The following is a 125,194-nucleotide window of genomic DNA, read 5'->3' as shown; positions in this document are numbered from 1 at the left end:
AACTTCAGTTTTTGTCCCCCACGTCACTGCTTTTGGTTCAGCAAATTCTACAAAGTGAAAAGTGGCACCAAAGTAGGGCTCCCTTCTCTCTAGTTCATAGGTCTCCACATCAAAAGAGACCCATATCTGGACATACCAAAAAGATGTCTCCACAGCTTCCCTGATGTACAAACTACTGCATGTTACCCAGAAATTCTGTTTTTTGAGCTTGATGCTATGACTGAATGACACTTTTGATTTGTCTCCCTAGGACAAGTGAATTTTACTTGTAGGAAGGAGAGTGAGTCAAGTATTTTATGACCAGAAGGGCAGACTCTGGTATTTTATGAGTGCTGTTCACAAAATATTTTGGACTCTCAACCTTCCAGGCACATAATAGGATTACCATCTCCCCTGTGGTTCAGTAAGTTCATGTGAATAGTATTAGCCAATGAGTCATGATTGGAAGTGACAAATATCATTTACAGGAGAACATGTAATGGAATATGTAATTGATAATGTGGAATAGCCCAATACCCAGTTTTCTACTGGTACAGAGTTCAGCACCTCTGAAGGTGGTGGCTGCTCCATTAGCCTAAGAGGCTGAATGATTTTGGCGAGTAGAGCCCTTTCCCTTGCCAACAGCGTAAACATGTAGTGTTAGCAAGAAACAAACCATTGCTCTTTTAATCCACTGAAATTTTGGAGTTGTTAGTTACCACAGCATAAAATGGCCTATTCTGACTAATACACAGTCTTAATGAAATCACAATTCATCCTACTACGTTCTAATCATAGCCAAAGATTGCCCATTCGCCCCAGATATTTACAAAAAAATACAAATTATATTATTTTTTGCAGGAGACAAGATGGTCTTAATAAATTAAAAGAACAAATCAAAACCACATGAAATACCACTTCATACCCTATGTAGATCAGGGCTCCCCAAACCCCTGGGCTGCGGACAGGTACAGGTCTGTGGCCTGTTAGGAACCAGGCTGCATAGTAGGAGGTGAGTGGCGGGTGAGAGGAGGGAGCAAAGCTTCATCTGTTTGCAGCCTCGCTGCCTCAGCTGCACCTCAGATCATCAGACTTTCATAGGAGCACTGGTCTCTGGTGTCAAAAAGGTTGGGGACCGCTGCATTAATTAATACAGTTGTGGAATTTTATTTCGCTCATAGTGCAATGCTAGTGTAGGAAAAGTGTGTTGTGCATCTTTTTTGGTGAAGAGAAAGAAAGGATAGATAAAGAGCTGGTGATAACAAAGAATGGCTCAGGATATGGGTGCATAACAGATATGCAGGTAATATTTAATTTTAACTATTCCAAGAATCTTGTTGAAGGAATGTTAGAGATTAGGTCAAGTTCTTCATGTTTTCTAGTCTCTTCAATATAGCTTTCAGACCATTATTCCTCTATTTAATTTAAAAACTTGTCTTTCCTCTTTATTGCCATCTGCCAAACTCATTCATTGGTTCATTAATTCCTTACATTCCTTACATTCCCAATATACTCCCAAGCTCGGTGTCATCTAGAGTGACTTCAATTTCTATGTGATAACCCATCTAATATCTTAATTTTATATTCCTTTATCTCCTCATTTCTCAGGACACTTTAGCCACTCCTTTCTAAGCCCACACCCTAGTCCTTGCTATCATTAAGAATTTCTCCACTTCTGAAATCTTAAATTCAAGCCACCCTTTTATTGCCATAACACACTTGAGGAATGTAAAACACTCAGGTAATAGCTGTGGTTTAACATAGGTGTGATTCTGAAGCTGAGAGGTGAGGAAGAAAGGAATAAATTCCTAAGGGCATTCATCCGAATCTCAGAGGTTTGCTTAATTTGAAATCTCCACGTGATTTTGATGGATATACTACAGGTAGCATTTCTCCTGCTCTCTCTGCCTATTATAAATCAATGAAGGAACTGGAGTCAAGATTTCCCGTGTTCAAATCCTGACTCCATCACTCATTTGTGTGAGTTCAATCTCTCTTGCTTCTGTTTTCTCATCTATAAGATGAGGATAGTATTGCCATGTAAAGTAACATATTCATAGGGTTCAGGAATTAGGAAGTAGACATCTTTGAGAGGACATTATTCAGCCTACCATAATTAATTTTTTACCGTTTCATCCAGGACATTCTTAAGTGAAATTAATTCCTCCCCCCCTCCAAGTGCATCACAGTGAGGACTACAATGACTGGCTTCTTTCACTTAGCATAATGTTTTCTAGTTTCATCCACATCGTGGGAGTACTTCATTTCTTTTAATGACCTAATGGTATTTCATTGCATGGATATATTGCTTTTGTTTTTCCATTAGTCATTTGATGGATATTTGGGTTGTTTCTACCTTTTTGCTATTATGAATAATGTGTCTGTAAATATTTGAATACATGTTTTTGTGTGGACTTATGTTGTCAATTCTCTGAGATATATACCTAGGAGTAGAATTGTTAGGTCATGGTTACTTTATGTTTAACATCTTGAGGAACTGCCAAAATGTTTTCCAAAACATTTTATATTTCCACTAAGTAGTGTATGAAGGTTCTAATTTCTCCATATCTTTGCCAACACTTCTTATTATCTGTCTTTTTAATAATAGATAACGTAGTGGGTGTGAAGTGGTGTTTCATTGTGGTTTTAATTTGCATCTCCCTGATGGGTAATGATGTTGAGCATCTTTTCACGTCCATTTTTCCATTTGTATCTCTTCTTTGAAGAAACGTCTACTTAGATGGTTTTTGTCCATTTTTAAATTGAATTGTCTTTATTATTGAATTGCTATGGGTCTTTCTGAATTCTGAATATGAGACCTTTCCAGATAGAGTTGCAAATGTTTTCTTCCTTTCTTTAGGTTGTCTCTTCAACACTAAAGACAAGTTTTTAATTTTGATGAAGTCCCATTTATTTTCCTTTGGTTGCTTGTGCTTTTGGTGCCATATCCAAGAAACCATCCCCTAATCCAAAGTTGAGCAGATTTATGCCAACGTTTTTTCCTAAGATTTTTATACTTTTAGTTCTTACATTGTCCTTTGATTTAATTTTTCATATGTTCTGAGGTAGTGATCCAAATTAACTATTTTGCATGTGGATATCCAAATTGTCCCAACAACGTATGTCGACTTATTTCACCATTGAACTATCTTGGTATTCTCATTGAAAACTACTGATGTGTGAGGGGTTACTGAGTTATTTCTGAAACTCTATTTTATTTGTCTATATCCTTATTCTCTATGCTTATGCCAATAGAGCCATTGTGTTTTAAAGAAGAAATCATAGGATTATTCTTTAAATCATTCAAAGCAAGGAATTCAAGGGTGGAATTAGCTCCTCTTCCCCATCAATTTAGAACTTTTAGTAGTGTATTTCTCATCGGTAGCTATTAAGATCGTGTCCGACGGGATCGTTGTTTTGTTTCGTTTCTTTCCTCCAAATCAAGGTCATGTTTGCGTGGGGGGAAGGGCTGATTAACGAAAAATGTTAGCTCTAGGGTAAGGAGCACTGGTATTCAATTTATTTCGGGAGGTTGACGAGCAAGACCCAGAGACAATAGGAGTATCTTGCCACAGCCTTCAGAAACGCGCAAGGTGTTGGAGAGGGAGGAGTCCGGGCTGTCGGTACGATCCCAAACACTGAGGCTGGAAACCGGGAACTTTTCCACTGGGGGATGGGCTCGGGAATGAGGCGCAGGAACTTATCTTCGGTGGAACAGACAAGGCTGTTGTTGATTTACTCGCGCGACCACCAGTGAAGCCGATCCTCCTCACCCGCTTTCCCGCCTCTCTTCCCCTCTTTCTCTATCCCTGCTCCCAGCGCGTAGCGGAAGTGACGCAAGGCGTAGCGGAAGTCCCTCCAGCCGCGGTGTTGTGCTGTGGGGAAGAGAGACGGATTTGTAAACCCCGGAGCGAGGTTCTGCGTACCCGAGGCCGCTGCTGTGCGGAGACCCCGGGTGAAGCCACCGATACCATGTCTGACCAGGTAGCGGGCCGGGAGCCGTCCGATGGCTGTGACCGGGGCCTTACTCGGCAGGTCCGCCTGCCGCTGGGCTGGGGCCGGGGATGGAGACGCGGGGGAGGGGAGCAAAGAATGGGGGAGGGGGCGGCCTGTGGGGACTCGGCAGGCGAAGGAGGGGAGTGGACTAGGGCCGGAGACGGCGGGGCCTTCCGCGGGTGTCTGGGAGCTGTCCTGCGCCTCTCCGGGCTCTCTCATCACCCTGTGTGCCCCAGCGCCAATGGTCGCGGCCTCCCTTAAGTCGTCCCCCTTGCAGAGCCCAGCTTCCACCTCCCTGGGAGGGTGGGTCCCTGGGGGACCCGTCTGCCTCCCTCTGCAGAGGACTGATTGCAGAAGCAGGGCCCTAGGCCCCAGTTATGTAACGGGAGAGAATCTCTGCCCGGGAGGCTTCGTGGCCCTGAAAAGCGGGTGGACTCCACTTTTTGATTCTTGGTCTGTGGATAGTCCAGGAGTGGGGACGTGGGGGCGGGGAGGAGGGAGACATTGTCTGGAGTTGCTGGGAGCCAAGAAAGCTCTGCTTTCCGTTGGGTTTGCAGCTGGGGCCGGGTCGCCGCTGCTCTTTTCTGAGTCTTTTTCCGTGTGGGGGTGCAGAGCTGTCGCCTCCTTTCTTGTACTTTTCCATTTCTTACTCGGGATTGGTTCAGCAACTCTCCAGTTGTAAGAGAGCACTCAGAATAATCAAGAAACAAAGTAGAACAAAACCTTTCCAGCAACAGAAAACATTTCCTCTGGGCATTAACCTGAAGATGACTGATACTTTTGAGGAAAAGGACAGGAAAACTTTGTGACTATAGAACAGTCGCAGAACATTTGCAGAAGCTGCCTATATGGCAAAGTGCTTCATCTCAGTGTTAATATCAGTAATTTACTTGGGATTTGCACTCAATCAGGAGTGTTTGATTTTCCGTGGTACGTTTTTCTTCTCATCCTTTTCTAGTTAACCATGTTTATGGCTAGTTTTTAATTAATAAGGTTTTGGTCTTCCGTTTTGTTTGCTCAGACGACTTTGACTTTTTAAAGTATTTTTGGACATTTTGATTGTTTAGTGATAGTTATCTAGAAAACTTTTTCATTCAACTCCATAATATTCTTGAACTTTTATTATATTTAACACACTTATTCCCTTGGCTTTTAACCCAGTTCGGTTTTGTACCACTTTGTGAGAGCAAGTGAGGCTTTTGTGGATTTGTACTATTGTGCAAAATGTACATTTACTAATCTAGATTAACGTGGGGTGGATCTTATTACTAACAGTCTAGATTAATTCCCAAGTTGGTATGGGAATGGCATTATAAGTATCTCCCTAGATAGTTGTTTACTTGGTTACCAGGGAGGAAAGAACAGGTGTAAATACTTAGTTTCATCAGCCTTTTATTTTGATGCTCAAAAGTGACTAGGAAGCATATTGAAATTTACTATAGTCTGGTGAAAGAGCAATATACAGAAAGAATTATAAAGTAAGTTGTATAATTTATTGCTCCAGTTTGAGTTCTGGTCATTTAAGAAAGACATGAGGGAAGAAATAAAGGACCTTGAACACTAGCAGGTGGCTTTAGGCCGGAGGTTTTTTAGATTCTTTTCTAGGGGTCCTGGAAGGCCAAAACTGTTTTCATGATAATACTAGAACAGTGTTTTTCTTTTTCACTCTGATTCTTTCATGAGTGTTCAGTGGAGTTTTCTAAAGACTAACATGACCTGTGATGTCACAACAGATTGAAATGTAGAAGCAGATGTGAAAATCCAGCTGCTTTCTATTAAGCCAGACATTAAAGAGATTTGCAAAAATGCAGAACAGTTTCACTCTTCTCCCTGGTTTTATTTTGAAAACTTTTTAATAAAAATGTTATTTGCTAATATATGATGGTTTTATTATTTTTAAATGAATTAATAAATATTTAAAACATTTCTCAGTGTCAGTGTTTAATACTGTAAACTTCAATAGATATAACCAACCCGACAAAAATTTTATGGGGTTCTAAATAATTTTTAAGAGCATGAGAGTCCTGAAACCAAAATGTTTGAGAATTGTTATTCTAGTCTGATAGACCAGCATCACTGTTAACAGTTGAGACCCAGTACAATTTCATGTTGGGTGCTAAGGATTTAAAGAAATGTGAAGCTGAATTCTTAACCTTAAAGAGGCTTATGAACAGGAGTAAAAATCTCCTGTTACTACTATGCAATATCAGCAGCATGAGACTGAACCACTGTTTCCAAAAGACAGTTTTTAGTTAAAGTTTTATTAGAATGATATATTTTTCTGAGACACCTCTCTGGAGGTTATTGTCTGGTGCTAAGATATTGAAATCGAGTAATAATTTCAGTTTAAAATAGGTGGACATTAAATTCACACAGGACTTAAATTTATGGATTTTCCATTGATTAATGAAATATGATTATTTTTGGAATTTGAGTGAAACCTTTTTTATACTTTTAACAGTTCCAGCATTATCCAGTGGATTTGTGGACCATTATTGAATAATCCTCTAAAACAGTTTCTAAACCCAAGTTTCATGAACCCAAAGGGCTGAAAATCCACTGCAGTTGTATTAAGTGTTTTGTGAATATTTGTTCTTGTGTATTTTTTTTTTTGGGGAGAAAGGGTCCATAGCTTTCATCAGGGGTACATGATCCCTCAAAAAGGTTTAGGACACCTCAGGATAGTCAGACTTATGGGAGCTCAGGGCCCTCAGAGAGAGTGAGTTGTTCCCAGAGAACCCCAGGTGGAAACCTCCAGCCTCCTATAGGACATAGCGGTGGAAGTCACTTCTGCCTTCTCTTGGTCAGGCAAATCACTAAGGCGAGCCCAAATTAAAGAGAAAAGCTTGCTTGCTTGCTTGCTTGCTTGCTTGCTTTCCTTATTTACTTACTGACTGACTTTTTTTTATTAAGCTATAGTTGACAGATACTAGTTTTAGTTGTACAATGATTTGATATGTGTATATATTGTGAAATGATCACAATAAGTCTAGTTAACATCCATCACCACACAGTTACAGAATTTTTTTTCTTGTGATAACTTTTAAGATCTACTCTTAGCAACTTTTAAAATACATATACAATACAGTATTATTAATTGTAGTCATCAAGAGAAAAGCATTTAGACTCCCTTTCTCAGTGGGAAGAGTAACAAAGGATTTACAGTTATCTGTAATCTACCATACTAATTGTATTTTTCTGTCAAGATAGCATTGTTCCCCTTGGGTTTTTTTTTTTTTCATCTCCCTGTTGATGTTTACTGATCTTATCGTTAGCTTGAGATAGGAGAATATGATGAACCGGGTGTTCGTCATATATACATTGAGCATTTCATGCCCTAGAAAGGAATATGTTCTGTCTTCTTTCTGATAGATATATGAGGTGCTGCTAGTGGATGTCGCACACATATACTTTATAATAAAACATTAAAAAAAGTAACCTAAACAGTATTTCATAGAATATTGAAAACCGAATATGAATAACAGAGTACTCATGAAGATTAGTTGAGTAGTTCAAATTTCAAAACTATAAAGCAGTGGTACAGTATGTCTTAACACATGTTAGCCTTCATAGCAGTTAGAGTGTTTCTGTTATAGTGTATTTACTTAAATGTCTTTCTCCATTAGACTGTTCACTTTTGAGCGTCAGGAGCCAGGCTTTATTCATTCTTTATTTCTGAGATATCTAACACAGTGACTTAGTAAGGTTTTGAAGGAATGAGTGGTCAGATTCATTCACTTAACAAGTCTTTGTTTAATGTCAGTATGTTCAAGGCACCATTCTAGACACTAGAATTGGAAGGTTGCCTCAAAAACATGAAGCAGCAGGTATCTTCCTCCTCTTCATTTAAGTCCCATATGTTTTGTTATTGAGAAAGGGTTGGTTGTCATGGAGTGGTTTTCCTTTTCTAATGTTTTTTCATACCTCTTGATCTTGACTTTTATGAGCAATACTAACTTTTATCTCCAAGATCAAATCATTTGCTCTTTCAGAAAGTTGAGATTGTTATGGATAATTTTCTCTAAGCCTTGTTTAGTATCCCATTTTGGAATTTACTGAAATTGTCATTTATTCATTTATTTTTGGTAGATAATTCTGTGATAGTCTCCTTAGAAAAATCACGTGGATAAGTTTACACAGATCCATAATAGGACCTTAGTTTTACAGTTTACATTTTGGATATTCTTGCAACATGACTTAGGTTTATTTAAAAGTATGTCGTATTTGTTATACTTTTTTATTTTGACTATTCTTTTTGTATTCAATGCCTTTACTGAGCTAATGAGAATCTGAAAGAAAGACCTGAAGGAAGGAAGGGTGGAGTTCTGTTTATTGAACTTTCTGTTCTCAATATCTAGGGCCAGTTATTTTTAAGGTTTTACTGAAGATTAATGGATGTACAAAAAAAAGTGCACATAAATGTAGTTTGCTGAATTTTCACAAGCTGATCGCATCCATGCAGCCAGCACCCAGAGTAGCAACCATTCTCCTAGCTACTAATATATAGATTAGTTTTGCTTCATTTTTATACATTATAACATTATATAAGTGGAATCATACAGTATATACTCCCGTGTCTGGCTTCTTTTGCTCAGGATTGTTTGAAGAGTTGTATGTTGTAAAATCTCATTGCTATATTGCATTCCATTGTGTGACTGTACCACAATTTACTTATCCATTCTGTTTTTGATACACATTTGAGGTAGTTTTCTAGGACCTGTTTTTAACATAAACCGAATGATACTTATTTACAGCACCTTCCATGTCAGTTCGAATTGCTTTTGGACTGAGTAACAGAAAGGCTGATATATTAAGTTAAACAAATAGGTAATTTATTTTTCTTATGAAACAAGAAGTATAAACATAAGTAGTTCAGGGCGGGTAAGGCAGTTCCACAGTGCCTTGAATACTCCTTTTTCCTCAGTCCTTAACAGATGTCTTCACTCTCCTGCTTTTCTTCTTGCAGTTACAAAGAGGTTACTTTGTATCTTTGTTACAGGCAGGAGAAAGGGAAAGAGCAAAGGGAAAAAGTAAGCCAAAAAGTGTATACCAGCAAAAAGTATGCTATCTTATTTCTCATTGGCCAGCACTGTCACATGGCCATAAGAGAAGCTGAGAAATATGCTTTTTAGCTGGGCAAATTTAGGCTTCCCTTTGTAAGGAAGAAGGGGAAAATGGATATTGGATAGGTAATTAACAATGACTGCCATACTTCTAAATCTGTCTGCTAATACTTTTGGATACAGCCAAGCCAATTTGTTCCAGGTTTTGCAAAGGTCTGAAAGAGGAGGTTTTACAAAACCAGTACGATTTTCGGTTGTAATTTTTAGTTCCTGAGAAGTTGTCTGTGCATATCTAGCATTTTACAAAATTCTAGGATTGAATGTAAATTTACAGAAGACCCAGTATTTTGATAGCTTGACTTAAATCTTCAAGTTATGGAACTAAATCTGATCAGTTCTGTTCCAAATTTCTAGTGTTGTCTCATTAAGTTTGAACATATGCAGCATAAAGATGAAAATGTATGTGTATTTTTGTGTTTTTAGAATTGTAAATTCACTGAAGTATGAGGGAGATAACTTTATTGTATTTTGGGAGTTTGTGTCTTAATGGATATAAGCATTTGAATTATCCAATTTAACCCTTGTTGAGCTTTCTTCATTAGGAAATAAAATGAAATAAACTGATGTATTATAATAAGACCCATAGTTAACAGGATTTTTGGAAACTTAGAATGCATTTTTTATGAAATGTTTTATTATTGAAAAATTTAATGTATGTATAAATGTACCCATAAACCCATTTCTTGGCCTATCTTACTTTGTCTACTCAACCCCATTCTACTCTCTCATATTTTTTGAAGTCAATTTCAGACATCACATCGTTTCATCTGTAATATTTTAGTATGTATCTAAAAGAGGACTTTTTCTTTTAACATAATCAGGATGCTGTTATCACACCTTTAAAAATGAACCAATTGTTAATGTCATCAAATAAGAATAAATGTATTCTTGCTTTTGGATTTCCCCAGAATCCTCCCATTTTCAGAAGAATGAACAATCTTTGTATTACTGGAAGGGTCAATGACAGATTAGGGGTAGTTAAGTGTGATGCTCTCTTCATGTGATTGAATTGTCAGCATACTGATTGTCAGAGTGCTTCTAAGCAGAGTTGTTTTTCTGACTTTGAAATTGCACAGTAATATCCTCTGCATGAATTTTGAACATTTGTAAATAAGGATTGTTGTGTCTTTTGTCCTTTCTAGTCTAATTCTTTTTTTAGATCTTTAGCCATCTTCTATTTCCAAGCTGTTCCATTTATGACTTGGAGAGAAGAGTTGATAGTGCCTGGTGCCTGATAAATTCCTTTATCATTTCAGTTACCATGATTCAGTCTATGGATGGCATACCTGAAAATGTAGAGGTTTCCAGTTCCTCTCTTTGATCTTGTGTATACATTTACTTTTCATTACCAATTTCTTCTCTCTGGGGATGTGTTTCCTTTCCAACCAAACCAGTCAGCCCTCTCTGAGATGCTCTTTTCTCTGATGACCTAGTGTCCCAGACCCAGTGAAAGTTGAATGCTTTCACTGTTTTGTAACTAGTGTGCCATACCATTCTGTATTGGCTGCTTTTTTACAGGAGAGGAAAAGAAAAACAGCATACAAAAGACATGGACATCACTGGAGACAAACTTTGGCCTTTTTTGTCTAAGATCATCTCATTTTCCAGACTAAATTGTCGAAAAAAAGAGAGGACATGAAAACTTGGATGACTGCATTAGGCAGGCATGGGGCTATTAAACAGATGGTACAGATGACATTGCTGTAGTGCTTCAGAGTTGGGAAGAGGTTGCCAAAATGGAGCGACTAGGGAAATTGGCAGCTTATTTTTTAAAATTTCAAATCCTGGTGTTCACACATTCTTATGAAATTGAAGTGAATTATCTCTTACCCAACTATGAATACAGAAAATGGAAAAGATTTTTGTTTGTACTGACTTGTGTATAGTAGAAATATGAAACATTAGTAAGATTTTGTGGTGCGATACAGAAAATAGTGTTGTCACTGTAATTCTACAAGCATTAAACAATTGTGTAGCTTTTGCCCAACACTACGGAGGTTATAAAGATGCAAAAACTTGGATCCTCTCCTTATAAACTTGTAGAGAAGACAAGACATAGAAAACTGTCACAGAAAACAATTTATTTAACAAGCATGTTGCATATCTTCAAAGTTCCAAGCACTGTACTTGACCAGAAATACAAAGAAGAGTAAGCATACCAATAGGAAGTCATTCTGCTGAGAGATACAGATAGATGAACATGTGATTATAAAAGATAAAAATAAGCAGCATGTGAACATTTAAGAGAATGATCAGGGGCATAATTTTGTAGGAGGTAATGCCTGATTGGGAATAGGATAGGAAAGAGCATTCCAAGCAGAGGGAATTAGTACATACAGAGATGGTGGAGATAAGATAGAGGGTGCTGTGTTCAAGGAATTGTAGGTAGTTCGGTATGGCTGGAGCAAAGGATATTAGTAGCGAGAGAGATAGGAGTATAAGGCTGAATTGCTAGGCAGGAACCAGTACGTGAAGGAATTTGAACTTAACCCTGAAGATTCTGGGCAGATCAGAATGCATTTTAGAGTCATAGCTTTCATGGTAGTGTGGAGAATTAATTGAAGGAAGACTGTTATATCTGTTATGCTGTTGCAGTAATGTTAATGAGCAATGAATGAATGCCTGAACTAAGGCAATGGAATGGAGAGAATTGGATGGACTTGAGAGCCACTCAGAGAGAATTGTCAGAATGATGAATGATTAAGTGTGAGATTTAAGAGAGGAAGAGTAGCCAGATGACCTCCAACCTTCTGTTGTGGGCAGTTGATTGTATGGTAGTCATTTATTGTAATTAGGAATCCAGGAAGAGTAGTAGTTTGTTTGTTTGTTTGTTTTGGTTTTCAGGAGGAGTTAAAGTTAACAGAGGCGTTAGAGTGCATTCTTTTTTGAACACTTATATTGAGGTACCCCCATAGGACATCCAAAGTGGAGATACTCAGGCCCTTGGATAAATGAGTGTGAAACAAAAAATAGGTTGGAGGGAATGATTGTGAGTTATTAGTACAGGCATATCTTGGAGATATTGCCTGTTCGATGTCCAAACCACTATAATAAAGTGACTTGTAGTCTTTTTGCTGGTGAATGGTCCTTACCTTCAATTTGCAAAAGAAAATGCAATATCTGTGAAGCACAATAAAGCAAAGCACAAGAAAACTAGCTATACTTGTATCCTAGAGGTAGTTGGAATCATGGGTCACCCAGGGAGACAAAGAAAAACCAGAGGATTGAAGACATGGAACCTACAGGAGCACCAGCATTTAAGGAAATGGCCAAGATGAAAGAATGGAATCTTGGAGGCCAAAGGTGGAGAATTTTCAAGGAAGGAAGTCATCGAAGAAGTGTCTGTTAGAGAGTTAAGATGAGATTTGAAATTGTTCATTGAATTTATCTATAAGCAGTTGAACTTGTAACCTTGGTGAGAGTAGTGTCAAGTGGAATGGTTAGGAGTAAGCCAGATTATAGTAGGTTGAGAGTGAAAGTGGAAATAAATGCTGAGTACTCTTGTAAAAAGTTTAATTGTTGAAAAAGATGGAGACAACTAGAGAAGAAAGTCAAGGGGGAGTATTTTAAAAATGAGAATAAATGCTATGACAGATATGAATAAATTGCAAGTAGGAGCATTTAAGGAAAACATCCAATTTGGAAGGTTGAAGGGTACTATGGTTCCTAGAAAAGTATTTTAAATACTGGTCGTCAGATGATATGTGGGATGGATTTCTGTGAGATCATTTCGAGAGAAGCTGAGGGACGATATTTATTCTAGGTAAAGAAACAGACCACAAAGGGCCAAAGGTGGGAAAATGCTCGTAGACATATTCGGGGAACAGTAAATAGTCTAATTTAACCAAATCCTTAGGTTTGTAAAGAAAGTGGTGAGAGAAAAATGAGAATTGAACTTGGTAATGGAGGTTGTTCAGAGCTGTGTTATGGAGTTTGGTTCTAGGCCTTAAAGTACTGGAATCTATAATGCTTTTTGCTTGGGGGTTAAGTTATGGGAGAAGAGAAGCTGTGCTTTAGGAAGAATTCTTAAGCAGTGTGAAAGATGGATTGGAGGAAGGGGAAAGAATTCCTCCTGTCCCTGAGTAGCCTCTAGCTAACCCTATCTAGGAAACACAGGAACAAAATCACCCCCATTGTGCTGATGTAGTGCTCCTGAGGTGGGGGTGGGGTGGTTCTCCTTCTTTGTGCCAATGCAAACACAGCTTCTTTACACTCTTTCTCCCAGTTAAAGAGAACTCAGGGCTTTGTTGCTCTTTATTGCCCTTCACTGCATGGAATAAGCTGTCCTTGCCCTCTCTAGATACTTAAAGGAAAGAAGCATCCGTTTATTAGGAATTTAAATTCTTAAAAATGTGGTGGTGAGACTGTGTCTGAAGACAGTCTTCTAGTTTTCAGGTGAAATACTGCCTCACTAAAGAAGGTTAATTTTGTCTGCTGTCATAATATGCAGTAGTCAGCAAAAGTTGAAAGTACTGCAGAATAAAAAACAGGCGAGGATTTACACTAACGAAATCAATTCTGTTATCTAAGTATATCCTTAGACTCTAGCCTGTATCTTCTTGTTAAAAGTTATTTCTAGTTTCATAGGTTCTGTTAAATTTTGAGTGTAGTTCATTTTTAAGTACTGGCATGAGATACACAGGTAATGGCCCTGTTATTTCACGTGTAAAATACAATATGGTTGGTTATATTCTTATCAAGTGTGGATTAACAGTTTGAAGTTGTAATGAATAATAAAGTATATATTTAAATAAGTGTATAATTTGATGGTCAAAGTAAAGTATAGCTTATGGGAAAGCTATTATCACACGATTGAGTGAAATTTTCCAAGCTACCTCCTTTACTAAAAATGGCTTACTTTTACTTCATGGTGAAGTTGTTTGAACTAATTTATTTTGTTAACTTCATTTTATTTCCTCTATCCCTTCCTTTGAATTATTTGATTAACTCTCTTCTGTCTTCTGTTTTTTTCCTCTTTCCTTTTCCTATTTACCCTTTTGTAAAAAAATTTCAGTTCAGTTACCCTAATTTTTTTTTTTAGCCAAGCCTAATCTAAAATTGGATATGATGCTTCAGATAGTCTAAAATAATAGATGATATAAAACTGATTTGTTTTGATTCTGGGGTACTGTAGGTCAATATTTTGCTATTTGAGTTTCCTTCCTAAATAGACTTTGCTTATGCTAATATTTTAATTTACATTGTTTAGTACAGTTTTGTAATTGGAGTAGTTAACTTCTCTCATAGGCTGTGAGAAGGTAATCTTGTCAAAGTGTTTGGTTAAGAATTCATGAAGAACAAGTTTCCTATGTCTAATAGGACTCGATTGCAGGATAGTGGTTTCCAGGTTGTTGTCCTGCGCTGCTGCTGCATTAGCACCACTGGTAACTTGTTAGAAATACAAATTGTAGTCCTACTCCACACCCCAGTCCTACCCCAGATCCCAGGCCTACTGAATAAACTAGGAGTGGGGCCCAGCAGTCTAAACAAGCCCTTATTACTATAGGATATTATAATAAAAGACATCTTTCTTCATTTCTAGTGAACTGGTGTTTGGGCCGTAATTGACTTTTTTGTTTAATTGACTGTCAGAAAATAAATGCTCTTTGTATTTTCAGGTACAGATCTTGTACCTTGAGCTAAAGTAATGGGTGCTCATAAGTAATGAAAATGGCATATAGGAACTTTTATCTTAAATGTACTTTTCTTTCAGGAAGCAAAACCTTCAACTGAGGACTTGGGGGATAAGAAGGAAGGAGAATACATTAAACTCAAAGTCATTGGTCAGGTGAGTTTCATTATTTTTCTCTTTTGACTCTCTTTGAATGTGTGAATAATTTCTGACACAGGAAACATGATTTAAATAAGGCAAGTTATTTAAAAATGGAGTTTTCATTCACTATGAATGCATCTGTTGGAGGTAGAAGGGGCTGGTAACTTTTAATTGCTCTTCTAGGCAGATTTAGACCCCTTAATTTCTCCAAATAAAATCTTTTTCTTGGTTAGTATGCTTCAGGGGCAAATACAGTGAATACTATTGAGTGATAAGACCAGGGCCCACCTTAAACAAAAGGGCTTCTCAGCTTTATTTTTCACTCTTTTCTCTTTCCTGGCACCTCATTTCTCCAGAGTCAGGCCTGTACCTATATTGACTCTTTTTGAGATGTTAACTGATAATTAAGGTTAGCTGAAAATTGTCAGAAGAACGAATTTTCATGTATTTTTTTTAAAAAGCAAGAGAATTGGTGGACTCTCACCATCAGAGTGTGAGAGTGCCATTTCCACACATTCTCTCAATCGTGGGATATTACAGGTTTTACAATTTTGTGCTGGTATCATAGGTAAAAAATTTTTGTTTATTTTGCATTTATCTGATTATCAATGAGGTGTAGTTTTTGATCTGTATTTGTATTCTGTGATTATATGTTTATATTTTTTTCTCATCTGTGATTATCTTATTTTGAAAAATTTTTATTAAGATATAATTCACATGCCATAATATTTACCTTAAAGCGTATAATTCAGTGACTTTAGTATTTTCACAAAGGCCATTCACCCATTACCACTATTTAATTCCAGAACATAATTATCACCCCAAAAATACATGTAGTACCCAGCAGTAACTCTCTATCTTTCTCTCCCCCTAGTCTTTAGAAACTACTCATCTACTTTCTGTCTTTATGGTTTTGTCTACTCATATTTCATGTCAGTGGAGTCAGATGTTATGTGCCTTTTTGTGTCTGGCTTCTTTCATTTAGCATAATATTTTCAAGGTTTATCCAAGTTGTAGCATGCATCAATTATGAATGTTTTGTTGTATAGATATACCACAGTTTGTTTATCAGTCATCAGTTATGGACATTTGTTTTTTTTTAGTATTTTGGTTGTTATGAATATGTTGCTGTGAACATTTATATACAAGTTTTTATGTGGAGCTATGTTTTCAATTATCTTTGGTATATTGAAGAGGAATTATTGGCTCTAATATAGTAGTAATTTCAACTTTTTGAGGAACTAGCAAACTGTTCCAGCACTGGCTGCACTATTTTAGATTCCTACTGGCAATGTATGAAGGTTACAGTTTCTCTCCATTCTGGTCAGTACTTGCTGTTATCTGTCCTTTTGGTTATATTCATCCTACTGGCTGTGAAGTGGTATTTCATTCGGTTTTGATTTGCATTTCTCTGATGGCTAATGATGCTGAGCATCTTTTCATGTTCTTATTAGCCATTTGTACATCATCTTTGGAGAAATGTCTATTCAGATCTTTTGTTCATTTTTAAATTGGATTATTCGTCTTTTTATTTTTGAGTTGTAATTATTTTTTATATATTCTGGATATTAGATCCTTATCAGATCGATGTTTTGCACATATTTTCTCTCATCTTTTGGTTGTCTTTTCACTCTTGGTTGTGTTCTTTGCAGCACGGTTTTTAATTTTGATTAATTGAATTTATGTGTTTTTTTATTTTTTTTTTGTTTTTGCTGGGCTTTTGGTGTTATATCTCAGAAACTGTTGCCTAAACCAGGGTCACAAAGATTTACACCTATAGAGTCTTCAAAGATTTTTTTCGGTTTTAGCTTTTATAGTAAGTCTTTGATTATTTTGAGTACTTTTTGTATGGGTTTGAGGTAGATTCTAACTTTCTTTTGCACAGAGGTGTCCATTTGTTCCAGACCATTGGTTGAAAAGTCTGTCCTTTTCCCATTGAATTGCTTGGCATCCTTGTCAAAAATCAATTGACCATAGATACATATGGCTTCGTTTCTGGGCTCTCAGTTTTATTCCATTGATCTGTATGTCTGTCATATTCCATGAATTACTTTTTAAAAAATTACTGATTTGGAGTTCCTATATTCTCTTAATATTTCTTGTCTGTTATATTTTATAAATATTTTCTCCAGTGTCTCTTAAGTTTTGTTTATGGTACAGTAAAACTTGTTTTACTGGAGAATGGTTTATGTTTTTATTAAGTCAAATTTATCAATCTTTTTATTTTTTAATGGCTTCTAGGTTAAAATCCTGCTTTAGAATAGGGATTTCTCAATGTGAAGATTAGGGGAAAATTCTTAAGAAGAAGAGAAAATATTAAAAAAAAATTTTTTTTTTTAATGTTAGCTCTTTTAATTCACCTCAAAGTGATTTTAGTGTATGGAGTGATGTATACTATAGAAATTTTGTCTGTTCATGAAATTACCTATAAGAAGAAAATTTATTTTTCTTTATAATTATAGTCACGAAAATCTTGTAAACATTCAGCTTCCACTAATATACATTTATGACTGTTATATGTAATCATAAGGATCTGCTTTGAATTTTACAGTATGCAAATGCCAATGTTTATTTCTTTTGGTTGCCTGACAGTCTGGGTAGAAGAAAAGAATCTGGTCCCACAAATCAATTTGACTGACTCAGGTTCTTATTCATTTTATTCATAAGAGAGAAACCAGACTTTTTATGGCAGGAATAAGTTTCTCAGTCTGTTATTTTATAACATAAATGTCTCTTGTAGTTTGACCACCTTCAGTGACACTTCACTTGGAGGGGAAGGTACCTTTTGTTTTGAGCTGCTTTTGAGGGTTTGTCGTAATTCAGCTTCTTTTATTTTAAAAATAGAATGGAAATGCAATTATGAAGGAATGCATTTTTTGACATACATGCTTTTACTGATAATTTTAACACCCAATACATACTGTCTTTGTTTTATTAAATTTCTTTTGAAATGGGTGTAAAGCAATTTTGAGGATGATTAGAGTTTTTTTAATAAAACCTGTTAGGAATGTTAAAAAAATGTTTTGGTGGGAAAATACAGGTGACAAAGTTTGTGTTTCTATTTGTGTAATTAAATAATTTGTTTCAACCAAAGCAAATAGTTTACACAAAGAGGGATAATCTTTTTCTTTTATCTCCTTAGGATAGCAGTGAGATTCACTTTAAAGTGAAAATGACGACACATCTCAAGAAACTCAAAGAATCATACTGTCAAAGACAGGTTTGTTATGTTATTGTATTAAATAGAATGCTTTATATGTCATTAATTTTTCTTGATGGCTTACCAGTGTATTTAATGAAGGCAAGTAAAGTTTGGTCATTACTATGAAATGTTCTTGTTTGTAACCATGCATGTTTAGCCATATGTTAAATTTAATTACTAACGCTAATAGTTTATTATATTTATACATAGTACTATAGATTATGGCTAATTGTATTTTATATTTTCAACATCAAGGATTCTGACTATGGGTCCATAAATAAGTTATGTGCCTTGTTTTCTCCTTAGTAAAATGGGAATATTACAGTGCCTACCTTCATGAAGGTGAAATAAGATGACCTACATAAAGCTTTTAATATGATGCCTGAAAATGCTCAATAAATGTAACTCATCATTATTAATAAAATATATTTTTTAATAAATGTAGTTGAAATTAGTATACAGATTCTCCTCAATTTATGATGGTGTGATAGCCTAATAAACTCATCATAAGTTGAAAATGTTGTAAGTAAAAAATACATTTAATACACCTAACCTATTGAACATCATAGCCTAGCCTACCTTAAACATGCTCAGAACACATATCCAAAAATACTCTGGTGACAACACAGCACATGGTGGAATATTGGTTGTTTATCCTTGTGATTGTGTGGCTGGCTGGGAGCTACACCTCGCTGCTGCTGCCTAGCGTCACGAGAGAGTATTGTACTGCATATCACTAACCTGGGAAAAGATCAAAATTTGAAGTACAGTTGATCTTTGAATGGCACAGGGGTTAGGGGCACTGATCCATAATTCATGTATACATTCCAAAATTCATGTATAACTTTTGACTCCCCAAAAACAACTACTCATAGCCTGCTGTTGACAGGAAGCCTCATCAATAACAAACAGTTGATTAACACATGTTTTGTATGTTATATGTATTATATTCTGTATTCTTACAATAAAGTAAGCTAGAGAAGAAAATATTAAAATCACAAGGGAGAGAAAATACATTTATAATGCTGTATGTATTTATTGAAAAAATCTGTATATAAGTGGACCAGCGCAGTTCAAACTCATATTGTTTAAAGTTCAACTGTACAGTTTCTACTGAACCCAAATTGCTTTTGGACCCTTGTAAAGTAAAAAAAATCATAAATAAAACCATCCGTGTGTAGGAGACAACCAAGGTATATTTTAATAATTGAATTGTATTACATGATAGTAACTCAGGTGTTAAAGGTATTTTAGGAGATTTTATAGTTTAAATTTATAACTTACATAAAAATCACTTTTGCTAGAAGAAAGATCACGTAGATGTTAGGATAAGTAAAGCAATAAACATGTCTGTTTTTGATGTCAGACTCAGTAAAATCTTATTAATTGGGGCTCAGTTCACATTTTTAATAATACCAATGAGAGCTAAAATTGAGATGTTCACCATGGGAAAGGAACATGTATTACATGCACTATGCTAGGTACTTAGATGCATTGTCATTTAATCCTCACAACTCTGAAGAAAATTATATAGTCTTTTCACCCCATCTATAGACCAGGGAGTTGAATATTGAAGAAAAACAGTGTAAAGTAAAGACATAAATCACAAAACTAAAGTGAAAACTAAACTTTGATCTCAAATTAAAGGTGCTGGGTTTGGGGAGATAATTAAAATATAACATCAATTTATAATATTTTCCAACTTTATTATTTATGCCTCAGTATACTTTACAGTCTTTAGAAAAGGTTTTTATACTTAGTTTACAGGGGCTTGGTAAATTTTTTCTTATATTTAATGATATGCAAGGAATAGGAAACAATTCATCTGAGTTACGCAACAGTTACCCAATAGAGATTGAAAAGTGTGCAAAGTAAATATTTATTGAATCATTTTTCCATTTTGTTCTTGTAGATAAATTTCTATAGAAATGTTTTTGACCCCAACACAAGATAATTATAGGTTTAAATTAAAATCAAAGAATATTCTGCCTTTGTCATTTATGTTTATTTTATTATTTACTATAACCCTGGAGAGAATTAAAATCAATTGAAGGGTAAGTTTGCATGGTCTCATGTGTAGTACATATTGAAAAGTAGTTTTATTTTTTTTTTGGATATTTTTGTGTGTTTAAACAGTGAAAATCTTAATATATTAGGTATTGAGCAAAACTTTCATAATACTTTTGTGCTAAATAAATTATCTTAATTTGTACTTATTGAAGTTATTTCTCTTTAAATGAGTCATCGCTTCCCTTTTAGCTATTTTTGTTGAGTAAGTGATTAGAAAATATATTTTAATATCTTCCATGATATTTATTGTGCTGTGACATCACAGGTTTATTGTAGCCTATCTGGCTAGCTACTGTGCTTTACCAATTTTCTGTGATTTAATCTTTTTTAAAACCAATTTTTCACGTACAGTTGGAAGCTAGTAGGTGCTCATCCAATTTTTGATTTTATCTTTTATGTTAGCTTACAGATTTGAGAGGAAACTGTAAAATAGTGGTCAAGAGCATAGGCTTAGGAACTGATTTGGCCTTAAATTCTTGTCCAGCTTGTCTGCCCTCTTCGTACCTTAGATCAGCAGTCCCCAACCATTTTGGCACCAGGGACCAGTGCTTCTATGAGACTCTACTGCCTGAGGATCTGAGGTGGAGCTGAGGAGGTGATGTTAGTAGCATTGGGGAGCGGCTGCCAATAACAGATGAAGCTTCGCTTGCAGGCCCACTGCTCACCTCCTGCTGTGCAGCCTGGTTCCTAACAGGCCACAGATTAGTACTGGTCCACAGTCCAGGGATTGGGGACTCCTGCCTTAGATTGTCTAGCTGTAAAATGAAGGTAAGGTGATAATACCTACCTTCCAGGGTTGTTGCGACGAACATTTATGATTATGCATGTAAAATACTTAGAACAAGGAGGGCCTAGCAAATAGTTGGTATTCAATAAATGGTAATTATGATAGAATTAGCTGTCTAATTTTATGTTCTTTGCATTCTTTTGATGCTTTCATAGTTTGCTTTTTGTGCATCAAAGTTCCTATTACCTTTTTTTCTAAGTTTTGTGTGTATATATGTGTCTTTTGCCTTTTTAGGGAGTTCCAATGAATTCACTCAGGTTTCTGTTTGAAGGTCAGAGAATTGCTGATAATCATACTCCAAAAGAAGTGAGTGTAATTTCTTCTCTGAGTCAAGAAAAAATTTTAATTTTGTATTGAATGATTTGGTTCACTGGTATTAAACTGCTCTTTTCTTGAATATTTTCTGATTTAAGTGGTATATTATTTGTCAGAGGGAAAAATAATGTTTGGGGTTGAACTTTCCCTTTATTGCCTTCAAAAGTGCTACTACAAAGAGAGATGTAAAGTAGGAAAGAGTACTGAGATTGTCTTAAGGCACATACTATGTCTCTTGAAGATAGATGTTCCTCAAATTTGGCAGATTTCTGGTACATTTTTTATGGTGATAGTGACAATTACGGTTTGATTATGACTTTGAGAACAATAAGCTTGGTGCATATTAATATATTTGGTTCTGTTCTCTTGGTTTATATTTTTTAATGCTTCTGTGTCTTCATTTGTTTTATTATATAGACTATTTTCTTGGTTTGTATATCCACGCACCCCACATAGAAGCATCTGAAAGTAATAAAGCGTGAGAGTGTGTATGTATTTCTATTGTATAGATTTCTTCCTCTAGATACAAAATGGTATTTCTCATATTTCTGATAGTGGGAACAATGTATGGTTATCATATGTTTATCTTGAAAACATTTCAAATTTATAAGACTAGTGTCATATTCTTTATAATGTTCTCCCTAGATTCACCAGTTATTGACATTGTGCTACATTTGCTTTATCACTCTGTTTATATGTAAACATTATTATTGGAAGACCAATTTAGATTAATTTGCAGATATCATGACCCTTACTCATAAATATTTCAGTGTTATCTCCCAAGAGTGAAAATTCAATTATCAAATTAGATATAACATTGATATAGTACTATTATCAAATATGTAATCAAAATATTCAGATTTTGCCATTCATCTCAATAAGATTCTTTATAGCCTTTTTTGGTTTTACTTAACCTGGGATCTGACCTAGGATATGCATTCTAGCTAGTTACCATGCCTCTTTAGCATCCTTTAATCTGGAGCAGTTACTCAGTCTTTGTTTTTCATCATGCTGAGATTTTTTAGGCAGTACATGCCAGTTAGGTTTTAGAATGTCTTTCAGTTTGGGTTTGTCTGATGTTTCCTCATTAGAGTCAGTTTTGCATTTTTGGTACAAATGGCACAGAGTGAAACTGTACTTCGGATTGCATTATGTGAGGAGGTACATGATGTTCATTTGTCTTGTTATGGGTAACATTGACTTTGGTTACTTAGTTAAGGCAGTAACTGCCAGATTTATCCATTGTAAAATTATCATATTCCTTTATAATTAATAAATTATCTGTGGGGAGATACTTTGAAACTGTGTGAAATGGTCTTTAGATATTGGTCCCTTCAAGTTGGTATCTGTTCTTTTTGAAACGTCTCCATCTTTTAAAAAGTTTTAATTTTGAAATAATTTCACCTTACAGAAAAGTCGGAGAATAGTGCAAAAAAGTTGGAAGAATTGTATTCTCTTCCACCTAGATTCACCTATTTTTAACATTTTGCTACTTTTGCTTTTTATTACTCTCCTCCCCCCATATATATGTGTGTATATATCCCTTGAACCACTTGGGAGTAGATCGCATACGCCATGGCCATTTACTACTTAATGTTTTAGTGTGTATTTCTTAAGAACAGATATATTTTGCATAACCACAGTACTGTTAATCAAATTCAGGGCACTTAACATTGTTAGAATACTTTAATCTACAACCTAATTGTGTCATTTGTCCCAATTATGTCTTTTATAGTAAATTTTGTCCTCCACAGGATCCAGTTCAGTATCAACATATTTTATTCAAGTACCTCTTTAATCATCATTAATTTGGAACATTTCCTCAGCCTTTCTTTGTCTTCCATGACATTTACATTTTTGAAGAATACAAATCAGTTATTTTCTAGAAAGCCCCAGATTCGGGTTATGTATTTTTGGCTGGAATACTACATAAATGGTGATGTGTCTCAGGGTGTGATATCTGGAGCACATGAAACCCTTTATTGGTGATGTTAATTTTTATCGCTCAATTTAACTTGTTTCTTTACTGTATAGTTGTTGTTTTTCTTGTTTTAATTGAGTAATTTGTGAGGACATACTTTTGAATATCCCCCCTAGGTTTAGTATCCACCCACTTTCTTGAGTATTTTATTATCTTATGGCATAATAGGATGTTCCATACTAATCTTGTATTTTCCCTGTCCTAGCTTGGTATAATCACTTGATACAGAATAGATACTTAAAACATTTTAGTGACACCTTTCTCACTATTATTAAGATGTTATTTCAGAAGAATAATGGGGCATTGGGAGAGAGTAGGTATTTAGGGAGTGACCTCCTTGTCTTGTTCATTCATCTCTACTAATGTACTTTTTGAAGCTATAGCTTCATATTCTCCATAGTTTTTAGTTTTCTTAGCATATTTTAATTTTTATATTTTATAATTCTGCACAAAAGTGTCCCCTATAAAATATACAACTTTTCTTATAAAACTACAAAGTTACTGATATTAGACTTTCCTTTAAAATTTTGTTTTTGTTTTTGTGATCCATTGCAGTTCAGTGGAAAATGCTGGCGTTTTTATTTTGGTCTGCTTTTCACAGTGCTTTGCTTCTCAACCCTGGTGGCACATCAGAATCAACAGAGTCACAGTCCTTTTCCCTCACTGAGGGTGACACCTAGGTTGCTGTGTGACACCACATCCTCTTATGTACTCATTTCTTTTTTAAAGAAAAAATACTTATAGTTAAAAGTAATAAAAAGCCAAACTACCAAAATATATAAAATGGAAAATATACTGTGAATATGTCTTCATTTCCATTTCTCGAAGGCACCCATTATTAATAGAGAAGTCTCCCTTATCTGTAGTTTCACTTTCTATGGTTTCAATTACTTGCTGTCTGCCACGGTCAAAATTATATTAAATGAAAAATTCCAGAAATAAAAAGTTCATAGGCTTGTGCACAATTCTGAGTAGCATAATGAAATCTCATGCCATCCTGCCTGGGATGTGTGTGAATCACCCTTTGTCCAGTGTATCCACGCTGTATATGCTACCCAGTCATTAGTCACTTAGTAGCTGTCTCGGTTATCAAATAGACTGCTGTGATATCATAGTGCGTGTGTTCAAGTTACCCTGTTTTACTTAATAATGGCCACAAAGTGCAAGAGTAGTGTTGTTGGCAATTCGGATATGCTAAAGAGGAAAAAACATAGTATATATATCTCTATTGGAAAAAAACATAATATAAGTAGGAGTCAGTACTATCTGTGGTTTTGGGCCTTCCCTGGGGGTCTTTGGAATGTATGATATCCCCTGTGGATAAGTGGGGACTACTGTACTATCTTTAAGAAAAAAATTCCAGAATACTTCAATGCATATAAAGCACATTAAAGAAAATCAATAATTGCCTATACTTCGCTTAATGTTCTGTAAAAGGAATTTTAAAGAGCCCCCTCCCCTTTTTTGGTAAGACTTGAGAAGGAATGGGCTGAGAAATCTTGATTATAAATCTGGAGATATTGAGTAAAAGTAGATGTGTAGATAATTTTTCTGCAGTGAGATTGGTCATTATTAAAGAAAAAAATAATTATATGCCAGAAGGAATTATAAATGACAAAGCAAACCACTTAGAAATTAATCCTTAGGCAGGATTTTTTCTGAATAAAACCACATATATTTCAAAGTGAGATCAGGTTTTTTGAAAAAGATTTTATTAATTACATCCAGAAGTAAAACGTTTTTCAGAAAATATGCCATAAAACTATTATACTATTAAATAAATATGTCATTAGATTTAAAACTTTAAAGTCCTTTTCAATAAACAGTTAAATTTTATATAGTGAATAAACAGGAAAGTTAAATGGACTCATCAAAATAATGAATGACTTTATAGGTACAGAATCAGAAGGAAAGATATCTCCACGTTCTTTAGATTAAAGGAAAGGGGATTCTTAATCTTAGAACAGTGTAACTATGGACCTCTTTTGTATCTTTTTGCACTTTAAAACAGTGGCCACATAATTGCGACCAATGAAAAAATAGTGCTTTTATATTCTACTAAAATATTTTTCTTCCCTCTTACAGCTGGGAATGGAGGAAGAAGATGTGATTGAAGTTTATCAGGAACAAACGGGGGGTCATTCAACAGTTTAGATATTCTTTTTATTTTTTTTTTTCTTTTCCCTCAATCCTTTTTTATTTTTAAAAATAGTTCTTTTGTAATGTGGTGTTCAAAACGGAGTTGAAAACTGGCACCCCATTTCTTTAAAACATCTGGTAATTTGAATTCTAGTGCCCATTGTTCATTATTGTTTGTTTTCACTGTGCTGATTTTTGGTGATTAAACCTCAACCCCCTTCATATTGATCTTTCCTTTTTAAATATTACATGTGTGCACAGAGAGGCCACCTTTTTCAGGACTGTGCATTTTCAGGCTTGTGATAAATAAGATCGACCGATGCAAGTGTTCATAATGACTTTCTAATTGGCCCTGAAGTTCTAGCATGTGATTGCTTCACTCCTGGACTATGACTTTCAGTGGGAGATGGAAGTTTTTCAGAGAATTGAACTGTGGAAAAATGACCTTTCCTTAACTTGAAGCTACTTTTAAAATCTGAGGGTCTGGACCAAAAGAAGAAGAATATCAGGTTGGAGTCAAGATAACAGATATGATGAGAGTAAAGACTAACTCCAAAGATGGCTTCACTGAAGAGAAGGCATTTTAAGAGTAAAGAAAAATCTTGTAGGAAGATCCCAGAAAAGTTCTAATTTTCATTAGCAGTTTAATAAAGTTATTTGTGCAGAAATGTGTACAACAGAACACTGCTCTTTTTGATTTTATTTGTACTTTTTGGCCTGGGATATGGGTTTTAAATGGACATTGTCTGTACCAGCTTCATTAAAATAAACAAAATATTTGTAAAAACTGTACTAATGTTCATTTTATTTTTAATTGTATAGAAATAGAAAATGCCTAAAACATAAGGTTTTCTTGCATAATACTGGAAATTATTGTTTGTACATGGTGCAAATAATTTTTTTCTTCAGTACTGTACAGCGATGATGATTAGGACTTCGAAGCACTGAAAGTTACTGAAGTGCCTTCTGAATTAAGGATTTAATTAAGGCCACAGTACCTTCTTAAATAGTCAGTGTTTTGTTTTTTAAAAAATCTTGGTATTTCTGTATGGTTACCTGGACATGTTGAATAAATGGGCACACCAAAATTCTTAATTGATTTATATTGATAATTTCAATTGCTCCTTGAGTAGTTTACAAAATGTTCCCTGCCTAGTTAAGGTTTCATATACTTTGTTTATATTTTTTGTTTTTTCTTTATATCTTAAATATTTAAATTTGTATAAAATTAAATTAGTTTCTATTAGAGGACTTAACCTTTTAATGAATCACGGAATTTAGTATATATCTATGCATACACATTAATTTCTTGTTATTCCAAATAGAATGTCATCTGAGCAATTGAGAGGAGCAAATAAAACCTATTTCTAATGTATTTGATAAACTGTTATAGCTTAAATACCCTGCTCAAGTCACCTGTTGAAAAATAATTGGCTTGTCTTGTAAATTCCTATATCTGACCCTAACTGAAAGATTCTTTGTATTGTACCTATATAGTCCAGCTAAATTTGAGCTTTTAGATCATCACCTGGCATTTATCATATATAATAAATAGTGAATAGAAATTAGGCCCATTTGTAGAAAATCTTCATTGAGTTGCATATTTCTGTCAGGCCTGGGTAACAAACCTGACAGGCTATTTGAGCTATCCAGAATGCTTGAATATGTAGTTTGGCATCTTTTTGTTTGCATCTCTGTTGAAGGTGCTCAGCATTTAGGTGGTAGAGCTTAGCTACTGGTGAAATAAAATTTTCTTGGTTTAGTTAATTGGATTCTTCTAAATGTATTGCATTCTGCAGTGGTTAACTTTAAAATGTGTTTATCTGGTGTGGCAGTGCTGATAAAATAGGCCTCTCACAGCAACAATTTAATATCAGATTTGGAAGGGGCCTTGAATAACATTTAGTGTAGCTACTCTACCTGGTGCTTGACTGCAACAACCTAAATTTGTAAAAGAAGGGAGAAAATAAAGTCAGTAATGGTAATTTCCCCCACAAGGACGTTTTCCTTGAGTGTTCTTTCTTCTGTTCTTGGTTGAATTACTTGAGATGCTACTTTCTCATCTAACAAAGTGTGCTATTGAGTGAATGAAATGAATGGATGTAAGTAGGATCAATAAGTTTGAGAGAAAGTTTGTGACATTTAAACTCACTATGACTGATAGTGTTTTGGCCATTTTCTATTTTACATAAAACAGTGAAAGATAAACATCAAATCCAAGTTCAATAACAAAGCAATATAAAATCAAAATTAAGGTTGACTTCTGGATTATAGAAGTGCAGTTCCTATAGAAAGCAAATACATTGCAAGCATTAGTGAGAAATTTGAGGGACTCATTTGCAAATACTAAGTTTTTCAGCTGTGGGCTCTGAAGTATGGCATAGGGCAAAGTAAATTTGTGGGAAAAGTCAGGTTCAGATACCACTTTAATATCCCCTTTGATGATGATTCTATGATATATACTAGATATGTATTAATTTAAATAGATGTTAAAGATAATCAAGAGTCTTTGTAGAGTCAATGTGATTTTAAAAATGGGAAAATTATATAAATAGTTGGTTCTTCAAGGCACAGTTAGGAGCAAAACCTTAAGATTTGTTAGTTTTCAGGGTTTGGAACAGTGCTGTCCAATAGAACTTCTGTGATGATGAAAACATTCTATATCTGTGCTGTCCAGTATGATTGCCAGTAGCCACATGTGGTTACTGAGCATCTGAAATGCTAGTGTGACTGGAGAATTCAATGTTTTAGCTTACTTTTAAATAGCTACATATGGCTTCTTATTGGACAGCGCAGCTCTAGAATCTATACTTAGAGAATGTGAGAATAACTCACAAAACAGCTCATTTTGCTCAAATGAACATTTATCAAATGATTACCTTGTTTTAAATAGACATTACATTTTAGTTTGTTAGGGTGAAATGGATGTGTTTTGTTTTTGCTTTATAAAGAATATAATAAAATTCTTAATGTATGAATTAGCTCTTAGCTAATTCAGATTTATTTGCATTACAGAGTTTACATTTACCTGCAACTCTTTCAGACACATTGACTAAAATGAAATCCTTGGACTAGCCTAAGACCATTAGTGTCTTACTAACTGAAGTTAAACTGAAATTTACTAAAATTCATACATTGTAAAATTACATAAAAATGGGCCAGTTTTAGGCACCAAAACTTATGGATTTATGTGGTTTTAGAGGATATAAAGGATTTAGGTGAGAGAAGAGTTTAATTGGGTTGAGTAAAGTATGTGTGGTAGGGAGGGTTGGCGAGAATGGAGTGAACTTCCCAGAGTGAAGTTAGGTGTGGGTTGAGGTGAACGAATTGAGGTAGAATGAATTGGGCTCAGTATGGAACTTCATTATAGAAGGAAGTTTCTTTTTTTGTCACCACCTCTCAACTTACTTTTTTGTTTTCTTCTAGCCTTAAGGTCTGGGTATTGGGAGGAACTGAAAGTAAGAGTAGACCCAAGGTCTGGAAATGTTGTGCGTCCACTGCAGGCCACTGGCTTCCTTGTGGAGTTCTTGATGGAAATGAAGATGTTTCTTCAAAGCAGCTTTTTGCCTAAGGAGAAAACCCCACCCACAATCCCAATACTGATTAAGCATCCCAGAATTTGTCCTTACAAGCTTGTTGAACTTTGGGTTTGAATAATCATCAGTTAGACTTGGGGCTCCTGATCTTGCATTTTAGTGGAAGATTATACAGTGTGCATTTAGTTACACATGAAGGTTAAAGTATCATGTGCCTCCTACTGGAAAAGTAAAAGGAAAAGCATAACTCAGAGTTCTTAAACTTGCATTGCTGGAAGGACCTCCCTTACTGTAGAGAAGGAAACAGAAGTTCAAGTACCTGGGCCAATGTCAGACGAATGAAGATGAAATAGAGCTAGTTGGCATCAAGTTCTAACCCTTGGTAGAGTGAGGATCAACTCCTCACAAACTCCTTTATTGGTTTTCTGCTCTCACCTACTTGCGCTAACCTTACAAAATTGCTCAACTTACCCTGGTATGACTTGCCGGTTCTCTTTTTGTGAAAAATTGGATCTCCAATAGCTTGCTTTTGGTTTCAATACTTACAAATCCAGCCCTACTGCTATGATATATGGAGTACAAAACTTTGAAATCGAATCAATACATCACAAAAGATTATCGTTTTGTAATTCATGTAACAGATGGAGAAAGTCCAGAAGAGGAACAACTCAAGGATAAGTGGAAAACCTTGAAATAGAGTTCTGGCTGCCTGCTCCTTCCAGTCTCCTAAAGAGTATTAGCTTAGATTGAGTTTATAGAGTCAATTAAAACCAAGATTCTATTGTCAGAACAATGCAATAATCATTACTATTGTATGAGAATAAAGGAGGAAAATGCTGTTGGCTCCTGATGACGGATTCTGTGCCTTCTAACAAGGCCCTTGTGAGATCTGGTTTTAGCCTACCTCTCTGACTTCATCTGGGAGTATACTTTGTGCCTTGTTCACTTCATTCCAGCCATGCTGTCCTTTTATTCGTCTGACAGGCCAGTCTTTCCTTTCTTTAAATCTTTGCACTAACTAGTTACCTGCTGGACTATTTTTCTCTCAGATGTTTATGTGGCTAACTCTTTGTCATTCAGGTTTCACCTTATACATAACCTTTCAAGAGGTCTTGCCCTGGCCAACCAACAACCTAAACTCGGCCTCCTGCAATCCTATCACATCTTTAAATATTTTTCTGTAATGCATTTATTGCCAGCTTAGAAAATATATATGTGGGACTCATTTTTCTCATCTGCAAACCAGAGGGCTGCAATAGATTATCTCTAAACTCCTTTCCAGCTTCAACACAAGTTATATAAGTCTTACAGAAGTTTTGTGATGTTTGCAGCGAAAGAAGCTATCTGTTTTTTAGTTCCTTCAAACTATGCTCAAGGGAGTGGGAAACTTCAGTAGTCCAAAGGCAGTGCACGGCTAGTACTAGCATCAGGCAGCAAAGCCCTTAAACAATCCCCCTAAGGCAACTGTTGCCCAAATACCCCATACCTGGCTAGTTCCTGAGTTTGCTTCATGGCTTCCTCTAGAGCCAGCCTTGCTGCTTCCTCTTCCTTTTGCCTTCTCTCCTCTGCTTCCAGACGAGCCTTCTCCTCTGCTTCTTGTTTCTGCCGTTTGTACTCCAGCCGTTCTTCTTCAGCCATTTCCATCAGGCGTTTGTGTTCTTCTGCTAACTGTATTTCCAATTCCTTCTGCCTTTGCTTCTCTGCCTCTGCAGAAAAGGAAAGGGGTTGGGCTCCTCAGGAATTTCTTTATTGGGGAAAACAATTCTCTGATCCAATTCTCAACTGTGATTCCCAGGAATTCCCCATGAGAAATTTTGAAGTTTACCCACCATCAGGCTGCCAGATCCTCTGTGGGGATTACCTTGGGGTTAACTGACTGATTTGAAAGTCTTATCCACCTACTATGTGCAGAGCACTGTGCAATTAACACAAAACCTTGGGGGAGAATTTTCCAGAGCCTAGTGTGCTCATGGGGTGGTATGCAGATGGATTGAGGAGGAGGGTAAGATCAGGGCCTGGAGAAACTTGGTGTGTACTCAGCTGGACTGACCAGTCTAAAGAGTGTCATCTGCTGAAGTTTCTTCCTCTTCCACAAAAGTAGGCTATAGAGATTCCACACATCAGCACCTGAAATGCTGCCCTGAAGTTATCCAGCTGTTCGATTGTTTCCATCTGCTAGGGAAGGAAGAAAGGAGCAGGTCTCTCTCCAATTTAGGAAGCTCCTGAGCAATGCTGAAAGGGCAATGGGAAGGGCAGGGTCCCTCTTCAGGGGATTACTGAATTGGGAGCAGGATCCAAGAGTCGGTTCCACAAGTGAATCTTATTTTGATCTATCTCAACCTGCTAGAGTCACACATGTTAATTACTTTGAAAAAAAAAAATAGCTTATACGTTGAGGGTGCTTCACACACTAAGGCCTAGGATAGGAATAATTCTGGGAAGATGCAAATGAACACCCACAGTGGGAGAGATTTCTGCCCCAGGTAGACAGGAGAAGCAGAGAACTCCAGGATCTCCCTCACCAGCTCTCTCCGCTTCCTCCTGCTGCTTTTTTCTTTGTATTTCTTGCAGTTTCCTCCGGAACTCCTCCTGCTGCTGCCTGGCTCGCTCCTGGGCTGCTTGCAACTGGAGCCACTGCTTTCTCTCCTCCTCCTCTTGCCGCTGCCGTTCGTCCTCTCGTCTCTGCTTCCTCAAGCTGAGAAAACACAGATGGTCAGGGAAATGGCAGAAAAAACTGGGGCATCTTTGTGAAACAGGCAGTGCCCTGGGGGACGCTTTGCAGGCCATAAGCCACAAGGAGCATCTCGTTCAGAGGAGACTGGGTTTTCCAAGGGAACCCCAATTAAAGGGCAGAGGCAAGAACACAGTGGGCCTGGAACTAGAAGCCGAGCTCTGTGCTCTGGGGTAGGGGCCTCAAGTTCCCAGAGCTTCGTTTTCCATTCTCATGAAATGGATTTTAAAACCCTTGCCTCACAAGGTTGTTGTGAAGATTAAATGAGTCAAAGCCTATGAAAGAGCCTTGTGCAAAGTAGACAATGTGGTAGGGGCTCAACAAATGTTCTCTGCAGCTGAATCTCAAAGCCCTGTCAGGAAGATCCCATGGACACCTATCTGGAGTCCTAATGGTCAAGACATTGCAGCTTATCTTTGTCCAGCTTGTTCCTAGGGCAACAGAGGTTAGAGAACAATGAGACATGCTGCTTTACTTCAGGGCATGAGCCTCAGAACCCAACTTTGCCCTGGTGGAAGTCAAGCTCTGTCTTTTTCTTCTGCTTCCTAACATGGCCATGGCCTCTGTGGCAGCTGCCTCGACCTACCGGATCTCCTCTGCGCGGCTTCGCTGCTCCAGCTCCAGTTCCTCCTTCATCTTCTCTGCCCTTTCCAGCTGCTCCTGCCAGAGCCGCCTCTGCTCTTCCTGCTCCCTCCTCTTCCTCTCCACCTCCAACCGTCTCATCTCAGCCCTCTCTGCTCGCAGCCTGTCCCGGGAAGCGTTCTCCTGTTCCCTCTTGGCAAGGAGGGCCTAAGGAAGAGAGTTCTCAGTGCAAGGGACAATGTGGTGATGAGGTGTGAGCTTGCCTCAGCAGTGAGCTCTCCTCCACCCAGACACTGTCTCTAATCTGAGATGGAATCATTAAGTGGTTTCCACACTCTGACCACAGCCGCATAAACTTTGCTCTTACCAGCTTGGGTCCTGGTCTGACTGACCTGGATCCAAGTTTTTCTCTTAACTTTCTTCAGGATTTGAGTATCGCAACTTAATTTTTCTGATGTTGTCTTCCTCTTGGGGCTATTGCTAGGATTAATTGAAACAGTGAAGGTGCCAAGATAATGTTTGGTCCATTGTATGTGTAGAGTTCTGAACCCTAGCCGTACTTTAGAATCACCCAAGGAACTTTTAAAAATTACTCGAGGCCAAGGCTCCAGTCATCAATTAAATGAGAATATATTGATGGGAGGCATTGTGGTTTTAAAAACCTTGGTGAAGTCAGGGCTGAATAGGTTCTAGATAAGGGTTCTAGATAAAGGCTATTTTACCAGGGGCTGTCTTAGGTATAGATGTATTTGACTTACACAGAATGCCCTACAAACCCACTTTTTTCCATGAAAGTTTCTTTCAGTTTATGCAAAAGGTATCTTAGCTTGTTTTCTCTCCCTGGTGCCTCCTTTCAATCAGAAATATGCCCGTGAGAGGAACCTTGAAAGGCAACTCTTCCATATGTATCTAGCTTCCTTGCTTTTCAGCCTTTGCAGAGGCAGTACAGTACTACGAACTGACAATGAATCTAAGAAATTCTGATAATCTAGCAGGCTCAGAAAAGTTCTGTACACAGTTTGAAATATTTATCTGCTATGTAGAGCAGAATTCTATAATCTAGGCAGCTGGCAGGATTGAGAACTATAAAAGAAAAATCTGAAATCTTTTTTGGAAAACCATGGGCTATAAAATAAATAAATACATAACAACTTAAAACAGTGACAAGAGTTCTGATTTTGGATTCAAAGGACCTGGATTTAAGTCTTGGCTCCATCACTTGATTGTGTTACTCTGGCAACAGACATTTAGTTCCTTCTAGCCTCAACTTTCATATCTATAAAATGGGACGAATCATACCTGGTTCAAAAGTGTGGCTGTAAAGATTAAATGAGATTCAGCAGAGAAGTACCATATGCATGTAGCTTATGCAAGTTTAACCATAGTGGTTTAACTGTGGTTGTGTTTGTAGTGTTTAAAGGTACTCTTTTTTTGAACAACAAGATCTCTCAGTGCAGTTCAGCACTGTCATTTCAGTGGAAGAAATAGTGATCTATTCCAACAGCAGAGGAATAACTGGCTATGTTGGTCTTGTTGAGAGATATACCTGGACGGCATTTTTGATTAATTGCAGGAATTTTCTAAACTAATTTTCCTTACACTCACTCAGTTTTCCTCTTAAATACTTGACAATGGAATCAAGGCCCCTGGAACAAAATAACTCTTACATGCAAAAGCACCTTGTAAAGGCAGATATGTGTGTGTAAGCTGCCTGTGGGCCAGCTGTAGGCCACAGAAAAGCAGATAAGGAAAGGAGGAATTTCTATAACTTTTTGGAGGCAAGCAAGGTGTGAACTCGAGGCCAAGTCAAGGATGTGTGTTTGGCTCTGATGGCCTGAATTTACCTCTCCCTATGAGGCCTATGAGGCCTGTAGCCCTCATGGATGGGGGCTGCAGCGACTTCCTGCTCTTCAACACCTTGGCAGTTTGGGAGCTTCAGAATGCATCATTTCGAGTGGCTCTGCCACTCTCTTTGATCAGGTCTGGCTTCTTCAAAGGGTCAGTAGGTACCAAAGTAGAAGAAATAAAACTGTTCTGTAGTAGAGCAGTTACTGTAAAGGCAGTATGCCTTGGGGCAATTTTTTCTACCCCTGCTGTTGCACCAGTGAGGATAGAGATCCCTCTGGCCAATGTGAGAACATTGGCCCCTACCTTGGAAGGGTCCTCATAGCTTCTCTCTTTAGAGTCCATGTTTCCTGTGACAGGTACAATCTGGGTGGGTGATGATCTTCCATCTATGGAAACTTGGCTCTCCTCAGCATCATATCTGGGGGAAAGCCAAGGGTCTTCCGCAACAGAGCCCAAAGGAAAGAAGCCTCTATCTGAGGTGTCCTCTGTTTTTTTGGAGTTAATGTCATCAGGCCCGTCCAGCTCTGCCGCTATTTCCAGATTCCTTTCTTTCTGTGTCTTTTTCCTTTTGGCTCCTGTTTTTTTTCCTTTGGGAATTAACTCTGATTTCTTTTTAGCTTTTAATTCCCTTGCCTTTCCTGGGGGAGAATAATCAGGGACAGAAGCATAGCTAAGTAAATGTGATCTCTATGCATCCTTTTCAGTAACTTTTCAACTTCAGAGTGTAAAGAAATCATGTGGGGTGCAGATTCCTGAGCCCCAGTCCTAGAGTTCGATTTGGTAGGACTCTATATTTCAACAACTCTCCAAGTATTTTAAGAAGGGTAGTTCCCAGACCACCCTTTGAAAACTGCCTTATTCTATTCAGGTCAACCATAAATCAGCAATCTTGCTACTAAAAAAGTCCAATTTCACTTTGACCTTTGGTGGGGGTAAAACTCTCTGGAGGGGAGACCTATAGACGTAGCTGGAAAGTCATGCTTCCCGAGTCCAGCCTGAGGTTGCAGCTTGTAACCTGGCAAAGTTTAAGCCTTCCATCTCTCAGGACCCTTCCTCAATTCACCTCTGAGGGCCACAGATATTTCCTTTTCCCAGTCCTGCCAATGCTGTGCAAGTCATGGGCTACAACAACGTAAACTCAGCAAGACTTTAAAAAGCAAACTTTGTAAATAAATCTGGCCCAGGAGACTATCCAATGTCATACGTTCTGATAGCTTTTGATTTGTTTGGAAGTTTTCTGAATTGTGCCCAGGAAAGAATGGGTGTAGGTTTTAGGCTAAAGAAAGTCTTCAGAAGCACAGGAATCTGAATTCCTTGTAAGGTGCAACATAGGGAACCAAGAAGAAAAATAGTAGCCAGGGTAAACATTCAGAACGGGTTGCATCCTTCCCCTTCCCAAATGTTCTGATTGCCCAATTCTCAGGTTATGATGTATTATTAGCTCATAGAGGCAGTGGTAATAGCATGTATTTGGAATCAAATGGCAGAGTCAGACCCTGGATCCACCGCTTTACTGTTTGATCTGTTTGACCTTATGCAGGTCTCCCAACCTCTCGTAGCTTCAACTACTACATGATACAATAATAGCGCTTACTTAATGAAGATGTTGTGGGGATTTCATGATATTATATATACATAGCTCCTAATACAGTGGATATTTAGTAAATAGATGTTAATATTATTATCATTTCCTCTCTTGGTGATCACAAGTGTCTAGGCACCCCAGTTATCTCTACCTGTTTCCTAAGATACTGGCATGAAGAAGTAAGGCTGTAACACCATTTAGCTGTGGTGGTTGAGGAGACTCAAAACAGAGAGCTTGTCCCATAGGACCCATGCTGATTCTCGGTGACACCTCCTAGCCCCCATTACGTGTCTCCTTCTGGGTCATTCTCGTGGACATGCTTGCTTACCAACAGCAGCCTTTGCTTCCACATGGGCCTTTCCTTCTCTCTCCCCCTCAGGCATCTTGGACTTGTCTGTCTTGGTTTTTTTCTTTCTCTTGACTTTGTCAATCAACTCCATCTCCTCCTAAAGGTGAACAATTTAGGAAAAAGACCATGTTACAGCAACCATGACACATGAAGGAAACAAGAAAAAAAAAAACTCATCAAAGGAAGATTATGTTGAACAAGACAGAATGGATTAAAATGGAATTCGTGTGGGTCCCAGATGAAGCAGAAGAGCAAGTCTTAGAATGGAGCTGGTGGGAAGAAACTAAGGTTCCACCTTTGATTTAAAATTGCTAGGTATAACTTCATAGGAGAGAAGAGGAATAGAATACATTTTATGATCTACCCCCCTTTTTGATGCTAAATCACAGTCTACATAGTTGGATCAAAGTGAAGTAGTTTTCGCCTTTGATAGATTGCTGTTGCCACCATTAATGGTTAAGTAGTTTAAATCAAAGCCAGCTTTATTCACTGCTGCAATATTTGCTAACTTTCAGGAAACCTTAAGCAGATGACCGCAGCCATGTGAGTCCTCATCTTTCCCCGTGGGCTGGGACAACATGGAGGTTCCTTCTAAGAGAGGATGGCAGAGCAGGGCCATGGCTGCTTACTCAGTACCTGTGATACTGTTATTACATAATAAGAAATATATATTTGGTCTAAGTGCCCAGTTTCTGGCACAAAGCCCCTAAAATCCTTACAATTTCTGGAACATAAAGATGAAGGGAGTATCTTTAGTTATTCATAGCAAGCTCCTTTCAACCACATCTTAACGAGGTAACTTTTCGAAAGCCCCTAAAGAGGGGAGGCTGGTTGCCATGGGAACCATCTAGGTGATTAGATGGTTGGACCTTTCAGTCCTACACCCCTGACCTCAGAGGAAGGGAGAGGGACTGGTTTAGTTAATTACCACTTGCCAGCGATTCTATCAATCATGCCTGTATAATGAAGCCTCCATAAAAACCCAATCCAAAGGAGCTCAAAGAGCTTCTGGGGTGTTGCACACATCCACATGCTGGGACTGTGGCACACCCCAAACTCCATGGGGACAGAAGCTCCTGTGATTGGGACCCTTCTGGACTTTGCCCTCAGCATGTCTATTCATTTGTATTCTTCATCATAAACTTTGTAATAAGTCAGTAATAGTAAGTGTTTCCCTTAGTTTTGTGAGCCATCCTAGTAAATTATCAAACCAGAGGAGGAGGTGGTGGGACTCTTCTCTTTAAAGCTTCTTGGTCAGAAGTACAGGACACAACCTGGGACTTGCGATAGGTGTCTGAAGTGGAGGCAGTCTGTGGGATTGAGTCCCCAACCTGTGGGCCTGTGCTAACTCTGAGTACTTAGTGTCAGAACTGAATTATGGGACATCCTGTTGGTGTTCAGAGAGTTGGAGAATTAATTGTGGGAAAAACTTCCACATATTTGATGCCAGAAGTATAAGTATAGAAGAACTGAAGTTCCGTTTAATATTTTGGTAGGAATTAGACATTGGTACCCCAACCTTTAGAAGGATGTGGCCCAACAGTGGGGTGCAGGGCATGCTGAGCAGGCTACAGACTGGGTTTCAGCCCCAACTTGCTTTACTTCGTCAGGTGCCTTTGTATAGTAAGCAATCTGCACAACTGTCTATGGTAGTCATAATGGGAGCACAATCCAGGTAGGGCCTTTCGACCAAGCTCCTAGGTGTTTACACTCACATGACTGATGCCGACTGGTGTCTGCTGGTTGAACAGTCTTGGTTCAGTCTTCCCTTCTCTTTCTTTTGGAAGAAGAGATGTGTCTATAGGACCCAACCTCTCTGGGGACTCAGGCTCACATCCTGGGAGTCCTCTGTGTAGATGGTGTACGTTATAATCTTTGCCCCTTTGAAAAAAGCAAACCAACAGGACCAAACTAAGGAAGAGGGAAGGTGAACACTGACTGAGCACATGTTCTCTGTCAGGCACTGTGGTGGACATTTTACATGTTTGGTCAACTCTCTTTTTCTGAATAAGGGGGATGAGAAAGTTTGGTTTTTACTTTTGGGATTCTCTCAGGCTAAATCCTAAACTTAGGGAGCAGAAAAAATAGTTTGCCTCTTTGGGATTGCATATTTGTGCCTTTAATTGAATGACAGAGGATTATCTAACTGAAATTTCTTCTATCAAATGTTTAGCTGAAAAATAAAGTGAACTTTAAGAAAGATTGTCTAAGAATACACAACTATTCATCTATTTGTTTATGCACTCTGACTTGTATTCTTGATAAAATTCAGCCACTAAAAGGCCATATGCTGTGTTAGTTTGACCCTTTGTAGGATTGCTGTCACTGACTATATGCCTTGAGGATAACTGACTTATTTTTTCTGGGTAAAAAGGTCACTAAGAAATAGCCATATGGATTTCAGTAACAGCAGCAGCTGCAGCTACTGTGTCCCAGGCCTGGCTCTGGGAATTTTATTTTTTAGCTACATCAGTATTATACATACTATGCTGTGCTAGCACAGGGCCTTACTATAGAAATGTGAGAAATATTTGTTGAATGAGGTAAGTGGAATTTCCTGTAAATATATGAGTCTTTAAATCATTCAATGTCACTCTATAAAAACCCACAGAAGTATCCTTTAGAATTTAGTGCTAGGAAAACAGTTATTTCCCCTGAGGAACAGGTACGTTGCAAATGAGAACCACAAACCTGGTCGTGTTGCTTTTACTTCTTGCTTTCACATTCAGGAATCTCTGTATCAAGTCTGAAAGTCAGAACTCTAATCACAATGTCTATAATGACTTTTGTGGAGTGTTGATGTTCTTTTTTCTTTTCTTCCTTATTTAAAAAAATTCTTTTTGATTCTCTCTCTTTTTTTTTTTTTTTTTTTTGTGATAGGGTTGTTGTTGTAAGTGGTTTAAAACCATTGTGGAAAAAGATGAGGTATAAAAGTTAAAAAAATAGAATTCAGACAGCTGTCTCACCATCTCAGTGCCCTTGTCCCTTTGTTGCTAGGAAACACAAAGACTTTCTGACCCAGGAAGGAATCCCTATACCACAAGGCAGGTGAGGGCAAGTTCTCAAGTCACTGAGGCTCATGGGAGGTCACAGGAGGCTATAGTTCCAGTTGGAGGTGGAGACAAAAGAAGCACTTAATACATGTTAGCAATTAGTGTTAGTATAATTAGTGTTTTTTATTTTACCCAGAGATGAGTGAATCCTGAGAGGAGAAACCAAGGTTGAATTGACAGACTCCAGCTATCTAGGCATGTCTATAGATCTCAACTAAATGGACAAATGGAGAAAGCTGCTTCTACACTGTTAGAAGTTAAACTTCACTCTTCACCCACCCACCCAAAGAATACAGATTCAGTAGGAAACTGAATTACTATTTAGTCCTCTCCAAGAATCTTTGTTTCTTAGACAGCAATTTAATTCTAGCTGTCAGAATATGCTGTCAGCTGAAAATCTCCAGGAAAAAACAGAAGCAAAATAAATTAAAAACAAAGATAAACAAGATGAAAGCAGAAAAGTCCATGTCATTACCACTTTGAACACTTACACCTTTCCAACAGCGTCTGCCTCAGGCGTCCGGATGTGATCAGCTGGAGTTGTGCTGAGAGGGCCCAGGGTTACACTCCTTGGCTCTTGGTCTGTGAAAACAGAGCATCCTAATCAGCAGAGGACAACTGTCAGTGATCTTAGACGTGGGAAAATGTCTACCTGGTGAGTAGTCAACAGTATGAAAATTAGACAATGAGGTGTTATACCCAGGAAATTAGCAAATACTGTAGAAACCATGTTGGCACATGGAAAGTGATATAAATTTAGTAAGACCCTTTGGGAAAGCCATATGATAGTATGTATAAGGAACAAGAAAAATTTTCTGGCCTATAGCCATGCTACCCTGAACAAGTCCGATTCTGTCTGATCTCAGAAGCTAAGCAGGGTTGGGCCTGGTTAGTACTTGGATGGGAGACCACCTAAAAAGACCAGGTTCTGTAGGTGTAAAAACAAAAAGAAAAGAAAAATGTTCTGGTCTTTCATGAGGAATCTCACTCCTGGATATTTATCATAAGGAAATTATTCAAAAGAAGAAATAGCTTTTTGTACCAACTTATTTATTACAACATTATTATTAATAATATTAATGGAAAATTAAAAACAGCCCAACAATGGGAGGTTAAGGAAGTAATTAGATAAGTAATTTATAATGCATTGATTCGGCATTTAAAATTATGGTTAAAAGATAAATAAGCAATATGGAAAATACGATATTATGACAAGTAAAAATGTAAACTACAGAATAGCTTGTTAGAATTCTGTAAAACATGTATTTAGATGAACAGGGCTGGAGGAGAAAACAGAAAAAGGAAATAATATGTTAGATTGGGAGGTTTATGTGTGTTCACATTTTTTCTTAAAACTCAGTATAGTTATAACATTGAAAAGAAAATTGATTTAAAAAATAATGTTATCCTATAAGGAAGGCTTATGCAGGTCACACCTGGCACTCTTTTCTGGGACTCTGAAGACCATACTGGGTAGCTCTTTGAATGAGAAGTCTCTAGACTAAGACTTCATATTGTACTAGGCTACCTTTTATTGTAGGTACTTTAAAAAGTTTTTTAATTACCAAAGATATATTTCATTGCAGAAAATTTGGAAAACACAAAAAAGCAAAAGGAAGACCCCCAACACCTAACTACTAGAATGACTAAAATTAAAAAGACTTAACTCTACAGAGTTGACAAGGATATGGAGGAACTGAAACTCTCATACGCCACTGGCTGGAATGTAAAATGATATAACCACTTAGGAAAATAGTTTGACAGTTACTTTAAAAATCATTAAAAAGTATTATAAATACCAAATCATCCAACTGTAATACTCCTAAGTATTTTACCCAAGAGAAATGGAAGCATATGTCCATACAAAGACTTGTATGCAAATGTGCAAAGCAACTTTATTTGTAATAGTCAAAAACTTGAAACAGCCCACATATCAGTTAACAGGTGACTGGATGAACAAACTGTTATATACATACAATGCAATACTACTTAGCAATAGGAAGGAATAAAGTATGGATACACTCAGCAACATGGATGAGTCTCAAAAGAATTATGTGGTGAAAGAAACCAGACAAAAATGGCATGATTCCATTTACAGAAAATTCTAGAAAAAGCAAATGAATCTATAGTGACAGAAAATAGATAAGTGGTAGTTTGGGGATGAGGGCATCTGGAGGGGGAGGGCATGAGGAAATATTTGGGAGTGATAAATGTTTTATATTGATTGTGGTGATGGTTTCATGGACATCTCTACCTCTCTCTCTCTCTCTCTCTCTATCCATCCATCCATCCATCATTTTGTAATATATACATACATCAGATTATCATGTTGTACACCTTAAACTAATACAATGTTATATGTCAATTATATTTTAATAAAACTGAAAAAACTCCAAATCATAGCAATGTTTAATGTTTCAATGAAAGAAAATTGATGGCTGAATAATTTTATTCCTATCAAGTAATTATACAAAACTAAAATCAAAGAAAAAGTAAAGTTGATTGCATTAAAATCCTTGCAGGAAAAAAAAAATCCTTGCAGAAAAAATAGATTGTAATATTTAACACTTTAAAAAGTACCTAATTGTACAATTTAAATAGGTATCATTTGTGTATGTCAATCATCCTTCGGTAAAGCTGCTAAAAATCTAACAAAATATGTATTAATACAAATAAACTGTCTAAAACAGTGCTGGCACCTGGTAAAAACAAACAAGAATTAAAAAAAACCTCACCCATGATTACTCTCCCCTCATACAACTACTGCAGATATTTTGGTGTATTTACTTTTCATGCATATATAAGAATCATACACTCATTTTAATAGAATTGATAAAATAATGTAGATATAATTTTAATACACTTTGTTATTAGACTTTCCTGTATCATTAAATATTCTTAAAAATGATTTAAATAGCAGCATAGCATTTCATCATGTGGATGTACCATAATTGACTAAAACCAAGTGTGTAACTTTTCGAATTGTTTCAAATTTTTTATAACTACAAAGAACTTTGCAGAACATAGCCTTAAAAAATATTTTTCATTATTACAAGACTTACTCTTTGTCCACATTTAAGATTATTTAAGGATGTACAGCCTTTAAGTTACAATTTCTACTGTTCCCCAGAAAATTTGTACCAATTTACAGTCCAAGGAAATGGTTATTCATTCCTTCATTTATCATATGTTTATTAAATACTTACTGCATTCTGGCATTGCATTAGGTGCTGGGAATATAGTGGGGAGTAGAACGGACACACACCCTGGTCTCAGGGAGCTTACATTCTAGTGGGGAAGGTGAATGTTAACACCAAACAAAACAAAACTAAAACTAAAAATTAAAAAAAAACTGTTTGAAAGGAGGACTCTAATATTTAATTCTTGTTTTTCTCATTCTCTTTGGGCAGTAGATTCTTGCCTGACTTAATTTATTTCTCTTCAATTTTATTTAAAGGTATTATAATTTTAAAGAAAGATTTGGAAAAAAGTTTACTTGTCATCCTACCAGCATTGGTTCCTTAATATAGTTAATCCTCTTTTCAGTTAAATTGCTGTCCCCGTACTACTCTCCCCTGCCTACCCCCGCCCACAACCCAGAGACTCTTTGCAGCTTGGGCTCCCTTCTGCCATTCCCAAACGTTAAGGATGACACCCACTGTCTCATACATTAGCCTCCTGATTTTGGAGTGGGGACAAAACTGTTAATGCACAAGGTGGTTGAGGAAACTGGGAAGGTTGATTTGGGGTGGTATCTTGGAATTTATTTTGTCTCGAATAATATGTAAGATTAACAGAGTGGGAGCTGATTAAAATATTTTAATTCTGGGAGGGTTTTTTTCCTTAACCATGCTGGCTTAGAAAAAGCTGTCTCATTGGATATTCTCGGCTCTTCACAGATATTTTGAACTTTGGGACAGGGTATGATTGGACCAGCAGAGGGCGTATTTGTATTGACCAAAAGCTGAGGTTCTGCATTGGTGTAATTTCACCATTTTGATTAAAATTAACACTGTCAGTTCTGGGATGGAGACCATAGAAGGGTTATTTTCCCACTCCCCCACCCCCGCCCATAAAATAACCTGATACTTAGGAAATACTGAAGTAAATTAAGACAGTACTTTGAAGATTCAAAGTACTAAGATTCAAAGGCAGTACTTTGAATCTTAACTTACAACTTTTAACTGCTTTTGAAAAATCTGTAAAATTTTTTAAGAATGTGGAGTACAGAGAAAAAACCGCATAATGATTACTCATGGACTTAACATTGAGCTTTGTGAAATCTTAACATTTTGCCATATTTGAGTCACATTTTTTCTAAAGAGATAAAACATTTCAGAAATTGTCTAAGCCTTCACTGAATCACATTTGATCCCATTTCCCTCATTCTTTCTTCAGAGGTAACTATTCTCTTAAACTTGGTATTTATCAGTTGACAGGGTTTAGAACATGCTATCCTAAAATATGGCGCCTTCAAATATTCAATATTTGGAGCTGAAAGAATTTGAGAAATGGCAGGTGCAGGAAGGACCCTCCGACCTCTCCATTCTCCCTGAAGCAAGGCATTAGACCCTCATGTGAGAGGTGCCCTCCCTATACCTGGAAGAAAGGTGCATCCTTATCTGCGAAGACAGAGGAACTCCAAGAGGAATGCTAACAGGCCTTGCTAGATCTCCTCCAGTTTATCACTCTTAGCTCATATCCTTTTGTCCTATCACATTTTTCCGTGACTTTCTACTCTTCAACAAGTCTAGCGTAAAAACACTCAGGCTTAACCACTTCTTCAGGTCTTTATTTTCTTATGAAGGCTCCTGTGTCATGTAAAACTTATATTAAATAAATTTGTGTGCTTTTCTCCTGTTAATCTGTCTTTGTCAGTTTCAGGTGCAGCCAGGGGCCCTTTTCTCCTGTTAATCTGTCTTCGTCAGTTTCAGGTGCAGCCAGGGGCCCTGAGAGTGTTGAGGAAAAATTTTTTCTCTCTTACAATCTTCATGTGTACTTTATATCTTTACCATATATAAATGTACCTAAAAATAACATATAATCTTATTTTACATATTAAAACTTTACCTCAATAGTGTCATTTATATAACTTTTGCAACTTGTTTTATTTTGCTTAACATTTTTTTCTGAGATTCATCCATGAGATACATGTAGTTTCCATTCATTTATTTTAAGCAGCTGTACATTATTCCATTGTATAAATATACCATAATTTATTCCTTTTGCTGTTGATGGCCATTTTGACTATTTCCAATTCTTTATGATTCCATCAATGATGGAATGAACCTTCTTTAGTGAGTTATGTTCATACGTGAAAGAGTTTCTCTAAGGTATACTTGGGAATAAAATTGTTGAGTTGCAGGGTATTGCATCTTCAAGTCACTGGATATTTCCAAATTGCTATGAATTTCTAAAACTCCACATTCTCATTAATAATGGGTGTCTACAGACTTTTAAACTTTTGCTAATCTGATATATATGAAATGATACCTCATTTTGTTTTAATTTGAATATTTATGATTAGTAGCAGGGTTGACTTTTTTTCATGGTCATTTATTTAGGTTTTCTTTTCTGTACATTGCCTATTCATATCTTTTACCCATTTTTTATTTGGGTTGATTATCTTTTTCCTTCTTTATTTGTAGCAGTTCTTGCTGCGTTTTGGGTACTAATACTTTGTTGGTTATAAGCACTACAGATATTTTCTTCTAATCTGTGATTTGTCTTTTAACTTTGTTTATGCTGTCTTGTCAAAAACTTTAAATTTTGTATAGTCAGGTTTGTTAATAATTTTCTTTACGATTTATGTTTTGAATCATGAAGAAGATATAATTCCCTTTCTTAAATTCATAAAGATATTCTTCTATGTTTTCTTCTAAAAGCTTTAAAGTTTTTCCTTTTCACATCTAGATCCAGAATACACTGAATATTTTGTGAGGTAACAATTTAAAAATTAGATAATCAGTTACCTCAAAATTATGGTGAATTATAGTTCATTCTTTCCCCACTGTTTGATAATACTATTTTTGCCATATATGGGTGCATTTATTTCTGGATTCTTTATTCTCTTCTCTCTTTTCCTAAGCAATATCATTTAGTCTGAAAGTAATTTTTGATATTTGGCTGGTAAAATTCTTCCGCTTTGTTTTTTTTCAAAATGGTGTTGGCTATTTCTGACCTCTCTTTATGACTTTTGGGATCGACTTACCATGTTCCACCAAAAACCTTACTGGGGCATTTTAAAAATTGAAATTGCATTGAATTTATAGATTAATTTAGAGAGAACTGTCATCTTTATGATAGTGAATCTTCCTCTCTATGAAAATTTTATACAATATTATACAGAAGATTATAAGTATTCAGGTCTATTTTTATTTAATAAAATTTTATAATTTCTTCATGAAACTCACATGTCCTTTTATAGATTTATTACAATTTATGTAGGAAGGCAGGATAAATGTAATTTTTAAATATATATGGTATATTTAAAAATATATTTTAAAATTACATTTATCCTGCCTTCCTACATAAGCTGTACCACTGGATAACTAAATCGAAGAGGAAATTTTCTTTTTCGTAAGTATTTCCCAAGTAATAAGTGAAAAAATAACGATAGAATTTTATCATCACTATTTTGCAACCTCTAATAAATTAATTGATATATAGCTGCTGGCACCATGAAGAGACAAGCAAATATTATGTCTCCTGATGGAAGAATACAATGCTCTCCATGAAGTAGATTTGCCAAAAAGACAAACCAAGCCTGAATCTGGTCAAGTCTCTAGATCTAAGTACTAATTTATAGGAAATATAGAAGACGGAGAAACATATTAAACTACACCATAAGGATGCAATCAGCAAAATCTAGATTATAGGAAACTCTACAGGACAAGTTTATTTCCTAAACATAAACTAAAAGTGGGAGGAAAAAAATGGAGGGGGACCTATAAATTAAGTGAGACTTAAAGGCCATATAAACTCAATACAAACAAATTTCTGAAACAATTATAACAATTATGAAACAATTAGAACATTGAAAAAACTGAATATTCAATTATATTAAAGAATAGTTCTAATTCTTAGGTGCAATAGTGATACCACTATGGTTATGTCAAAAAGTATTTTTTTGTCTTTTAGAGATACATACTCCAGTGTATATGGGCAAAATAATATGAACCTGGAATTTGTTTCAAAATAATATGAGAAGAAAGAAGGCGCTGGAGATGGAGGTGAACAATGCTGGCCAGGAGATGGGGATGTGGGATTCACTGTGCTGTTCTGTTCACCTTTGTGTATGTTTGGGGTTTTCCAAAATAACAATTATTTTGAAATTACATCATAAATTCTGCTTTATGTTTTGAAATACTATTTTTTCCCAGAACTGATTTTTATGTATGTGTTGATTAGTAATCTTGCTGATTATTTTTGGCTTTTTTAATAGTTTGTCTTTTAATATCTTATCTGTAGAGGCTCTCAGATTTTCCATGTAAGTAATACTATTGTCTGGGAATAACGACAGTGTCATTTCCTCTTTTCTGTCCTTTTACTTTTCCTTTCTTGTGCTTTCCCTACTATGCTGGTACAATGTTGAAATAGAAGCAATAATACATGTGTCCTTATCTTAGTCCTCTCTCTAAAGAGAATGCTTCTAAAATTCTATCATTGAAGTGTGATGCTTACTGCAGGGTTTTGATAGATACTCTTTATCAAACTCAGAAAGTTCTCATCCAGTCCTAGTTTGATCATTTAAAATCATGAATGGGTGAATTTTATAAATGTGTTTTCCTTTTGTATCTATTGAGATGACCCTAAGGTTTCTCCCCTTTAACCTCTTGATGTGAATCATATAAACAGATTTTCAAATGTTAGACTATCTTTGAATTCCTGGGATAAACTGAATTCAGTCATGGTATATATACACACACATATAAATAAATATTATAATATATAATAATATATATATATAATATCAAATATAAGATTAAGGATTTGATTGACTAATATTTTATTAGGAGTTTTACTTCTTCGATCATTAGAAAAATTGGTCTATAAATTTCCTTTCTTATATTGTCCTTGCCTCTAGTTTCAACTGCTTTTTTGGTTTGGATGAATTTGGGTCTAAAGTTAGAAATGAGCTTCACTTATTGGAAGGTGAAGAGAAATTTCATGATCAAGGAGCAATAGCTGTGTTCTGGGGACTTCCCTAGGGTTTCCATCCTGGGCTAAGTGCGGTGAGCTGGAAACACTCTTAAGGATATACCATTTCCCACTATGGAGGAGAACTTTGAAATATCAGAGTGTGTAGGTCATCTAGGCTGCTAAGAATTAGCAGATTATTCTGAACCCAGTGCTGGAGCTCCGGATAGCAGAGCCCAGTAGTGCATGGAGAGTGTGCAGGCCTCGTATGGAGCAATTTGGGAAGCAAGGAGCCCCAACCGACATCATGAGACAGCTCTTTGGAGTGGTACCAACTTCCAGGCTGTAGATTCTGGGGCAGTGGCATCACCTCACCTCCTGGGCACACACTTCTGGTCTCTCTGTTTTCTCTACAGTTTTAAGAGAAACTGGCTACCCCTCACTTCTTTGCACAGGTTGAGCAGTCATTATACTTCTTTCTTCTGGAGCTGTTTACTCCTGAAGCCAGGAACTGCCTCCGAGGACAGGCCTTGAAAACTAAACTAAATTGAACTAAACTAAACAAAACACCCACAGACACTGAGTAGAGACATGGGTAAACCTGGTTTCAAAAATCAGCTGCAATTTTGCATAATTGTCTTGACTTCTAGACCTCAGGTTCCTCTATCTATAATATAAAAGAATTTCTAGGGATTCTAAATAATCTCCCAGTTTCATGCTGGCTCAAAAAAAATGCTGCCATAATTTTGTACCATTACTTTGTACCTATTTCCTAATTAGAAACTTTGTACCTATTTCCTAATCAGAAACAGATGGATGGAGTTACAACTCTTAAAGAGCCAAGATCTTGGAGTCATATCTCAGCTCCTCCACTTACTGGCTGTGTTACCTTGGGCATGTTACCTATCCTCTCTGAACCTCATTTTCCTCATCTGTGAAACAGGGATAATGCACTTTACCTCATAAGGTTGTAGTGAGGTTAAATTAGATAAACTAGTACATAACCTTTCAAAGAACACAAAGACTGGTAAAGCTGCTTCTTTCAAATTGGGTCTGCTGCCCGTACCTGGATTTAAGCAAAAGAAGGACTTACGCAGAGGGCTCAGTCAGTCCTCCAAGAGTAAGCCCCCACCCCAATGAGACTGATTTGGAAAGCGAAAAAATCATCATGTTATCAGCTTAGAACAAGTCTCTTCTGACAAAGTACAATTTATGGCTACTGAACTTAAAGTTTTTAGGAAATAGACTAATAGCTACCCTTTAGTGAGCACTTACTCTGCGTCAGGCACTCTTATAAGCATGTATTAGCTCCTTATTGTCACAACCATCCCATGAGATATGTACTATTAGTATCCCCGTTTTACAGATGATTAAAGAAAATGCCCAGAGAAATTCAGTAACTTACTGAAGGCCACACAGTAAGTGGTAGAGCCAGGATTTAAACCCAGAGAATCAGACTTGATAATCAGTGCTTTTGATCACTGTGATGCTGCCTAAACAGTGCCCTTCAATCCTCCCACTCCATTATTTTTAAAAGATTTTAAATCCTTTTTAAACATTAGCATTTATCATTCAGGACAAGCAAATGCCTTCTTTAACTTTCTGCAGTGACACTTCACTGCATTAAAGACTGTGTGAATAACCTTTATGGAACTCAGCTGGAGCTTGTCCCTCTGTCATGAGATGGGAAATCTGTTTTGAATGACTTGGTCATTGCTTAGATTTGGCCAAGTTCTGTGCTGCCTAAAACCTCCATTGCACTTGGCCAAGACCTCAGAGCCTTGTCAGTGTTCATATTCTGTATATGTGATTTATGACATGAAAGATCTGGAGACTGGAGCACGTTTCCCTGGCTATTGTCACTCAGTTTTGAAAATGGAGGTGGCAAGAGACTTATGTTAGAAGAAATCCAGCTTTAAAGCTTGACCAAACCCAGAGATTGGGCTACCATAACATTTTATTGTCTGATATCCAGAAGCAGTGAAATCTTTTTAAATGAGTATAAACATTAATTATTTTTGTCTAGAATGTCAACTGAAAGAAATAGTAAAGGATGTAAACAGAAAAAGATCAAGTTTAGGGTGAAATCGCAAATCCATGACTTTGCACGTTTATTTCCAGCAAGCTCTTATGGTATCTCTCACCCCACGGGGGTCCAGATGCCACAGGGAGAGTCATGGTGTCATTTCAGATTGGTAATCATTGTGATAACCAACTTGAGATTAATATTCATTAAAGGACTTCTGTACATGAATTATTTCATTTATTCCTAATGCAACCTTATGAGGGGATTGCTGTTTTCAGCCTCAGTTGAGAACACTGAGGCACAGAGAGGTTAACTGCAGAGACCATGCTCTCCACTCACTGCTAAGATCGCTGTTGCCAGCCTAAATAGAGCATCTTATATGAATTAGAGAAAGGTGTCCCAGTAGAAAGGTCAAGTGGAGAAAAGAGCTCTTTCTGGGTTGATGTACCTAGTGCTGGGTGCATGGCTTATGGGGCAAGAGCACAGGCTGGATTTCAGCCCCCACTTGCTCCTTCCACTGGGACCTTTGTGAGCAAACTACAAGCACAATTCTGTCTGGCCCTGCTGGCATCCCTTTCTTGAGAACACGACGGTATCTCACACATCTGTTTTCACTCCTGCAAGAAGCAAGGAGGATAAAGAACAGCTCTGCTATCTGGGCTTAGCCAACTGCAGCATCATACAGTATGCCTAGGTACCCCTAGGGAAGAGCTAGAGTCTAGTTCAGGATCTGGGAAATTGAACTATGTCAAAAAGTCCAGTTCTGGGTCCAATATTTCCTAGAATCATCATCGTTATCAAATGAAGCACCATTTTTGGAGGAAGTCACACTCAAGCAGCTCTGGCCACCCAGAACTGTGGTCGACAGGGGCTGGGTCTCTAAAGACACTGGTCCCCCCTCTGTTGGAATATTATCCCTCTTGGCAGGAAAACTCGTCTACCTCACTTACGTATCCAAGACCCTGCAGAAGCAGGAGGAACTGAGAGGTAGAAGTTCCATGTGGGGCCTTTTTGTAATGCCACTAAAGTGTCCACTCTCTTCCATCAATCTGCAGCCACTGGCAGGAAAGAAATCTTTCAGTAAGTCCAAAGACATAAATAAGCATGCTATTATCAGTTGGCTTGTGATGCACTAAAAACACATCAGAGTCTGAACTCGGCACTTTGGTCTGTATTCTAACTTCCAACCCATGCCTGAGAGGAAATGGAAGGGTCATTCCCCATTAACGTCCTTGAACAGGGCAAACTTCACCCGACAATTATAACAACACTATAGAACCCAACCCGGCTGTCTCTACCTTGGGTGTCCCGATGATTTTCTCCGAGAGGTCCTCCTGGTTCATGATAATCCAGTTCATTTCCACTTTCCTGTTAGGTTAACACACAACAAAAGATACATAAGACAAAATAAATGCAAACATTCCTGGGGTCTATGCCCTTTGGTAAAAGGGGATCCAGTTTTATTAGTTATTTCTTCTCCTTCTTTGTCAACTTATTTTAACTTAAGTGTCCAAGAAATCTGCGACCGGTGCGACTAGCCCTAAAGAGCCCGGTGGGTTTAGCTGTGGTGTTGAGCACTGTTAGGTTCTTAGCTGACCTTCCCTTGTAGGAGGCTCATCCCATTCATCTGTGCAGGGCTCCATGCCTGGCATACATAGGCGTTAGCTGGGGGGTGGGCAGAAGAATGTCACAGGCAAAGGCCAACGGGCAGAAGGAAGTGGGGCACCTCCAGGGGCTGGAGGGAGGACAAGTATGATGAGAGCAGAGACTGAGAGAAGTAGGAAGGGCGAGGAGGAGTCAGGCCTCCAAGGCCTTGAAAGTAGGTAAAGACGTTGGTCTTTATCTTGAGAACAAATAAATTGCACTGAGGGTTTAAAGTAGGGGAGGAAAAGGGTCAGATTGGCCTTTTGTGGAGGTTTCTAGGATTATCAGAGATTGGGGTTTTTATCACATTTAATCTCCTCTTCCTTCTTTCCTAGAGTTACGAAAGCTGCTTGCAATCCCACTATCCAGAAATCTCCATAACAGTCGTTCTCAACCCTGGCCACATGTTAGAATTATTCACGGAGCTTTAAAAAAATGTGATTCCAAGGACCTAACCCCCAAACATTAAAATCAGACTTTCTGGAACTCAGGCATTTTTAAGGCTTCTTAGGTGATTCCAATATGCAGCCAGGACTGAGAATCACATCTAGGTTTTCTCTAGAGCATTGGAGAAGCAGCTCTTTAATTACCCAAGTGACCTGGCAGGTAGAGTCAGTGACCCAAGTAAAGCCTTGTGTGTCTGAAGAAGCTAGCTCTTGGCCTTTGTCACTTGGATCTCTGCTTAATCCACAGCCTCATTTCAGCTATAGAGAAGGTATCTGATGTGGAGGGCCCCAGAAGTCCCTTTAGTGACAATCAGTTTTCTATTTTATTATCAAATACCCAAGCTGCTTTGAGAAGAGAATCAATTATCTGCTGATTTGTTTGACATTCTTTTCTCACTCAGTGGCTTTTTACCCTGCGTGTTTCTTACTTGTTAGCTTAGTGTTTTAGCTGATGAGATTTTCTGACATAAAAAAGCTACAGCAGTTAAGTAATTTTCTTTCTTTTGCTTTCTCATTTTGGAGACAAAGCAGATTTTTGTCTGATGCAGTTAAAAAAAAATCATCTCTGAATAAATGGAAAGGTTTAAAGAAAATTATTGCAGGAAAAACTTGCCTTAATCATAGTAAACTGCTAAGTTGGAAGACTAGAAAAGAAATAAATTAAAAAAAATTCCTGTTTGTAAATCCTTTAAATCTAACAGGAAATTGGATTAAAAGGGAGAAATCAGCTTCCTTCTTTGGAAGAGTTTTGAAGCCAAGAAGGATAAAACTTCGAGCTTAATAACATGCAGCCATGAGCCTTTAGGGGCAAGAAATATTCTTCTCATTTCACAGATGGGGAGATGGAGGAAGAGAGAGAGAGTCAGGGATTTGAAAAGAATCTTCTAGTGAGTCCCGTATAGAAAAAGAAATAGTCTTAATTTAAAATTTCATCATTGCTTAGAAAAGTATCAAAAAGCTATCATTTTTACATATATGAACACACATGTGAAATGACTTATATCTAAGGTCATTCATTGCAACAGATTGGACACAACCTAAATGTCCCGTTGGTTGGGACCTGTTGAATAAATTACAGTAATTCATACACTGAAATACTATGCAATTGTTAAAAAGCATCTTTTTATGAATTAACATAGAAAGAACTCCAAGATATATTAAGTAAAAAAGAGTAAGACTGTGAATAATGTGTGTAATATGTTAAAATATGTATAAAGTATGTATGTATCTATGTATTTATTTATCTGCATTGGTGTATATATGCAGGCTCCAACTCAGGAAGGGTACACAGGAAATTAGCAACGGTGGTGTCCGAGGGGAAGGAAACTGAGCAGCTGGAAGACAAATCCTTTTACAGTTAAATATTTTGAACCTCTGAGTATATTTTGGATTCAAAATTTGAATTAAAAAAACTAAAACTAGATAAAATGCTGTCTGTCACTTTTAATATGAATTACAAATGCAATGACTAAAACTGAGTGATTGAAACTTAGATAATAATACTTAGTGAGTGAGCAAAACAAACTAAAGGGCTGAAAAATCAAATCCCAGCTCTGTTATTCTGGCCAAGTCATTTGCTCTTCATCTGCTCATTCAGCTCACGGACATTTATTAAGCGTCTGTCGTGTGCCAGGCACTGGGTGCACCAAGCTGAAAGATCTATTTGCAATAAGCTCACCGACTTGCAGAAAAATGACAAGAAATCTCAACTGTTGCAATGCAGTGTGATAAATGTTGTGACAGGTTATGACAGGTTTCTGCAAGACCTCACGGGAGGTGAAGCTAAATTAGGCCAGGAAGGTTTGTTTACCAGTGGACATGGTGCTAAGTCTTGCAGGGAAGGGTAAGTAGGGCAGTTCCTGGCAGAGAAAGCAGCATGTGCTGGTTAGGGGGTAGCCTGGTGGGGCTGCAATGCATGGAGTAGGAATTAGACACGAGCTTGATCTTACATGATGCAGTTTGGAGTTTTAAAACATCTCATTTATTATATTTTTCTATTTATAAAAGAAATACTTTGATGCCTGGATTTCACCAGAAGGCTAATGGGGCCATGGTAAGGAATCTCAAGCAAACCAGGGACATGGCTAAGCTGTATTTAGAAAGACAACTGGCAGCAGTGTGGTACTGTAGGGCTGGGGAGGGGGAGGGGTGGATGGAGATAGAAACCAACACTTTGTAAATAGAAACTGCAGCTCTGAAACCAGAGAGACAGTTGGGGTGCAGGTCCTGGAGCACCATGGCCTGCGCTGCAGCTCTGACTCTTCCACTTCCTGCCTTTCAGATTTTGCAAGTTACTTAGCCTCTGAACCTTGGTTTCTTCAGCTGACGGGGCTGAGCAAGGTGACCTTAAGTTCTCATCTGTCCTTGAAGAACCTTCCACCTGTCCTGCCCTCTACCCTTATGCACAGCACCCACTCTGAGCATGGTACTTCTAGTCCCACAGCAGGCCTTCGTAAGGAACTGAGGGGAGGATGGAGGAGCATGTGGTGTAGGAGTCAGATGTGGGGCCTCCAGTCAGCCGAGAGCTATCACTGAACCTCAGCCTTTCCATCTGTGAAATGGGAATGATAATAAATATTGTAGAGAGTTTTTAAAAGGCTTAACTAGGAAAATACATTCAGAGATTCTATGTAACATACCATGTAACACATGCATCTAAATGACTAATTTCATTACCTTCTTAATGAAGTTTTTCCTGCAATAATTTTCTTTAATTATCTCATTTGAGTTTCATCTTCAAGGTGGTACAACTTTTCATGTGTATTAAAAAGATACCACACTTCTTCTTTATAAAGAAAACCAATTTGTGAAATTCATAATGTACCTTGTGTTACTAAGATTCAAATATATTAAATCTCCAATTCCTCTCCCAGGTTCCGAAGCCAGCACAAAAATATTCAATTAAATTGTTCACGGGAACAGAATAGATAGACCTCATCAATATCAGGTATCGTGGGTTTGTGGCTTTGAATCTCAGCTTCCTCTGCTGCCAGCCATGTCACGGATCATCATCTCACCTCACAGTCCTCAGTTTCCTCATCTGCACAGTTAACGATGTGCACACTTACCAACAAGGGAGGTGGGAAAATTAAATAATGTTCAATATACGAGGGCCCTGGCCGTTAGCAGGGATCCGTCTATATTTGTTCCTTTCTCCTTCATGAATTGAATCCTTTGTAGATGTGAATATTCTTTGAAAATTATTATTTCATGCTATTCTTGCCTCACTGTTGACAGGAAGGTATGGAGGTCCCAGTATTATTATCTCCATTTTCCTAAAGAGGAAATGGAGTCCCAGAAGGGTTACAGGGTCACTCAGAGTCAGAGAAGACCCAGGGCTTCCCAGCTCCTGGTCTGATCCTTTAACATTGGTAATAGTCCACTATTAATCCTGGGCCTCTTTCTTTTGGAAATGTAACAGACCCAATGTTATTATTCAAGTGTCCTGAAATCATTGCATCTTGAAACTAGCTTGTGATACCGCTATAGCTCTCCTGACAGTACCCAAGAAAGCATGTTTAAAGGACTCTAGACACCAGAACTTGTTTCCTGAGGGGACTGCTCCATCTTAGGACAACGTCTTAAGACGAACATTGTTTCTATTACTTCCAGTTGCTGAAATCCATGCTGTCCCTCACCTACATGACCATGGGATTCAATGGCAGTGACAATCATTCTCTGCCTAGTGGGATATGCCTACATCTGCCTACATAAGTGAAACCTGGGGCTGGCCACACACTGGGGTGGGGTGGGGTGGGGTGGTTGTGTGCTGCTCAAAGTCTTGTACCCATTTCAGGCAGGTTCCTCTACCTCGAGTTTGAGGGCACCAAGTGACAAATGCCTGTGTGATGACTGTAAGGTGGGCTTTTTCCCACTCTTCACATCTTCTGGGCATAACATACCTACCCTTTGATGTCAATGTTGAATATAAGCATATTCAATTCTGTATCAATTGGTGTTATTGATATTTTCTTCCTCACTACCTAACCCTGATAACTGATTAAAGTCCTAGGGGAAAAAAAAATCCCTATCCTAATTTATTCATCAATTACCATTTCTTTTTCAAAAACAGATTTTTAAAAAACATGGTTAGATTTTTATGTGAACCCAGATGTACTCTGAATCAATCATGTTTAAATCTAAGCCTGATACAGGTTATCTTATAAAATGGGCTATGGTGTTGCCATCAGTGTTATAATGAGGTTCTTAAATTTGAAGATTCCACGGGTGATAACTGAGAAATGAACGAGTCGCTCCCATAACAACCTTGGCCTGCCTCTGCCACAACATTGCGATGATAGTATCTGTTTATCTCCCTCTTAGATTATAGGCTCCTTGGGAGGCCAGGGATGGAAATGATTCATCTCTTCATCCTCAGTGCCTAGCACAGTATCTGACACACAAAGGATGCTCAAAATATGTTGTCTGAAGGATTGTTGGGAGAGAAAGCCTTACGTTGACTCCATGGGATGCGGGTGGGAGTAGGGGGGAGGGCAGAGTCCTGTAGGATCAGAAAATCTTCCTGCAACAGATAGGATGAGAGCTTAGGGATAGAATTTTTCTAGAAGCTGTGCTAGATGCTTAGCTAACACAGTAGGCAGTGCTTTTGATTGGATAGCACTCAGTTGGGGTCTGCAGTGAACCTTTATGGTAGGTGGTTGAAAACATGGACTCTGGATCCATGCTACCTGACGCTGAATCTTGTCTGACATTTGGGAAGTTACTCAACCTCTTAATGCCTTAGTTTTCTCCTCTATAAAATGGGATAATACTACTTCTTAGATTCATTTTGTGAATTAAATGAGTTCCTGCATATAAAACTTAAAACAGAGCCTGGCACAGACTAAGTGCTCAGAAATATTACCAACTGTGATTATCTGCATCTCTTTCCATGCCTCTTCTCTGCCTCAGTATTTTTATCTCCTGCCCTCATCCCCTGAAATGTGTAATGCTTCCTACGTGAATGAAGTGCCCTGTGGATAGACAAGAAATTTATGAATGAATTTTGTAGAATGAGTTGGTATCTGTATAGCTCCAGATGCTGAGAACAACCTGTGCATCTTTCTCTGTTTGGACTCACTACCCTTTTCTATATAACCCTAAGATTTGTGTCTTTCTACAAGGCAATCCCTAAGAATCCAGGAACTACCATGCCAATAAGGAGAAGTTCTACCTAATGAGAGCTGTTAACACTAAACGTTCCCAAGAAAAATTGTGGTCTTTTGGGCAAGGAACTGGTGTGGAAGTCAGAAAACCTAGTGTGTGCTCCCTGAGTCTCCTGTAGAGGCAGGCTGTTACAATTTCTGTGAGTCTTGAAATGAGTAGACTGGAAAGTGGGCCTTAGGGATAACAATGCCTTTCTTTCTATGATATGATGTATAATATCTGTATTATATATGTATGGTGTATGTGTTTATGTGTATGGTGTATAGTATACAATATAGTGTATAATAATAAGATGGTGCCAAAATTGCAGAATGAAAAATGTAACACAAAAGCACTGTGGACACTAAATACACAAAAAAATTATTGTAAAATTCTCCACTCTGAATTCTGCAGTTTCTAGATGCTCCATAAATATACCCTTATTTCCATAGCAGTGATCACCTTTAAACATTCTATACACATTTCCTGGAGCAGGACAAGGATCTCAGTCTGCTTTGTTTGCTGGTGATGTATCTCAAATGACCAGAAAGCGAAGGTACGTAGTAGGTGGTAGATACTCACTATGGGTTGAATGAACAATGACAATAATGATGGTATCTCATCCCAGGAAGTACCAACCACAATTCTTCTAGTCCTAAGGGAAGAACTAAACTGTACCTATAAGTAAAAAAAAAAAAAAAAAAAAAAAAAAAAAAAAATACTAGTTTCATGAACGTCAGTGTTTTAGGCTGAATTGTGTTCCTCCAAAATTCATATGTTGACATCTACCCTCAGTACCTCAGAATGTGACTGCATTTGGAGATTGGGTCTTTAAAGAGGTGAAGTGAGGTCATCAGGGTGGGCCCTAATCCAATATGGCTGATACTCTTATAAAAAGAGATGAGGACATGGACAAACAGAGGGAAGACCATGTGAAGACACATGGAGAAGATGGCTATCCACAAGCCAACGAGAAAGGTCTCAGAAGAAATTAACCCTGCTGACACCTTGATCTTGGACTCTTTAGTCTCCAGAGTTGTGAGAAAATTAATTTGCTGTTTAAGTCACTCAGTCTCTGATACTTTGTTATAGTCGCCCTACCAAAATAATATAATAACTAATGAATCAAGGTAATTATTTTGAATGCTTGTAGCAAGTAACTTTTGCTTTGCGGCCCAGAATTGTTACTTCTTATTCCAGTTTCAAGTGTTCTGTTTTCCTTTTTGGGACACTGTGGCTCCAGGCTAGGGCAGTCAGTGTATTCTATTCCCCTGGCCATGGTAACTCATTTGGGCATAGGCATGTGACCCAAGTCGGGTCATTGAGATTCACTTCTGGAATGATCTAGAAAAGAGAAGCCAGTGGTCATCTTGCCACCATGGGGAGAGAGCCTATCTAAGGAGTAAACAGAAGAAAGCAGAATCACAGCCACGGAGAGAAAAGATTTGGGGCAAATACCTGACCCCTTATCAAAGCCTCACCTTGCAGAGCTAAGATTGGGGTTGCCCAGAGAAGATGTAACATGAGAACTCTGGATTAGCTGAGGTTAGCAGGGTGACCCTCATGATTTCCAAAGTCCCTGCCAGTTTACCCTATAAGTATTTTTTTTCTTCTCCTGTTTCTATCTTATTAAAGGTCTAGGAAAGTATCTGAGATCCTTCCATGCCGAGCCTTGCTTTGTTCCTGTTCAGTTTCTTTTATTCCATGGTCATTTCCAGTCCATTCAGCTCTGAGAGGGGCAAAGATGGGTAGGAAGAGGGCCCTAAGCCAGAGGGCTGTGGATGAACAAGAGGATCTATTTATGGAGAATTCAGTGAGCACCTCTCATGTGCCAGGCTGTTTTAGGTGGGGCAGAAAGAAGTATTGAAAAAATAGACAAATGACATTCCCACAACAGGAACTCTCAGTTCCCTTAACTAGATGTGAAGCTGAGCTTGGAAAATAATGAACTCTTAGAGAACAGAAAGCAAGGTCAGACATCTAAAAGAGGATTTGCAGTTGACTTCTAAATAGTTAACTCAAGAATCATTCTCTACAGTAGGAATATCAGCTCTACCACGTTACGGTGATAAAACAGTAATAATTATTTTAACTACTGTCAAGATAAAATGAAATATATTTGCCTGTTTTATGAGGTGGTTCAAGGTTATCCTTTCTCTTCTCTGTTCTCTGTCCCCCACCATCTAAACCAGACACCCAATTGATTTGTTCCCGATGGCTGGCTGTGATTACTGTCCTAATTTGTTCTTTCTTCATCTGCTACAAACTGCCTATTTTCTGTCCCTTCTGATAAAGCAGGAACTCTGAGGGACTTCTGAAGCTGTTTTTGTACCATGCAGAAGTGTATTAACTGGAAAGCCTGTGTATGTGTCTATAAAACCCCTCGTCTTCTCAGTGTGAGATCACCTTCAGGAACGGCATCATGTCGATGTGCAGCTTGCGCGTGTAAAATTCTTTTCTGTTTGAACATATCAGCTCTTTATTTATACAACTTTGAGGCTCTCCTGTCTTCTGAGCTGCTGCCTCCAAGGACTGCTGGGATCCCTGTGAAGAGAAGCAGAAAGCCCAACTTTCATAGGAATGATATACAGTGCGACATGAGCCAGTCCAAATTCCCAAATATTTATAGAAAGTAATTTTCATTGTTGGAACACTAATAGTAAAACCAGTTTTTACCATGGAAGATGCAGAGGACCCATGTGTGTACAGAATAATCCGAGACTGGTTGTTAATTTGTACCTGGAGTTGATGTAATGAGAAAGTGGAAAAGGGACCATGCTATGTTCCCGGGTTGTAATCACTTTATTTAAGTCTCACAAAAAGGTGGGTGTTACTATTCCCATTTCACAGAGGAGGAACCAGAGGCCCTGGGAGGTTAAGTAACTTGCCCAAAGCCATACTGCTGGTAAACAACTGAGCCGAAGTCACTGTCTGCCCAAGACTCCTTTTTTAATGAGATCTTTTTGATACTTCTATAGCTTCCATGAATGGTTATCAAATCTGCCTTGCAGCGAATAAAGTTATAGCAAGATTCCAGTTTATTTCCAAACTTAAACTGTATTTGCTATGTTAGGAAGAGTGATTTGAACAAATCTAACAGACAGGGAAGGAAGAATGGGCTAATGGAGGCCCCAGGGGCTTGCCAATCTTTTGGGCCATGCCTTCTCCTGTCACCACAACATGCAAATGGTGTCATGTTTCAGAGCACTATAAAGTTGGATCTGAAGTTGCTTTTCAGCCCACGCCCCATGCTGCAACCTGGGTGATCTTCCCAAGATGCAAACCGGACATCACTCCTCTGCTCAAAATCTTCAAAGGCCTACCCGCTTAAAAGGTTTACAAGACCCTTCCTGCCTGCCTGGACTATCTCTCCTGCCTCATTTAATCATTCAACAAATATTTATTGAGTGGCTTTTCTATGCCTAGCAGAGTGAATATGGCAGTGCAAGAGGTAGACAGAAGTCTCCGCCCTCATGAAAATTGCACATACATTCTACTGAGAGGGAAGAGATAATAAGCAAGTGGAACATAAGTTATTTCTGAAGGTGATTTGTGATGTAGAGAAAAATAAAGCAGAGAGGGAAGTGAGGAACATCTGGGAATGGAGTGGAGACTGCGATTTTAAGCAGGGTAGCCAGAGAAGGCCCCACAAGAAAGCAATGTTTGAGTAAAGCTCTGAAGAAGGCAAGGGAAGGTTCTGTGGGGCTCTCTGAGGGAAGTGTGTACTCACTGTGGGAACAGCAAGTGCAAAGGGCTACCATCAACACCTACATTTCAGCTCCTGGAGCAAGGCCATCATCACACCTGCCCTTCCTTCTCCTGGGAACATGCTCCTTCCTTCTAATTCCTCCTCATCCTTCTAACACATCCTCATCCTTCAGAGCTGGCTCATCTGTGCCTCCCAAGACACCCAGAGCACTGAGCACTTCCCACCATTGCCCACAGTGAGGCTCACGCTTGCACAGCCACCTCTCCTCCTCACTGGACTGGCTATAAGCTCTGTGAGGACAGGAACCAGACTGTCCTGTTCCCATGTAACAACAGTGCCTGGTACAGGGTTTGGGGATGAATATACACTGATAAACATTTGTTGAGCAAAAGAGTAACAATCACATTGGGGGCAAGCTACATGTTATGGCCCAGCTCAGTTAACACGGGGAGGGCCGATGAAGACACCTTACAGAAAGTACGAGCTGACCTCCTCTGTGTAGCGCTGACTCCTCATACCCGAGGAAGAAATAATTTGCTATTTTTCAGGGCTGATTTGCTGGGGTCACATATATTAGTGTGGCATGAGATCATCCTGGGTGTGGTTTTGATCATTTCCATATTTTTCTTGGAGACTAACTCTCAGATGCCTGTCTCTCCAGGCTGTCATAAACTCTCCCTCCCATAATGTTTATGTTACTTTTAAGTATTAATGATGAATTAACAGTAGGTGGGTCCCCATAAGCAGCCATCATTCCTATGAACACTCATGCCCTTTTCCTCTGTTTTGAAGTGTGGCTAGAGATAAAGATTTTTTTCTGGACAAATACATATCTAATTTTTTATCATCTCAGCCATATCTCTGATTAGTTTCTCTGAGACAGCCCCTCTCCATTTCTAGATCCAATGAAAGTATTTGGTCCAAGCTAGAATCAGACAAAGCATTTCAAGCTTTTTAGCTTCCAAAATCATGCATAAATCACTGGGTGGAATAATAGAAATCAGACAATACTGATTTGAAGGGAATGTCTCCATTACCTCCAAGAGACAATTTTGTGTTAGGATAGAGGACAAAAGCCACGCTGACAGTTCCAATGGTTGGAATTACTTTAACTCCTTATGTGGGGTTCAGATTGAAGAGTGGGGAGTTGAGAGACTGAGAAAAGTCCCTCCTAATCCCTTGGCCTATAAATCTTTTGATGAAACAATTCTCTTGACTGTATGGCTCATCTCCCTAACGTTTAGGGGCCATTAATTCAAGCTCAATGGAATGTTTTCAGTGAAGGCTCTGTAGTCACTGGAATGAGAAGTATTGTTTTTGCTTATTATGTTCAAGAGTTCTAACACATAAATGATAGAGAAAGGGGGCTCTGGAGATGGGAAGAAAGAAAAGATTAAGTATATAAAGAGGATTCTGAGAGGTAGTGAGAGAAGGAGAAGTCAGAAAGTTGAAAACAAGGAAAGAAAGCCATCTGTTGGGGGTGGTTTTTCATTTATTCATTAAACAGATATTTACCGAGTGATATTATTTGTGTTAGAGGAAAAAATCCATGAATAAGCAGGATAATTTAGATAATGATAAATCTATAAGGACAACAAAATGGTGATAGAATTAAGGTTGATGTGGAGTGGGTGGGACTTGCCTTTGGGTAATCAGGGAAGAGCTCTCTGAGGAGGTGACATTTGAGGAGAGAGCTGGGTGACAGGAAGGAGCCAGTCTTGGAAGGATCTATCTTTAGCGGTCAGTGTATCTGATTATTTGGAGGTAAAACCAGGCAGGGATTCTTTGAAAAGAAAACTAGAATTCCTGATTTCTAGGCCTGTTCTGCCCCAGCCTTCTGGGCTCCATCCCTGACCCCATGAGGCACCCTTCTGTTTTCTGGGTAGTAAAGCCACCATAATTGACACTTGCAAGCTCTTGGGCTATTTCGAGAGCAAAGACAGAAGAATAAATAGTGAACAGGAGTCAAAGTCTCTGAAGGTGTAGAAGGGAGAAGATAACACAAGGTGGACAGAAAGGAAGGAAGATGGAGGAAGCAGAGGAAAGCAGAGATGCATAGAGATTTTTTGTTGCTTTTATGTGCATGCTTTTGTGAAAATGATCACAAAGCTGAGGGAAAGGTGAAGTGTTTAGCAGAAAAATCAAAACCCATTCCTTCACCTATTGTAGTGTAAGTACTTTAATATTTTTATGTCCCCCCCACCCCCACTAAAAACACCTGGAAGTCTTTCTCTTCAGTAAATGAAACAATAAAGATTAATGAGTTAATTTGGTAAAGCTGATTTGAATTGCACAGAAGGTGTTGCGTAAATACTTGGCATTTAAAACGTTATCTGACATTTAAAAGGAGATGACTGTTAATGAATTCAAGAGCTAATCTTACACTCTTACAGACTGAGCCATGGAAAATCCAGGATTATTATCTTGTTGTAAACATAATATGATTCGGTCAAAAGCCAGAATAAAAGAGAGCTATCAGCTCTATACAAATATCCTTACACACATGTATAATGCAGCAAAACTTACAGAGGACCTCTGCTACATTAAATAAATATAATTTCTTTTCTTATTCTTGGATTATAATATTTGAGCTACAAACTCAAGGAGAAATGCTTCTCCCCAACAATTTTTCCTCCTCCTTTCAACTTGTGTATTTTGAAGGGTCACTACCACGGTTGGCTCCACAGTTATTGGGATGTCTTACTTTAAGAAGGAAAGGAGATTCTAAACCCAGCCAGGTAGATCTTCACCCATGGGTCCCACAGAGCCACCAAAGATATGAATCTGTCTGCAAATGTCTCTGGGATTTTCCTCTTTACTTCTCTCACTCTTTTCTAATTGGGGTTCCCCATCTCTGTAGCTGTGGCTTAATAGCTCCAAGAAGAACTATTGTCCCTCATTAAGGAGGCTGCAACACTTTGCTGTCTAACTGCCTCCTACGCAACTCACAACTTCATTCTGCCTAAGAGCAAGCTGCCAAGAGTCCTGGGAACCTGTGGGCAAGCTGAGTTGGAGGAAGAAAAAAGAAGGAAGAAGAACCTTTGTAGCCAAGATCTGAAATGTGCTGGGGCACACACCCCACCATTATCTTAATGCATGGAGAGCAGGGTCGGGAGGCCTTTGCAGAAACCCTTATGTGGTCTATCAAGTTGTCACATCAAACCTCTGTGCGCACAGGGTATTTGTCCCCTCCTGTGAGCAAACAAAAGGAAAAGAGTCAGCCTCTTCTTTGGACCACTAGGCCCCCTACTTGGCTGAGAATCTGTCCCTCCACTTCCCTAGGGGGATGAGGGGCTCTGAATCTCAGTGGGGATGGATAGATCTGAGAGATCTAGTTACTGGGGGGTTGGAGGGCAGGAGGGCTGGGATTCTAAGCACCCCCCTAGCCATGCCCCCTGCTGGGTGGTAGTGACTAAGTCCTGGAAAGGACCATTCTTGCCAGGAGCTATGGGCTGAAGGGCCTGGCAAGTTTCCTTGTGCTTGGCCTTCTCAGGTTGTTATTTCTTGGCCATTTCTTGGCACTAGAAGCAGGTGATATGAATGGGGGACATAGGGCTGAGCAGGGCATGGAACTCTGCTGGGCTCCCCACAACTGGGTTGCCTGGAGAGAACTGAGTGGGCCAGGGGCTTCTTAGACTCTATCAATTTGGAGGGGATCTAGCTTGTGCAAGGCTGGCCACCCCTAAGTCCCACTCTGAGACCTTGTCTCTGTCTAGGCTTCCCTGGCCCGGAGGAGCAGGAGACTTCTAGTCTTCAGGAGGCCAGATGGAGCACCAGGATCTCAATTCAACAAACTGGCCTGTCTGCTCGCCCTCTTTATGAGGGGCAGAAGGGACCCCAACCCACTGCGTGGCTCTACCCACCACAAGTCTGCCCAGTGTTTCACATGCTGTTCACCCAGGTTGATCATGCTCCTCTTGGCCAGCTGACATCCTGGCCCACTTTTTATGTTCCAAAGGCAATTTGGTGCTGCCGAAATGGGCTGAGTGGACAGTTTGAGGAGGGTTCCACAAGGAGGCTTGATGGAGATACAGTTTGGTTGGAAGCCAGAGAAGAGCTTTTTTGTTCCTCTCCTGTCACGAATTTTGGTTTCCATTCACTTTTTTACACCTCAACCCTATGGAAGGAGATTGTATAGCAATCTCCTGAGTGTCTAGCTGATTAGCCCAATAGCTAGCAAACATTATACCTGGAAAAGAAATGCTGCAATCTCTAGTCTTAGCTTTTGTGAGGGACTCATTTGGTGACTTTTGCCAAGGCATTCAGCATTCTGCGTCTCAGTTTCTCTACCTCACTGTGTTTTTCAGGGAGTTTTGAATAATGAAACTCAGGGCACTTTAATTCCAGGGCTTCTATGGAAAGAAGTCTTATCTGTGAATTCTAATTGATACTATCCTCAGTTTAATTAAGTGCTTTGTCGACACAATAGAATCATTGTTGATCTGGCTTAGCAGAAGCTGGAGGAGAAAAATTTTAAGCCAAAATAGTAATCTCTTATGCCCCAGGGGAGGCAGAAGCTAGCTTTTTCTGTGAGGGGGAGTCTGGCTGTATTCAGGCTGGAACTTTGCCAGTATCTGAGAGATGACACATCCTATTTTAGACTGGGAGATGGGAGGTGGTAACGTGCATGGTGGGAAATCTGAACAAGTCTCTAGTTCCTTCTAACCCCAAACTTGACTTTAACCCTAAACTGTGGGACTTCCTTGTTGTGTTGGCTCTGATGTGACTTTCTAATCTGGCAACCAAGAGAGTGGGAATCTCAACTTGCAAACCGATTCCATTATAAAGTTTATTTTAAATCAGTTGATTTTCACTAGAAAAAGAAATGTTACCCATGGTATTTGGATTCCCACACTGGTCCATAAAAGCTTATCTAACTCATAATTTAGCTGGATGAAGGAGTTGACCTAGCATTGTTCCAATGCTGGGACAGCAGAGGGCTGGAAGCAGAAAAGGGAAGAGGGCCTTTTCCTTCTTTCCAGACCCTTTCCCCGCCCCTGGGTCCTCCTGTCCTCTAACCTCTAAGTTTTCCTCCACAGCCGCACGCTATGGGGTTGGGTCCCTGCTTGGTATCATGCTTCCAACTTCAAAATTCCCTGCCTCTCCCTCTTCCCCTGGCCTTCAGCTGTGCTCCCTTAGGTGCAGGGCAAAAACCAATTTTTTAAAAAAAGTTCATGACGAGATATGAGAAACGCAAAGCAATTGCTAATAGGCAGAATTGTAAGTAGTGAAACAAAATTCCAGACAGCGTGGAGGATATCTGGGGTGGGGGGCGTTTGGGTTTCCAGATTGGGAGTAGGGGGCGGGGGAAACAGTTGGTAGATTGGCTCGTAGTCCTGTCTTCCAAGCTTCTCTTTTTCCTTATCTGAATGCTTAGATTGTATACAAGCTCCAATTTCTATTTTATAATGGCTTTCAAGGCAGAAGGGGAACAGAATAATAATTACTATTATAATTTATTGGGATTGCCTACTGACAAGTATTCGGCTCATCCCTTTCCATGTGTTGTTTCATCTAATCCTTGTCAGGACTCCATGAGGAAAATATTATTATCTCTTACAGATAAGGAAATGGAGTCTCAGAGCAGTAAAAAACCCCCTATAACCACATGGACAGCATGGAAGAAGATGGGATCTCAATGCAGCTTTATGGGATTCCCAAACCAGTAGGCCTCTTTGCTAGTATAGGCCACGTATTGAATGGGGCCCTGTCTGTTGTGACATCTGTTTCCTCAACTGCAAAATGGTGATAATAACTTCACCTACCTTACAGGGATGTTGTGAGGGTTAGGGGAAATAATCCTAAACCCTTCTATAGTAAACCTCCAAAACAGCTGGCTGTTATTCCCATTTAAAAAGACCTTCTCAAGACAATGGAGAGATAATCGTTGAAGCTTATGATATGTACATGGAGGTTCATTATACTATTCGTTCTGTTTTTGCATGCGTTTGAAATTTTCCATAATAAAAATACAAAAGAAAAAAAAATTAACTAGGCACCTATCATGTGTCTAGTTGGAACTAGGAGCCAAAACATTAATAAACACGTACTTACCGAAATAAATGATAATCGAAATGAAAAATTCAACACATAAATCCTTCGTTTTGTAATTAAAAACCAACCCCTCTCAGTAAATTATTCTTAAATTGTCAATGGAGTTTTTGGGCTGAAAAGTAATCCTGTGAGTGAGGTCGAACCAGAAGATGAAGTTTGCTTAGATCTTTGAAAACCTTTGCAAAGTTCCATAAACAAAGCTATTTACAAAAGCAGGGAGAGAAGAAGGGAGAGGGAGAGGGAGAGGGAGAGGGAGAGGGAAGGACCGTGAACAGGGGGAGATGCTGTGCCAGGCCTTTAGAAATGAGAAACAAAGGGTGGGGAGTGAGCAAACTTCTCTAGGTAGGGAAATGCAGACAGCTGATTCTCCTAAGGATCAGTGCCAGGCCCAATCTTATTTATTGGCCTCAAAAAGATCTCCAAGAAGGGTGCCTAATGACACCTCAGTCTGCACACAACTTAAAGCTTTTCCAGAGAGTGAAGTACCAAATCATGGCAACCAACAGCAGGAAGTACCTGCAGATTGTGTGAGTTGCAAACAGAAATGTCAGTCGATATCATTATCGCTGGAAATACAACAAGCATAATCTTCGAATCCGATTTAGAAGATTAGGGGCTTTTTCTACCCAGGACATGGACCTTAATGTTAACAAAAGATTTATCTGTCACGCTCTACTCCTAGAGCTACCATGTGCCAGGAACTGTGCTAAACGCATGGGATACAAAGATGTAAAAGGGAGTTTAGATTATAAAGTCTGCCTTTAAAGAGTAGTAGTTTGTTCTTTTAGTTAGCAGCCAAAAAGTTCAACAGAAGTCAGAGTATATAGCTCAGAAGGATGCTAAAATAAAAGGTTACCTTTGTACCCTTGTATAAAAACTTAGTGTGTCTACAGGTGTATATGAGTGTGTGTTTTCTTTGTCCTGAAAGAGGAAGGCTGAAAGGCGATATGAACACCATCTGTGAAACCACCAAGGAAACAGATGGGGTAAACATAGGTTTATTCAACCTAAATCCCAGTGTGCTAGAATTACAGGCTACTCTTTGAAATCCCAAAGAGGTAAATTTAGGACACATAAGATCAAATATGAATTTATACCCTCGTAAACTCATGAAACCTGAAGTCAAGAGATAATATTGTCAAAATAGAATTGGCTTTGTGAAATGGGAGAAAGGGACAAAAGTCCAGTTTAACGGGATTCTTAGGACACTACCAAAATTCTAACCCCTACAAAGCAAAAAAACAAAACCCAAGATAAAGCATGTGAAAAAGGATGTTTGCTCTCCCTAACAAAGACAGAAAACTGACAATGAGAAAACTGGTGAGATGGTTTCTTTCTTATTTTAAACAAAGAGGTGTATCTATTCTTGGGAAATCTAATTAAGGTTTGAGCTTGTTCTTTGATAGTCTTTACTGACAACCTTTCTGCCCTGACAGCTCTATAAACCAGTGGGCTCAGGGCCCCTCTTGTCCCAAGCTTACATGGATGGATCTGGATAGACAAGAGAGTTTCATACTTTGAGATCTAAACTTTTCAGAAAAAGAAGGAATTCATTGTTCCCCAAGGTCTAAGATCAGAGGGATAAAATGCTGAAAGGGATTGAGATACTTAAAAGGAGAATCCTGATAGCACCTATCCAATAGTCTAATAAAAACCTAATTAATGTTAAATAATTTTAACTAATGGTAGAATGGCTCTATGGTGTTGACCTTTGTTTAGCTTGCTGTGTACTTACTGTTTACTGTGATCCCTAGATCATTTAAAACCAGACTTGAATAAAACCAGGCATCTTAATAATCTATTTTTTTTTTCTTACAGGGAAATTTCTGAAAAAATGGAAAACCAGGAGGACAAAATTAAAACAAAAAACTCAACTAAACACATCCCTAATTTCAAATTAGCGAGACTGCACTTTTTTACATGCATTATTTGCAAATATTTTCCTTATAGGTGTATTTTTTTTTTAACATATTATAATCCTGGTTGACATTACTTTAACTTCTACTTTTAAAATTAAATTGACTATTCTCACTGAGGGTGATTTTGCCCCCTAAGGGACATACGGCAAGGTCCGGAGACATTTTTTGATTGTCACAACAGGGAGTGGGTGAAGTATACTGCTGGCATTTAGTGGGTACAGGCTAGGGATGCTGCTCAGCATCCAACAGTGGACAGGAAAGCCCCCCCACAACAAACAACATCTGGCCCCAAATGTCAGCGGTGTTGAGTTTGAGAAACCCTGTATTTAAACTGTTAATATTAAATCAGTTTCTAGTCTGAACAAGCATCATTTTATTATTATTATTATTTTTTTTTAAGCGAGGCAACCCTTGGTTGACCTCACAGATTGCAAGGATCTTATCAGCCTACAATCCCTTATTTTATTTTTAATTTTTATTTAAAAAATTTATTTAATTTATTTTTTTATTTTTATTTTTTACTCGTACAGAACCTGGTTTTCCTAGGTGGTCTCCCATCCAAGTACTAACCAGGCCCAACCCTGCTTAGCTTCCTAGATCGGACGGGATCAGGCTTGTTCAGGGTAGCATGGCTATAGACCAAGCATTATTTTTTAATGTCTGAATTAAACCCCTCACTAAGAGGGTTATGTCACAATTTACTTAATAATTTCTCCAATGTTGTACTATTAGGCTGTTTCCAAATTTTCTCTGTTATAGATAATGCTGCAATGGACATCTTCAGTCACTGTTTTTTGGCCAAATTAATTTCCCTAGGACAAATTCCCAGAATTCAGAAATACTGAATCGATGAGTACGAACATTATTTTTTATGTTTTAGAAGTCATGCTGCCATTTTGCTTTACAAATGGATTGAAACAAATTACAACCCACTAGAGTATGCAAATTTTAACAAAACCTAGGCAATACTAGGAGTTACTATTAAAAAAAGTGAGAGGAGACAAACATCTCAGATATAAAATGGTACCTCCAGTTTGTCTCAATGTGCATTTCAATCGCTACTCAGGATGAATATTTTTCCATACTTGTTTTCTATTCCTATTATTTTTTATTCGAATTGTTTATGTCTTTTGCTTATTTTCTTAACGAGTTCTCAATGTTTTTCTTTTAAAATGGAATGTGATCTTTACTGAGGATGGATAGTAATGCTGTTGTAGTTAGTGCAATTATTTTTAAACTTTTTAAAGAAAGTTTTACTTTTGTCTCCCACAGCATAGATTTGTTAACGTTTCCTCCTAGAATTTTGATTTACAATTTTAAAACTCTTTCTAGGTGCTGGCCACCTGACCCGACCTGAGGCATCTGCACAGAGAGGCCCTGCGGAGGAGGAAAAGCATCTCTGGCGATTTGTGTCAGCACACAGGTAAGACCAGACCTCGGTCTCTGATGGTATTCCAGGAACAATTATCTCTTAATCAAATGAAAGGCCTTAGGAGGAGCCACAAGGCAGAAAGAAAAGTAATGTGAGGGAGAATATCACATTTTGTGAGGAGTTTAAGGACCCGCATTATAAAAAGGGCACCATACCTTTAGGACTCCTGAAGTGGCAATGCTCCATACGCGGCTATTATTAATATGCAAAAATGCCTTCATAAATACTTGATTCTGTTCACAGTGGGGAGGCAGCTCATTTGAAAGAGGAAATGGGAGCTTGGAGTTGAAACGTGTCCGCTTGTCTCCTTTTTCTTTTTTCATCGCTCTTTTCATCTCCACGTTTCCCCTTGCAGTTTTCTTCCCCGTCTATCCCCGACTTTAACCCCCTCCCCCAACTCCTAGAAAGTGGTTGATATCAGTTGCTACTCTTATTTCTATTTATGGATTTACCCCCGAGGGCCTGATCCTCGACCAGGCGTGGAAGGGGTGCCTTAGGAGCTAGTCTCACGGTTTGCCCTCCCGTATACTGGAGGCGAGAGTCCTTATACTTCCTGCTCCCTTTCACGGCGCATACACCTCTTAGGAAACGCGCAGAAGAGGTTTTTAAATCCAACCAGTAGGGGGCATCCGGAGGCAGCCTCTAGAATCCGGTAAATCCATGAACCCAGTCACGTCTGCAAAGCACCGTGTGGCTTTCTTTCTCACCCCAGTGTCAGAAATTGTTTTCCAAATCCAGGTCTGTGACTTCTCCTTAAAGCATAATGATGCCAAAATATTCCACCTTTGAGTTTGTTTCGTCCCCCGCCCCCTCCTCGCACTGTGATAAAAAAAAAAAAAAAAAGTACCAGTATTTTATGTGACTGAACTCTTAATATGGGCAGACCCCAGTGAAAGAGGGGAGGGGGTGAGTCAGTGGTGAATTAACAGAAAGGAAGAGCAGAAACTGCTAATGTTGATAAAGATCAATTTTGAGTGATATCCTAGCTTGTTTCAGAGTGGGCAGGTGACAATGGAAGGAATCCACTGGATTTGCCATCAAGATAGGTAACAAATTTGCTGGGCAGAGATTTGTTTCTAAATCCTTTCCAGATGCTTTTTAGTAAACATGAAATTAGTCATTTACATGGAATAGGTTGAGGAAGTAGTTAAAATTGAAGTCAGTGATTAATCTAACAAGGGCCATTAGCCTCAAGAAGTAAGGGGTTGGGTGAGGCAAGGAAGATCCCTCCATTTCTCTCATCTCACCCCTATTTTCTCTGTTTGGGGGGGTCATGAGGAATCCCTAGACTTTCCTTAAATGGCTTTCCTTTTAGGGGGCTACTTCTAAAGAAAATAAGATGATTGACTTGAATGAACCAACTGGTACCGGTGGGAGCAGCCCCGTTCTTTTCACAAAGGAGGCACTGAAGTTCTCAGGGTAAGCTGGTTTGCCACAGCCTTACAGAGGAACCCAGGATTAGAGTTTAAGACTCTCTGTCTGTTGTTCCTCTTTCTGACTGCAAGGTTTGTAATTCAGTCTAGGACTTAATTTAACATGACTGAGTCACTCTTTTATTGTGGGTGATGTTAGTTCCTGAAATACAGCTACGGAGCTGTGTTTAGGGTACATGAGGTATTTGCAAGGCCTTTGGAACTGTGAAATTGTCAAAATATAGCATATTATAGCTTCCTTAGTCACAGAATCTCTCTCTCTTTAAAAAAAAAAAAAAAGCTTCTAGATCCCTTATAAAGGATGTCTTCAAAGTGGGCATATAAAAAGAAAAAAATGTAAACGTTGATTCTGGTTCCTCAGTAGCAGGAAGGGATGGCTCAGCTGTGTTTTACCTCAGCGGAGGCCTGACCCAGGTCTGGGGTTCTAACTGAGAGTTCAGGCCCTTCCAGCTAGGCACACAGATGAAAAGAAAACTACTTTTATTGTTATTGTTATTTAATGAGTGTGAGGGAAGAGGAGAAAGGCAGGCTGTGGCAGGAAATTAGAGATAAGGGAGAAGTAGAGATGAAGCCTCTTCACTCCCCCATGCTGTCACAGGGCAGGGAGGGACCTGAGTGTGCCCTGGAGCTGTGCTCCTTCAACTTCAGGCTCTCTCAGAGCTGGGGTGCAGCTCCAGGAATCCCCCTGAGTTGTCTCCAAAAAGAATATGAAGACAGTCCCAGTCTCAAAGCTTCAAATTAAGAAACAAACATATATGTTTGTGAACATATGTCCTTGAATCACTAATAGATATTCCTAACCCATCAAGATGAAGCGTTTTTCTTCTTAATTCATGGGATCCTTGCTTTTTTTTTTTTTTTGATTGTTATTTTTCTCTCTCCATTAGGAATGAGAATTGAATGGAAAAAATGGGCTCATTGCTACAGCTTCAATAGATGATACCTTTCCGTGTTCCTTGTTCCCTTTGTGACTTGCAGAAGTCAGAGAAGGCCTATTCAGCTTAAAACATTCCAAGTCTATGAGTTAAGAAACCTCTGTGATTTTATAGTCCATTTACCTCATTTTATTGTTGAGGCAAAAGAGGCCCAGAGAGGTGAAGAATCTCACTCAGGGTCACACAGCAAGCCAGGACAAGAACCCCAAAATTCAGACTCCCCATCAAATGGTCATTCAAAGTCAGTACCTGCTTCTCTGGCCTTTGGGTCAAAGGTGAGGTTTCATTAAGATTCATGTGAAGATCGGTTCCAGATTCAGTGTTTGCTATGGTAGAAATTAGAAAAGAATCAAGATCTAGGTCTCATGAATTTTTATATATACCATATACGTACATACCTAGTTCATTCATATAAGATTATAAACATATACACCTATGGCATTCACATTTACTCACCAGATAATACCTGTAACCACTACAGGCACAGTCTAAAGATCACGTTATATTCAGTGTTAAGACCTTATATTCAAATTTCTATTTTCTTGTTTGGTTGCTCTTTGGAAGAACAAAAGTAAATTCTTTGTGCTACTAAAATTCAGATAGAGCCGAAATTAAAAAGGAAATATTGATGAAAAAATCTGCTGATGCTGTTGAATATAAATTTTGTATGATCATACTTCACTGAAGCAGGAAAATGCTTCTGCAACCTTTCAGACAGAAAGATCAGAGACTTCCTTTTCTCTCATAATGTGGAGGGGCAACAGGCGAGGTGGAACCACGATGCCAAGGTGGAGCTGGAGGGAGGAGACCGATGGAAATCACGGGGGACTAATACCCACCATGGAGCAGGAGCCACACAGACACTGTTGGCGTGTAATCCACATGACTCTTTTCCCTAGTTATGCTATCACTACTCTCTAAAGATGTGGAAACTGAGGCTTGGAAGGTAAAGTCACCTACCCAAGGTTGTATAGCTAGTGAGGTTCTAAGTAAAGATTAGAGTCCAATACTGCCTGAGTCAAATGCCAAACTGCAAAAGGATGGGATTTATTTTGTTTTTCTTTTTTTCCCCCTAAGGAAGTAAATTTAATGTTTATAAAGGAATGTTTATTTGAGGAACAGATTTAGCCAGGCACATGGCTCCTCTGACAAGGATTTTTGTCTTGTGTGTAGGACCAGTGTCCAACAAAAAGTTCTTTCCATACTTGCTACTCTTAAGTAGCTCTTTTAAGAGTCTACAGCCATATGTGATTCTGCATCTTTATCTCTGTGACCTGAAGCCTTCATTCATTCCTAATGAGCTGACCTTTCCTTTTCTGTTGTTTCTCAGCTGTTCTCTTCTAACTTGTTTGAAAATGGCTTCTGCACAGATTTTAAAAATTATTTTTTATTGAAAACAGCTGGGGAAACTGAGGCCCAGAGCGTGGTTTCGTGTGATTGGCTCAAGGCCATACGTTGAAATAGAGCAGGACCAGATCTCCTGACTTAGCATCTCGTATTTTTCCCTCCACATCACACTGCCTCCTGTTAGCCATCTCTCGAGCTTGCCACATCACAGCTGCTTGGCCTCTGGACAAATCCAGCCCAGCAGAGTCGTACTGTGATGAGGTTCACTTCACTGTGGCTTGAAAGGAACCATGGGTCTCTTAGAAATGAAACTTATAAATTCTAATGCATAAGGAAAGTTCTTGCAACACCAGGAGAATGAATCAGTCAGCCAGAGTTCAAGAAATGTAAACACATTTTTAGATAGGAGGCTGAAAAATCGCTTAAGACTTCTCCATCTCTTGGGTCAAGACCCTGGTAATTTACTGAGGTCCAAGCTGTCAAGTAAGAGACACAACTTAAACTGCATTCCTGGGAGATAAAGCAATGAGGGTGGTGAAACTTCCTCTCTGAACAATGTGGGAAGATCTACCCCTGTTATCAAGCTGAAGAAACTGATTCATCGACCAACACAGGCAACTGGCTGTGAACACAGGCTTGGTTCTTTTTCATCATTCTGGAGCTGGTGTGTACAATCGCAGACTACAGACTGCACAATTTCCAGGCCCACCCGAAATTAGGAACTCAGGGGCTTTCTGTGGTGAACATTTCTGCCACTAAAGAGATAAACAGAAAACACATTCCTTCCCTGGCTGCTCACCATCAGGCCTGAGCAGATTTTCAAATGTTAGCATTAATCTAACCACAGGCTTTTAGCAAGAAGATAGCATTGCCATTAGATAATCAGGCAGTTTCAGAGATGACCCTTACTAGTGAGGATCTCCTCTCAAGCCTCTTCTGCCTTCTTCAAGTCATGGGATCCTTCGCCAAACACTCAAAACTTGAAAAGCAGGAAAGAACATCTGATTCTAGCCTGGAAAAGGTGCCTTAAAATTTCCTTCTATTTAAATTTACTGACTGTGCCTAAGTTGTTGTTCATCGTTTTAGATAAAAACAAAATAGTCATATGTTCTCTCACTGTTTCAGAATACTTGTATCCCTTGTTGTAAGATGCTCTGGTGGTCCCCATCCGGTATCAGAATGGAGACCGAACGCTAACAAGTCACCTTATTAGGCTAAGTGGACCATTCGACTCCTTTATAGATGTGTGTTAAGGCTTGGAAAAGAGCATCAGACCCACAGGCTCTAAAGTTGCAAAACATTCTGTGGTCACAAGGGCAGTATCTTTTGGAGGTGCTGGCAGGAGCTTCTCTAAATATGTTTAGGGCCTTTTCCCACACACAGCATTTCTAAGGCATGAGGACCCTTTGGTTGTCAGTATGCTGTCATGAAGCTTCACCCACAACTTTCAGTAGTTCTTCATTGAGGAGGGGATATATCCATTGACAAACAGATCTCAGAAAGCACCTTCGCCTTTTCACAGCTTTGCACATGAACTTGCAGCAGAAACCAATGGAAAGAGGCCTTTGTACTTTCATGATTTTGTATTTTTGGTCAAAAATGGAAAGTGCAAAAGCAAATTCCAGATTATTAAAAAAAGATTCTTCTCAGCATAAACTAAACCATAAAAGGAAGGATAATTCTGGTCCCTTTATATAGCCCTTCTGACCTTTCCTTAAGAATGAGATCTAAAAATACTTTATTTTATATGATATGACTCAAGACGCCTATGACCTATAGAGTGTTTGTTGTATTACAATAAATTTCAAGTCTGCTTGTTTAATGCAGGAGATCAAGACCCAAGATGGCCTTTTGGTATTGTCATTATCAAATTCTTGGGACAAGATTTAAGACCTTGGTAATGCTATACACTTTCTCTTTAAATCTTCCTGGATGAGGAGGATGGTGAGATGGGCATATCAAATAGACCTGAGAAAGTCTCCAAGCTAAAGACAAACCCCAGGGATCTCTATTAAAGGAGCCAAGTAAACGGATCTAGAAGTTATGAGTCAGTCTGAATTTAAATATGGAAATGCCTAGTAAATGCAACGGCAATATTTTTCTTCCAATTTAGAATAACAGTTCTTTTACTTATATCTTTTGAGACCAAGGCTAGCTCAGTCTCAAGGGTCTGGCTTTAGCTTTGGGAACACCAACTTCTCTCAAAAGTTCATAAATTATTTTTTATGGAGAGGCCAAATGGCACATGGCAGTTTACCAAGCCCAAAATAAAAGGCAAGCTAGATGATGGAATTTAAACTTGACTTGTATAGCAAAAACGACAAAAAAATCAGCTACACGAGAAACCCTCCAATCAAGATACATCATAAGATTAATAAGAATACCTGTGGTGAAAGACTGTATGGAAGAAGGGAATTCCAAAAAGAGGCTGAAAGTGGAGCTGCATACAAAGTGGCCAACCAATTCTATTCATGTGAGTCTAAATTCCACAGAAAATACTGTTCTTGATCACTTGCTTGCAAACTCGTCTAGACATCTGGTCTGCCAGCCTCTAATCTTACCCACTTCAATCCATAGCTGTGAGAATCATTTCCCTAAAATAACAATCTGGTTATGTCAATTCTTGCATAAACAGGATCTCATAAGCTTTGAGATAAATTTCTTAGTTGCTGCCTATGGTCCTTCATGATCTAACTCTCGCCTACCCCACAACCTACATTTCTCACCATCTCTTCCCTTATATGTGTCCTGGGGTCCAGGCATTACAAACTAATTACGTTTCTCCCATGCTGCCGTTTTCTCTAACCTTCATATGGTCCCTTTCCCTGGAGCATCCTTTCCTCTTCTCTAATTGGCTAGTTCTTACATATATCCTCAGCTTAAGTGCTTTCTTTCTAAAAGCCTCTTAACCTTCAGGTTAAGTTAGCCTATGCTCAGTCATAGCTGTAAGCATACTCCACTACTGCGGATGACTTTAAGGCATGAACTTTGTCTCTCAACTGTATTCTTGTGCCTGGCACAGTCTTTGGTATTAATAGATGGTCAATTAGTGTTTGTGGAATGAATGAATGAACGAATGAATGAGCAACCTTTATGTGTTCTGCAAAACAGACTCACTAATTCTTTCTATTGGACATATTCCGATGTTGGTGTCTTCATCAATTTTCAAATGAGGAATTGTAGAGCACTAAGACAACAGCAAATGAAAATTCTTAGGCCACAGGGAGATGTGTAAAAGAAGCAACAGAAAAACTAGGAGGAAAAAATATCCTTAAGAAAAACCTCATGCTTTTTTATGGTCTTTTTGATGAGAAGATAACACAAATGTCTAAAGGGTAACGAAATAGAAAACAGTATTTATGAATTACTAGTTAATTACTAGTTAAAAGTTACAATTTTTTTTATCACTCTGACAGAACTAAAGTTAATATTCTAAATTTTTTTATAGGTTGAGAAATATAACTCACACACACACACATTTACATAGACATCTTAAAAACCATAATGGTCCTAAAATGCATTTTGCTGAGTACTGCTTCACTGCTTGAGCACTCCTTGTGCTTACTATACATTAAGTGAACAGCAGATCTTGGCTACTTTGGGAGGGACTCATCTTGAGAATTTCAAGAATCCTTAGATTTGTGAACACTCTAGTGTATATCATATACCCAATAAAACTAAAGTAGAAATAAAAAAAGATGGGGAGTTCTTTAGACTCCTGATGAGTCTATAAATGAGTCTATAATTAAAGGATTAGAGTAATTTATAAAACTATTTTTTAGCAGAGAATCATCAAATTGTTAGGCCACTTCATTTTTATTTCCATCACCAGTTCCAGCAGTTGGCCTTCTTTTAAGGGCTATCAAAAACAAAAGCAAAAACAAAACAAAACAAAACAAAACAAAACAAAACAGAAAAACAACACATACACGTATATATATAAATCAATGTTCTTTTTAAAGAATAACTTCACAAGGGTTATTGCAGATGTTACAATGAATATAAACCACAACCCTGAGATCTGGGTGCTTGGTGGTTAGGTAGGTGCATTCACTAGCTTCGTGATGGTCTTCTGTCTCCCAGCCTCATGCTGTCTATAATTTGACTTCATTCCTCTTTAAAATGGCAAATTGTAGGTGTCCCTGACTTCTGCAGGTCATTTGCAAATAGTTGAAACTGACCTTCAAGTCCCCAAATACCCAAAGTCCACCATATACATAATGTTTTAGAATCCTATCATTTTTATCTGAAAATGTTCATTAAAACCAAATGACCAAAAAGAAAACAAAAAGTCATGAAAGCTCTATGGTAATTTCAATGAATAGATGTTTTAAATTGCTCTTTGAATTCAATTCCAGGAGGTATCAAGTATTTTCAGAGCAATGTTATGTCTGTTTTCTTAAAAACAAGTGGGGGAATGTTAAACACAGAGATATAAGAGTTTTTCATTCAGGTCATTGAGCAAATCAAGGAAACAAATAAGTTTTCTATATTCTAAGCCCTGAAAGAGGTACTCTGTGCTTACAGGGGCAGACCCGCTGAAATGCGTTTTCCTGCAAAGACTGTGTTCTGTATAACTGTGAGTCTCCCAAGTCAACCTTTAAAGAGGCCTGTTTAACCTGTATTGTAGCTGAACTCTTTCATTCATCAAATACGTATGAAACACCTATAGTCAGTGTGTGCCAGTAGTATTCTACCAGGTACTGGTGGTACTCATGGGTCCCTGCCCTTGAAAAGCTTGCAGTCTAATAGGAAAGTCTAGTAAGCAGACAATTCTTTGAGAGAGATGCTGGGATGGTGTATGCACCGGGTATGTGCGAGGATGTGGAAGAGGCCGTTCACCCATTAGGTGGAGAGGATTGGGGGGAGGCACAGAAAAGCTGCCTGGAGGGAGGTCTACTTGAGAACTAAATTGGAAACTCAAGGGTAAGTAGGAGTTAACCATAAAAAGGGGTAAGAGTTGGGGGATGATAGAAAGTAGCACGGTGACTTCCAGGGGGTAGGGGAGAGAGAGAACAGGGAGTTGTTATTTCATGGGTATCAAGTTTCAGTTTTGCAAGATGAAAAGAATTCTGGAGATTGATTGCCCAACAATGTGAATTCACTTCACACTACTGGACTGCACTGTTAAAAATGGTTAAGATGGCGAATTTTATGTTGCGTATTTTACCACAATTTAAAAAATATCAGGGGATAGGAGGAGACGACGAATTGTGCTCTAGGCAGAGGGAACAGTATTTTCAAAAGCTAGAAAATAAGAAAGAGATTTGTATTAGCTTAAGGTCTTTTAGTTACTAGGAATAGAGAAAAGAAGAAATAAACGTTTTCTTTCTCTTTCCTGGATATAGAGCTTGTTATGGGGCAATTCTAAAATAGTCCAAGTTTGTCTTTGGCATTCTACCATTCCCTTTCTGTACTTTCTCCTTCTTCTGTCTCCTTTCCCATATAGCTAATATTCTCTGTTTAATCCAAGCTCTCTGGGTAACCCACCATTCAGGCATGTTTCAACCTTTAAAACTCCACGTACCCCCAAAGCACTCACCTGTGTTTTCCACCCCTATCAGAATTTTTAGTCCCTCAGACTAAAATTTTTAGTCCCTCAGAGCAGCCGTTCTCATCTAGGTTGCAAGAGAACTGCCATCCGATTAAATAAATTTTTACTGACTAGTGTGAATGACTAGTAGCTTCTCAGTATCAATATTTTGAGGGAATACTCTGAATCCAAAGTGAATCTATTATTAGTGAAATTTGAATAGTACAATAGTAGAAGTGAAATTATAACATTTTTGGCCATATTAGGGAGAATATTTTTGGTCTGGAGAGCTACCCTGTAAATAGACCTATCTTACTTGAAAATTTGTTTCAAGAGTTTGGTTCTCTCAAACGATTTCTTCTTCTTTTTCAGCTTCTCCCCTTCTTTTCATATCTCTAAAAGTTGTAGATCACTTTTCACTATTACCCACAAAAGGGTGTCTGATGCTGGTTAAGAGGATTTAGAAGGAGAAAAGAACAACAGAAGGCCGTTTGCTTGTACAGGCCGTTTTTAAGTCAGGAAATGTGCCTATTTAGAGTGACATCACGACTAACCATGCATAGTGGTAAAAATGCAGGTTCATACTGTTCAAATCCCAGCTACATCACTTAGCTGTGTGATCTTTGGGGAAGTCACTTAACTGCTCTGAGCCACATTGTCCTAGATGAAAAATGAAAATAATAGAATTTACCATATATCATTACTGTGAGGATGAAGTGAAATAATGAATGTAAAGCACTCAACACAATGTTTGACATATCTGAGTTAAATAACAATGGTAGCTATCACCACCACCACCACTACCACCACCATCATCATCATCATCATCATCATCATCATCCTTTTACTTCAAGGCTTGTATTTAAAATCTGCTTTTGCTCAGTTCCAACCAGTGAGTGAGAATGAGCAGAACTGACACTAAACTCTTCCCACCATGGTCAGCATGTCCACCCAAGGAGAATGACAGGAAGGGTAATACAGAAAGCCAGGCTCCCAAGTATTTCTCTGCTTACAGATTTTGAGATTGGCAAGCATATGATTGTGCCTTTCCCCGCTCCTAGTTTTGCAGTCCCTGGCAAAAACAATTCCCTCCACCCAGCTCTGGCTCCAACCCTTGATCTGTGGCCTTGCTTCCTGTTACTTTAGCAGGTCCCTCACGCAGGATTCGTTGCTGCCTGCTCCAAAATAAGCAGCAAGGAAGACCACACACATTTCCCTATTAATCAAAGACTATTTTTAGGAGAGAGAGAAAGTAAGTCTCTACATAACCGTCCTTTCCCCTTGGTCTGAAGCAGAAGCAGCAATAGCTGTGGGTAGAGGATGAACTACAAAGTCAGCCTATACTCCTAGTTTTTGCTTACTCCTCCACGAGGGAAACGAAATATAAAAAGAGGCTTGGAAGAGGAAGAACTGGCCTCAGTCCTCCACTTAAAATGTAAGCCCGAGAGTTCTTTTCTCTCAGATAGTTTCCTAGCTTGTGGCTGTGCAGGCTGAGCCGTGCACAGCTCCAGGGGCTCAATTTCCACCTCTTTATAATGTGCAAAGCATGATCTGTGGAACCCACAGGACGTCCCTGCAAATTCTCCTTCCTGGGCCAGTTGAGCACGAGCACTTGGTCTAGGCTGACTTCTCCCCTCCTCCAATATTTGCCCTCAGACCGCAGCACACAGGGCTGCCCCTGAATAACTCATGAGGACACCACATTTTTCATGCTCTCCAAGAAATGAACCTTCTTTTCTACTTATTGCGATGTTGGAGATAAATTGTGTGTTACTGGAGGTCTGTGTATGAAATATGTATGTGAGTCAAATGACATAAAGGAGCAGAAGTGACTTTTTGAGGAAAAGCTAAGCTTTTAGGAGGCATTAATTCTAGACCCTTCCTTTTTGTGGCTGGTATTTGAATTGACAAACTCATAGACTGAAAAACAATAAAGGTTTTACCTAAGTGTCAGAAAGTCTTGTAAAAAGCTGTTTTCCTTACCCCAAGACAGGGGCAAACACAAAATGGATGCCTTGATGCTTAAGCCTTGTAATCATTTGGATGTTTTTGAAAAATTATTAGATACTGTCATGGAGAGAAGGTTGATTTAGGATTTAAAAAGCATTGAAGAAAATACTATTTTTTATTGAAGGTCTTTAAGGACGGAGCCCTGCAGGGACCATGATGCTAAATTTCTGAGACAGGAACTTTTGACAGAGCAAGAACATGAAACAGTTAACGCTTGACACACGCTGTGAGGAGATGCCCAGATTTGAACAGCAGATATGCCTCGGGGCTCAGTGCATGCAGCAATGGCGGGATGACAGACACACGTGAGGAGTCCCAACCTCCAGCTGTAGCGTAAATACAAAGGTTGGACCAGGGGAGACACGAGGGATTCCAGCCCATCTGATTCCAGCCAAAAAGACAGACAGGCTTTTGCACAGCCCTGATGAAATTTTTTTTTTTTTTTTTTTTTTGTGATCTCTTAGTCACTGCGGGTAAGAATTATTCTCTTAGCTGTCCTTGTCAGTCAAAGTGAACACTAGTTAAAACAATGCTGTTTTAATGGCTGAAGAGAATCAGGATGACAGACCAGAGAAAGTCAGTTAAGGGAAAGGTAATAGTACAGAGGTCAGCTGGGTGGATCCAAAATGAAAAAATAGTTTTAATGGAAAATTTAGTGTGTGTGTGTGTGTGTGTGTGTGTGTGTGTGTGTGTGTGTGTGTGTGTGAGAGAGAGAGAAGAGAGGGAGGGAGAGGGAGAGGGAGAGGGATGAGATATCAAGGAGGGAAAAGTCAGAGGAAATCATAGAAAATTCAAACTGGAAAAGATTTCAGGTTGTTTTTCTAACTGCCCACTCAAACTCATTTCAAAATACATATATGTATATAATTATGCTTCATTGTCTCTTTTCTGATAATAACTATACTGGAGAGGTTGCCAAAAATGAATGTTTGGATTTTTGATTTGCTAAAGTGTGGTGGGGCTTGGAAAAACCTGCTCCTTGGTGCTTCCCCACCTCAGTGTGCACACACGCAGCCACATGCACGCACATAACTTAGGCTGAATAGGGTAACTTGGGATTCTGAGCACCAACACTGGAGAGAGGAAAAAGCCATAATTAGTGTTAATTGTTGACCCTACAGTTCAAGAATTGATGCTCTGGAGAATGGGAAATGAGAACAAACATTAATTATTGAGTAAGGGACCTTGGAGACAGACACTCCGGATTAAAAGGAGAGAGATAAATTGCATAATGAATGTTAATTTTCCCTCAAAGAATTGAGTGCTCAGTGGTTGGAAAGGAAAAAGAGACTAAAACAATCATGAAAGGGAAACCTCAGTGTGTGTCGGGGTGAGAGGGTACAGGAGGGTTATACAAACACTTTCCATCACTGCTTACCACCGTGTCCTTTGCCTCACTCACAGCTCCCAAGAAATTTGCTATCAGAGTATTACTTAGAACTCTTATTACTCAGTTCTCTGCTAGAAGCTCAACCACTTCCCCGAGAGCACATAAACCAGAGAACAGCCACATTGCATTACTGACAAGCTTAGAGGCACACTACACTGGAATTTATTTTTTATGTGTGCTGGTGGGAATTTGACTTAAAATGAGCAAGGTGGCTGGAGCAGATTGCCATGTAGGAGAGGGTTGTGACTCAGGCTCCAGGGCCTTAATTATTGTTTTATCTTAATTAAAATACACGACACACACACACACACACACTCTCTCTCTCTTTCTCTCTCTCTCTCTCTCTCTCCCCACCGCCCCCCCCCAAAGTAGTCCTCTTAACTAAAAGTGAAAACAGAAGAAGGTAATTTGAATAGAAAATTAGAGATGAGAATTGTAGCTGATTTTGTAAAGAGGCTCTACAAATAGGCTCGTCCCTGGCCTCTCTGATTCAGAGTGCTGGCTGAGATCCCCACATCTAGTGGGCGGCCCTGGGGATCTTCCCTTTGTAGCGTCTCCTGTGTCTGCTCACTGCCCTCATCAGCTGTTGCCTGGATGATTCTGAGTGCTCAGCCTTTTCTCTTGCCCGTTCCTACATGCTGGCACACACATGTTGGGTTGTATGACATCTGCCTCAAACATCTGTGATGCCTTGTTGCCTAAAGGCAGCATTTCAACTCTATCCTGGCACAAGAAACCTTCCCCGGTCTGGCCCTAGCCTGCCTTTCGGTCCCACATCCCACCATGAAGTCCGTCTCAGTCCATTCTCTTTTCCCCATCTCTTCTTTTTTGTTCACGCTGCTCCCTCAGCTGGTTGTCTTTCCCTTCTCTCTGTTTATCCATTTCTACTATTTCTCAAAGGTCAGTGCTGATGGGGATTCTCTGCAAAAACTCCTCCTGGTCCCCTAGGTTAGGATTAATTGCTCCTTCCTCGAATACTCCTGCTTGTGTTGTTTAGGCCTCTATTACAGCATTCATTTCATTCTGCCTTGTGGTGGAGTTAGTTGCTTGTGAATCTGTTCTCACGTGGACTGTGAGGTCCTTGAGGGCAGTAGCCACAAGGCTCAGTGCTGAGCCTTGGGGAGTGGAGTGAGGAGGTGTTCAGTACATTCTATCAAAGGAGTAACACACGTAATGGGTCTTCCCTCTTTTAGGTCCATGATATTTTATATCAGAATTTCGCTTAATACTTTATAAGATGTACTGCAAGTATGATCTGGTTTGACTATCACAAAGCACTATGAACTAGGATGGCAGAAATTATTATAGCTGCATTATATTCGGAAAAGAAAATGGTAAGCTGCTGTGACAAAGAGGCTCCAAAAGGTCAAGATTTATGTCCCTTTCACTTAAGAGTCCAGAGGGAGGTGGGCAGACCAGGGTGGCTCTGCACCATGAAGTTATCTGAGCACGGGGGTTCTTTACATCTTGTAGCTCCATCAGCCCATAGAGCATTGCTCTCTTCCACCTGATTGAAGCTGTTTCACCACCACAACCAAGTCCAGGGAGAAAGAGAAGGGCAAGTATTTCTCTTTTTAGGAAATAACCTGGAAGTTGCACACGTAACTTCCAGTCACGTTTCACTAGCCCAAACAGAGTCACATGGCCATACCAGTTTCAATGGGAGGCTGGGAGGTATAATTTCTAGCTAGTCAGCCAGCGTTCAGCGAAATTGAAAGTGGGAGGTTCTATTAATAAAAGTTATAATGGAAGCATGGGCACTGGGGAACAAAGAAAGTCTCTGCTCCTCACAGTTTCAACCAGTATTTATGGGCACTGTTCTGGGAGTACCTACCATATTCTCTGGGATATTCAGAAGTAGATGAGGGGAATCTACCTATAGGAATTCAAACTCTTGGAGAGGAAAAAAGAAAAGATGTAAAAAAAGGTAGAGGAAGTGAAGAAGTGCTTGGTGAGAGGTTTAAACAGTAAGAATTGGTAGAACCTAAGGAAGTTGCAATCACTGTGGGTTGAGGTGGCTGGGTAAGGCATTGCAACGAAGATGGGGCTTCAGCTAGTCTTTGAAGCCTGGAAACTTGGACAAGAAGGACTAGAGGCAGTATGATTTAGTGGAAAGAGCTTTGACCTAAGTAGGTGCAGGAAGATCTGGGTTTGAGCTTTAGATTCGCCACATAGAAGATATGTGACTTTGGACAAATCATCATATCTCTCTGGGCCTTAGTTTCCTTATCCATAAAATGAGAGGATTTTCAAACTGTTATAGCTCTAGTGGCTCTGCATATCCCACCACCACCCACACGCACTACCACCTAGGAACCATCTTAGGAGGAGAAGAATTAGGTGGACTGTGGAGACGTTGGGGTGGGGACACGGTCAAACCATCTCCACTTCAGTTGGGCAGCTCTGCTTTTATGTTTTATCTTGGAGTCCTTGGCAAGTCCATTTGATAAAATGCTTCCTCTGCTTAAACACTGATGCCTACATACTCTCTCAACTCTAGTGTTTTCTGAAACAGAACAAATGCAAGGAAGATAGAATTCTTTGCTTCACAGGTGCTATAAAAAATATGTGTCATCATATGCAAAAAATAAACAGAAATATTCTTCAACCTCTCGTATCAAACTTTTTTCTTGAAAAAAGAATTTCTAGCGGATTCAGAGAAAACTATTATTCTTGACATTTGTATTTTTTTGAAAGGCAAAAAATGGTAATGATAGCACATTTTCAGCCAAATATGTGCTTACAGGAATCAGGAGAGGTTTTTGTCAAAGGAAAGGGGACCACCTAGTGTTTTTGGTAGCTGTCTGCTGGTGGCTATCAGAACACCTTCCAGTGTGGGCTTCTGACGCCCTGCTGGTTTCACCGTGGTGAGGGAAAAACGCTTTTCCTCTTGAAGTCTAAGACAAACCCAGCTATGACAACCTGCCCTGCGGTACAAGGGATGAACCAAATGAACCCAGATAGAGTCTCACGGGAATCTCCTGTAATTTTTACAAGGAGAGTATATCAGTCAAGGCTCAGTGGAGAACAGAAACCACCAGGCATTTTGAGAAGAAACAGAATGACTACAGAGAACTTGATGTTTCCTTACAAATTTGCTGCAGCGACTGCCTTTTGACGCACTCAGTCTTCATGAGCTCACTTGCTAGTGTAGGTAGCAGAAGACTTTGATGTCTCTGCCTAACTTCTGCCTTCCTAATCTCATGCAAATGCACCTATTTGGCAGAACCAAATTTCCATCCAGCCCCCCTAACTGCAAATAATATCTGGGAAATATAGTTTTTAGCCTTCTAGCTTCTGCAGTACAGGAAGGCCCAATGGAAGGGAATGCTGAGTGCCAAGCAACCATATCCAGCCACGTTTTCCTTTATTTCAACATTTGACCTTAACAGCTAACGTCCGTCAACATTATTGCTTATGGATGATTAACAAACACTGATTGCACAAAAGGGCCTTATTACCAACACAGATTTCCTCCTGCCTTCCTCTACTTCTCACCCAGAGATAGATGGATTGTGGACCCTCCTATTCAGAACTGATATTTGGAAAATCAAAATAAGGACGGTCATGAATTATTGACAAGAGAACTGCCCTACTGAGAGAGTCTCTTTGGGAAAAGGGTTTATTTAGTAACACATAACATTACAGCTGGAAGGAACCTTAGAAATCATCAGTTTAGCATTTTCCAAGGTGTGTTCCCAAAACTACTTAGATCCACATGATGCTTTGTTAAAAACATTACAGTGTCCAGTGGTCAAATTAGTTTGGAAAGCATTACATATCCTCATCTTGAAGATTCATAATTTAACTTAGCCTATTAGAGGCTCTGTGAAGTACTGCAGTAAAGCAATCTGCTTAACTTTAGCCCACTGGTTTTCCAAACTTGTTTGACCTTAGAATTTTTTTAAAACCTAGTTACTATTAATCACATGAGGAACTGGAATTCTATGGGATATATGCTGGGAGGATTGAGCTAATACCAACTCTTTCCATATGAAGACTATGAGTTCCAAAGCAGTGAAATGATTTGCCCCTGGTCTCAGAAATCATGGTGGTAGAGCGAAGACTTCGAACATTTACACAGAGTTCTTTCTTCTTTCTCATCTAAAGGACTTCTCCTTTAAATCTTCAGGCATTTTCACTAAGGCTGCAGGTGCTAAGAGAAAGGCTACTCAAAGAAAATCATACTTTGTCAAATATCCCACCAACATGGAACAATTATTTTACCCATGGGTCCCCCACAACCAACATTTTCACAAATGACAAATGGGGAGAACAAAGATAAAGTCAACCACTTAGCATATGTTTGCCCCCAAATAATCAGTGTTTTGAGAGCAGCTGGAATATTTTTGGACCCTTTATCTTTCTGTTTACCAAATTGCAGACCATCAGGAAATGACACCAAGTATATTGTGTGTTACCGAAAACATCTAAATCTAGTGACTTAAAACAATAAGCCTTTATCATATCTCACACAGTTTCTGTAGGAATCTGGGAGAGTATTAGGTGTGTGATTCTGGTACAGTCTTTTATGAGGCTGCAGTCACAATATCAGCCAGAGATGCAGTTATCTGAAGGTGTCACTGGGGCAGGAGCATCTCCTTTTACGTAGCTCACTGGAGAGTTCATTCTGGCTGTTGGCAGGAGGCTTCAGTTTCTTGCTCAGTGGACCTTTCCATTAGACTGGCCTCATAACAGACATGGTGTTTGGCTTTCCCCAGAGTGAGTAATCCAAGAGAGAAAGTAAGCATGAAGTGCCTTATAGTCTCAGAAGTCACACACTGTCACATCTGTTATGTTCTATATCTATTAGAAATGAGCTACTATGTCCAGTCCACACTCATGAGGAGGAGAATTAGGCTTTCTCTTTTGAAGGAACAAGTGTCAGAGAATTTGTAGACATTTAAAAACCACCACAACAATAAGAGTTGTGAGAGAGAAGGATGCTAATTAAATTACCAAAACAAGACACATCTTTGGGATGAAACTCCATTTGGACTAGAAAAGATGTTAACTGAAAACTCTGAAAGAGATCAAAAATTTAAATTTGCATAGGATCTGAAGTCCTAAGTCATTGGCACAGATATCCTTGAACTCCCTGCAATGAAACACTTCTGAATAAAAGAACTTCTGAAAGAAAATTTTTATTGCTGCCACTGTAATTAGGAGAGTAGAAGGAAGATTTGAATCAAGGATGAACAATTTAGAGAGCATATCCAATGTTTTTACTTGTATCCTTCCAAGTTAACTTTTTCTTTCTGAAGCCTTTGAATTTTCTAAGTGTTGCAATATTCCAACATGACCAAGAGGGTTGAATTCCAGCTCTAGTCTTCACATCTTTTTTTTTTTTTCCTGAGGGTTTATATTCATTTCTCTATGCTGTCTGAAAGCAAGATATCATGATCTAATTGCCTAAGAATTTATTTCCACATAGATGTTGACAAAGTCTGAAAGTTTCAGAAAGATCAGACAGATCATATTCCTTCCTTTACTCAAGATTTTTTTCAGTTAAAAAAAAACAACAAAAAAACAAAAAAACTATGATCCCAAAAGAACTTTCCTTTGTAGCACCTGGGGTATTCAATCAATCAACAAACATTTCTTGAACATATGATAAAAATAAGAGGTTCTCTAAAACTCATATATTTGGGAGCTAAACAGAAAACAGATGCAGACAAATACAATAATTACAAAAGTAGGATGAGAGAGAGGAAAGAGCTAAGGCTACATCCAGGCAGTCCTATGAGATGAAGAGGACTAAGGAAAATGTCCCACAAAAGATAAGCCCTCCCCTGAAACTTAAAGTTATTCTAAATATTTAGGAGAACTTGAGGGAAAAGCTAGGAGATAAGAGAAAGAAGACAGAATGTTTGAGCCATCAAAGAAGAGAAAAGGGTGGGCTCGAATATAGTGGGAGGTGAGACTGGAACGTTAGGGTGAGATGGTGATCAAGATGGATTTGAACAAACCGAGCTGCAAAGAGTTTGGTGTAGTTGGAGAAAATCCTTTGCAAGAGTTAACAATTTTTTTCAGTATACTGCTTCTCAAAACCAAACAACAAACCTTTCCCATTAATGGAGACTCTGAGAAAGCTAGATCTGTTCCATGGACCCTTGTAGGGAGATGTAGATTTAAGGTCCTTCTTCACCTACCAGCGCAACATCCAGTCACTGTCAAGACTGAAAGTCCACCAACCGTATGTGGAGGAAAGGCTGGTGAGAGGCCAGGGACTGACTGATTGATTAATTAGTTCATTCGACAAGTTCACAGTGAATGTCTTTAGGTTCGAGAGACTAGTAGTATTAAATATATTGTTCATGGGACTGGGACAAGATGGCAGGCAAGTCTCCATTCAGCATAAGTTTCATCTCTCTCTCTCTCTCTCTCCTGTAGAAATTACTGAAAGATTTTCAATGAATGTTTATTGCAGTCCTGCTATGTATGTGACAGGCACTCTGCTAGGGGTGGGGGATACCGAAATAACTGAAACATCATATAGACAATGTGACAACGAACTGAAATATTTAACTTAAACATTTTCTTTTATGCTTCTGGCTTTTGCTTTGTCAAAAGAGGAGCTATTTCTCCTGGAACAGAGTGGACAAATGGGCAGCAGGTGAACAGAATCATATTTGCTTTCCAGCTGTTGTACCGGCAGTGGCACACGGACAGTGGCCTCCACCTGTCCAACTCCTGCTTCCTCCAGTTGAGAACCAAGTTATTTTTACACTCATATTATGGTATAACCCAAGTGGTGCTGAAGGTTCTTTCACAATGAATTTGGAACCGAATACAGTGGCTACTAGTTAACAGCAACAGACACACAGAAAAATGCAGCAATAGATAAGGAACCTCTCAGCTGCTGGCTGAGGAGGAGTTGATGGCCTCGTTTCATATGGGATGAGGAACCTTGGACACAGGGAGGGACTGACCCAGAGTCACTGACAACATAGAGGACAAACTAGAGCTATCCAAATCTCTTGGCTCTGAATCCATTCTCTTCTTATTATGCCCGTTGTGACATAATCCAAACGAGTACAGATTTTTAATCTCCCTCAGCAAGAGGCCTGCTGGCTGTACGACTCATGCATATACATCCCGATGGCTCCTGGGTGGTTGACACTCATCACCCTCTGACTTCATTTTCTTTTTTTCCCTTTGTAAAATGGCTGCTGCCCAGAGCCAGCATCTCTTTTCCAAAAAGTTAACATGCCAGAAGGGATTTTGGAAATTGCCTTGATATCTGTCAGGAGCCAGATGATTCACAGCAATAAACCAATGCACGTAACAAGGGTACTTGATTGGATTACCAATTAGCCACCTCCACCTCTGGAGGTCGCTTGGAAAGAAGAGAAAAGGCAGTGTTTAGTTTGGGCAAATACCAAAAGGGCTTTATCATTCTCAACACGGCACATTAGACCTCCTCCAAGCCATTCCACGGGAACTTCTCTCTCCAGGTGCTCCAGCAAGAGTAAACTTGTTATGCAAACATTGGGTTATTATGTCTGAGCTACAGAAGCACCTCTGTGTCAGTGAGAGGGGAGAAACTGGCTGACTTGCATCTGTTTTTAATGATGTCTCTGCTGCTGGGAAGTTTTGGAACCTGCAGGTAAAACCTTCCTCTGTGAAAATGAGCCCAACCTGGGATTTATCATCTTACCTTGACCCGACAGAAGCTTCTTGGTTTGGGTAGGCCCTGGGAGGAACAGGCAGACATTTTCTCCATCTGAACCCAGCAAGAAGTGTTCCAGGGTGGGATCTCTGGACTCTTCTTGAAAATAAGCACAAGCACGGGCGGCGTTAGCACCGGTGCAGGGAGGGAGGCTGAACCTGGTCTGTGCTCACAGGGGCCCCTTGCGGGAAGTTACTGGTGTACTCAAAGGCTTGCCAGTCCTGGGATTCGCCAGAGCGGGGCCATTGTTTAGGCCCTGTCCTCTGGAGGTGCTGCTAGTTTATACCTGGACTTTGTGAGAGTCTGGAAAAGGTGGCCCCTCTGCGCTCAGGCAGTCCCCCAGGGGCTGGGCTAGGCTGGAGAGGGGCACCTTATGTGAAGGAAAGGGAACCCCTTCCTCTAGGTGTGTGTAGCCTAGTGCCTGGGCACAGTGTCTGGCGATTCCACACTGTCCTTTGTGCAGTGCTCAGCATGTACAGCCATGCCCTCTAGGCCAAATGCTGGGGCTGCTGAGGGACTCCAGGAGGCTCAGGCCAAGGAGGAAAAAGAAGCCATATTTCCCTCAGTTGCTTAGAAAGATTGAAGGTGTTTGTTTAACCTCACCTTCCCCATCTCTAAGACAAAGCGATCAGGAATAGAGCTGGCTACCAGCAAAGTAGATCTTTACAAGTACACAAACACATAGACATATACAGAGGCATGGCATGCACACATGGAAGCACAAACACTCACAGAGATGTGCATACCTCTTACACGCATATACATATGTACACCCACAAGGTAAGCATACACAACCACACACATGCAGGTGTGTATGTGTATACACACATGTACAATGGCATACACATGTGCATACCTGCATACTCACGCACATGAATACACGAGTGTACACTCAAATACAGATGTACATTCACATAGGCACATAAGCACACACATACTCTCACACATGTGCCCTAACATACATCTTCACTTACAAACACCCAAGCTACACACTTGAGGTTTCAGGCTACACTATTGTCATATCATAGCTCTGGCATTTGTTCTAGGCAGACTCTCCCTTTATAAAGATGACTGAGTGAGACAGAGAGAGAGAGGAGTGTGTGTGTGTGTGTGTGTGTGTGTGTGTGTGTGTGAGTGATATTTGTCCTGGACCATACAACCTCTTAGAATGCTACTGGTATTGTCATTCAGTAGCTAAAGTTTGGCTCATTTGTATCAAAATTAAGAGAGGATCCCTGCCATGAAAGTATAAAATGGAGGGGGTTCTAAAAGAAAGGTTCTGTCTCTGAAATGATTTATAAACGACGATGATGTCTTTGGCGGGAGGGAGAGAGAGAGACAGCGACAGAAAGCTAGACAGAGAGACAGCGAGGGATATTTAAATAGTGAGGCATCTGTCTCGGAGTGAGCATGAGATGAAAATGAAAGATGTGATATCTGTTGTCTTCTTGGTGACTTGCAGTTCCCACGTGCCTTTCAGTGTTTCTTGCAGCTTTGAATGTGATTCTGCTGCTAACATACTTTTTTTCACATTATCTGGCACCTAAATACATACCATCTCCTTCATCTGGTGCTCAACCAGAGAAAGCAGCCCAAGACTCCGAAAAGGGAGGAATAGTTGGCTGGCCTGCAATTTCTAGAAAAAGGTTGTCTGTCTTGAGCATGGCACCTCCCTATGGGATTTTCAGGGGCAATTTGGACTCTAAGCAATTTTAGCTTTATGAGCTGCCTTTAGATCAAAGCCCCCATGGAAGCTGTTACTATACTGTCTTTGCATTATTGCTCTTGTATAAGCATCTTAGTCTCCTTCTAGACTGTCAGCTCTTACTGCTAACAACTCTAAGTGGGGCTAAATCATAGAGGGTGTGGCCTTGCCCTACCACAGCTTCAACAGAAATCTGGAGCCTCTCTGTGAACAGGCCTCAGGCTCTGCTCTGGGTGGAGGGTGACTTCTCTCTAGGGCTCTTCCTATTGGCAGTGTCACCAGGCTCTCTTCCCCAGGGGTGGGTTATGGCTCGGCGTTGAGTCTTCTTGGTAAACCCAGAACGTGTCTCCGTGATGAGCGCTGGGAGCTGTGTCATCACATGCTGCTACCAGGCGTGAGGAAAGCACAGAACAGCTTGGCAGTGCATGTTGGTACAGCGAACCCTTAAAACATGTACTGACTCTTTAGGAATATGCACAGTGAACACTAATCCCACTGACATTGTTGTAAACATTGCTGATTTCCCCCTTTTCAATGGGGTGGCTTTCAGATGGTTTACATCATGGTTGCCTCATGGCCCTGGAAGATGATTAAAATAAGCCCAAAGCCACAGACAAGCCAAGGGGAGTGCACCTCAGGAATGATTACCTTGTCCTTCTGCTGGGCGTGCCTCCCTGGACTGTCTCACATTCGGGGGGCATGTGGGGCTGCTGCTGCCTGATGTCCTCAGTCTGTCCATGCCCCTCTGGCCCTCTGGACTTTTTCCTCCTTCAGTCAGGGACAGTAGTGGGGTCACATTGTGGGGTGGGACATCATTATCTTCAAAAGTAAAAGGAGAAAAAGCATGAGTGAGAGAATTTCTCTATCAGTAGGAAGGAAAAAGAACCTCTTTTCCAACTTGGTCGATGGCTCCTAGTGTGTAGGATGGCTTATTCCACTCGTTCTCAAGTTTGTTCCTCTTTTCCAGCCCTGCTAAGGAGCAGAGGCCAGAGGTCTCTCACGGCCAAGGTGAATTGCTCTTGGCTATAACAGTGGCCCTTCAGTTGGGGAACCTCCAAGAACTGGGAAGAACTGAGCTGTGGTGGTTGTTATTCTCATTTTATTGAGAACTTCCTTCGATTCTTGGGGCAGGTTATTTATTTATTTATTTATTTATTTATTTATTTATTTATTTATTGACTCCATCTCACTTTCTTCTCCTGAGATAGAAGAAAGACTAGAGAGGCTGCAGAGACCTTCCAGCCCCAGGTCCAAGGGCTCTAACTAGGGGGACCGAAGCTTTAGAACTCCTGGGATTATGAGCTACAGAGTTCCAACCACAGAGTCATATCTCTAAGTAAAACCAATGATCACATGACTCCTCAGGCTCATATGACCTCCTCCTCAAGGTCATAAAGTACAAAGTAGCACTCTGCACATGGTAGTCACAGGATAATGGGATTGATGATAATGTTCCACAGAGCAGTTCCTTCCCTCCACTTCTGTTCTCTTTCTCTAAGTCTTTCTCAAAACCAGCAGGGACTGCTCTAGGTGAGTAAAACCCAGTAATCTAAGTGACTGAGACCCTGTCTTCATCTCATTTGGAGAGAGAGGTTTTTATTTCATGTTCAACACACTGTTGCTGTTTGTGTTTAAAAGCTGGCTTCCCACACAGTCTCAAAATATCACAGACTACTTATTTATTACAAAGGGAAAAACGTATCTTTGGAATGGAGATATCTAGCAGATACCACCTTTAACATCTCCTGTAACCGGAACAAGTTATAACAGATGGAATAAATATAAAGGGATATTTTATGTCCCTTGATGTGATGTGCTGAGAAAGACACATCGCCTATCTGCTATTCTTGCCAAAAATGTTTGATCAGAATCTAATCATGAGGAAAAAGACATATCTAAATTGAAGGTAATTTCTGTAAAGAAACCAGCCTATCCTCCTCAAAAATGTCAATATTATGAAAACAAGATGGGGAAAATGTTCTACATTAAAAGATTCTAAGGAGAAGTTATAACTAAATACAATGCATGATCCTGAGTTGAATCCTGGATTGCCTGGGGAAAAAACTACAAGGAACATTATTAGTATAATTAGAGAAATTTGAATATGGACTGTGTATTAGAAAATAGTATTACATGCTAATTTTCTTTATTGTTATAATTTCCTTGTGGTCTTGAGGGAGAATATTCTTGCTCTTAGGAGATATGTGGTGATAAGGGATAAAATGTACAAAGCCTACAACTTACTCTCAGATGGTTCAGCAATAAAATAAAACATGTATGTGTGTATGTGCATAAATAAAACCGGGCTTCATTTTTATGATGTTAGAGGTGAAATACTCCAGTGCTAAGCAAGTAAGTGGGTATGTGCAACCTCTGAGGCAATGAGAAGGTCCCACTTACTATCTGAAAGCACACTTGCTCCAGACACCTCTGGTGAGAAAGATTTCCGTGGAAATTTTGCCTCTTTGGACGCCTTTCTTTATGCATCTACCACTAAGTTGGGTCACATACTGACCAAGGTATCAGAGATCCCTTAGACTAGCTTCCCCCAAGCAGGTGGCTGAGGATGGACAAGCTTAAAGTACTCAGTCCCTGGAATACCCAAGACGAAATCCACTGGTGTTGCCATTGATCTCAGTGGCTCAGGCTGTGCACCTGATGTCATGGCCCACAGGTGGAAAGCTGCTTTCTCACCTGTTTGCAGACAGAGTGTCCTTGCCCATATTTGATTTTTTTTTTTTAAAGGAAACTTCAAAGTCTTTAGGATAATTAACTCTCACTTAAGAGATGGAGTAAAAAAAAAACCCTGTCCCAATAATCAAAGGAAGTTCTCAAAAGCAAAATATCTCAAGAAGGTACTGACCTGGGTTCATTGTTTGGCTTATTCTAAAAGATGGTGCAGTAGAATGAGTAAAAAGAGCACAGAACCAGACGTTCTGAGCTCCAATCGCTGCTGGGCCACTTATAGTTGTATGACCTCAAATTACTTATCTCTTAGGGCTTCAGTTTTCTGATTTGTGAAGTAGGGGTAGGATTGTTGTAAAGAGGAAATGAGATGTTACATGTTAAAAATTAAGGACAGTGCCTGGCACACAGGAAGAACTCCTTAAATATTAATGCTCATCCTTTTACTTCTTCTGATCGCCACTAGTAAGAGATCACCTAGCATTTGTGATACTGTCATCTTGCACTTGCCCTTTGGAAAGGAGGTTCAGTTTTCTGAAAATGGGGAGCTTTCTGAATATGGCCCATTACTTTCAACCTATCCAACACATACAAATAAATGTACACCCACACGTCTAATTTCGAATGTATATATGATATTTTGAAAGATTGGAGTGAAGATTTTTATTGATATTCTGGACTGTTTAGTGAATAAATAAATACCTATTCCTAAACAGTTTAGAAATGAAATTTAATTGGTTAAAAACATAAGATCAACTATAGAGCATGCAGCAAGCTTTTAATAAGTTTGGTGCTGTTTTACATCTGTAACCAGAACATATTAGTAGGGGGATAATCTAATGAGAACTTGTGAGCTAGACAGTAAGCTGATTTCTCTGCAGCATTTTGATGAAGGCATTGCTGCCTGAAGAAAAGCCATTTTCAAGTGGCAACAGAGTTGACCTCCCTTCCAGCTTCCTTGTCTATAGCTGAGAACCCTCATGCGTTTTGCCTTGCTTCCCTTTGGGGTGAGATTCCTGTGGGGTGCTGGAGAGTGGGAGTAGCTACCTTGAGGCGAGAGCGCGGCCCGGCCTGTGTCCACCGGGAGATGCACTGTTAACTCCCTCAGCTTTTCTAAGGATGCGTGCTTCAGGGGAGGCCTCCGTGAAGGACTGGCCTCTTCTGTTTCTGGTCCTGACTCAGGGTGTGGAGCACCTGGGAGACAAAAAGACAAGTTGTAGTAAATGTCTGTGGTTTTTGCCAGTCACCTCTCTTTTGGAGGGACCCATCTCTTCCTCACTTACACCACATGGTTTGGGTGGAGCTGTGTCTATTCCCTAGCTCCAGGGATGGGCATGGGGCTGAAGCCTGGCTAATGAGAGCACCTCATTGCCTTAGCCATAGTGCTTGGGTCCAGGGTGAGCACATAACCCAGTCAGGCAATTCTAGTACCTTTGCAAGAGCTTTTAGAGGCACAGCCTTCCTATTGGAGTGAATAGGTAGGAGGTTAGAATGGCATTGCAGGAGGCCATCTTTACCACCACGTGGAGACAGCCTACTTGAGAGGATAGGCTAACGGAGCTGAGAGCCTTAGACAAATAATGCCCAGATGACATTTTTGAGATCTGGATCCAACTGAGTCTGGAGTTAGCTCATCCTTGCACTACCCAATTACATGAGCTAATACATTTCTTTTTTGCTTAAGACAGTTTGAGCTGGACGTCTGACATGTGTTACTGAAAGAGTTTTAACTGACATACAAAAGTAGGAAGAACTCAATGGATTCATTTTCTCTGTACTATATTCCTATTTTTCATTTAGCAGTGTGTCAGCAAGCTTGGTGTACCTAATAGTCTTGAGAATCTGGTTCATAACGGCCTGGTGGTCTTCCTGACCTTCTCTCCAGGGTAATCGTGGTAAATAATCAGAATTTAACCCAATCCCACTAATAGTCCTGTTTTTGTGTGTATTATACATGTCTTTTTATTCTGATGTTTTGACATCCGAGACTTTAATATTGAAACCATCAGTCAGTCAGTCCCAGGGCTAGCCAATTCCTAGAGCTAGTAAAGAGCCACCTGTGAGCATGCCTTTCATATGCAAACCAACCGATCCAGAGCCCCTAACCCCAAACTACCCCTTAGTGGAGTTCTTACACTCCCAGTCCACTATCCACCTGCCCTAACCACTCCAGGGCCAGGTACCAGACATCTAGGGACAGCCGCTATGCCTAGAACTCACTAAAACTATTTAAATTAGCCAATCCCAAACCTGCTTAGCCTGCTTCTTCTGCCTCACCCACTTCTTCCTGTGAAAACTGCAGTAGACTCTTGCCCATCCCCTCCCCAGCTCTTCCCTCTTAGCTGACCCTGGTGCTTCCCTATGTGACTCTGCATGGCATAGCGTAGCCCTCCTTTTGGGAATTGTGAGGAAACTGAAACTATCTTTTCAATGACAATTGGCTTTACCATATCTGAATAATAATAAAAACTACATTTAAAATATACTGTATATTTTTTAAAAAGCTAAATAATTGTTAAAGCATAAAATCTGTATACAGTGAAATGCACAGATATTAAGTGTACAATTAATGAGTTTTTAAAAGTGTATATATTCACACAACCATCCAAGATTTATTTATTTATTTGTTATTAATTTTTTTTTTATTATGGTGACACTGGTTAACGAGATCCATCCAAGATTTAGAACAATTTTTATCCCCTCAGAAAGTTCCCTTATGTATCCTTCCATTAATTGGTCTTTTAAGCTCAACAGTTAGGCATTCTTTATAGTGAGAATTCCAAACAGCCTTAGAACTAAACATTTCTGAGAAATCAGTGACAGTTTTTGCTGAGAAAGCTCAGAACTAGGACTCCCTCAAAACTGGTCAGCTGTTTAGAGAGTCACCTTTGGCTTCAGGCTGCCCAGAGAAGTCCCAGAAGTGAGAATGTGTCTAAGGCAAGGGTACTGTGAAATGACCTGGGGAGGTCAGAAAATATTTCCCCTGGGGCACAGGGTTAGTGGTCACTCAGAAGTTCCCTCCAAAAAAGCTTCCCAAATCTCTAGTTGGAATTGATCTCTCCCTTACCCGTACTCTCAGCACAGGATCTAGGCTCTGACAAGGATATTAGAGATCACCTAATGTTAATTAATAACTTAGTTCAAAATCAGGAAAATGGTTCTTCATACAAACTCTTATCTTTCTTTTATAAAAGCAGATTCACAGATCCAAATACCCTTTTTCCTTTGGCTGCCAAGAAACTCAACTAAATTCAGTGTTTACCTAATGCAATGAATTCATCCCAGATGTTTAACTTCTATTTCTCTACTACTTTTAGCCAGGTTTTTTTTTTTTTTTTATTTTAGTTGGTACAGTATTTATTTTTTGTAAATTGCCTGAAAAATTTTGCACCTTTATAACACCTGTAGTGCATTGGACTTATTTATGTGTATGCCTGTCTTTTTTTCTCTTCCATAGTTTAGCAAAGTGCACTGCTTAATGAAGGGCTCAATAAATATTTTAAAAATTGAATTGACTATGACCGGAAGAGACCTACTTCTAAATTTTACTCCTTTTTCTCCGTACAAAAAAGGTTCTCTGAAGGGAGTAACCCTGGGAAGGGTCAGCCATGATTTCAGAGAGGGTCGCATAAGCAGGACCCACATCCTAGCATGAGTTCCCTCAAGAGCACCCATCCGTAGGCGACCTACCTCTTCCGTGTGCTTTCTCTTTTGTGGGTTGTTGAGTGTGGAAATGAATCTCCACGGGGAAGATGAGGAGCTCTGCTGGGGGCTCACTGGCTTTAAATTGACTCCTCAGTGGGTCCAGGACTCTGGGTGGTTCTTCTGAGATAGGAGGTAATTTCAAAGCTTTTGAAGCCTGGAGAAAATTTAAAAACAAAACAAAAACCAACATGGCAGGTATTCAAACTCTGCCATCTGCAGGGGACAGATGACATTGTATCTTATTGTATCTCTAGCACCAAGAGCTGCTGGGTGTAGGTTCACTACCCATGGCGGAGAAGTAGAACTAACCAGCCAGGTATCTAACTAGGGTAGTGCTGCTTTGTTTGGGAACTTGGCTCTGTCCCCCCTTAATCCGGCCTCTGATTCTTCTGAGAAGTATGAACATGATAAATTCAAGAGCCTTTGAGAGGAAATAGTCTTTTTTCTCTTGCAGCCAGGGAAACTAAGCCAGATTGAAGTGATATTAAGATTTCTGTGTATGAAGAATGAAAAATCTCAGCATATGTCATTAAGGTGTCATTCAGTATACAGAAAAGAGGAATGCACATTTGTGTTTGCTTACCTATGTAAACTCTCTAAGCCTCAATTTCTTCTTCTGTAAAATGGGAGTAAACACACTACCTACCTCAAAAGGTTGCCTTGAAGATTAATTGAACTAATGATATGTAGTAACAATAGTGTTTGGAACTAGGTTTATTTCTATAATATTTCTTTGAGAGTAGATTCTTTTTTCATTAGGGTTTAATACCCAACCTTGACACTAGCAGAATATCTACATATCTGTGAACTTCTGTAATATGAACATAGCTAAAAAGAATCACTGTGTGTTAGAATTAGCCACAACTTTAGCCCAGTTTTTGTGTCCAAAAAAACCCCCAAATATGGCGTGTGTATGTGTGTGTGGGAGGGAGAGAGAGAGAGAGAGAGAGAGAGAGAGAGAGAGAGAGAGAGAGAGACTGACCAGAGGTAGTACTAGAGCTTCCTATTTCCAATTATTCAGAAGTTGCTGAAAATTTCTCCTTTTAGTTTGCAGCTTTTAACATATGAACTTGGCTCTATGAAATGTATACATATGCTGGGTTTCAGGGAGTTCAATCTCACAGGAGGAAAAATAAAAATGTTTTTTACTTTTTTAGTGTTCAAAAAGAGAAAAATGATCAGGAATACACGTAGGCATCCTATGTGTTTAGAGTTGAATGAGGAAGGAAATTCAACCAAATACATGCAAAGAAATATTTATAATTTCGAGACAGCAAGAAAATGATTAACCAGATGCATGCACATAGGATCTTTATGTTCCTGGAGACCTTCACTGTCCAGGTGCCAACTGCCCACCAACTGCCCTTTTCTGAATACTGACCTTGTACATTTTGTGTGACAAGGTTTGCATTGAGAAATCTACATGGAAACTCAAATGATTTGTGTGAGGTACGGCTGACAAGCCACGTCTTAATTTCTTCATTCTAATTAAAAATTTACAGAGTTTTCATATAGTGGAAAATATTGCTTTCATTTGCTAAGCCATATAATATACACGGGTTGAGAGAAAGGGCTCGCGTCCCCTGAACCTAGCTCGGTTCTGGGCTGACCTGGGATGTGAGGTAGGGGCCTTTCCTTAGGCCTGCGGTGACTACGGCAGGTCAATCCTGCTGTTTACTCCTGGTGCAGAGGAACCTGGGAAGACAGAGGCCCTTCAGGGGTGGTTGGAAAGGTTTAGATCAGCTTAGACACAGGACATCTGAGAAAGTCCTGAGCAGACTGAAAACAACCTCTCTCGTTGGCACCAGAACCACCTAGAGTGCCCATGGCTCCCCGAGGGCCACTTCAGATGAAACAAATCCCCACAATTAACTAACGTTGCTGTAGTTCCCAGTCAGACACAAGATCCTTTCACCAAAACGCCTCATCTCCTTTCTTCCTCCCATGAGCCCTATGAGGTTGGCATTATTATCTGTGTACACAGATGAGGTCACTAGCTCAGAGGGGTGAGAGACCTGCTTAAGTTCACACAGCTGTTTTGGGGCAGAGCATTTGGGAGCTCCTGTTTGTTCTCGCTCAGCAGAGGTACCTCCGAACCACCAAAAACCCACATAGAATTGCAAGGCAGGACTGAGACAGAGACAGCTAAGGACATCTCTAAGGAAGAAGTTGTACTTGATTCTTGAAGAGGTTAAACCTACAAATTTTACCCTATATTTTCAAAGGTGACAGATCTTCAACTAAGCATAATCTGCTGGATTTGAGATCTCCAGCATTTTCAGTTTGAAGTGGATCTATTACTCACAAACTCAGATTCTGTCCTTACTTATTTATAGATAATGAGCATTCTCTTGCTACCAGAGAGTACATATGCTTTAAGGTAGAATTGGGGGCAGCTGAAATTCCTTGGACATCACTATTTTAAACATTTAGTAAATTACTACAGCTTTATTCCAGCTCCACATGGTGAGCTCAGAAGCGAGCAAGGCCAGTTCTCGGAGACATCTCTTTGAGTCACCTTGTTCTTAGATTAAGATTAATCTTTTAGCTGCAAGAGCACACACACACATACATACACAAATACATGCATTCACACACATATACATACAGCCTTTTTCTTCTTCACTTCCCCAGATGTGTTTTTTTCTGAGCCAGCAGCAGATGCTACAGGAGGGAAAAGGCATCTTTCAGCAGGAGGCTCCTGTAACAAGTGGCTGCTTCTGCCCTTGCGGCGTGTCGTATTCTCTTGTTTGTCTGTAGAAACAGGGTGGGAAAGAGATCTTATTAGTTGCAGGTAAGGGGAGGGATGGTTGACTTTCAACTTCTATCACTTTGGGGTTAATAGGAAGAAGGCAAGGAGAACGCTGGGGCACTGAGACAGCCGTGGCTTTGGCTGAGGCAGGTTTGGGAGCCCTCATCTCATTATTTGGTTGGGTTCTTGCTGGCTGAGTGAGGTGATGGGAGAGAATGGTAACAATAATAACAATAGTCGATATGTACTAAGTGCTTAAGTTGGGACGAAAATTGTGCAAATTATTTTACACGTATGAACTCACTTAATCCCCATAATAGCCTTATAGAGGTATTATCATTATTCCTATTCTACAGATGAGGAAACTGAGCTTTAGAAAGATTGAATAATGTGCCCAAGATCATAGCTAGAAAGTGGGAGTCATCTAAACCCAAGCAGTCTGATCGCAGAATGTGCGCGGTTGAGTACTAAGAGCCTGCCCGTCTCATTTTCACCTCCAGCTGAACTTTGCTGTTATTTTCTAAGATGAGTGGCATAAGGAAGTGACACTAGGCCTGCCTCAGTGTTCTCAAATGAACTCAGCATGATTAGGTTTACTCAGATCAACAAGCAAGACATTTGGCTTCTTACCGTTGAGATCTGCCTTCCTATTGGGGAAGGCGCTGCCATAGAATGTAATGTGGGATTTGTCACTCAGGAGCCAAGAATGATCAATTTGGGCATGCCCAAAGGCCCTCCTGGAGGTTTGCTCTGTTTTTTCATTGTGGCTTTCCTTTGAAGCATGTATACAATGGTGATTCTCTGTTGACGTGTCCTAGGGAACGACAGATACACATTCCTGTAAACATGCTTTGTAAAGGAACAGAGCAGGTTCCTTTAACAGTCAGATCTTGTGGCTAGACTTGTAATTCCAAGGATGAAATCTCCCTTGCAGCCTGGGAAGAAAAACATAGTTATAATAACAAGATCTTTAATCCTGTTTATTACAATAAAATATTTTATTATTGATGAGAGAAAGAATGACATTTAACCATGCAATAGTGCTTTATTGCAAAAAAAAAAAAAAATTAAATCAAAACGAAGCACTTAGTATCATTGTCTTTATCCACCATAATAAAACAAACGCCTCTCTGCTCTCCTCTTCCACCGTGTGACACTTCTCTTCTCCCCTTTTGTGTTCTTATCTGCATATGACCTTCCTGTAAGTCAAACAAGTTTATTCAAAGTAGGAGCGTACAACTGTCATCTTGTACACACACACACACACACACACACACACACACACACACACACACACACACACAGGCCTTAGAGTTTAGAAAGCACTTTTACATTTTAATCCATTTAATCCTCATAGTAACCTTGTGAGATATGTATGATAACAGCTCCATATTACAGAATAGGTCATTTAGGATCCAAGTTAATTAAGTTTCTCAGACAGGCTCACCACAACTAGTAAGATATAGGACTCAAACCAAGGTTTTTTCCAGCTCTAAGGCCAAGTGGTCTTTTTTCTAGAGACTACAGCCGCCTAGAGGGGGTGAAGAGTCTAAGGAAGATCTGTGGTTAAATAAGTTTGGGAAGCCACGAGTTAAAGTTAAACTGCCTACTTTACCTGCAGAACGTCTAAAAGATGGTCCATATTCAAATATGCACTGAGACTCTTCATGAGGAGAACATGGTATGCCTCATTTCCCAAACGTATTTAGCCATGAAACCCTTTTTCCAATGGAGCATCTGGCCATGCTAGGGTTCCACAGGTGACATTTTGGGAAACAGTGGTCAGTAGGCTCCAAGTACTCCTGTCTTCTCTGGAGAATCCCAAGAAATGGTGAAGGGAGGGAGCATCCCTTCTGAAGCCATGAAGAGCAATGACAGAGGGGAGCCATTAGAAATGGTACCTCTGCCTGGGTTTTATCTTCCTGCTTCCTGAGTGGCGGCAAGCGAGTCCCCTGACTGCTGTGGTTCTTGGCTACAGAGCCCTGGTCCACGTGTCCGCCAGCCCCAGCTTCCCCTTCATCCAGACCCTGCTGACCTGCAAAGGTGAACAGTGGGTCAGCTTTGTAACAGTGAAGATGGGAATGGTGCTGTCAGCTGCCTCCCTTATGTCTTTTCTGGGCAAAAGTGTTGATTGAGGACCTCGTTTGTCCTCCTTCCTTCTGTATTTCTGCTAATGCCTCCACTGAGGTGGCAGCCAGGTCAGAGGAACTGAACTGCACTTCCCAGGAGGCTAAGGTTTGCGTCTTCCTTTCTTGGACTCAGTTTCCTCATCTGTCAAATGGGGATACTGATGCCCTTCCCTCACTTCTTTGCAGAATTGTCTGGAGTTCAAATAAAATAATGAATGTGACAGCTCTTTGTAAGCGGTGAAGGACTAGTGGATAACAGTGGATAACGGCAGGGTGACCTGCTGCCCTGCTCTTTTGTCATTGAGATGCTTGGTCAGAAGCACTTGATCTCTTGGACTGTCTGCTGGTTGTTTACTTGTGGAGAAACCTCCTCCAAGGGCACCGTGGTAGGACGGCTGCTTAGCTCTCTGCACTTACCCTGTCTGCACAACTCTCGGGAAGGATCTGAGTCAACAGATGACTCCAGCATAGTTAACAAATCTTTCATCATGGTTTAAAGGGTCCTGCAGCTATTGTCATCGCTTACTCAAGGTAGATTTATTGCTGAAACGGTCTGGCAAGCCTTCTTTGTATGGAGCTGCTTTCGCAACACCTTCACTCTCAGCATGCAGCTCTGTGGAACAATGTGGGGTTGTCTTTTCAACCAGGGGCTCTGGAAGCCTCCAGGGACTCTGTGTGTGTTGGAATGCTGGGCTTCTGGAGGCTCCCAGCCAGCCTCACCTTCCCCTACCCTCCCCAACCTTCGTCATCACCTACGTCATTCCATCCTTGGTGTTGTTGGATTTAGAGCCAAATGCCCACTTGTGGGGCTACGCCCTCCCTCAAGCTCTCCTCTGTCCACTGGCTCCTAAGCCTATTTTGGGGCCGAGTTGAGACTGAGAGTGTTGGCGGAACAGATGCAGACTCAGGCTCAGATTCAAAGGGGTGTGTTCAGGTTTTAGATGCCCAGGGAAGCCTGATGAGCCCTGGGGACCCCTCAGTCTGAGGATGCCTGGGGCCACATTAGGCCTGTCCCCAAGAGGACCTCAACTCCATATAGAGTGTGGCACTAAAGACCTTTTTTGTGTGTTCCAGAATGATCCTTTGGGGTCGAGGCAGACTTCAGGTTCATCCTTCCTGGTCAGATCTGCCTGGAACTACATGTATTTCTGAGGGTAGGGGAAGTGAAACTCTAGCCAAATGCTACTCCCCTGCTGAACAGTCTTCTGTGGCAGACTGTCTAAGGTGAGGCAGGGAGCATTATGGGTACAGGAATATAGAGAGGCATTTCCCTTTGGCTGTATCCCAGGTGATATCGATTATATGACTCTAGCTATGTGAGGAAAACCGAGATTTTTCTTAGTAAACATCAGCTCTGGCTCATTTGTTTATGCTTAATAGAAACAGGTTTCCAGGCACGGTGTTAAAAGGTTCCGTTGTTGAAAGGAGACCACAAAATTTGGTCTCTCTACGTTTCAAATATGGATTCAGATTACTCAAATGATGTGAATTGTGTAATCAATTTAGAGCCCTTAGAAAGATTTTTTTTTTTTTTACTTCTGTCGACTCCCGTGATTTTTCACAACAACCGAGACAGGGTGGAATGCAGATGAACAAACTAAGGATCTAGGGAGCATAAGTGACTTGGCTAACATCACATTGTTGGGGGAATCTGGGATTTGCAACCAAGAATTTTGCTATATTTCCAAATAAAGTGTCTGGCAAAGAGAGGGAGGCCAAGGGGAGATGGCATTAAAACCAATAAAATCATGAGTCGGGGATAAAGTTGTAGCCTCTAAATTGTTCTTATTTCTTTACAAATTGACTTTTGGTCCTGTGATCACAGGCAGTTGAGCATTGTAATTAGCTAGTAACTATGCTTTTAAAAATACAAGCTAGGGAGGTCTAGAAGTAATATTTCTTCAGCATTTACTATATACCAGATGCAGCATTATCCCATTTAACTCCCACATCTAATCCTGTGAAGAAAAGGTGGGAAGGTCATCTCTATTTTGTAAACGAGGAAACTGAGATCCAGAGAAATGGCATGGCTTGGAATCTGGTGCTAATGATCACATATTTAATGCCTTATTCTTTGTTTTCTGCCTGATTGTGATATATGGCTTCGATTAGGGAAGTCACGTGATCCTTTAGGTGTGCAGTGGTGATCTCCCCTCAAAATATAAGTAGTGGAGTCCACTGTCCAGTGGTTTTAGATCCTTGGGCATCAAAGTCTGGAGACAGTGGGATTTTTGAAGAAAGAGGGTTAAGGCAATGGCAAAGTGGGGTGCCATCTGGAGAAGGGCAGAAGGTCCCAACACAGGAAAATTACTTGGGTCAGTTCACCACTCCCAGGACATGGATGACCCAGAAACTTGATCTCTTCAGTGTGCCCGAATCAACTAGTCTCAGAGATATTGACCCATATTAGCAAAATGCATAGAGACTTATGTATAGACTAGAGTATTAATTTACAAAGAGAAACACAATTGCCTAACAAGCATATTTCCTATAGATGAGCTACATGTGTATCAGGTTATGACCAACTTCCCTGGTGCTGGAGTCAAGACTCAAGGGAGGTATATGGCAGGAATATTTAATGGCACCAGGCTCTGAGAACACGCCACGTTCTTGTCCACTCATTTGGTAGACTAGAGTCTTTACTTATCTCGACCAGATTCTTTCCCAAGGATATGGCTCAGTTTGGCACTATCATTGTTTCTGGAAAATGCCTTTTTAATTTCAGAAAAATTAACTTTATATTATATAAGCTCTTGTTTTTTCCTTCTATTTTCTCAAAAACTCTGGTACTAGCCATGGCCCTATTCTTTGTCCATTAGTGCCACCCAGTCATCTTTTCCCAGCTCCCTTAGCAAAGGTAACTCTGGCTCTTTTAATGTTTCAAGAACCCAAGAATAATATTGACAAATAAAATGCCCATGGTACAGACAGCATATAGTAATTTTCTGTGCAATAATAAGGTCAGTCTTTTTATGTTCATTACAGAGGTGAACAAACAGAAGCTCAAAGAAGTCAAGTGACTTGCTCAAGATACATATCTAGTAAGAGAGAACAGCCACTGCAATTGAGATTTCTGGCTCCAAAGCCTGTATTTTTCTTTTGATGTTGACATAAAACCACAGGATTAAAGAATGTTAGAATGGAATAGACCTAAGAAATTATTTAAAATCTAGGGTCTAGACCTGCACTATCCATTACCATAGCCACTAACTACATGTGGCTATTTAGATGTAAATTAGTTAAAAGTAAATAAAATTGAAAAACTCTGTTTCACAGTTGCACTACCTACATTTCAAGTGCTCAATAGCTACTATATTGGACAGCCCATATAGAACTCTCCACCATTACAGAAAGTACGTTGAACAGTGCTTGTCTAGACTAATGCCCTCACTTTATAGATAAGGACAATGAAACTCAGAATCCCTAGACCTTACTTTGGGAAACTGCATTTTAAGGTGTTAAAAATCTAAATATTTGAGGTCTGGTTATAAAATCAGCATATACCTTGTTCAAAAGATTTTCCTTGTTGAATCCAAAATGGAGGGAAGACAGGCAGGAAATGGTATTTTGGGGGTACACCTGAAAGATCCTGTTGTGGCCTGAGATTCTTTGGTACAGTAAGGTGACTTTCCTGGAGCAGCACAGAATCCTTGATGTATCCTGAAGAATAAGTCAGGAGTTACTGGTAGAAATAATGGTCACCAGTCTACAGTTCTTAGAGATAACTACACTAGTTTTGGCTCTGGACATTGACCATTAGAGAAGACAATTATAAGATGCTAAGGATTAAAAAATCAGATAGCACCCACAGAAGGTTCTCTATCCAGTGTCTTGGGTGTTTCCAGTCCTGTGCCACATGTATGCTTCTTCCACTCCACCATTCCCAAGACCTGGGTCTCCCTGGTGAAAGAGATGTGGCTGCTTCTTTGGGGTCAGGAAAAGAGCTCCTCTTGCCTCAGGAGGAGAATCCAAAAGTTTCTTCTGGAGGCCCCATGATTCTCAATCTAGTCATTGTACAAGTATTTGTTGAAGCCTTACCAATGGGCCCATCCCTTTGCCAGGCAGCAGGGTAGATACAGAAGCAGCAGCCATGGGCCATTTTTAAAGGCGCTCATTGTTGGACAGAAAAAGCTTTATTGTGCTCAGCTATGTGGTCACCCTCAAGAGGGGCTTTGGTGAGATGATGGCAAGGGGTCAAAGAATGTACTTACACATGGGTCTTTACTTAAACCACACATTGTAGCCATATGACTTCCATAGAGGAGATCTCAGATGTTTTTATATATTAAGAAGGTCTCTTAGCCTTGAAGGTATTGGGCCCAGGCCATGAGGCAGTGGCCTGCTCTGCCCTCTGCCCCACCCAATGATACACATATCTTTGGTTAAGAGGCTCTTTCTCATGAGTGTTAAATAAATGGAACTGACTGTAACTCTGGGCCTGCCTTGAAAGTAAAACCAAATACTATTCAAGCCCACATCTCTCATTTTCCTTCGAGTCATCACTTATTAGGGAGAGAGTTTTCTCTCCTTTCCCAAGGTAAACCTATAAAGCGAGAAGAAAGTCAGTTTTCCTCTGGTCCTGCCTGTTTGTTGGTGCTGAGAAAATGACAAACAGCTGAGTGGGCACTGGCAAATCACTTCTCCCATCCCCAAAGGTTTGCCAAATCAAATATGAGCTGTCTAGTTAAAATCAAATTTCAGATAAACAATGAATACCTTTTTAGTAGAAATACGTACCAAATATTACTTAGGGGTGTGTGTGTGTGTGTGTGTGTGTGTGCTCACTAAATCTGACAACTCTGATCCCCAACCATTTCCTGTTTTCATTTTTAAGCCTTTATTTACAGAGTGCCTTTGGGGTCTTTGTTCAGCAGAAGGGTGTCCATCTCGCTCCTAAATGGATTGTGCTGGAGAGCCGCCATCTTTAAGAGGAGAAAGCCTAACATTTCCACTTCCTGGAGGAGCTGAGATCACTTCAGAAGGGGAACTTGGGGATGTCGGAAAGAATGTGGAGCTGGGGGTGTGGGGAGGATCTGGCTTCTGGTCCCAGCTCTGCTTTTGGCCTAATAACTGTGAACAAATTACTTTGTCCCCCTGGGCCTCTTTTTCTGTACCTTGTAAAAGATAGAGATTGAACTTGGGAATCTGAAGTTTCTGAGTGGGGAAGGTTGGGAAGAAAGGTCTGCTTGGGATGTGGAGTGTAAGACTGCTGAGATGAGCTACAGTGAAGGCAAGACTCTGGGTTTTACATTTCTCTGCAAACGTGAGAAAGGATACAGGGTGAAAGCTATGATAGAGGCTTGTGGATTACTGAGCTTCAGCTCCTTTGCTTTTACACAAAATTGGGCCTGAAATTCTGGTGTTTTAAATGTTAATGGAAAACACACTCACACCAGAATGTGCGGTGGGGCAGTCCAGGGTGTACCTCCTCCCATTTACCCACTGACCTGCACATTGGAGCCTATACATGGTGTCAGGGGGCCATGTCCGCAAGAGGCCTCGGAGATATCTCTTGGCCGAATAACCAGGCTGGATCTGCCGTTGGGCCTGGCTCTCTGGTGGGCTTCGGAAGTGAAGATACGGTTGCCAGGCTCTGTCCTGCTCCCTCTGTGGGGACACCAGTCAAGAAACAGCATGGCTGCTGAGCCCTGAGTCTCCTGTTAATACAGGCTGGTTAGGACAATCCTCATCAGTAATCCAAGAGACTCCTGGAAGGTGCTGGAAGGCACCAGAAACAGATGTCTTAGCCAACAGACATAAACCAAGAGCGCACAGAGCAAAGCTCTAAAAGGCCCCTGCAGATTTGCAGTTGGAAGGAGAAAGAAAAATGAGAAATACCAGACCCCATTTTGAGATGGAGCATCAGAAAAGAATAAAGAGCCTCAAAAGAAAGCACATTACTTAGTCCAGCATGTAGAAATCATTTTAGTACCTTAAAAAGTGGCCCAGTGCAGCAATGGGAAAGCCAGCCTCACAAATCAGTATCGTTATTCAATGCTTGTAATATGAATAATGGGACAGACAAACTATGTCCATGTTCACAGGGAGTCTGGCATTTTAAAAATATCTGGCTCTGATGAAATTTCATTTCAGCCAGGGAGAATTTTCTGGGAATCTACCTGCCAAAGTCAGTCCCACAGTGCAAGACATCATGGGGAGTAAATACGAATAGTAACATCTTACACTTGGCTAGGGATTTGTATGATACAAAGCACTTTCACCTCATTATAATCCTTTAAGGTGGATGAGTTAATATTATTACCACTTAAACGATGCAGAAAGTCTCTAAGGATGATCAGTTAAGCACAAGAATAGCAAACATGTGATACTTGTGTTGACATCTCTCCCTTTCCCTCTTGTCCATGGCAGACATCACCAATTAATTATGGCATTCTTGACTGATTAACTGATTATGATCTCAGAACCCTTCTCTTTAAAAACTTTTTTAATTGAGGCATACTTTATATACAATAACATGCATAGAGCCTAAATGTTTAGTTTAATAAAATCTGACAATTGCAAATGCCTTTGTAACCACCACACAAAACAAAATATAGAACATTTTTATCAGTCCAGATAATTCTCTCATGTCACTTTCTAGTTGATGTCTCCCCACTCACCAGATAATTACCATTTTCAGGTGAGGTCAGTATGTCACTGGCCTGAGTTTCCTTGCCATATCTTGCCAGAATTTACCAAGGAAAGATTATGGTTAAAAAGAAAAGAAAAGAAAAAAGAAAAATATGATGGAAATATAAAACCTGCTTGATGGGGGAGAGGAGGCTTGGATTTTTGCTCTGCTGAGCATAGCTGTGGTTTGCTCCTGTTCTGATGCATTCAGGACATGAAAATGCCACAGAAGGGCAGCCCACAGCTGTAGACGAGGATTGAAGACCACCAGCGAGACTCTTCTTCAGTTAAAAAGAGGGCTGAGAAGCCAAAGTCCACAACACGAGGGGACACCTCAGCTGGGGAGAGAGAAACAGGTATCCAGGACATTCATTCACTCATTCATTCAACACTTAAAATGTACCCAGCACTATGTCAAGCACTGAAGAAAAGAGGATGAATAAGACAGATTGATGATTCATAAATAAAGTAAAAGATGAAAGAATGCATGGCTTATTCAATTGGCTCTACACTCAAGGAATTTGTATATTAAATGGATGCTTGGAATCCAAACATTGAGCATCAACTGGTACTTGATGTCTGGACAGTTTATGTGGCAGGTACTTAGAGCATAAAAAGAGCCTGAAAAATTCAGCCCCACATAAATCCTGAAGCTTTTTCCAGAGGACAAGAAAGAAAGAATTGTAGGGAGAGCAGTGGAAGCAAAATGACTTAAGTTCTTTCACTCACTCCCTTTCTTCATTTGGTTATACATAAATATTTGTTGAGCACCTTCTATGTGCCAAGCACTGTGTTAAGCCCTGGAATTATGGCACCATTAGATCCAAGACCTTTTCTGGGTGAACTGAAACTTCATTTCCTCTCTGTAAATCTTTGCTTCAAATGAATTCTCTGTGAATGCAGCAAGACCAAGCCTCCTTTAAGATGCCACGGCCCCTGTGCAGATGGCAGGATGCACTGTTTGATCTGCACAAGAGCCCTTGTTGTTTCTCATTAGTGGATATTTCTGAAGCACCAGCTTGGTTCTGGAGCTTTACTGGGTAGCTCGCTCAATGGGGCAGGGAGTTGCCGAGGAGAGTTAGGGAATTCTTGTCCTGGAATTGGGGATATCTAAATACATTTTTGCTTAGAGTTTGAAAGCTGATCTTGGCTTCTGCATTAGTTTCCTATCGCTGCTGCAATAAATTACCACACACTTACTGACGTTAAATGATACAGATTTGTGATCTTACAGTTCTGGAGGTCAGAATTTGAAATGGGTCCGCCTGGGCTAAAATCAAGGCGTTGAAAGGGCTGTGTTCTTTCTAGAGGCTCTAGGGAAGAATCTGCCCTTTGCTTTTTCCAGTTTCTAGAGGATGCCTGCATTCCTTGGCATATGGCCCTTTCCTCCATCTTCAAAGTCAGCAACTTTGGGCTGAGTCCTTATGATGCCATCTCTCTGGTTCTCCCTTTTGATCCCTTCTTCTACTTGTAAGAATCTTTGTGATTACACTGGGCCTGCCAAGATAATCCAGGATAATCCTCTTGATTTAAGGCCATTTGATTAGCAAACTTAATTCCATTTGCAGCTTTAATTTCCCTTTGCCATTTAACCTAATATATTTGTAGGTTCCAGGGGTTAGGACATACCATAGCTTCGTCATTTTTTTCCCAGTTTTCTGGTTTCTCTTAATAGTTTCTCAAATTATGCCTGTAAAGTTGATTGATAAATTTCACATCTCATTGGATAACTAAAGCACTGAGGAAGGCCTAAGACCTGCTTGGGGCTACTCACCCTCTTCTCATACATATTTCTCCTTTCCTTCTCCAACATCTTCAACCACTAACCACCCATCCAAAACATAAAAGGAGACAGAAGGGAGCAGGAAGGGAGTTTCTGGAACAGAGAAATAAACGACAGCGGGAGGCTGGCTGTGGATGGCTCCAGACTGCTCAGGCCTGCCTTGGTTTTCTCAGTCAACCCCAGCTTCTGATTTCTTCTGAAATGAATAATTAGTGTGCATGGAGTGGGCTTCCACACTCCACTGAGAGGGCTTCCTTTAAGGTAGGAATAGTTCCTGCCAGCCACCTTCCTGGTCCTCACCTGGCCTCCGTATGCAGAAGGGTGAAGGGGACACCAGGCACCTGTCCCCATCCTTGCTGTGGCTGTCATTTCCACCCTACCTTGGTGCTGGCAGGCTACAGTTATCAGATGATAGAGGGACCTGGTGCGGGCTGTGCTCCCACACGGCAGATATGGGATGGCAGGGGGCCAGAGTTCCCAGGAAGGCAAGAAAGCCAGCTGCCATCTTACCTCAGAGGGTGGCCAGCCTTTGTGTGCAGGAGTCGACAGAGGGGTGTCCAGCGATAAGTCCAGCAACCCCAGGTCTGGCAGACGAAGCCCTCCACGATTTGACCCTACCCATTTCTCTGGTACATTTCCAATTAAGAGAGACAAGTGTCTAATTACCCTGACTTTCCTCTACTTGCTCTCCCCACTAGGACTTCATTCATTCATGCCCAGAAGGTTCCTCTCCACTATTTTTACCACAAGATTCAGCTCAAATTCTATCTCCTCCAAGATGCCACTCTAGATTTTCCTAGGAAGAAGCAATCACAATGTGTACCCTCTTTATACGTCGACAGCATATTAATAAATTGTATTCTAGCTCCTCTCATAGGCTGCGTTATATCAAGTATCATGGGACACAAATCTGCCTCCTTGACCAGATTGTATACCCTTGCTGAGTAGAAGTTATGGCCTCCCCAACCACAGCCTAGCAATTAATATGTCCATCCAGCAACTCTTTGTTGAGTATCTGCCATGTGTCAGGCACTGTTCTAGGCACTGACTAGTTAATAATTACTCAAGATGTTAGCTCAGTTGAATGGAAGTCCCCAAAATGTCTGGACTTGCCTGCTGACCACTCGTGTCTCCAGCTGCTCACTTTGGCCAGAAGTCTTTCTCTCAGGAGTGCAGTTGGTGTCCCCTGACCCCTCAGTCAGGCTTGTTGCTGTCGGTGTGCTCTGGCAAAGACCAAGCCTTAGAGCAGAGGGTGACTGACTATCATTGTTGCACCTGTGCAGGTGCGACCGGAACCAGCCCTGGGGGTACCAGGTGAGTGCAACTGGAATAGAGGTGGGGGCGAGGTGGGAGGGAGGAGATGTGCAGGCACTTGCAGCTGTGCCTGGAAAGACTTTTCCAGTCCAGCCTGACTTTAATCAGCCTTGCAGAAACACTGCCACTCTCAGCCAGCTCTTTTCTCTGCAGGTTTTATTTCTGAGATTCTGTGCAAATGATGTCATCTCTCCCACATATCTTTGGTGACCATGTGCTCTTAGAGATCAGACCATTAAGAAGAGAATCATGAAGTGGTCTGAATTTTTCCATAGTTGCAATGTTATGACAGGGTTTGATTCCTGACCAAACCATTTTATGTGAAATATTTGACCAGCCATATGTCACAAAAGCAAAGGTACAGCAAATAGAATTGAAAACAACAAAACTTAAGCTCCAGTTCCTATGAGAGTTCAGTCTGCCTGCGTTTGAATCTTGGTTCCATCATTTACTGCATGACTTTCGGTAAATTACTTGACCCATCTTGTCTGTTTCTTCCTCTGTCAAATTAGGATGATACAAGTACACACTTCACATGCAAAAAGGTGAAGTTGGACTCTTACCTCATGCTATATACAAAAATTAACTTAAAACTACAACTATAAGACTCTTAGAAGAAAACATAGAGGAAAACTTCATGACATTAAATTTGGCAATGATTTCTTGAATATGACACCAAAAAAATAAAAAAGAAAAGAAAAAATAGATAAGTTGGACTTCATGAAAATTTAAAACTTTTGTGTATCAAAGGACACTATCAACAGAGTGAAAAGGCAGCCCACAGAATGGGAAAAACTATTTGCAAATAATATATCTAAGGGATTAATATTCAGAATACATAAAGAACTCCTACAACTCAAAAACCAATGATCTAATTGAAAAAAATGAGCAAAGGACTTAAATAGACAATTCTCCAAATAGATATACAAATGGTCAATAAGCACATGAAAAGATGCTCAATGTTACTTGTTAGGAAATCCAAATCAAAATCACAATGAGATACCACTTCACACCCATTAAGATGGCTATTATTAAAAAAAAAAAACAAAAAAACAGAAAATAACAAGTGTTGGTGTGGATGTGGAGAAATTGGAACCCTGTGCATTGCTGATGGGAATGTAAAATGATGCAGACTGCTATGGAAAACCGTATGGTGGTTTCTCAAAAAATTAAAAAATAGAATTACCGTATTCTACTTGGTAATTCTATTTGGTATTCTATTTGGTGAACCAGCAATTCTACTTCTGGGTATACATGCAAAAGAATTAAAAGCAGAGACATAAACAGGTATTTGTGCACCCATGTTTAAAGCAGCATTATTCACAATAGCCAAAACAATAGCGGAAGCAATCTATGTCCATCAACTGATGAATGAATAAAAAATAAAAATGTGGCAGAAACATTTAGAGGATCATTATTCAGCTTTAAAAAGAAATTAATTCTAAAACAACATGAATGAATCTTGAAGGTATTATGCTAAGTGAAATAAGCAAGTCACAAAATACTAAAAGGAATCAACTATTATATGATTCCATTCATATGAGATACTTAGGTGATGGGGAGGGGAAAATAAGGAATTATTGTTTAATGGGGACAGAGTTTTAGTTTTGCAAGATGAAAAATGTTCTGGAGATGGATGGTGGTAGTGGTTGTATAGTAATGTGAATATACTTACTGCTACTGAACTGTATACTTAAAATGATTGAAATGGTAAATTTTATGTTATATGTTACAGCAATAAAAAAAGTACACACCTTATAAAGTTGTGAGGATTTTAAATGAGATAATAAGTGTAAAATGCTTAGAATGGTAATGAATATAACAGTGTTATATAAGTGTTAGCCTTTATTATAAATATTCTTTAACAGTTGGTTATACAAGGCAACCAATGGATGAAGTACATAAAGTCTAGAAAACTAGTGGTTTACGGGATCATATACATTACTTACAATGAACATGTCACATATAACCCCGATTGATTTTAATAAAAATCTAATTTGTTTCTTAGAATTGTAAAGGGTTTTAAGGGATGTATTGGAAGACCCAGATCCCTTTTTAAAATGCTGTTAAAGCAGGAGAGATGCTTCTTTTCTCTGGAGCATGTGGAATCTTCAAAATCAGGCCCTCTAGGGGTTAAGAGTGTGGTTTTGGAATCAGTTGTCTGGGCTCAAATCCTAGCTCCACAACTTAGATGTGTACCTTTGGGCAAGTTAATTAACTTTAAGCCCTAATTTTTCCTCCTACAAAATGGAGGTAATACTAGTACCCAGCTCATAAGCTTGTGCAGATTGAGTGAGGTTATAGAGATATAATGCTTGGCATACACTAAGCACTCAATAATATTTAGCTATATTGACAATACCTTTGACCTCATTATCATGGTTGACCTATAATTCTCTCCTGATATTTCCTATTTCTAGGTTTATTAAAGGCTCCAAGTACAGGTGCTCAGGAGCTGCTCAAATGAAGGACACTAGGCAAAAGGAGTGTAGTCAAGTCAATCTTTCTCCTGTTTGCTGCTAAGTTTCGGTGCTACCCAAAACTTTGTTGATGGCCATCAGAGCACCGATCACTTTTTGGGGACACTGTCAAACAAGTAGCATGTTTTTGATTAGGACCTGCAAAAAGATCATCCTCTTGATTTTTGGCAAAAGGATAATTTATTATTCTTCCTACTTTTATCTATTTTTCTCTTTTGTATGATGAGCCATCATATTTAGGATGGAAAAATAAACTCTACTCAAAAACATATTTCTTACAATATTACTCGATAAAATAGTAGCCTGAAGGTACCTTCATGGGTTGGACATTGGCTAAAAACTCCAACTAGAGTTGAGCGACTTGAATATCAAGATGCAGGGAGAAATGAGGCAATATAGAATGAGTAGGGACATATTCAGTGGAACATAGTTGACGATACTTTTAAATATAACCACATTTATAAGGGTGATGGTAGAAGCAATACAACCTTGGCTGAAATCAGTAATAGTAATTTAAATCTTGTTTATCCCTCAATGAGATAGAGACATGGGATATTCTGTAAATTAAACTTCTAAAACAAATTATTTTTAATGCATCATTTAATCAATGTTTCACTGTTAGAAGCCAAAGAATTAAAGGCCTCAAAAAGAATGGTTTTAACTTTGGGAATGTTGAACAATATTTCCTTTTGTTAAAAAAAAAAAAAGCAACATATCTGCATGTATCTAGATGTATGAGAACTCTGACATCTAGCCTCTCGACTTAGCATTACCTTTGTACATTAGGAAGTTGGGTCATCAAGAAAGTTAAAGAGTAGGTGTATGTTGAGCCATAAAACCTAGACAAATTGCCACATGCATGTCATTAGATCCATATATAGAACTGGAGATGATGTGAGATGCTTTAAAAATTTAATTGCACTTCCTTGTGACAGCTTCAATTCTCACAGGTCTGAATGGAGCCTATGTTTTGTAGGTTTCCGGATTCACAGTTCAGCCAGTACAGATACTTCCGTAAGCAACACTACTTTATCCACTAACCATCCCCCCACTTTTTCTTCCTCCCCATTTTGGCTTTTTTTACTATGAGTATGGTGTTTTTAACTCTTGAACTTGCTATTGGACAAGGAAATACTGAGCCTGCAGAACAGATGGTGTGGTTTTGGTGGGCTCAATTTACAGCACTGTTTCTATTCCATTTCCCTTCTTGATCCCTCCGGGCTGTCTAGGGTCAACCTTGCTTTCTCTTTCACTGTTTACTCCCTTCAAAGCCATATATTTTAATTTTATTTTTAAAATTCCATGACTTAAAAAATAATGTTTGGTAAAAAGATATTATGAGTTAAAATATGATTTATGATCCCACCTGCCATGGTTAAATTTTGATGTGTATCTGTCTGCTTGTATAATTTTTAAGAACTGAAATTACATTAGAGAAGTGGTGTTTTCTATACTGCTTGGTCTCAAATTCTGGTGCAGTTATGCACCAGCTGTACAATCTTGAGTGAATTAGTCAAACTTTCTGTGCTTCAATTTACTCACCTCTAAAATGGGATCATAATAGTATATATCCCCAGGATTCATAGAAAGCATACATGAGATATACACGGAAAACACTTAGAAGAGTGGCAGGAACATAATAAATTCTCAAAGAAAATGTTAATGAATATTGGTATTTTTATTAGATGAATATTATTTAGTAACCTACTTTCAAAAAAATACTATGAATATCTTCTCATGTTATTCACTAATACATGACTTTCTTTTCTGACCCAAAGTCTATTATATGACCATAATTTATTTAATCAATGTTTCATTGTTGGGCATTTGTTATTTTCAATATTTTGTTTAGTAATAAATAATTCCACAGTAAATATTCTTGTGCACAAATCTTTGGGCTCATCTCTGATTTTTTTTCCTGAGGCAAATTACTAAAAGTAGAATGCCGAATCAAAGAATATCACTCCTTTTTTAAGGCTTTGCAAAAATACCTTCAGAAATGTCATGTGAATTTGCGCTCCTAAATTATTAGACAGCTCATTTCCCCATAGCCTTCCCAGCACCAGATATTATGATTTAGAAACTTTCTTACTGGTCTGCAGTTTTCATAATTAGATGGTCTTCTGTAGTTTCCAGAACTCTCCTCTTCTCAGATGTTCATTTTTTAAAAATCCTAAGCCCCTTTTGAGTTGCTTCTTTTCTTATTTTAATCTACCATGTCTTCTATCATAAATTCATGCCTTGTTACTTACCATTCTCAACCTGTTGTTTTCTTGTTGATTTCTTCACATCATTTCCCTTCTATCCATTTGGGGTGGACCACAATGTTCTGCTTTGTTCAGGTATGTGATGAATAACACAGAACAATGGGAACTTTTTTTTCACTAAGCCCAAGTGTAACCAAAAATAAATCCATTCTCCCTAAAGACTCATCTCCTTTATAAAGTAATAAGATCCTTGTTGCCTGAAATATTTAAGCCATATAGACAAGCATGTGAAAGCTGTGGAAGGTATTTTTACTTTGGGCAGTAAGTTAGCCTACGTATCACTGTTCAGCCAGGAAAACAGAAACCACTCTAAATATTTAATTAAACACAGAAGGAGAGCTCAGAAGCCAAAAAGATGGTGAAGCAACACTGAGATTACTAACCTCAGGAAGCCAGCACCACTCTTAAACTAAAAGACGGAAGGAAGAGCAGGTGGTATCACCTGGAAGAACCTGGAGCTACAGTGGGCCTGTCTGTTGGGAGCTGTACCACAGAGGTAATGTAGGTGCTTCTCACCACTACAGGTTGAATGGAAGGGGAGAAATACCCTGCTTTTTTCTTCTCTTTCTCTAATCTCCTTCCAATGTCTTCCATTGGCAAAGCCAGTTAAAACAGATGCTTGTGGAAGTATATGTAGCCTGTGGTCAACCCCATGGTGATGCAGAGCAGAGTAAGGTAAGGGTGAGGAATAGATGTCAGGGCAAATAGGGCAAGGCCTGGCGCAATTACCTCTGGAGGCCAAGTCCACAGACAACAAGGCAAAGTGCAAAGCATGCTGGTCCTGGAGAGGTAGGCAGTCCCAGGTTTGAATACTGGCTTTGTCATTTACAAGGTTTAAGACCTTGGCCAAGTCACTTAACTCTTCCAAACCTCAGTTTTTCATCTATGAAACGGAGCAAGAAAAATCGTATTTCTCAGGGTCGTTGTGAAGATTAAATAAAATAATAGCTATAAGATAATAATGAGCATTCAATACAATTTGTTTCCTACCACCCAAGAATTTATGATTTTAAGACAAAGGACAATTGGGCATTTGGTCAAGATCATTAAGATTCTCTGTATTTTGAAAGAAGGAAAAGGGGCAGAGGAATTTTTCCTTTGGAAACTCTGCCTAGGGAAGGGCAGGTGATACATTGCTCAAAAATGATACTGAGAGATGATCTAAGAAACATTGAAATTATCATGCATAATCAATTCATTCATTCCAAAAACATTTATGGATACTCGCTATTTTCTGAAAGTGATTTAGACATTGTCCCTGCACTCAAGGAGATGGCAACAGATGGGTGAAGAGATAAATCACAATGCATGATAGTATGGGAATGTTTAGAGAGGAGGGAGCAATGAGATAACTCTGCCTACGGAAGTGGGAAAAGGCTTCGGTGAGGAGATGCCATCTGAGTTGCATTTTGAAGGGTGAGCAGGAGTTTTCCTGCTGTAGAAGCACATGTAAAAGCATAGAGTCATGAAAAGGCATCGAGTGTTTGGGGAATTGTAAGCTATTCACATTGGTGGGAACTTGAGGGGTCGATAGTCAAGACAGAGGTAAGAACAAGTGGCAGGAGGTGGCTCCACAGTGTAGTGGTTAGCACGTCTGCTTTGCATGCAGAAAGTACCGGGGAGCCACGGACCGTACCCACAGGACCTTGGGAGGGGACGCTCCGCCTTCAGAGATTCAGTTTTTAAGGAGGAAACGGTGACATCCATGGGTTAGGGGTAGGGGATGGGAATTAAAGGAGCGGGGAGAATAAGTGGCAGATGTGGCTAAAAATGAAAGAGAAAGTCAGTATGCGAAGGGCCTGGTATAAGTAGCTAATGACTTTATCCTGTGGGAAATAAGAAGCCAGTAGAGACTTTTAAACTTTTAAACTAACCCACCATCAGTAACCTGGAATTTCATAAAGTGATACATCTTCCTAGCCTCTCTCATGGCTTCAACCACAGGGCTGATGCATGCAGTTATATAAAGCAGGGGCCATGTGTCCATCTCATAGACTATTCGAAAGTATGAATCAGAAAAATGAGCACAGGGGTTTTCCCTGAATATTAAATTCAGAATGGAAAAGTCATTAATTTATCCTGCAGATGCTGACATTGGAGATGTGACGCTGCTGCTTGTGGCTATGAGACAGGATTTCAAGGATTCTGATGAAACATCTGCTCGCCTGGATCTGTCTGAATGCTGAAAAGGACTTTGTGCTACTCTAATGAAAAGGAAAACAAAACAAAACAAAAAATGACAATAATATAGCCCTTTATGCTTTTCAAAGCCCTTTCACAAACATCATCTCATTTCAGCCTTGTGACAACTGTGTGTGTGGCAGATAAGGCCAAGAGTACAATCCCATTTTAGAGATGTAAAAATGGAGGTCTGAGAGTTTCTGACTTTCCCTGGGGTCTGAGAAACACTTACAAGCCAGAGCTACATCTGAATTTCTAGACACGCAGACCAGTGCCTTCCCCGAACCTGGGACAGTGCTTTGCCTACCTGCCTCCTTCCATATGCCAGGATGGCTTCTTTGAGGTCCCGAAGTGTGTGCACTTCAAGATCCAGCCTCTTCCTGTGGCCTTTGGAGCGATAGGGGCCTTTTCTCTTCTCTTCGGGTGTCCATGCTGATATGGCTAAACCTTCTGAATAGAGGATCAGGGCACCCTTTCTAGTACTGAATGTTTTAGGGAGAAAGAGGGTCCATGTGTGCTGGTTGGGGTTGCCCTCATCCTGCGGTTTGCTGACCAGGACGTAATCTTCTGGGGACTTCCAGTTCAGGTAATCCTGCAATAGAAAGAAACCACCGTGTTGATTTACTGAGGATGGCAATTTCTTTTAGCAAATGCTCGAGGTGTTGGACATTATTTTAAGGACTGGTTTTCTCTGAATTGCTCACATGGGGTCGCAGAACACAATCACTCTTCTCAGCAACTGATTTTGTTCACCACATCTCAGAATTTGTAGAACCCATGGCACAGTTCTATTTTACCCCAAGTAACTTTCAGGAGAACCACTCATGCCTGGAGGCTTGAAAAGGGTCGAGTGTAGGTTATAGGCCAGTTAAAGTTTCCTGGTATGCAAGTAAATAGTCAGAATCATCAAGGGCAGCAGATAACTTTGAAATCAGACCCGGACTAGCTGGCAGTTTAAAGAGGAGTAAGCCATTCCAACCCATCACTTCAGCTGTATACAGGAAGAATTTCTATACATTCCAGATGCTATGTAACTTTATCTAATATGGCTATTTAGGAGGCTATAATGTAGTTACATATCTTGTAAGTAAGTAAATACCGTTGGCCACAGAGGTCTTTTGAAACTCTATATGTTTTTTAATACAGCAAAAGACAAGTATCATGACAAACTACCATGACAATGGAAATCTGTGTGATTCAAAAATTTTCAAAGTACCCCCAGTGGATTTCCTATTCCTGGCAGAATTCAATGAAGTAAAGTTACAGTACGACAAGGGAATTTTGCCACCACTTTTAAATATTCTAATACGAGAAAATTTTTTGCCTATATTAAATATGAATCCTGTGGGTTGAATTCCAGAAAGTTCAAGGAAGCCATTGAAATGGCAAGAACACACACAGCATTTCAACCACAGAGCATAGCTTCTGAAAACCAAATAGCCATCAGCTTGCCTAGAACCCAGGTGGAAATTCTGGTCATGACCCAAGCCATCCAAATTCTAGATAATCCGGAATCTCCTTCAGTCTAAAGGCAGTGAGGCTGTACGTCAATGGGCAAGGGGAAAGAAGAGGGTCCTAAGAGGCAATCTCGGTGTTTCAGGCCAACCACCTTATCTTCCTGAGTTTCACCAGGAAGGAGGGAAGATATACTAAAGACCCCCGCCACCTCACTGACAAAACAAACCCAAACACACGTGGCTCAGCCCCAAATGGAAAAATAGAGCGTTCCTCTCCCATACCCCCAAATGTGCCTTTATTCAGCTGTAACACTCACCTCTGGTTCAAAATAGACTTCTAACTTCTGTTTGTTCTGGACCAGCTTCCCGTGTCCCCGGCTCAGGAGAGAGAGCGTGAACATGTTTTCCCTCTGACCACCCTTCTCAAGGGCAGTTCATCTTGGTTTTGAAGGCTGAAAACTGGTCACACCTCAAGGTTTCCTGAGCTCAGCAGGGAGCCCAAGGAGACCACAAACACTGGGCCTTTTATTAAATACATTTTCCCTCGTACAGCAGCTTCTTAATAACAACCAGCCACACAGTTTAGACAGTGTGTGTCTTTGTCAGGAGAAAAAATAAACCGCAAAGCCAAACCCCTCAAGCCTGGATGGGCTACTCTCTGGGCAGCCTTTCTCTCCCCTTTGCTTGCGCCCTTGTTGTTCCCTGGTCCCGTTGCTCTGTTACCGGCCTGTGCATCTACAGATCTGGGCCTCGCACCATCCTTTTCATTGTGAGCGGAGGTTGTTTCCCGGTTGCTATGGCAGCACTGGGAGGTAAAGTGTCTTAAACCAGCCTAGGCAAAGCGGAGACTGCTGAGGGCAGTGTTCACGCCCTGGGGGAGGGAGGGTCAAACAGACAGTGAAGGACCAGGCTCAGATTTCAAGTGCTGGGGTGTGTGTGTGTGTGTGTGGAGGTGCGGGGGAGGGTGTTGCATATTGTGATATTTTTTCTGTTCTAGTACTCCTCTTGCTTTTAGAGTGTCTTCTCCTTTCTCCTGATATGTGAGCCTTTCGCTGTCCACTCACCATTAACAGAGTCGGAGGACTCATCAAGTTTACCTAGAGTAACCTGTGATGTTTTCCTTGGCTAAGCCCCAGCATCTCCTTGACTGGACACGAGGATCTTAATGGTAGTTGCTGCTTTGCATGAGTGAGTTTGAGATACTGGGAATCTCCAAATTCCTTTGCGTACCTGCTTCTCACCTGGGCGACTCCCATCTCCAGAGGAGGGGTACTTGGGAGATGGGGGTGGGGGGTGGACATTGAGTAACCACATTGACTAGAGGCCTCTACTGGCATTTACCAATCAGGGACCTGGGTTGCTGAATGTTTTGAGGTGTGTAGAACTTTCCTGCATGATGAAGAATTGTCCTACTCCGAATGCTAGTAACACTCCCTTTGAGAAACACTGCTACGGTCTGGGCTACTTGGTTCTCCTTGATGCTGATGCTGTGAGGACAGGAGGGGCGAGTAGGTGGTGGCAGGGATGGGGTGGGGTGGGAGTGTCAGGAAACAAAAGATGTTTTCGCTGGTGACTTACGGCCTGCTTCGGCCTGGAAAAGCAACCTACTCTGTCATTTATCAGCTGACCCTCTATGTCAGTCTTGTGGGAGTTTCCCCTGCTGACCTGTGTGAAGCAGTATAACAGGCTACAGGCCCAGTGACCTCCGAGATCTCTCTCTGGGGTTGAGACACTCCCAGAAAGCAGGCTCAAGTCTCATGAGGAAGAAACAGAGGTTGTGCTATATAATTAGATTAACTGGGTTTCTCATGGGGAATCAAAACAGTGAATGCGGAGGCTCAAAAATGAATTCAGTCAAAAACCACAATAAACATCATTTTAACACTCATTAGGATGGCTATTATTAAAAAACAAAACAAAACAGAAAATAAGAAGTGTTGATGAGGATGTGGAGAAACTGGGATATTTGTACATCGTCGGTGGGAATGTAAAATGGTCCAGCCAACAATATGGCAGTTCTCCAAAAAGTTAAACATAGAATTACCACATGATCCAGCAATTCCACTTCTGGGCATATAACCTAAAAGAAGCGAAATCAAGGATTCAAACAGATATTTGAACACCCGTGCTTAGAGTAGCATTATTCACAACAGCCCACATATGGAAACAATCCAAGTGTCCATAGATAGATGAATACATAAACAAAATATGGTATATACATACAACAGAATATTATTAAGTCTTAAAAGAAAAGAAATTTGGCCACATGGTACAATATGGCTAAATCTTGAAGACAGGCTAAGTGAAATAAACCAATATAAAGGGACTGATATCGTTCGATTCCAATGATGTAAGATACTTAGAGTAATCGTTCATAGACAGAAAGTAGAATGGTGTTTGCCAGGGGATGTGAGAGGAGATAATGGAAAGTTAGTGTTTAATGGGTACAGAGTTTCAGTTAGGGAAGATGAAAAGTTCTGGGGATGGATGGTGGTGAATAGACTTAATGCCAATGAACTGTACATTTTAAATGATTAAAATGATAAATTTTATGTTATGTGTATTTACCACAATTAAAATCTTAAAAAATGATAGCAAAGAAAACAAAAAACCGAACCTAGCACTTTATAATCTGAAAGCCGATTGATCAGCATTATTGTGAAATGGCCTCAAAACAGGTGAGACAAATCCCACAAAATGAGGTTTCCAAATAGTTTACAGGGGTCTTGAGCTATAGTTGCTCCCTCCCTTCCCCTTCCCTGCTACTTCGACAAAACTTTACAGAGCGATTACTACATGCGAGACATAATTCTTGCCCTCAAGAGCTGCTCGCAGGGTGAGAAAACAGGTGTGTGTGAACTAGTACCTGAAAGACGATGCGACCTCTGTGATAATGAAGGTGGAGACAAGGAGGTGCTCCAGGCAAAGAGTCAGACTGTGTGTGCCATGGGGGTGGATGTGGTGGGCCTCGTGGAAGGCTCCGGAGATGAGGGATCACAGAGGTGAACTTTAAGTGGTGTATGGCAAGGAGGGAAGACGAAGGAGGGTATTGCAGGAGGCATGGACAGAAAAGCCTGAGACCTCTGGGGAATAGGCAGCTTCTTCTCTAGTGTAGCCAAAGCCTCAGGTCAGGTGGACAGCAATGAAGCCGAAGAGATAGGGCAGCTAGCTAAGGCCATGAAAGCCACATATACCCTGCTAAAGCACTTTGGACTTTATTCTTCAGGTAGGTTTTTTGTTTGTTTGTTTGTTTTGTTTTTTTTTAAGCAAGGGGTGATGTGATTCTAGAAAGATAACTCTGAGAGCAGTATAAAGGATGGATAGAATGAGTGACACTCAGCTCATAAACTTCTGAGTGAACTTTCAGGACCATGCAGCCCAGGCCAGCTTTCCCTTGGATTTGAATGAACTTGTCAAATAGGTCAGGAATGTCCTCTGAATGAAACATAAAAGGGGAAGCTCCAAAGTATCTGCAACGAAGTGTAAATGTTGCCATTTTGAAAATTCAGTTGCTCATGGAACAGAGTAAGGAAGCATAAGTGATAAGCGCATAAGTGATAAGCGACGGAGCGAATGGCACCCAAATGAGAATGACTGTTGTCAGTCAGCCTACGAATTTAGCCAGGTTTCTCCAGCAGAAATTCTTCCTCTGAGCTCACCTGACTTGGAAGAGTGAACTCACTCATAAATGGCGAACCAGGCCCCCAGGAAGTGATCTTTCTGAGTCTACACTGAGTGAGCATCGCACCTGGAAAAAACTACCCAGGTGCCCATCTGGGCCTCCCAACACTGTGGCAAGGCTACCAGGCCCTTGGGCCGCCAGACTACAGCCAAAAGCAGGTCTCTCCTAAACCATCGTATTTACATCCGTGCTGTTTAATATGGACAACGAACAGATGTACAGATCAATTAATAGACATTTAAAAGCGTTTACTCAGTCCCCACAGCAGTTTATGGAAAGTGCATTTAGAAAGCAATCGAGGTTATTGCTATTCTAGAGTGCTTGGGGATCCTAGATGAAAGGCCTTTGTGACTGGAAAGTATTTATAAATCAAGAAGAAACCCTCCACACCCACGTTATATAACACCGACACCATCCCCTGGCATGTCTGACCTGTCGGCCCATGCAGCATGTCTGTTTAAATTACACTGTAAATTCTATAGGGTGGAGACCTTGTTTTTACGGTTTGTAAAGCATCACGAATAACTATGGCACTCTGTAA

General features: G+C 39.7%; 2 protein-coding genes, 1 long non-coding RNA gene and 2 pseudogenes across 5 annotated transcripts; 3 read left to right on the top strand and 2 right to left on the bottom strand.

The window, feature by feature from the left end:
• Positions 1-3,795: 3,795 nt before the first annotated feature.
• Positions 3,796-26,157, top strand: SUMO1 (small ubiquitin like modifier 1). Of its 3 annotated transcripts, none has more exons than XM_039844465.1 (5): positions 3,796-4,014; positions 14,812-14,886; positions 18,014-18,091; positions 21,165-21,236; positions 21,663-22,547. In XM_039844465.1, exons 1-5 carry the CDS (start codon positions 3,952-3,954, stop codon positions 21,699-21,701), a joined length of 327 nt encoding a protein of 108 aa, XP_039700399.1. In that variant the 5' UTR covers positions 3,796-3,951; the 3' UTR covers positions 21,702-22,547. The 3 variants fall into 3 exon arrangements, with proteins under 3 accessions (XP_039700399.1, XP_039700400.1, XP_039700398.1); XM_039844466.1 differs by lacking the exon at positions 21,663-22,547 and adding an exon at positions 25,312-26,157 and having other exon boundaries at positions 3,806-3,963; XM_039844464.1 differs by lacking the exon at positions 21,663-22,547 and adding an exon at positions 25,312-26,157 and having other exon boundaries at positions 3,807-4,014.
• Positions 26,158-26,367: 210 nt separating this feature from the next.
• KIAA2012 (KIAA2012 ortholog) lies at positions 26,368-121,910 on the bottom strand. The gene is made up of 22 exons (XM_039844463.1): positions 121,289-121,910; positions 119,822-120,106; positions 108,307-108,466; positions 106,364-106,519; positions 102,632-102,765; positions 101,361-101,544; positions 100,587-100,732; positions 97,964-98,132; positions 95,321-95,467; positions 92,237-92,407; positions 89,872-89,982; positions 72,181-72,257; positions 58,856-58,993; positions 50,513-50,582; positions 39,541-39,631; positions 37,712-37,877; positions 35,976-36,093; positions 34,366-34,700; positions 32,219-32,421; positions 31,424-31,596; positions 30,388-30,607; positions 26,368-28,932 (listed from the first exon to the last, which is right to left on the bottom strand). Exons 1-22 carry the CDS (start codon positions 121,370-121,372, stop codon positions 28,794-28,796), a joined length of 3,477 nt encoding a protein of 1,158 aa, XP_039700397.1. The 5' UTR covers positions 121,373-121,910; the 3' UTR covers positions 26,368-28,793.
• LOC120587847 (uncharacterized) lies at positions 39,868-39,986 on the top strand (annotated as a pseudogene).
• Positions 68,653-68,771, bottom strand: LOC120587823 (uncharacterized; annotated as a pseudogene).
• Positions 69,470-73,058, top strand: LOC120587543 (uncharacterized). Its single transcript, XR_005648996.1, has 3 exons — positions 69,470-69,554; positions 70,879-70,982; positions 71,884-73,058. It is a non-coding gene; the product is annotated as an uncharacterized LOC120587543 (long non-coding RNA).
• Positions 121,911-125,194: the final 3,284 nt, after the last annotated feature.

This window comes from Pteropus medius, unplaced genomic scaffold, assembly GCF_902729225.1.
Source record: "Pteropus medius unplaced genomic scaffold, Ma_sr-lr_union100, whole genome shotgun sequence".
NCBI lineage: Eukaryota > Metazoa > Chordata > Mammalia > Chiroptera > Pteropodidae > Pteropus > Pteropus medius.
The sequence above is the reverse complement of the archived record's forward strand: the minus strand, read 5'-3'. Positions and strand labels throughout refer to the sequence as shown.

Bases quoted from the DNA above. Each gene is read 5' to 3' on its own strand.
- SUMO1 (XM_039844464.1), top strand. From the start codon at position 3,952: ATGTCTGACCAGGTAGCGGGCCGGGAGCCGTCCGATGGCTGTGACCGG. The intron at 4,015-14,811 runs GTCCGCCTGCCG...CTTTTCTTTCAG, and splicing joins ACCGGGGCCTTACTCGGCAG to GAAGCAAAACCTTCAACTGA. The intron at 14,887-18,013 runs GTGAGTTTCATT...TTATCTCCTTAG, and splicing joins AACTCAAAGTCATTGGTCAG to GATAGCAGTGAGATTCACTT.
- KIAA2012 (XM_039844463.1), bottom strand. From the start codon at position 121,372: ATGTTCACGCTCTCTCTCCTGAGCCGGGGACACGGGAAGCTGGTCCAG. The intron at 98,133-100,586 runs GTATGTATATGT...AATTTTCTCCAG, and splicing joins AAGTGAAGAAGAAAAAGGCT to GCTTCAAAAGCTTTGAAATT. The intron at 31,597-32,218 runs GTAGGTCGAGGC...GTGTTTTCTCAG, and splicing joins AGCCGCGCAGAGGAGATCCG to CTTGAGGAAGCAGAGACGAG.